This window comes from Doryrhamphus excisus, linkage group LG13 (assembly GCF_037039965.1).
Source record: "Doryrhamphus excisus strain RoL-2023G ecotype Guam linkage group LG13, RoL_Dexc_Guam_v1.1, whole genome shotgun sequence".
Classification (NCBI taxonomy): Eukaryota; Metazoa; Chordata; class Actinopteri; order Syngnathiformes; family Syngnathidae; genus Doryrhamphus; species Doryrhamphus excisus.
Window position 1 is genome coordinate 4,751,225 of NC_136369.1, and position 107,843 is coordinate 4,859,067.

General features: G+C 42.7%; 2 protein-coding genes across 4 annotated transcripts; both read right to left on the reverse strand.

The window, feature by feature from the left end:
• Nucleotides 1-12,396: 12,396 nt before the first annotated feature.
• LOC131139639 (leucine-rich repeat and immunoglobulin-like domain-containing nogo receptor-interacting protein 1-B) lies at nt 12,397-38,053 on the reverse strand. Its single transcript, XM_058089425.2, has 2 exons — nt 37,783-38,053; nt 12,397-15,338 (listed from the first exon to the last, which is right to left on the reverse strand). The coding sequence occupies exons 1-2, from the start codon at nt 37,792-37,794 to the stop codon at nt 13,479-13,481; spliced, it is 1,872 nt and encodes a 623-aa protein (XP_057945408.2). The 5' UTR covers nt 37,795-38,053; the 3' UTR covers nt 12,397-13,478.
• A 23,237-nt stretch (nt 38,054-61,290) lies between these two features.
• On the reverse strand, nt 61,291-105,662 carry LOC131139609 (neuronal acetylcholine receptor subunit alpha-7). Of its 3 annotated transcripts, XM_058089356.2 has the most exons (11): nt 105,540-105,662; nt 103,639-103,778; nt 102,612-102,656; nt 92,029-92,138; nt 74,633-74,712; nt 73,833-74,000; nt 71,061-71,255; nt 65,594-65,680; nt 63,343-63,452; nt 63,148-63,238; nt 61,291-61,836 (listed from the first exon to the last, which is right to left on the reverse strand). In XM_058089356.2, the coding sequence occupies exons 1-11, from the start codon at nt 105,592-105,594 to the stop codon at nt 61,559-61,561; spliced, it is 1,359 nt and encodes a 452-aa protein (XP_057945339.2). In that variant the 5' UTR covers nt 105,595-105,662; the 3' UTR covers nt 61,291-61,558. The 3 variants fall into 3 exon arrangements, with proteins under 3 accessions (XP_057945339.2, XP_057945340.2, XP_057945341.2); XM_058089357.2 differs by lacking the exon at nt 102,612-102,656; XM_058089358.2 differs by lacking the exon at nt 71,061-71,255.
• Between the last annotated feature and the right edge of the window lie 2,181 nt (nt 105,663-107,843).

The following is a 107,843-nucleotide window of genomic DNA, read 5'->3' on the forward strand; positions in this document are numbered from 1 at the left end:
CGGTAGAATAGGACTGGAGATTGTCAAAGGTGGTGGATAGATCTCAAAGACTAAGGAGAGAGAAGGAGAAACCAGCAGATTGTTACTGACTCAGACCAATGCTGTATTGGTGCCGTGTGCAGATCGGCAAGTATCATATAGGCTGCATGTATGGAGGTGGTTGTGAAGCTGGGCCGTAGCAACCTTTTCCAAAACTTGGAAGAGGAATTATAGGTCTAAAGCGTCACGCCACGGGGTAGGTTTGGCCCCAAAGGATGCGCGCAGGCAGGAAGTACTGCAGGAACAAGAGATGAGTCTTGATTGCTCTCCAAATAATAAAACAGAGTGCGGCAGCAGAAAGGATGACAGGCAAAATGCCACACCTGTGGATGGCTGGGTAGCTCCTCCCATCAGGGCGGATCAAGGTCTGAGGGGAGAGAGAGACCATGAGCAAGGAGCAGACCAGAAAACAAATAACAACCAGAGAGAAACCAATTGACCAATTACCATCCATCCATTTCCTATACCGCTAATCCCCATTAGACTTAACCAGTTTGTAGTGAGTTATTTACTGTATGATTGCAGTGATGAGTGGTCTAATGACCGAGATTTTATTAAAGATGCAGGGAGAGGATCCAGGGACCATGTGGAAGCTCATCTCATTTTCTGTATGATTGCATCCACCTCTCTTTTGCTCTCTCTGTGGTGATATTAAAGTCTGAGAGGATAGTCACTGAATCTGGAGTCTGTGTCACTGATGGAAGAGAGACTGGAACAGTAAAGTAGAGCAGATGGTTTCCACCTTGTTGGAGAAGAAGGTCATAAACCTGTTGCATGTTTCCACTGTGTGGACACTGCATGTGTGGGTTTGAGTAGGTGATAACTCTTTTGAGTTTCCAATTATTGCTATTATTGTGAGAATATAATTGCAACCTAACTGTGGCCAGATCGTAACAATGGGTCTTGTGATGGCCACGGTGGGGTTGCTTGTGGACTGCCAGTTCTGTAGAGATGGCATTTCCAGCTGTCTTCATTGTCTGCGTCTCATCTGTGAAGCATGGGGCAGATTTTAAAAATGAGATTGATCTTTATTTAAGTGGGGCACGGATACTGTGAAGCCCGGTATTGTAGTAATCAACAGAGTGACTAACTGATGGGAAGTGTCTAATGGGAGAGAGTTCTTGAATGACCAGGTTCAGAGAGGCAGAGCTGATGTTTTTCAAGTTTCTGAACTGCATTTGGTATTTGAGTTTGGAATTTGGGCATCTTGCAGGCATGTCAATAGAGATGCCCTCATGGTCAAAGACAACTAAATCATATACTTGGAGATTAGTAATACTGTAGGTACACAGTCAGTGACGACTGGGTCCAGGAACTCTGCAGCAGACGGACATGTGAGCAAGTTCACATGAATATTACAATCTCCAAGTATGACTTTATTGGAGTGATGTCAGTGGGTATTTTTCTGATAAAGCTCGAGTTGGCTGCTCGGCAGCCGAGTGGCTAGCACACAGGCCTCACAGCTAGGAGACTTGAGTTCAATTCCACCCACAGCCATCTATGTGTGGAGTTTGCATGTTCTCTGGTTTCCTCCCACATTCCAAAAACATGCTAGGTTAATTGGCGACTCCAAATTGTCCATAGGTATGAATGTGAGTGTGGATGGTTGTTTGTCTATACTATGTGCCCTGTGATTGGCTGGTGACCAGTCCAGGGTGTACCCAAAGACTGCTGGGATGCAGTCTCTTGCCCAAAGACTGCTGGGATGAAAGCTTGAGTTTGGCATAGGGGAGCAGTAAAAAAGTATTATTGTGTGTAGTGTTGTAGTCCATGCTGGAGCCTTTGGGTCCGATTTTCCAACCCCACATTTAGTCACAGGATCTTTACAGTGTGTGTCCCAAGCCCAGATAAGTGGGAGATCTATGTGAGGAAAGACATCTGGTAAAAATCAAAAACAAATAAATCATGCAAGTGCTGAGCTGACCTCTGGTGGGAAAAAGGAATGACAACAGCAAACTTCCACTGACATGATGATTAATTATAATTTTTTATTCCATGTGTGGAAAACATAACTGAAGAAATCAAAGGTTGAACAGACCCCCCGGATATTGTGTGGTTGGCTTTTGAAAGTCCTGTGTGTACTGTTAACAGGCACACGCATTCAGGTAAAAAGATGGCTAATCCCCAGGGATGGAAAGAGAATCCATGATGAGTAGCTTGACGGTGCCCTTTTCCTCTCACATTGAGGCATAATGGGGTCAAGGCCAAAATATTTTAGGAAGTTACATCAACACATTTAGCCTGTTGGAGGGCTGCTGCTGCAGAAAATACAGACATCTTGATTGTAATAGAAGTGATATCTACTGTAGTAATGAAACGTCTTGAGTCTTTCTAATTATCCAAACTGTATCTTGGATTACGCACATTAAAATTACAATATTCTTGAGTTTCAATGACAAATGACCAAAGTTTGCCACTTCATTATATTTCATCCTCTGAGGTGACCGTTTAACACATCTACTTTCCATATCCAGTTCAAATGACACAGAAATACAGTATTAGGCTGCCAGTGATGCTTTTTTGTCTTTGACATCTTAAGGTGATTTGTCTGAAGCAGAGCATATTAGGGCCTGTCGCGATACATCAAGCATGAAAGGTGGAAATTGGATTTCTTATCTGGCTAATTCCCAATGTATGTCGTCAATCATAAGTCGATTTTATCTAGGATTGAGACGCAAGAGGTGACAAGTGTAAGTTGGCCTCTAAAGATTAAAAGTAAAAGATTAATTAAACTCAAAAGATTAGATTTTAAATACTTGGCTTTTTTATTCAATTGGCCACATATTAGCACAGCATTCTTTCAAACGGATTCGTTTTGTTGGTGTCTCAGTGCTAGCTCCCAAATAAACTGCATCATCTTCCCACTCAGCTGTCAAAAGTGACAATGTTTAGTCCTCAGGCATGTGTGCTTCCCTTGCCCTATTATTTTTACTTTAGGTTTTTACCCTGAGGTTATTTCTTGACAATGGTACTAATCTTTTCTCCAATAAACTTTTGGGTTCAAAATGTTTCTCGAAGGAGGTTTCACTACCCCAAAATTCTGCTTCAAATGGTTGCTGATGGTTGTGACTCATTTAGCAGCCAAAAAACAAGAAAAGCTTTGAAGCCAGGGTATTATCAACAGATTATGTATTTTAAAACATTGTGTTTATTCTATATCTTGCCATTTTCTTCCTCCAGAATTCTCCGTTTTTCCCCCCTTCATGAATCAATACTTTAACAGGGTAATGTGGCTCAGCATGGTTCAGTAGCTTTATGAGTGTGGCTGCCATCTGTAATTTGAAAGCGTGTCTGGCTCACTTCTTTTGTTGGAAGACAGGGTATAAATACGTTTTATATCCTTTCAAAACTCTGAACATCACTGCTATCAGACAGGCTTTTGACAGCTGCTGTTTGCTTGGTGAAGCTACAGTGGACTGTTTGAGCAGAAAAAGGGTCATTGTAAATGGCTTTCAGTGTCAGATTATAGACATTCTGACAATAAATAGCCTTCATCTTCGGTTCGACAGCGACAGCTTTTGTTCTGCAAGCACTGCAAAATGCATTGCTTTAAACTTTAATCTTTGTAGGTCTGTTTATGGTGGTCAACAGGGGGCAAATGTGCAGCAACCTGAAATGCTCCAGAAGTGATCCAAAACCAAAATAATGGGAACATTATGTCAATTAAAAATGCTACAATCACAAAAATGTCACAGAAATTCAGTTTTTCCAAATTTGCAAAAAACTTGTTGGACTTATCTTGGTGAGTGAAAGGCCAATGTTGCTTTGATTTCAACCATCGTGTTCGATGATACTGTATGTTGAGTGATATGGTGAAGAACATGTGAATATTCTTTCAGCAACAGGGAGGGATCTTATTTTTTGTTTTTTTTTTCTCCTGGAGAAGTCAGTGTCTCAAAGCCCCTGAAAGGTATTTTATTATACACAATATACACTGGTGTTGTAGTTGTTCATCCACTGTGTGTACCGCGGCATGTTTTTGTCGTACAGTGGATCTCTGCACATTCGCAATTTTGCATTCATGGCCCTGCAAAATTGTGGGTGTTTGCTAAAAAAAAATAAAATGGGCTTTATAAAAAATTGAAAATAGACTTTTTTGTTTTTTCCACAGAAAACAACTCATTCTCACTGCCTGTTTTATGTTTTCCACATCTGAGAGGTCCAAGCGGCTTCGTCCGACGAAATGATGTAATTTCACACCCACGCCCCCTAGAGCGGCCCCTTTCATGAGGAAAATTTCAGCTCTGCACACCTTGACATTTTATACTAGGCGGAAGGAGATGGCAAAAAAATGGCAGGCAAAGAGAAGATCACTGAAACGCAGACACTGAAACAAGTTGTGTTAAGTTGTTTGTGTTTTTGTTTCTTTTTTAAGCACATTCTCCTGCCAGGTTACAAGTCCCTGTGGTTTTGAGAGGAAGAAAGAATGAAAGTATGTCCAACCCACACGTCTCTACTTCCTTCATCCTGTCCTTTTCATTCTCATTAGAAGAACGCAAGTTGCGTTCAGCGACACCCCGAACATCACAAAATGGTAGAAAGACAAACATGAATTGGATATTCTTATCACTCACTTTGTAACTCTGAAGGATTGAAGTGCACAGCTGCTATTAGAGGCTGCTATTGGAGAATGAACATTCTCATATTTTTTTGTGAATAGAAGTGAAGAGGAGACTATATGCTTTATACATTTTTCATAAAGCATTGTTCATGTACAATAATGTCTTGTTTATTGCGGTGGGTTGGGTCCAAATCCGACCATAATAATTACCTTTCTGCAAAGTAGGATTCCTTATTGATAAATGAAATAATTTCACACTTAGAGCATATAGAACCTGTTTACAGCCTTTTAAATACAAGTTTTAACATTATTGCAACCGTCTAGACCTGAAATAACGCTTATAGTCAGCTTTACACTTCTATTACCTAATATAGTAAATAATAATTGAAAATAAGTCATAGTATAGACTCACATATGTTAGCATTGACTGTGATTGACTGGTGACCAGTCCAGGATGAACCAAGTCAGCTGGGATAGGCTCCTGCATACCCTAGTGAGGAAAAGCGGTGGAGAAAATGGATGTTAGCACTGAGAGTGTACCTTTTTATTTTATTTTATTTTATTTTATTACATTCGAGACTTCTTGCAGTGGCTAATGTAACGTTACTGTCACGAGCTGGCTTGCGATTAGCGATGCGACCCCAGGATGCAGAGAGCAGGACCAAAAATGTAGGTACAAGGGATTTAATGGCGTTGAAGCAATGTAGATAGCAACTACAGGCAAACCAAAGACAAAGACAATGATGCCACAAACGAAAGAGCACACACCTGAACTAAATAGGGAGAGTGGAAATTAGAGACAGGTGTGTGAACTGAGTCAGAGAAAGCAGAAGGGAACAAGAAAGGAAGTAGTATCAAAATAAGGGCATGCACAGAGGCAAGGAAGGAAACTAAAGGAGCTGTCACGAGAGGGTGACGCCCACATCGTGACAGTACCCCCCCCTCAAGGACGGGTCCCAGACGTCCAAAAAGTCCACAGACAAAGAGGGATGGGAGGCGGGGGGACCGGAGGTGGGTTGCTGGCCGGACCTCTCCGGAGGTCGGCCAGGGTGGCAAGGCCACGCAGGAGGGCGGCCCGCAGGGTGAGCAGCCCGAAGGGAACCGGGCTCCTCTGGAGGACGGCCATGACGGCAGGCCCAGCAGAAGCCATGGGTGGACCCCTCTGGGGGCCGGCCAGGGTGGTGGGCCTGGCAGGGGAGGCCCGCCCGCCGTGGAAGAGGTGGCGCCGGAGGAGGCGGCTGCGGCGACGGCGTGGCGTCCCGCCGTGGAGGAGGAGGCGGCTGCGGCGACGGCGTGGCGTCCCGCCGTGGAGGAGGAGGCGGCTGCGGCGACGGCGTGGCGTCCCGCCGTGGAGGAGGAGGCGGCTGCGGCGACGGCGTGGCGTCCCGCCGTGGAGGAGGAGGCGGCTGCGGCGACGGCGTGGCGTCCCGCCGTGGAGGAGGAGGCGGCTGCGGCGACGGCGTGGCGTCCCGCCGTGGAGGAGGAGGCGGCTGCGGCGACGGCGTGGCGTCCCGGCGTGGAGGAGGAGGCGGCTGCGGCGACAGCGTGGCGTCCCGCCGTGTGCACTGGAGGAATCTGTGGAGCCACGCAGCTTGGCACGGGAGCCGGGGTTTGGGAACCCTTGGGGCTGCATGGTTTGGGGACAGGAGGAATCTGGGCCGTGACGCAGCTTGGCACGGGAGCCGGGGTTTGGGAACCCTTGAGGCTGCGTGGTTCGGGCACAGGGGAAAGTGTGCCGTACTCCTCTTCGTGTTGCATGGGGGGCAACAGGGAATCTGAAAAGGTAGGCGGCTGGGGCTCAGCGGGCTGTCGTAACGGGGGCACCATCACTAGTGGTGTGATGGGCCGGCACTCAGCGACAGCGTGGGGGGTTAATTCCGCCTTGACGTGGCATGGCGTGGAGGAAGGGGGTGCCCTCACCTTACAGCCACGCAAACCCTTTGCAGAGGTCGGCCGAGACGTGCGTCGGCGTCGTGGTCGGATCGGCTTGTCCATTGCGGGTCCCGAATACACCCACGCCATGGGGATGAGCGTGCCATCCGGCCCCCAAACCATATCCTCCAGCTCCTCCGGGGTAAACATGGCTGATTCCTTCTCCAAGGCCTTGAAGATCTGCCAATGAAAATCGAAATCGCTCTCCGCGAGGTCGTCTTGTGGTGGCGTCATTCTGTCACGAGCTGGCTTGCGAGCTTAGCGATGCGACCCCAGGATGCAGAGAGCAGGACCAAAAATGTAGGTACAAGGGATTTAATGGCGTTGAAGCAATGTAGATAGCAACTACAGGCAAACCAAAGACACAAACGCCACAAACGAAAGAGCACACACCTGAACTCAATAGGGAGAGTGGAAATTAGAGACAGGTGTGTGAACTGAGTCAGAGAAAGCAGAAGGGAACAAGAAAGGAAGTAGTATCAAAATAAGGGCATGAACAGAGGCAAGGAAGGAAACTAAAGGAGCTGTCACGAGAGGGTGACGCCCACATCGTGACAGTTACTAGTGACTAGAGTGGAATACTTCATATCAACGTGTTTTACAATGCATTTTCAGAATGTATTATATTTGTATTATAATTAATTTTGTCATTTCTATGCTTAACAATGCTTCATTAGGCCAAATATACATACTTGAGGATGCATCCTAATAATAGGCCAAAAAGAATGAAAAAAAAAAATAGGCCATAGTAAACTACAAAAATAAAAGGGGGTTTATTAATGTATTTTGAAAAATGTGATAGAGTCAAGCAGTGTGACGAGGGCTATTGTTATACCATCTTATTGAGTCTTTGGTCTTATTGACTCTTTAATTATGTTGATCTGGAGCTGTTTCTTATATAGTTTCTTGTTTCTGAATTCTAGTTGAAGGATGTTTACTGCATGTGACTGTCTGCTGGCACTGTAATAAACCAGTGTGTTGAACAATGGCTATGAACAAGATTAATGACTTACAACATCTTCATTTAGTGTTCAATACATTTTTTCTGCTGACATGAGGTCCCTGATTGCCCAATAAACCCTTGTTGTTACAGCAGCGCTCAGACTTTATATGATCAACGAGGGAGAAGACCCAGCACTCTGCTGAGAATGAGGTAAAACACTGTCTTGAGAGTCATTTTATGCATTTTCTGATGTCTATTAATGAATAATTCACATGTTACTTGAAGTGACTCGATATGACCCCTTATCTGAAAGGGATGAGACAGCCTACCTCTAATGAGGAAGCTAATGAGCCAAAAAAGGACACAGCAGAATGTGGTGAGTTGATGCTTTTCATCAGCAGTGTACAAAATGCATGGGTGTGGACATATAATGTATTACAGTTACACATACGTATATACACCGTTCTATCATGGAGAAGTGTGTATGTTCAGCATACTGTTACTATGTTCTCTTCATATTTGGACAGCGTGACCATATTTTGATTACCAAACCCAGGTCACTCAGCCCGAGATAATTGATACCTTATAATTTCAATACATTTAAAGTAGGTCTATGCCTCGTCTGTATGGATAGAAAAATGCAACATTACAAGATACCATTCATAACCAAAGACACAAAGAACATTCAAAAACCACAAACAGAACGATACAGGAACCTAAGGTCAAATGCTTGTTACGTTTTGGAATGTAACCAATATTTCCAGGAAAACTGTGCCCTCTAAAGACACAAGAACTTGAGTTGAATTTCAAGAGTGTCCTAATGCTGCTTAATTTAATTTAATGGCCCAATGAAAACCAGGACATGTCATTGGGAAACAGGACGTTTGGCCACACTTTATTTTTGACTTTATTTTCATTGTAGGGTCAAGAAGCAGTCTGTGGACTTATTCAGACCTCTGCTATAATCAGCCAACGTCAAAGCATTCATTCAAATTGTTGTGTTTTTTGTTGTTTGTTGTTGACAGTTACTGTAAAAATCTGTTTAAAAAAACATCCAGAAGCATTGTCTTAAATTATGCTTCTCACTGTTATTACTTGTATTGCTGTAATTATTTTTTTTTCACATTCCCATGTGCTTTATAAGACACATAAACAATATTACGCAACTTTTTGTGAATGACCAACTTTTATTTGGATATTCCCTGACGTCTTTAAAGGGGACCTTATTATGCTTTCCCCACTTTTCTGACACATAAATGTAGGTGGAATGTTGAGTTCTTCTGTTAAACGATGGCAAATTTTCAGATAATGAGGTTTGCGCATTTGGAAGTGAGCTCTGAAAGAAATTTGGGATGGCTCAAAACGCTCACTTTCAGAGGGCGTTGTAAAACTGGAGGTGTGTGATGTCACACATGGGCAGGCTGCCTTATATGGACGTGAGCTGTAGGCCAGATACACACTCTGTCCTCACCCACGCTAAAATACTAAATAATCTTACCATTGAGAGAAGTCTTGAAGTAACCTCTTTTCTTGAGAATTCCCAGTCTCTACTTCCGGATCAGATTGGGGATCATACACATATGGCTGTATGTTAAAAGCCAACATTTTTGATAAATCGACATTTATTATCACCTCATCTACCGTTTATCAATTCTTATAAAGTTGGCTTTGCAGCTAGCAAAGTCCTCCTAAGCGCTTGGGAGTGTGACCAAACACAGTGGAGTGGACGTGCCTGGAGGTGGGGCGGGGGTAGAATAAATTACAAACAACCCATTTCCGCACGAAGCACGAAATCCAAACAAATACAGCTGGAATAGGTGTAGATTCTGGACGACCTAGAAAGCTGTCTTTGCTGTTTATCGTGTGTAGGGCCGAAGAATGAGCATAGTAGGTCCTCTTTAAAGCAAGGGATTCAAAATTGCAGCCTGCCAGCCCATATTTTGTGCCCCCCTACATCATGAAACTTTAGCATTAGTGTGGCTTTATATACCGAAAAAAAATAATCTGTTACTTGAAACTAAGAAAACAAACAAAACTGAAATAGGTTGTTTTTTTACCTGACATTGACATATTCATGCCCTCCTGATAGCTAAAGCTAAGAAGCTTTCTCTTCTTGAACGTGGTCGGATCGTTGAGCTGCATAAGTAAGGCCTCTGGCAGCATGCCATTGCTGCTGAGGTTGGACGCAGTAAGACGGTCATTCTAAACTTTTTGAAAGATCCTGAGTATTATGGAACAAAATTTTAAAGTTTTAAAAATTACACCAGGGCGGCACGGCGGTATAGTGGTTAGCGCGCAGACCTCACAGCTAGGAGACCAGGGTTCAATTCCCACCCTCGGCCATCTCTGTGTGGAGTTTGCATGTTCTCCCAAATGAAACCCTTACTAGTGTCAGTTTTTCAATACTGAATTATGCTGTGTTGTGGTTGACTATGGCTAGTAGTAATTTTTTTGACTAAATTAAGCATTTTCAAGCATGAAAATAATGTAACTAAAATTCAACTATAAGGCCTATATGGGTCAATAGGTGTCATTAGTAACACATGTACCAGGCTTGATCGCCAGAAGAACAGGCTTTTATTGCAGGTTTGAATGATCTCACACCAGGCACAGTAACAATAACATAATCATAATGATAATAATAATAATAACAATACAGGGGACTGTTGTGGTTGTAACCCAGGTAAAACTAAAATCTGACACCCCCCATGTATTATTTATGTCTGATTATGTCAGCTATATTGGGTAATACAACTGTAAAGGTGACAATAGGGGTGTTATTTCATGTATACAGGCTTCTAATAATGTTAAAAACCACATTTAGAAGGTCACAAACTTTCTTTTAATGCTCTAACTATGAAATGATTTGATTCATAAATAGGGTTGGGCATTGTTTGAACTTGATTCAGATTCCTCATTTTGATCCTGGTTCCTACCAATTCTCGATATCGATTCTTTTCAAGAACCTCTTGGATTCTTTCTCTCTCTCTTGCTTTTCTTGGAAGCTCTTGGATAAATTGTCTGAATGTCCCCATTTTTTTATGGCACAGTAAGACTTATATACTTATTGATTACTATGAAGTTCTCACAAGGATAGGAACAACTAGTCTATATAAGTATCAAACCATTGAACATGAACATAAATGTTTAGAAGTCCCTTAACATAGAAGTACACGTTCACAAATTATTGTTTTTTTTTTTTTTTAATTATGAAAAAACACTGACATATCCTGTTATTTATGTGCTGGAGTCTTACGATGCAGAACAAAGTGTAATTTAAAGGGATTTTTTAATTTATTTTGCCCATCACTCACAATCCGTATGTGAAACATGAACACTTATTTCTTTCGCTTTTCTGTGCATTAATATACAAGAAAACAAGTTAATTTGAGCTTACAATGCTGTCATTGGGATACACCTATTTCAACTGTGAATCCCTTCAAATAAAATTAATTAATAAGTACACTGATGATAACATGTAATAGTTGCAGTATGTTGCATTATTTTGATGATTTAAAACACTACCGAAACTTCTTTTCTCGGCGCATTCATACACATAGTTATGCTAGTTCTGTCAACAACAGCAGCAGCGACAACACTTACAGTGTCCGCTCCCATTGTGATGGCAGTGTGTTCCAGACAAGATGTGTGCTCCAGTCCTCAGGTAAAAAATGCTGATGGCTTGTTGAGTCTTTGTAGCAAAATTGAGAGGTACATATCCACTTTTCTGTCTGTGAATGGCGCTGAGGCGAGCGGTCAGCGAGTCGTCGTCTTAGTTAGTTTGAATCAATGTGTAATAAGGATTGTGAATGATGGGCAAACCTTGACAAAAAGTCCAGTTCTGCTTTAACCATGTTACTGAGTTCCTATTTTTGCGGGGGAAAAGTTAATTGTTTTGTGACAAACTCAATAGTAATTGAAACTACGTGAAACTAACTTCATCATGATAAACAAGTAAAGTGAATTGAGTAGTACTTAACGCGGGGTCTGGTCACTTCCTGGCTAATGCTAGCGTTAACATCAGGTGAAGTACACAGCATTATGTTAGCTGCATATTTGAGTTGGCCACCATATTCGCAGTGTACAGTAAAGTTGTTTTGCTGCTTCAATGTTTGCATAAGATTGACATAATTTATTGTTTTGCTTACCTGATTGGTTAGAAGAAGTCTGGCGTAGCGCATCAAAAATGGGGCGAATAGTCCGGCGTGGCGTGTCAAAAATGGGACACACTTTGTACTACACTTGGAGGTATTTAATCCTGTGAGTGTTGCCTCCTCCTGCGCATAATCCTCCTTCTTTTTGCACAATTTCAGCCAAACTAGCGAGCGCTGTCGCACACTGTCCATGGTTGAGGGTGGGGCAAGTTGAAACAGAAACAAACACATCTTCTTGGTTGGTGTTTGGCCATTTTTGTCCAATCAAGAATCGGAATTCAGAACCGGTAATTATGGATGATCGATGCCCAACCCTAATAATATAAATAAGGAATTCACGGTTGGGTGTGGAACCAATTTACCGCGATAAACAAGGGATTACTGCACATGGGTTGCCATGCGCAGCTTTTTTTATGAGTTCTTACCATTTACCATCCATCCATCCATTTACCATAACAGTTCCAGTCCCAGGATACAACTCTTCATGCATTTTGGATGACCTTTTGTAGGGGTGAAAAAGAAGTCCACCAAAAAAATGAAATGGTATTTATTGAATTGAACTTCCCCGTCAAAACTTGGGAGCAAATTATCTTTGTGTGAAGTTAGACTACCCTTATGAGAGTAATAGAATATATTTTTGGTGACAATATACAGTATAACCTCAAGACTTAGTTACAGAGTAAATTTTACATATTTGATGTAACACCAAATTGTAGTTGTTTTGGAATTTCAACAACTTGGAAACTCGATAAACAATATACCCGGTCTCTTGTTTGGTCAAAAATATATTTGTTGATGATGATCCATTCTTGAGGTTAATATTCTCAAATCCCACAGCCATGTAAAGCATTGCTTATGTGCAGTAGCATAATGTACAAGGAAAGACTAAAATATCTGTAAAAAAAAACATTTAGAAGAACATATCAAAACAGATACAGGAAATATGGCAGGAAATATCTCACACTGTAGTACTCCTATTTTTCTTGATCTGTGTGTTAACATGCACAATATTTATTTTAGTGTAACCAGATTAAGGGAATTCTCATTTGACATAAACTATTAGACCAGAATAAATATAACACAGCTTTCAATATTGGATGAGCACACAATATGAGAGACAGTTATGTTTTAGTGGTCTCTTTTGAATACAGTATCTTTTTCAAATCTTTCTGACAAAACAAACAAGTACACAAGATTGGAGGTAGTAAACAGGAATTATATGACAAGACTGCTTTCCAACCAATGCATACAGTACTACTGTGAAATTTTGGTTTATTTATTTATTGTCTAAATTATCTACATTATATAAATTTACATACTGCCAAATTAATAATCCAAAAACAAATGTCTCCTTGAGATTGGACGAGAGAGCAAGATAAGATAGTTCATGTCACATTCAACTATTGTTTTATTAAGCTATTGTGCTTTGAAAATTTACAAGTGTGCAAACGCTTAGCAATGTTTTGACTAGTTTTTGTTTAGTCTGTGTGCTAAAAATCAACCTACCTGCAATCCGACTCCTGTCACTTCTCACTCACACATCCTCATCAACAATTACCTTAATTTGGTTACATATAGTCATCAGAATTGTGCGCATGTTAACATACTTGAGTATTGCCAGTACAGAAATTCAACATTTTCTTTTTTTTTTTTACACTTTTTGTTAAAAAGAAAATCAAAATTAACCAAGAAACAGTAATTGGGGTATATTGGGCCAAGATGCATTTGCTGCTGTGCAACTGCTATCTCTCAAGTACACATTTGAAGCAAGATGGCCTGCATCCCAACTTGTAGTCTTGCATCCCAACTTGAGTTTTTAAGTCTACACGACTTGGCCACATTTTGTGGTTCACATGATTTTCATATTGAATTGTATGGAAGTCTCGGTCGGACTAGCCTCTTCTGTGTCTTCTTTGCGTGGAACATACTCAACCTCTATACTTGGCTTTGTGTTGTCTTTTCCTCGGCTCCACAGAAACAGAATTACAAGACAGAACAGTACAACGCCAAGGAAAGAAATGAACCCCATGGTGGTTGCAATGATCAATGTCTTAACATCAAATGGAAATGGAATCGTGGTCCGGGTAACATTCGCACCGTCATCACTCGGCTGGTTGGAAATGAAGGCAAATGTCTTGTTTGGTTGATGAGGCCAATTCGGGGAGTAGCTATGTACAAAAAGATGGCTAACTTTGGTGTCATTGCCTGCTGCATTGCTTGCAATGCACAAATAAGTGCCGTTGTCTTGAATTTGGGCATAACGAACCTCCAATGTACCGTCATCAGACACAGACAGTCTTGACCCCATAGTTTTGGTGGTAATGTAGTCTTTCTTCGGAGAAAGCCACATTATGACAGGGGCTGGATCACCCTCAGCTTGGCAAGCAAAGCTGACTGTAGTTCCTTCATCCACATGGCTCTCTTGAGCTTTGTTGTCCACAATTTTTGATTTCTGGCAAATGAAATAATCAGAAGGGAGGATATCTGGGAAGTCTTTGAACTCCTTTCCATGCACAATATCAGGTGAAGCACAGATGGGTTGCTGTCTATTAAAGTTTAACCTCCACCTCCGGCGGAAAACCCAGAGCAAGCGACAGTCACATGCCAAAGGATTGTCATGCAAAGCCAGCGTCTCCAGATTGCCCACTGAGTGGAAGACAGACTCCTCCAAGGTGTTCAACCCATTACTGGAAACATTGAGAACGTGCAGATGGTTTAGTCCTCGGAATGAGTAAGGTTCAACGGCAATTAATCTGCCACCAGCCAAATGAAAGGACTGCAGCTTTTGTAGATTGTGAAGTTGGTTTCCTTCAACAGTATGAATGGGATTGAAAGACAGGTTCAGAAATCGTAAATATCTTAGGTGACTGATAGCTTGATAGGGAATAACAGTAAGATTACAGTTTGTGATTGCCAACGAGGTCAGGTTGATTCCAAACAAGCATTTTGGGGTCATGGTGTCCAGGGAAGGCATATGTGATATTTCCAGTACTCTTAGCCTATACAGCCTCTTAAAGGAGTAGTCCCTTATGGCAGTGATGTTCAGATAGCGTAATCGAAGTGACAGCAGGTTGTGCAGATGGCTCAGGGCATCAGTGGGCACAGACGACAGCTTATAGCCCTCAATGTTGAGGGTTTCAAGATTGCTGAGGCCATGAAACGATCGTGGTGAGATGAAAACGAGGTCATTGTCACCCACTTCCAATACCCTTAAGTTATAGAGTTCCTGGAACATGTAGTCCAGCAGAATGACAATTTTGTTCTCACTAATATCCAGCTGTGTAAGGTTATTGAGGCCAGTGAACACACCCAGCTGAATGAGCTTGAGCTGGTTATTGCGCAACCCAAGGGTCCGTAGATTCACAAGGTTGCTAAAAGCTCCAGACTCAATGGATGAAATTATGTTTTCATTCAGTTGGAGCTCCTCCAGCTGTGGGTAGTTGATGAATTCCTCAGGCCCAAGAAGTTTTAGGCGGTTCTTACTCAGATCAAGAAGCCTTGTTTCAGTGGGGATGCCTTCAGGAAGAGTAGCCAATCGTCTTCGATGGCACACAACTGAGCGTTCCTGGGCATTGCAGTCACATCGGGAAGGGCATCCAGTGGTCGAGCCAGAAAGGACAGTGCCCAGCATCAGAATCAGGATGGGCTGCCAGCACGCCACCAAGTAGCTGTGCCCCCCTGCCTCAGCAGTGACCATCCTACTGCTACCCTATAGAGCGAGAGGAAAAAAATGTTAATCGGTTGTACACAAGTGCAGAAATCATCTCTGTATCATTGATGCATATACAGTCATCCCTCACCAATTTTGCAGCTTCACTCTATCACAGTTTTTCCAAAATATCTATCAATAAATCATACTGTTTTGTATTTAAACAGGGCCTGAATAGGGTCAATATGCATATTTAAGCAAATGATATGTACTTTTTGCCAAATTTTGAAGATTCATTCATTTTCTACCACTTAGCCTCACGAGGGTCGCGGGGGTGCTGGAGCCTATCCTATCCAGTCTTCGGGGCGAGAGGTGGGGTACACCCTGGACTGGTGGCCAGCCAATCACAGAAATTTTGAAGATAATTTCACTTTAAAGACCCATTCTCTTGTAGCCCCTTGATTTGTTACGTCATCCCAACAATACTTGTTTTCGGTGTAATCGCCGGTCAACATCACAAGAGTTTTAAGGACATTTTTTGGATGTTTTGGAGAGAATGGCAAGACTTTGTGTCCACGGCTCACAAAAATGGTACAAAGAACTGGACCAAAACTGGACCATCGAAGTGCTCATTGTTATGCTCGCCGGATATGAACATAACTTGCTTCACCCACAAAAGTGTCTGAGAGCACAGTGCATACACAGCTTTCACTGCTGATTGGCTGTCACTTGGACGTGGCTCTGCGTTAACCAATCAGATGGTGGGTGGGCCGATGCTGCAGACAGAGAGGCTCAGCGGCAACAGGACCAAAACAACCCAATTTTGAATTGATTTCTTTTCGGCCGTAATTTTTTTTTGAAAATGGCTGATGCCGGTATGTATCAAAATGCTGAATTACAGCCGATATTATCGGTGGGGTTGATTATCCGTCAATCACTCATCACTCATATAGTGTTTTCTCCACTGGTAATAAGTCATAAGGTGTCAGTAGTGTTAATGTAATGTTTGTCAGACAACTCGCCCATTTTCTATGCCGCTTATCCTCATTAGGGTGTTAATGAGCCAATCATAGGCACATATAGACAAACAACCATTCACACTCACATTCATACCTATGGACAATTTGGAGTTGCCAATTAACCAAGCATGTTTTTGGAATGTGGGAGGAAACCGGAGTAGCTGGAGAAAACCCACGCATGCACGGGGAGAACATGCAAACTCCACACAGAGATGCACAAGTGGACATTTGAACATTTGTCTTCCTGATCTCCTGACTGTGTGGCCAACATGCTCACCACTCATCACTGTGCGGCGCACTAAGGAAATATTGCATTTCTAAATAAGGGCTCCTACTCATTATCCTAATTAATGTTTCACAGTGGGATTTGGAACCATTTAACCACTATGAACATACGCTTTACTTTACATACTTTATATACGCTAACACTGTGACACACCGGCATTTAAACAATTTTGAGCATCTGCCAAAATAGCCAAAAACTGAAAAAGCAAAGTCTTTGCCAACACAACACACCCAGTCCTTGCTAAGATGTTGAACTAGCAATAAGATAACCGAGAGCTGCCAAAAGCTGACCAACTGAGGACAAGGGATTGCATGGGATTCTTTTATACTTTACGTTATACAGAAATGTGTCTGAAAATTGGAACAAATTAGGTAGCCATATTTTATAGGCTGTCAAAGTACATATATAGCACTTTTAAATCTTTTGGCTGCCTCCCATTCTCCTTTTAGATATCACGTTTAATAATAGTGAAGACAAGAAAGGTTATTTTTGCACCAAATTATTTTTCAAACATTCATGGAGTGCATTAAGGACATGACAACTTTACCTTAGAAGAATATTTGTAATAGTACATATTGATGAGTGAGTACACCACTATCTGTATCTATTCACTCATCTAAATGATCTTTATCCATATCTGTACTGTAGAGTGGGCGTGGAAATTGGTGGGGCTTACATCAGTACATTATTTTAATTCTGAAATTGGCATGGATTGATGTGAAGTTGCTGTATTTATTATTATTCGGCTATATGTGTACTGTGTATGTGTGTAAGTGATCTGTTAGACTTTATATTTTTTCATGATCTGTGATTCTTGCAAACATGCAATGCTGGCAAACAGGGAAATCATCTGTCAGCCTTGTTCACTGTATTTTTGTAAAAAAAAAAAAAAAAAGTTCAGTACTCCAGGCAAAGTTTTCCAAGTGACTTTGTCTCACTAGCCAAATTAGACGGGAGCAGACGGGAAAAAAAAAACAGCCAGTGACACAACGAGCCGTATACAGCTCTCTTGTGAAATGCACCGCGTACAAAACAAGTCTAAGATTGCAATGTGCATACTGCAATATATTGAGAGGGGTGTAACATTTGACCATAGCCATACAGGAAGAGTGTTTGATGCAGCAACTGTGTAGGTGCACCTCATGTTGTGGCGAATCAATGCATCAGTCAATCGGTTACTGTTACCACTGTTTGTGTACTGCCAACTAAGTAGCACACCTGTTTTATGATGACTTCATGGAAGGAGACAAAAATACATTTCAAGGAAAAAATTGGTCATACTTCCCTTGATGCATAAGTGACTGACGTAACACAAGCCTGCACGTTTCCGGTATGTTTATGAGACAAGTTTACCAAGTAACTTTAGATACAAACCAAAATAGAGGCAAGCTGAAGAAAACCCAATTAAGTGGAAGCAGTGTGACCAACGTTACACAAGCTGTTTTTAACTTGCAGATTGCACCGTGTACGTGAATGAGCCACTGCTCAACTCCTCTGTGGCTACTGCCAGCAAAGTCTGTCTAGGGAGAGGCAGTCACTCTGTGTGATTGGCCAATCACAGAGCATGAAGAGTGAATACATAGAGCATTTTCTTTAAACATTAATGTGGATATCTTTTATAACGAGTATCCGGCCCATCCCTAGTGGAAAAGCAGTTCCTTCTAGTGTTCAGGCAAAAGTAGGCAAAAGTGTTACTTTTTGCAAATTGTGAAAAAAAGGGGAAAATATCATTCAGGGACTTCTCCACAGTGAAATCCCATTGTTGAATAAGGCTTTAAGTGAAAAATAATATTGCTAAGAATTAATACATAAAATCAACGTGTTTATCTCTTTGCCACATAATCACATAATGTGATTTTACCGTGTCAAGGCAGAAATACGAATGATTATGTGGTCCCTATCTTTGCTAATCGAAAGAAAACGAATGCAAATGCTGCGGTGATTTTCTTACCAGAGCGCATGCATGATTTATGATGCAGACTGTTGTAAGGACAGAGGAGCTATCTGTGTAATCCGGCCTTACAGCACAGATCTTCTCACTATAACACTTCTTTGTTTTGACCTTGAGATAGTGCTCAGACAAAAACAAAAGATGCACATAAATCGTCATAAAAACAACCAATGACTTCATGAGGTGTTGTTTTGCATTTTGTATGATCATTTTAAAGTATACTTTGGAGTAGTGAGAGGAAATTAATATTAATCAATATATATAATAATATTAATATAATAATATCAATATATCTCCCTCAATACTGTGTATTGAATTTCCCTTCGTTTTTCTTTTGAATTGGTGTAGTTGAGAAGAATATGAGTGGACTATTTATGCTATGACAGCTTGCATCGCTCCCTCTGACATTGTTTTTTCATGCCTCTGTTCGCTATTGCCACAGGGTTTGTAAAAAGAGGGATAGAGGTCTCCACTCTGAATGGTTTACCAAATGTCTGCAAGCGGAATAGAGATGGATGAATCAATCCAGATGCATCAGTGCATTCAGGTTTTTCTGTTGTTTTAGTTGCTGTTCATGCGGTATGCCGCTCAAGATGACTTTTTACTTTCAAACAAAAATAAAATAACACAAACACCAGCATATGTTACCAATAGTAGTTTAAAAGAACAGACGAGTCTATATTTTTCTCAATTACAAACAAGATTGCATACAAATTGGCAAAAGTTGAAATACTGCCCGAATAAGATGACTATCTGGTATTTAAGTACATGTCTGTAGCGTTCACACACAAAAAACCAGTCCCAGAGAAGTGACCCACAATTTTCAGTGGCGCCGTTATGATTGGCTAAGCATTCAGTGATAGTAACATCAATTGCTAAACTTTGTCAAATTGCAACATATCGCAACTACATACTGTACTAATACCATAATGTGTGTAGTTTACATGCTCAAAACAGGATTTGCTGTAACCTTAGCAGAGCCCTCTACGCAGCCACATATTTTTTGGGGGGAACATGGGAGGATACCGGATAAACGACCTAACTGAAAAATGACATTTGCTAATTCTAAATAGGGGTACCCAATTTGATATTGATATTGGATATCGTTCTGATATCGGCTAAAAAAACAAGTATCGGCCTGCATTTAAAGTCTAATACTGGCAGTCAGATGCAAGTAGTCCACAGACTCAAGTGCAGCACTTCTATCTGGCAGCAGCCAGACACAGCCCAGTGTGTGCTAGCTATAGCAAGGAGTGGGAGTGATGTCGGCAGTGTGGCCGCCTGCAAAAGATGATGCAGCTGTGTCTAAAACGTGTCATGTTTCCATGACATTGCATTTGAATGTCGTTGTATTTTTGAAGCACCATCACAAACAACGTCATGATGGCAAAAAGTCACTCCTCGCTTCACTAAACACTTCGAGCCTCGGTGTATGATGTGTAGCCTCCACTATATTATCATAAAAACAACACTGCAGGTTGTAAAAAGAAAGAAATGGGTCAGTTTTCTAATACTTACTGTTGCTGACTATTGTTCTCTGTTTAAGTGGTATCACGTCATCAATCCTTTTCTTACATTCCACACTACATAATATGGTAAGTCATAAAAGTGTGATTCGTGCTGACATCGATACCAATATCTGCCGATACTCAAGATTTGGGAATCGTATTGCAAGTGAAAAGTATTACTGGGTCACTCTTAATTTTACATAATGAAAAGACATTACAGCAACGAAAAAAAAAAAAAAACGAAAGTCTTCTTGCAAATGTAGAAAGAACACCAATTGTAGTTGTTGTTCAACCTCTGAATAGGAATATGACATGTATTCAAATGATTCAAATGCTAATATATCAATGTGGTGGGGGTTGGTCAGGGAAGAATTCTCACAATAAATCATATATTTATAATTGTATGAAAAGATGTATGGAGAGATGACACACTTATTTTTTTTATTCATAAACAAATGAAAAAAAGGGCTCCAACAACAGAAAGGACACTTTTCTCATGCAGGACAAAAGGGCAGGTGCTTGTGCACCACTAGGGGTCTCGCCGTGCATGTGTCTGTCTGTCCTTTGGAAGAGTGAGTTTGCCCTTGGTCAAGAATGGTGGGCACTGCACCCAAATATTCTGTTTATGTTCTACTAAAAATATAAAGCATTGATTTAATCAGTAGTTTATTAAAAATGATACAGTGTTTAATAATGAATGATCATCATTTGTTCGTTGCTAATGAGACTGTGTGAATGCAGCAGGGAAATCACACCTCAAAACTTCAGAGGTCTATACTGAAGCTGTATTGATGCATAACATAAAGCACTGCTTGGCTCACAAAGAGTCAGCTCAAAGCACAGCGACATCAATATCAGGTGAGAGATTAGCTTGCATGGATTTCCCTGCTCGAAAAGATATTAGTTCCACAACAGCAACACATAACTCTTAATTATTGCAAAAGATGGACCGCTGTGTCATGCATCTGCAATGTGCTTCACCTTCACATTACAGCTGAGACGTGGGTGTATATGACCAGCTGTATGACTGTGTTAAAATGTGACTTCAGAAATCTGCTGCTTTATGACAGAAACCATTTACATTATTTGGTATGGGAAAAAAAACATATCAGAGGAAGATAAGGTACACTAGAAATATAAGTGTCATGCAGATATGATGTTTATAGAAGTTCTATCGTAAGCGAATGCCCTCACACACAAGTTGTGTGTCTGAATGATGACTGAAATGTGTATATTGTGTATAAGCTCCACAGGCATTCATCTTCAGCTGTGTTAACTGGACAGGCTGGGAAGCTGATTTTCTGATATGAAGTTTTTTCATATCAGCAGAACACATGTTTTTTTTGGATCATTATTCACTGCTTCCATGGTAACACAATGGAAACAGGATGCTCACTGTACGACAATCTGAGAAAGTCTGTGCTTTTTGTTCACTGCTGCTCTGCTGAAATAAGTAAACGATGTGAACACTAAAAACATCCTTACTATAGTTTACAGTTCATATGCAACAACTCACCACCTTCTTGTTCTCTCAATCTACAGAGATCTGAATAAAGACTTTTTCTATTCTATTTATTGTAAATACTCACAGGTGGATTGAACATTTCATGATTGAAATTGTAACATTCTTGAGATATATTCATTTATTTTCTACCGCTTATCTTCACAAGGGTATGCTGGAACCTTTCCCAACTGACTTTGGGCGAGAGGCAGGGTACACCCTGGACTGGTCGCCAGCCAATCACAGGGCACATATAGACAAACAATCATTCACACTCACATTCATACTTATGAACAATGTTGAGTCACCAATTAACCCAGCATATTTTTGGAATGTGGGAGAAAACCGGAGAAAACCCACACATGGATGGGGTAGGACATGCAAACTCCACAACGATTTGGCCGAGGGTGGAATCGAAGTTGGGTCTCCCAGCTGTGAGGCCTGCGTGCTAACCACTGGCTTGCCGTGCAGCCCCTTCTTGAGATATAGTGATGATTAAAAAAAAATAACCTTGCATAGTTTGGTGTTTCTTGACTGATGATTTAATCCTAGATAAATAATAAATTTAATGGGTGGCGACACAAAAATCTGACAGGAATATAATGGTTTTATTGAGTGGGTCAAATGTTACCTCTAATTGCATCTTGCAGAATGATTTGCCATGGGAGTCACTATTGATGGCAAAGGAACTTTGGAATGCAATAACATTTGTTGCCTATTGTTACCGGTTACCGGTTTCAAGGTATACCATGGTTAAAAAAGTCACAGTTCAATGAAGATATTTCAAAATAACACATCTTCGAGATCATGATACTGTGATATTGTTGCTCTTACTGTCAGAATCTCATACCGGCACATGCCTATTTCGAACACACACCTGTTCCAAAGCAAGAAGCTAGGCTATAGATAGGGAGCCAAATTCCATCCATCCATCCATTTTCTATTTGGTTTATCCTCACCAGGGTTGGGGGCATGGTGGAGCCTATCCCAGCTGTCTTCAGGCGAGAGGCGGGGTACACCCTGGACTGGTCGGCAGTCAATCACATGGTCATCTCTGTGTGGAGTTCTCCCTGTGCATACCTGGATTTTCTCCGGGTGTCTCCGGTTTCTCCCACATTAATTTGTGAGTATGAATAATTGTTTGTCTGCGATTGGCTGGTACTCCACCTATGTTGGAATCAGATTTTTTCATAGAATATTGCATTGCCATAGCAATGGACTGCGTTCAATACTGTCAGATCCAGGTCCATCAACTTCATTAATGCAAATATATTATTTTTGCTTGGTTTTTAGTTCTATCATGAAAACCCACACAAGGCTAAAATAAAATGGCATCGTCTAATGTGAGCCTCAGTCCCTGAATCAAATGCTGGAGAGAGAAATACTGTTCTGGTTGAGATACTGAGCAGCATGGGATCAGTCTACCCTTGATCTTTATTTTATTCAGGCAGGGTTTCAAGAGTGTCAGGCACATTTCAATACAATAAACAATAACAGCAACCGCTATTTAATGCAACTGCCTGAAACAGCATGTGCATTTTTGTATTAATTGTCAAATACATCATGCATAATTGGAACTCGACGGCAGTTGAAAGTATAATGCCTACTAATGAGTTCACACTTATCAGCCAACCACAAGGAGCCACGGCATCCATACGGAGTATATATTTGGCTCCTCTTGTCTCATGAATCTCCTTCAAAGAGAAGAAAAAAAGAAAGAGACGCTCGCTGAATAAATATAAATATGTCGGTGTCTTAGGGATTTACCTGTGATTGCTCACATTTCTCTGTTTGTCATTACTACTAACAGAATGAATGTTTTAGCATTTCTGTCAATTACAGCACATTAAAGATGTTTTAAAGACATTAGTAAAGTAGTAACATTGGAAATCAAAATCATTTGGATGGTACGCTGTGAATACAAGGAGATTGCCATGGCAGTCCCAGACCATTTAGTTATTAGCCTCCCCGGGTCTCAGCTTTTTGAAAATGTGGACCCCAGAACAATTTATTTGAATAACCAAGGCTAAATACCTCAGTGTTATTTTTAATTAATAGGTCTATATTGTATTTCCTATTTTAATGTTACATGAGGTTCAGTTTTTATTTTGCAAGTGTAGGGGTTCTCAGCGGTGAGAAAATGTAATTAACTGCCTTCATCCTCAATGCAGGTAAGGTTCTCGGGGTGATAGCAAGAAAAGGTCAGTTCTAAGCCAGGTAGCTGCTTTGAGCAGACAACATCGGGTAGACTACAGAACATCATGTGAATGCTTCTCCAAAATTCTAACACCTGGTAGGTGGAATTGGCCTTCATTCAATGCAATGCCTCACATATTTTTTTTCCATATGCAATAATGATAGCCAGACATTAGAACATTAACACATGCAACAATCATTATATAATCACTAAGAAATTATGAATTTGTGAAATTTTACCTTAGTTTGGCCTAGATTGCTGTTGTGCAAAATACACATTTATTTTTTCAAAACCAGTATATTTTCACCATGCATTTAAAAAGATTATTAAACTATTTTGACGGTATAAATGTGTCACATCATGTAAGCACTTTGTTGCACTGCATATATGTGTTCTTTTTTTCAGTGAGTTGTCTTCTTTTGAAATTTATGATCGGAAAGTTGGATTACTGCAGGCAAGACAGGCGGAAAACGCGCCGTATCAATGACTTTGGCCAATTGCTACACAAGGCGAGAGGCATGAAGTGCCATCATAAGTGTGGTCATAGGAAACGGTCGTTTGGAACAAGAGGCTTGTTAATGGCTTTTTAGTAGAGATGCTCGATAGTGGCTTTCTTACGAATATCCGATATACTAATATTGTCCAGCACTTGTTTTCCAAACTGTTATCAACTGATACCGATGGTGCAGCTTCCCTCACACTAATGTCAGGTACAAATTATGAAAAATACCCCAAGTGTTATATTTCTTTGAAACCTCTAGTCCAGGGGTCAGCAACCTGCGGCTCCAGAGCCGCATGTGGCTCTTCAGACTCTTTATTGTGGCTCCCTTTGCGATGCTTGAATATTTTTAACACCCGAGTGGGGAAAATGCACGTCTTTTGTAATGAGTTTTAAAAAATCCAACTTTGTCTGAGACCATGAATGCATCCTGAGTGAGTTCTGACTGCTATCCAGTTCAGTACATGAAGAAAAACAAGTAATACTTACCTACAAATCTAAAAAATAAATTCGAGATAATTTAAAAACAGCGGCATGGGAACTTGTTTTTACGTTTACAGTAGTTTACACATACATTTATGTAAGTTTATCTCCAAAACTAGCAAGAGTACTCCAACTCGTCTTTTCTTATCTGAACTACTTTGATACCCCCAAATTCCCTCCAATGTTGTTTTAAACATACTATATGTTTTGCGGCTCCAGGCTATTTTTCTTCAGTGGGCATTGGGTAAAATGGCTCTTTTCATAGTAAAGGTTGCCGACCCCTGATCTAGTCTAACCAAATATTTTAAAAATCATGACCAACAGTCCATTAAAATAACACATTCTTATCAATAAATATAAATAATAATTTCACATATAAGAATTGAATGAAATAATGCTGGTAAATTTGGTAAACTGCACATTTCTATGTAGCACAAACATTCATATAAGAACAAAGACAAGTGCAAAGTATGAAAAATTATGAAGATATTATAAGCTAGGCTCATTTAGTAAGTCATGCAAGAACAGAGTATGAACTAAACATATTGGAAGTAAAAGGAAGATGCCCTATTCCCCCCTTGCATAGCCAGCGCATTCATTGCAAACTGCAGTTTTACAGTTTGAAAGCAAAACTGTGCCATATCGTCTAACATACTGAGCTAGCAAGCTTGTTCATATGTGAAATCATCACTATGTCACGTCCGGTTGCCCTTGCTTTGTGCCTCTGTCTCCCTCCTGTCCATTTCTGTTGCTCCAGATCGCTTGCTCCTGGCTGGAGGCGGAGCTGCTGAACGCACCTGAAGCTGATGACCCTTGTCCAGTACTTAAACTCATCTCTAACAGCTGGCCATCGCTGGATTATTCTCTTTCGCCACCCGATGCTACGAAACCCTGTTTGTGTAGTTTATGCGTTCAGCGGCTCTCGCCTCCACCAGCCTTGCTCTGTGTGTTTTTATTCCATGGTGCACCCTTTTCGACACCATCGCCTTTTGTTACCCTTTGGACTCAATTAACTCTTGAGAGTACTCACCTGCCTCCTGCCTCCGCGTTTGGGATCCAGGCCTAACCGAGAACGTGACAGAATAATCCCGCCAACTGAATGGACCCCGTTGACGCGGACCCCGTCAAAGAATCCCTTCATCTCCAAGCCATGGGCCTGTCCAACCAGGAGGAACAGTTTGGCGTACTTGGAGCTAGCGTACAGAACCTAGCGGAGCAACAAGACGCTCACATGGCCGCACTCGGGGCTCAGTTCGGCGCTGTGCTGTCCGGCATTCAGGTCCACCCGGCTGTCGTCGCACCACAAGCGCCGGATCCTCCTCCTCCTTCGGTCGCAGTCTCCAGCTCAGCAGCCACGTGTCCCCAACTTTCGAGACCAGAGCAATTCCCTGGGGACTCAGGTGACGTGCGCACCTTTTTAACCCAGTGCAAGCTACATTTCAAGCTCCAAGCTGCCGCTTTCCCTACTGAGCGCGCCCGAGTGGCCTTCGCCACCTCCCACCTCACAGGCAAGGCGGGAGCCTGGGCCACGGGCGAATGGAGCCGACGCTCAGCCATCTGCTCCTCTTTCTCCACTTTTGCGAATGCATTGGAGCAAGTTTTCCAACGAGACCCTCCCGGCCGTGAGGCTGCCTGCACCCTCCTGAGACTTCGCCAGGTCAGCCGCGTCTCTGATTATGCCATTGAGTTCTACGTGCTTGCGGCGAAGAGTGACTGGAACCCTTCAGCCCTCCTGGACGTCTTTTCCGATGAGCTCGCTGAGCAGACAAGGGACCATATGATTCCCCTGGAGATGCCGGGTGACCTGATTGCCCTGGCGGTGCGCATCGAGAAGTGCCTGGACTTCCAGGAGCAGGACAGGCGCCGCGCTCCCTTCCTCGCGGCTATACAACGTGTCTAAGCCTGAGAGGGATGCTCTCGAAGACTACATTTCTTCCTCGCTCGCCGCTGGTCTCATTCGCTCCCTTCGTCCCCGTTAGCTGCCGGTTTCTTTTTTGTCGAGAAGAAGGATAAGTCACTCCGCCCTTGTGTTGATTACCTCGCTCTCAATAATATGGTTATGGTTATGGTTTTATTTCATTTGAACATGCAAGCACACTCAGCAGGTGTGGCTGGTATTACAGAGGCTCCTTGCCAACAAACTCTTTGTCAAGGCAGAGAAATGTACGTTCCACGCTCCCTCGGTTTCTTTTCTGGGGTTCATTGTGGAGAAGGGGACACTTGGAGCCAACCCTGCCAAGATCCAGGCTGTGGTCCAGTGGCCCCCTCTTACATCAAGGAAGGACCCTCAAAAGTTTCTGGGCTTTGCAAATTTTTACCACCGCTTTATTCAGAACTTCAGTCGGGTTGCAGAACCTTTGAACAGGCTCACATCCACTAAGAGTCTGTTTGTGTGGACCCCAGATGCTAATGCCGATTTTGAAGACCTTTATTCGCATTTCACCTCTGCTCCTGTCCTTGCTCGCCCTGACCCCCTGTCTCAATTTTGTCGAGGTTGATGCTTCTGTAGCGTCCCCTCGTAGTCATGTGACTGAGGAGAGGGCTTTTGGGTTCTTTTAAATCAATTAATCTAATTCTGATCAACTCAGTTTTAACTATTTTGAATTTCTTTTAACTGTTTAAGTATGCAGATCCTTAGTGCTAAACGAAATAGACAGGTAAGTAAATGAATTCACACAACACCACTTTTCGAAAAATAATTATCAATTATTTAGTAATTAATTCAAAAGTTGTGCAATATATCAAATGTCAAAAAAGAACATAGTCTTTACCAGAATATAACATAACATGTCATCCTTAGTTACAACCTGGAATAACACCGGTCTTACAGTTACTTGAGCTAATAGACACCTATACTAATTTGTGGGCCCACAACACACCACTCACACACTCACACTCAGACACTGTCCTCCAAAGCCGGCAAAGCTAAACACCTTGTTAACCCCACACTTTACGTTGCAGGCCTGGTCGTTGCTAGTGTTCGTTGTGGCCCAAAACCAATACGGCCCCTTCACTCCTTGGAAAGCAAATTAAAAGAAACGTGTCTCTGTATATTCCGATGTCAGTCACTCACGTGCAGGAACACAGCAGATCCACAGATGTTTATGTCCAGCCACAGTCTTGCATCCCTCGTTGTCAGAAAGCTACGGTAGCCGGGAAGCCTTGGTCGTTAGCTCTATCTGGGTTGTCCTCTTTGTGTCTTCTGGATGAAAACGAACAGACTACCCCACTCAAGGTCTAACTGGAGAAGTTAAACTAGTCTAGCACACTCGGCTCACTTGTTGCGAACAGCCTCTAGACTACGCCTGCAGAGCTGTTAGCATGCGCTAACTTGTTGCACAATAAACGATACCGAAACGCCTTGTGGAGGTTCCTTTCTTCCGTTAACGTGCCGATGGTCTTCTTCTACTGATTGTCGTGGAAACAATCATTAAAAAACCCCAAACACACAAGTTTTGAAAAGCTGCTTATCAAGAAAATACAGACTGCCTCTGTCCCTTTTCGTTCGCACACCTCACGTTAGCCACCCCCCACGTCGCTCACCTCCTCCTCCCTCCTTTTCCTCCGGGCTCGTGTTCCACTCAACTATGTCCCCACTGGGTTAACCCCTTAAATGCTGTCACAGAATACACAGAGAAAACACTGCTTTTTAACACAAAACAACACAAAATAAAACTCCTCAAACTAATGATGAAATACAGATTATGTTTTATACAAATACACCTTTTAAAGGCTTTTAACACTTTTAAACAAACCTCTTTCATTGTTGTTTTGTTTTGTTTGTTTTTTTTTATACTAATTAACATAAACAATAGCTTTGGCTGGGTTACACTTCCAACACCGGCGTGGGAGCTGTCCTCTCCCAGCGCTCCACCACAGACCACAAGCTGCACCCCTGCGCTTTCTCACGTCGCCTGAACCCGGCAGAAAGAAACTACGACATTGGCAATAGGGAATTATTGGCCATTGTCTTGGCACTGCAGGAGTGGAGGCACTGGCTGGAGGGTTCTGAGGTCCCCTTTGTTGTACTCACGGACCATAAAAACCTGGCCTATCTCCGTTCTGCTCACAGGCTCAATCCCCGGCAGGCACGCCGGGCGCTCTTCCTAACCCGGTTTGATTTCTCCCTGACCTTCCACCCTGGCTCCCGAAACGGCAAGCCCGACGCCCTCTGCAGGATGTACTCCCCTCCCTCGGACGAACCTCCCAAAGAGACCATCCTTCCTCAGTCCCGTATCCTGGGGGGGCTTCAGTGGGAGGTAGAGAAGCAGTTGATGGATGCCATGGAGAGTACTCACCTGCATCCTGCCTCCGCGTTTGGGATCCAGGCCCAACTGAGAACGTGACACTCTATTGGCAGAAAAAAACGATTCCACTGCATATCTAATATTATCGGACAGCCCTAGTTTGTAGTAAAACTCGGAACAAAGATGTAGTTTCTGTGACTGAAGTGATGGCCAACGATCATGGTTTAGTAAACGATTCATGGATATACAGTATAATTGGAAGGTTTTTACTTTCTAACTTTTTTTAGCTTATGTAAGTCTGGCTTTAACATGGAGGTTTCCATTCACCAATAGAAGACATTGCATATAACTTTGCGGAGAGGAAATACAGAAAATCAATGTGTGGAATGTGTCACGGTTGGCTTGCGAGCTTAGCGATGCGACCCCAGGATGCAAAGAGCAGGACCAAAAAATGTAGGTAAAAGGAACTTATTGGCATTTAAGGAACGTAGACAGCAACTACGGGCAAACCAAACACAAAGACAATTAAGCCACAAACGAAAAGAGCACACACCTGAACTAAATAGGGAGTGGAAATTAGAGACAGGTGTGTGAACTGAGTCAGAGCAGAAGGGAACAAGAAAGGAAGTTGAACCAAAATAAGGGCATGAAAACCGAACTGAGGCAAAGAAGGAAACTAAAGGAGCTGTCACGAGAGGGTGACGCCCACATCGTGACAGTACCCCCCCCACTTAAGGACGGATCCCAGACGTCCAAAAAGTCCACAGACAAAGAGGGATGGGAGGCGGGGGGACCGGAGGTGGGTTGCTGGCCGGACCTCTCCGGAGGTCGGCCAGGGTGGCAAGGCCACGCAGGAGAGCGGCCCGCAGGGTGAGCAGCCCGAAGGGAACCGGGCTCCTCTGGAGGATGGCCATGACGGCAGGCCCAGCAGAAGCCATGGGTGGACCCCTCTGGGGGCCGGCCAGGGTGGTGGGCCTGGCTGGGGAGGCCCGCCCGCCGTGGAAGAGGTGGCGCCGGAGGAGGCGGCTGAGGCGACGGCGTGGCGTCCCGCTGTGGAAGAGGTGGCGCCGGAGGAGGCGGCTGCGGCGACGCCGTGGCGTCCCGCCGTGGAAGAGGTGGCGCCGGAGGAGGCGGCTGCGGCGACGCCGTGGCATCCCGCCGTGGAAGAGGTGGCGCCGGAGGAGGCGGCTGCGGCGGCGGGGCGTCCCGCCGTGGAAGAGGTAGCGCCGGAGGAGGCGGCGGCGTGGCGTCCCACCGTGGAAGAGGTGGCGCCGGAACACAAGGAACGGACTCTCGGTCTTGGCTGGACTGTGGAGCAGAGGAACAGCACAGTGAGTCTTGGCCGAGAGGTAACCTACCGGACAGCACATCCCGGCCAGCTGGGAGAACCGGTTGTGCTGGAGGTCCGGTGGGCTGTTCCTCCTCGGGCGACCAGCAGAGGGCATCGTCCCCACACTCCACGGACGGGGTGTGATGTGCGTCCTCCGACGCACTGCTGGTCCTACTAGCCCCCCCTTCCGAAGGCGGATTCCAGACGCCGTATGCTGCTGGATGTGGAACCTGGGACGGGAGGAGGGGGACCTGGAGGAGGGTCTTGAGTTCAGCCCGCTCTGCTGCCCGGACCAGGTCTACAAGGGACCTCAGGCGGGGTTTGGGCTCGGGAGGGGTCTGGAGCATCAAGCCACTGGACAGGAGAGCCAGGGGATGCTGCGGCTTGGGGCTGCGCGACTTGAGCACAGGAGGAATCCGGGGAGTCACGCAGCTTGGCACGGGAGCCGGGGTTTTGGAACCCTTGAGACTGCACGGCTTGGGCACAGGAGGAATCCGGGGAGTCACGCAGCATGGCATGGGAGCCGGGGTTTGGGAACCCTTGAGACTGCGCGGCTTGGGCACAGGAGGAATCCGGGGCGTCACGCAGCTTGGCACGGGAGCCGGGGTTTGGGAACCCTTGGGGCTGCGTGGTTTGGGGACAGGAGGGATCTGGGCCGTCACGCAGCTTGGCACGGGAGCCGGGGTTTGGGAACCCTTGAGGCTGCGTGGTTCGGGCACAGGAGGGGAAAGTGTGCCGTACTCCTCTTCGTGTTGCATGGGGGGCAACAGGGAATCTGAAAAGGTAGGCGGCTGGGGCTCAGCGGGCTGTCGTAAAGGGGGCACCATCACTAGTGGTGTGATGGGCCGGCACTCAGCGACAGCGTGGGGGGTTAATTCCGCCTTGGCGTGGCATGGCGTGGAGGAAGGGGGTGCCCTCACCTCACAGCCACGCAAACCCTTTGCAGAGGTCGGCCGAGACGTGCGTCGGCGTCGTGGTCGGATCGGCTTGTCCATTGCGGGTCCCGAATACACCCACGCCATGGGGATGAGCGTGCCGTCCGGCCCCCAAACCATATCCTCCAGCTCCTCCAGGGTAAACATGGCTGCTTCCTTCTCCAAGGCCTTGAAGATCTGCCAATGAACATCGAAATCGCTCTCCGCGAGGTCGTCTTGTGGTGGCTTCATTCTGTCACGGTTGGCTTGCGAGCTTAGCGATGCGACCCCAGGATGCAGAGAGCAGGACCAAAAAATGTAGGTAAAAGGAATTTAATGGCATTTAAGGAATGTAGACAGCAACTACGGGCAAACCAAACACAAAGACAATGAAGCCACAAACGAAAAGAGCACACACCTGAACTAAATAGGGAGTGGAAATTAGAGACAGGTGTGTGAACTGAGTCAGAGAGCAGAAGGGAACAAGAAAGGAAGTTGAACCAAAATAAGGGCATGAAAACCGAACTGAGGCAAAGAAGGAAACTAAAGGAGCTGTCACAAGAGGGTGACGCCCACATCGTGACAGAATGCTTTTGTGAGCCCCCCCTGATTTATATGGCAGGGTCAGTGTGAGCCAAAGGGACTCAACCAAACTGAAATAATTGACTGAAAACCTGCAGACAGGCTTTAAAACGCTCTAAGTGCAAGCTTATACCATAAAAAGTATTATTTGATATCCTATCCTAATAGGTTCTTTAAGAGCTTTCTAGAGAAACTATTTGCATTGTATACGTATTGTTCAATTCAATTATTACATCCTAGTCCTATACAGTCTGGCCTATACAGTCTGTATTGTTTGATTAGGTAGATATCTCTCATATATATCTCATATCTTTACTGATTCCAATACCAACCATGATAGTAAATTTTGTAATATTCCTTATTTATAAATACAATATTATCGTACTTTGAGCATAGAACACGTTTACAATCTTCTAAATATGGATAATTGTGAGATAATTCTAATCTGCAATAAAATTATTTGTTCTGTTTTGGTGCGTGTGTGTGTGTCTCACAGAACTTACTGACACCTAGTAACCAGTGTAGAATACTATATACAGCATCTCAATGCATCTTCTGAAGTCCTTATATTTGTATTTTAGTTGGGTTTTCTATTTTTGTGCTTTGTATGCTGAATTTATGCAATAATATGTCAATATGCATATTGGTAATGTAATAATAGGCTCTATTAAACCACAAAACAGCATGGTTTATTAATTAATATATTTTGAAAAAATGTGAGAGTGAAGTCGCAAAATCATAGTCATAAATCAGACTCATACCTATTTGAGTTTTTTTCCCTTTTTAAAGCAATTTCTAAGACAACCTATTTATTGACCTTCATAGAAGGATAATGACATTGTTTCTTTGCCTCAAAGTGTGTGATAGCAAGAAAATGTGGAGCATACTGTATGTAAAAGAAGCAATACATCAGGTTTTGTGTTAACAGAGAATCATTGTGTTCAAAGTCCATTGGGTGGCTTTAATTAGTTGCTGCCCCAGTCCAGTTTGGGGAATATGAAAATATAACAGTAATTAATCATTCACATTTTTTCCACTGACGAAAACTAGAGCAGTAGTGCCAGACATACAGACGTATAGTTTATAAAATAAATTATAATTTTTCCATTTTATATATAAATATACGTGTATATGTGTGTGTGTACATATGCATATATCTATATGTATGTGTGTATGCAGACAAAGGAAAATCAGAGAATATTTTTTCTCCTTGGTCAGCTCAGATGTGTATTATTGTGATTTAGACTGTAAAAACATGCACATTAACATGAGGCAGCCACAGTCCTCCAGCTTAACGACCCTTGACTTTTATATTTGGTGCAAAGATTTTATTATTAAAATGTTTTTTATGACTTATTTAAATGAGCGAGTTGGCCGCAGAGCAGCAGTAATTTGACTTTCTAAATGCATTCGTTGAACACAAACTTGAGTACATAGTGACAGATCTGCCTTGATGGTCACCTCACCACATTCCAAGTCACTGTTGTAGTCACTTCCTCTTTTCAGGATGGCTGATGTTGCACATAAGATTAGGATGCGGTCCAGGTTTGCTTTCTGGGCCAGGGTGGTGGAAGGGGAGTAAGTGGGATCCTAAAAACACATCATACCAAAAAAGGGGATTGTATCCAATGCTATGTGTATTCCTGGTGGGCCTTGAACTATGCAGAAGTCCTCTATTAGCAGACAAAGATGCTCAAGACACAAAGTTTTCAAATATGTACAAAAATTGTCTCACTCCAAATCATTGTGATCTTTCGAAGCAGTGATATCAACATCAAAATTACTACTGCTATGGAAATGTGTCGTTTTTTTCATTATGTATTCATCCAATTCACTCCAAATATGGGATGCAGTAGTCTGTGTCTCATTAACATACGGTATGTGGCCAGGGGCCTCCAACAGTGCTGCAGTCAATATGTTAATATTTCTTTTCCCGGTGTGCTGAGTGTGCTGGCCTGAGCTCTTTAAACAGGCGGTTGCACATGTTCAAGATGGTTATCGCGTAATATATAATATAATTAGTTACGTTTCTTACACTTTCAAGCATCAAGTCCCTTCTCATGCCTTTCCTTTTTATTTTTCTTCCTTTTTTCATCGGCTTCTTCTTAAAGAAACTGTAAAATGTCATTTGTGTCAAGGAACTATGAAATTCTCACAATTATTATTACAGAAAGAATAATAAAGATAGACAGTAATGCCTTGTCTGCACATAGGTCGAGTGGTTAGCACGCAGACCTCACAGCTAGGAGACCAGAATTCAATTCCTCCCTTAGCCATCTCTGTGTGGAGTTTGCATGTTCTCCCCGTACATGCGTGGGTTTTCTCCGGTTTCCTCCCACATTCCAAAAACATGCTAGGTTAATTGGCGACTCCAAATTGTCCATAGGTATGAATGTGAGTGTGAATGGTTGTTTGTCTATATGTGCCCTGTGATTGACTGGCGACCAGTCCAGGGTGTACCCTGCCGCTCGCCCGAAGACAGCTGGGATAGGCTCTAGAACCCCCCGCGACCCTTGTGAGGAAAAGCGGTAGAAAATGAATGAATGAATGAGTAATGCCTTGTTTATTGCAGCTAATTGGTTCCAGATCTGACCATGACGACTGCATTTGTGTTAAGTCAGGGGTTAGCAACCCAGCCGCTTTGTTGTTGCTAGCATTTAACACCCGTGCTAAGGAAACATGTTTGTCAACAAATGTAAACTGAGTTTACATTTAATTTACATGGATATTTATGTCAATTTATCTTCTATATTAGCAAGATCGTATACTAGCAAGAGTACTCCATCAACCCCGCTTTTTCTCCTCTGAACTACTTTGATACCCCAAAATTCCCTCTTCAATCAAAACTATGGGAGACTCACAGTTCGTTCTGCATGTGACCATGTTGCTAGACATTTCTTCAGGCATCAGGTATAAACTTTTGAAAGTTTATAAGATATTGTTTTTGAATTTTGTTTTGTGGCTCGACTTTATTTTCCTTTAGTGAGCGAGGAGGTAAAATGGCTCTTTTGATATGAAAGGTTGCAGACCCCTGTGCTAAGTAATATTCCTAAATCATAGAAAACTTGTTCACCTCCTAAATATGAGTTTTAAAATTATTAGAGCCCTCTAGACATCCCTGTCCCTGTCGTCACCTTTTCACCCATTTTACCCAATAAAGTACACATCATCAGAGACAATAAAGAATGAAAATAGTCTACTGCTTGTGTGTGTTGCTATGAATGTGTCCAAGCTTCAACACAGACACATTTACAGAAATACATACAAGTCTAACAGCTGGAGAACTTACACATCAGAGCGGCGTGAAATGATGGATAGAACTGCAAGACCGTAGATGCCACTTTTCTTCAGTACCAACTGTGATGGGCCAGCCACACCATCAGAATGCCAGGTGACAGACTTCTACAACAACTGCTATATGGTCAACTACACCATGGCCAGAAAACTGCAGTGGGTTAAAAATGGAGAGGACCTGCTCAAGATAACGCTCAGGAGGTGTGGAATGCAGCACACACAGCTAGAAAGCTCTGCCTCGGATCGTACTCTCTGGAGGCAACTTTGTCATGCTGGACAGGAGCGAGGAGAGGAGCGAGGTGGGGGAAAGGAAATGCCAGAGGAGGAAGATGGTCACTAACTTCATACTGTATGCCCCTATTGCAATAGACCCTGCAACTGTTGTATTGGACTGTTCAGTCACCTCAAAACTCACTAATGGTAAAAGTAATAATAATAATAATGCGCAGTGACATGTGCTTTTACCCTGTGTTTCTGTTTGGGGGTACGTCCAGGTTTTGTTGTTATTTGGACTCTTACGGCTCTCTTTGTGCATCTGCAGATGTGGACCTCCCTTGAGTTGGGCGGAGCTACCTGACGGGTGCAGCTGTTGCCAATCGTCCTAATTTCCGGTCTCCTTCTTAAGGCACTGAGCTGCGGCAGGAGGGTGCTGGATTATTCCTTTGTGGACGTGACAGCCCAGCTCCTAGCTGTGGCCCTGCTCCTGTGCCCCTTCAGCGTTGCTCACGTCTCTGCCACGCACCCTCCTACCCGTCCGGTAGCCCGCGTGCCTCTAAGACTGCTTACCTTTTCTCGTGGTGATTTGTTTTGTGCCTGCTTGAACTCAGTTACGGAGCCCCCTCTTTTGTGCTCCGTCGCCCTTAGTTACTTGTACCTCACTCGACTGGACTATTAAAGTTGTTAAATCTTACCTGAGTCCTGCATCCTAGGATCCAACCTCCGCGCCACGCAGCCAAGCCTGACAAATAACATCATTGGATATGATGGACTACCATTAGGTAAGCTAATAAATGTGATACGAACATGTGCAGGAGGCAAAGTGACATTGGGGGTTCACTGTTGAGTTTTCGCTTGGGGTGGATGACAGTCACAACAGTAACCAGTGTTATTATTATCACAATGATCATTTTGTTATTGTTATTATTATTGTTCCTTTTGTGAGATAATGCAAAACTGCAATAAAAGCTTGTTGTTCCAGAGATCAAGTCTGATAGTGGTGTGCTTCACTGAACAGTGAAGTAACAGTAACATTGACATCGAGTGACCAGTGTAGAAAATCACATTTGTATTTTAGTTTGTTTCGTAAAATAAATAAAACACTTAAATCTTTACAAAATTATCTTACATGCCTATTTTTTAACTAATAATTGCACATATTCAACAGTATAATTCATTCATTAATATATTTTGAACAAAGCCGCAAAATTCGAACAGCAATGTGGAGAGGGACATTCTTAAGAAACTCTAAGAAAAACAAAGACTTGTGGCATAACTGCATTAGTTCGCAAATACGTGCAGAGTCAACCGCTGATGGTGGACATCGGAGGTGGGGAACAATGACTTCTGGTTTCATACTAACAAAAAGATGGACTGTGATAGAACTACGTAATAAACAGCTGGACTTGACAACCACATTGTACGACAACCCAAAAAGTGTAAACCAAAAAACACTCTAACCAGCGGTGTATGCTAACCAAGGTTCTTGTATATTACTAACATTACTAAGGATTGCCAAGAAAAAAAAACGAATGTGTTGCTCATTTCTTTCCAGAGAAATGGTGTTGAGCAGCAGACATGCATAAGCAATTCTCATAGCATTGATTCTAAACAGTCATCACAATAAAATCATGGCTATAGCTTGGCCTTGACAATAAAGAGTAGACCTTTGACTCCGAGGTCAGGTCTGCATGAGTTATTAATGCAATGTTAAAAACCGAGAGACTGAAACTGTCTCCCTGCAGGAGTGTTGCAGCCACAGTTACGCTTACGCAAATATTACATGCGGTAGGATTTTAAATCTGAGAGATCATCCATAGCCTGCATAAATCATCAAACAAAGTCTAGCCCTCTTCCCCTAAGCCAAAGCTCCGTACCTCCACCGCCACCCATTGATATGACTCGTGGCAAATCAGAGGTTTCCTCATCAGCACTGGAAACAGCCAACAGCAAAAGGTAGCACTGAATAAATTAAGTGTGATTCTGGCAGAGTTTACTGGCATTTGAAGGAACATGAATGTTAATGAGCCTAGCAAGCATCAAATCTTTCCTGGTACAACAGGGGAAAAAAATCTAAACAGCTACTTCTCAGCCTGGCACCTTCAGCTGTGACAAAAACAGAATGCACTGTAGTTTTCCCTGTTTGTACATTCTTAAATTATAGTGTGTGTGTACCAGCATTTCTGTATTGATGGTAGCTTTCAGACATACTTGCGGACCATGAATGTGTGTTGTATACACATTGCATATAGCTCAAAACAAAATGAAAACCATTTGAATGACAAAGCACAAATAAGATCTGAAGCTCTCCTCTGTGAACAATTCTCCCTCTTTCTATCCCTGCCGCTACCTACCACCCAATTTTATTCCTGAGATCAATTTGCTTACTGGCTATCATATGGCCCCACCACTGCACCATATTAAATCTGATCCGATGCCTCAGAGCTCAAAGCCCAGCATAGAGACAGAGTACTTACCAGGACTGTCATGCAGAGAATTCTAATTCAGGCAGCTCCATGTTGCTAAGGAAATACAGAATGCCTCCAAAAGCATGGAGACAGGGATGCAGCAAACAAGACAGGCTCAGATCTGAGGGCTAAAGATGAGAATCCCTTGTAAATTGGGGCATCCGAGACATGTCTTTGTCCTTTCCAGATGAGCTCAATCCAGCAGCACTGATGGGCTGACATGTAAACACACAGGCGACTCTGCTGCCTCGCACACACTCACATGCATGCTGCACCTAGCAGAGACAGAGAAGAAGAGGAGGGAGGGAGGGAGGGATGGCGGATGAGAGAGGGGGAAGGAGGAGCTGCAGTGCCCTGGAAGAATGAGAGGACACATGAAGAGAGTTGAAAAGAAACAGACAAAACCATTCTCTCATTGCCCTGACAGAAGCATCCTGTGATTTTGGACACTGATGTAGGTTTTCCATTCATGCTTGTTTGTATACGAGAGGAAGTCATACTGGTATGGGTGACAAAGGAATAGAGGTTAGAGAGAAGACATACAGTATGGGTGCACAAGTATAGCAGAGGCATAAAGATAAGAAGGTGACAGGAGATTATGAAGCCAAGAGGACGTTGTGTAATTACAGGGATAAACAGCTAATGAAGCTCTATTAGATGTTAATGGCAGGACACTGTAAGCCGTACGGAAGGATAGATTGATTTATTGACCCAGTTATGGGTCATGTAACCTACAGTTCAAAGGAAAGATCATCATGAGTGACACTTTTGACACTCACACTTTTTTGTGAGTGCGCCTTAAAGGGGTGCTATTATGTTTTTTTCTGACCTATAAATGTAGTTAGAATGTCGTATTCTCGTGTTAAACAATGCCAACGTTTCAGTTAATGGGATGGCTAAAAACGCTCTCACTTTCAAAAGGCTTGGTAAAACTGCCCCTTTGTGACGTCACAGAGGGGCGGACTTCCTAATATGGGCATGTCTGTAAGCAGCTCAGTGCTCTGCTCTCTCCCAAGCTCTGCTCCTCTGTTAGCTAGCAAAGCCACATTTGTTTACCTGATTCCTATTTCTAAAGACGGCACCATCAGGCACAAGTGGTTGCAGTTCCTGATTCCCTACCAGCAAAAGAAATGCATTTTAATCTGTCAACAGCATTTCACACTGGACTGTTTTGTGAACATGGGCCACTATGCAGCTGGACTAGCTGACCCCTTTCCAACTTTGATCTTGAGCTGATCTGTAGGAGTCCACAACTCGATACAAAGAGCTGAAAAACTTTTAAGAACACTGCAAAAAGGTAGTAGTTGAGTAGCTGTAAATATTTTTTCATGACTATTTTTTGGACTTTTTGTCCACAATTTGTACACCTTTTTCACTGCCTGGATCTGGATAGCACAATAAACACCCTGAGCGTTATCTTTTTGACTGTGCCATTGGTTTTCCCTCACTCTTCAGCTAGGTACAGTGTCTAAAAGCTGTTTTTCTCCCCTTGAGAGCTAATATTTTGTATGTTTGTATGTTCTGCTGTTGAATACTAAAGAACAAAAAAAAATTATATATAACCAAAAAACACAATATTCTTTATGCCTTGAAATAAATCAACATAATTAAAAAATGGCTGGTACTGAGAGGGAATGACTTTTGAAAAACGTTAATATTAATTATGTTAATATTTTTATCAGGTGTAATATTCCACTCCTCCATGAATCACCACCTTATCGTGGTTGAGGGGTTTGAGTGCCCGAGTGATCCGAGGAGCTATGTTGTCTGGAGCGATATGCCCCTGGTAGGGTCTCCCAAGGCAAACAGGTCCGAGGTGACAGGACAGACAAAGAGTGATTCAAAAGACCCTTATGAATGAAACCAAGAGGAGGAACCGTAGTTTGCCCGGAAGTGGGATACCGGGGGCCTCACCCTGGAGCGAGGCCCGGGGGAAGGGCTCGCAGGCGAGCACCTGGTGGTCGAACCCATGGGGCCCAGCCCAAAGAAGCCACACAGGATCTCCCCCTCATAGACCCACCACTTACGGGGGCAGGCATAAGGGTCCGGTGCATTGTGTGTTGGGTGGTGGTCAAGGGCGGGTGCCTGGGCGCCTGGTCTTTGGCGGCCAAATCTGGTTCTTGGGACATGGAATGTCACTTCTCTGGAGGGGAAATAACTTGAACTTGTGCGAGAGGTTGAGATATTCCGACTAGATGTAGTCGGACACACCCCGACCCACAGTTTGGGTTCTGGAACCAAACTCCTCGAGAGGGGCTGTACCTTGGAGAGGCGGCAAGCTGGTATGGGCTTGTTAATAGCCCCCCCGCTTGGTGCCTCTGTGTTGGAGTCAGCCCCGGTGAACGAGAGGGTCATTTCCCGACGCCTTTGGGCTGGGGAAAGGGTCCTGACTATCGTTTGGGCTTACGCGCCAAACGGCCGCTCGGAGTACCCGGCCTTCTTGGAGTCCATCAGGGGGGTGCTGGAGAGCACCCCAGCTGGTGACTCCATCGTTCTACTGAGAGACTTCAATGCCCATGTGGGCAATGACAGTGTGACCTGGTGGGGCGTGATTGGGAGGAACCTGATCTGAACCTGTGCGGTGTGATGTTACTGGACTTCTGTGTGAACCACAGTTTGGCCATAGCCAACACCATGTTCGAACATAGGGATGTCCACAAGTGCACTTGGCACCAGGACACCCTAGGCCGCAGGTCTATGATCGACTTTGTAGTCATATCAGCAGACCTGTGTCCGCATGTTCTGGACACACGGGTAAAGAGAGGGGCTGAGCTGTCAACTGATCACCACCGCGCCACTACGTGCTATCCGGTCGGGGCAGGAGTCTGGTTTGCACTGCCAGTAGTAAGTCGAGCTTGTTTCCGGTAAACGTTGGCCTCCGCCAAGGCTTTGTCACCGATTCTGTTCACAATTTTCATGGGCAGAATTTCTAGGCGCAGCCAAGGTGTTGAGGCAGTCCGGTTCGGGGGCCTCAGAATCTCATCTCTGCTATTTGCAGATGATGTGGTGCTTATGGCTTCTTCAGCGTTTACTGGGACACTTTGCATCTGAAGCGTCTGGGATGAGACTCAGTACCTCCAGTACCTCAGTACCTATCTGGTGAGGTGTTTCCCGGAAAGACACGTTCAAAGATGTTATACCTTACGTATATAGTGTGCTACACTAGTCACTGGGGCTCAGCAATGTATCTGTAGTATTCGATGAGACACAAGTACCAGATATGGTCACCATAACAACTGACACTATAAAAACATTGTGTTTAATTAGACTAAAGGGTGGCGCGACTGGCTGCCGCTACTCTCCCGTAACTTTCGAGTGGTTTTTTTGGATTTTATTGCATCAATATGGACTGAATGGACTATTGTGTTGGCACCGACCCAGCCACTGCGCCTGTGTTTTTTATGTGTCTGCTTGCCAACTTCTCGCCTACCTGCTGGAAGTTAGCACCTGGCCACAGACATGTTGTGGACCAGCAAGCTTCTCACCTGGTCTGCTCTTTTCTGGTCATCCTCTCGTTCTGCCACCACCCAATGGCAGAACCGATCCGGTACACAGCTGCAGAGCTTCGCTGGATACGCTGGCATCTGCCCGTGCCCTCACCGCCACCGCCGGTACTTTACCACCACCCGTACATCGCTATCCTCCCTCGTTGGAAATACATTCATCGTGGGTCTCGCAGGAATTTCAAACACGACAACTCCTCCACAGCAATAAAATCCATCTGGTCTACCACTCGTCGTCCTCTCAGAAACTCCGACAGGGTAGCGGATAGCAGTGTATTAGCTCGCCCGGTTAGGACGGCTAATGCTAACGCTACCGCTAAGCACGACAACGCCACTGTTCGCTTCGGTCTGCTCAACATCCGCTCTCTCACGAGCAAGGGTCAACTCCTCCAGGATCTCCTCACTGACCGCAAGCTTGATTTTTTATGTTTTTTTTATGTTTTTTTTATGATTTTTTATTAACGGAAACATGGCAACAGCCAAATGACTTTTCCACCCTCAACGAATCCACACCGGCTGGTTTTGTTTACATCTGCCATCCCCGTGGCAACGGTCGCGGCGGAGGTCTCGCGGTAATTCATCGCGAGAAGTGGAAAGTCCTGCATTCACTTCATTTGAATGCACTGTTTTTATGCTCCCTGGACACTCTCCCACTGTCGTCGCCACCATTTACCGTCCCCCTAAGCCGCACACTGACTTTTTAACTGACTGCCTCCCTCCTTACACAACTCTCCACTCTGTCACATAACTTAATACTGCTGGGAGATTTCAACATACATATAGACAATAAAACTCTCCCACTCACCAGAGACTATTATGCCTTGACAGTTTTGGACTCCACCAATACATTGACTTCCCGACACATACCAAAGGACACACACTGGATCTACTCTGCTGCTCTGGCCTCACCCCCTCCAACTGCACCGCCGACAAACTTCCAATAACGGACCACTTCCTCCTCTCATTCAGCACCACACTCTGCCTCTCTTCAATCAAACCTCCACGTCTCATCTCCTTCAGGAACCTAAAGGACATTAATGTTGACACTCTCTGCTCCGAAATTTCCTGTATCCCAATCCCGGATTTTCCTTCCAACCCTGATGTTCTCACAGCTCTTTACAACACTGGTCTAAACAATATCCTCAACTCTATTGCCCCACTGAAGACTCGGACTGTTTCTTTTTCATCATCTGCACCTTGGTTCACCCCTGAACTCCGGACAATGAAATCTAAAGGACGACAACTGGAACGGCTCTATAAAAAAACTGGACTCACAATACACAAAAACATCTACAATACCCACATTCTCCAGTACAAAGACGCCATTGCACACCGTAAATCTGCTTATTACTCTGGACTCATCACATCCAACAAAGGAAATACCAAATCACTTTTTTCGTTACTTAACAAGATCCTCCAGCCTCCCCACTCTTTACCCCCCCCCACTTTTACCTGACACCTGTAACTCACTGATGGTTTTCTTCAATGACAAAATTAACTCTATTCATCAGCACCTCTGCTCACAACCGCCTCCTCTCCCCACACCCGAACCCTTTCTTTATAGTCAGCCTTTTTCCTCCTTTCAACTCCCCACTGCCTCTGAAATATCTGACCTCATCCACAAATCCAAGCCCTCCACATGCCAGCTGGACCCCATCCCCACAATCCTGGTCAAATCCTGCCTCTCCTCTCTGCTTCCTCTTATTTCTGCCATTATCCACTCTTCACTGTCTACCGGTACTGTCCCCCCAGCCTTCAAAACTGCTGCTGTCACCCCAATCCTGAAAAAACCTGGTTCAGATCCCAACAACTTCAATAACCTCCGCCCTATCTCCAACTTACCCTTCATTTCCAAAATTCTTGAAAAAATAGTCTCCTCTCAACTTCACGCACATCTCACCCTGAACAATCTCTATGAACCCTTCCAGTCCGGCTTCCGTCCCCGTCACAGCACCGAAACTGCACTCATCAAAATCACTAACGATCTCCTCACTGCAGCTGACACCGGTTCACTTTCCATTCTCATCCTCCTTGACCTGAGTGCAGCCTTTGACACCATCTCACACCCCATCCTCCTCAGCAGACTCTCCGAAATTGGCATCACCCACACCCCCCTCCACTGGTTCCACTCCTATCTCACAGACCGCACTCAGTTCATTCAACTTAAGTCTTTCTCCTCCGACCCCTCCCCAGTCACCACAGGTGTGCCCCAGGGCTCTGTCCTGGGGCCCCTTCTTTTCATAACCTACCTTCTCCCCTTCACTTTCACTGCTTCGCGGATGACACCCAGCTCTACCTCTCTTCCAAACCTAACTCTACACCCCCACCCCCCTCCCTCACCTCCTGTCTCTCTGAAATAAAATCATGGTTCACCTCCAACTTTCTGAAACTTAACAGCAATAAAACTGAATTCTTACTCATTGGCACCAAATCCACCCTTTCTAAAGTCGACTCCTTCTCTCTCTCCATCGACAGCTCCTTAGTCTCCCCCTCCCCTCAGGTCAAGAGTCTGGGTGTCATCCTCGACAGCACTCTATCTTTCCAATCCCACACCAATAACGTCACCAGGTCAGCTTACTTCCATTTGCGCTCCATTAATCGTCTTTATTGTATGCTCTTATTTATTGTTTGTTGTCTTTTATCTTGTATTTTATATTGGTGTTTTTATCTCCTGTACAGCGACCTTGGGTGTCCTGAAAGGCGCTTTTAAATAAAATGTATTATTATTATTATATTAAAAACTATAGCTTTTCAACAAACAAAAAAATCACTGTTAAGAAGTTGTGTTATACAATGGCTTGCCAAGTTTAGTGGTAAAGCTATACAGTCTCACATTCAGTGATCTCCACAAGCTCTTTCATAAAACCGCAAAGACAAATGTGCTTAAGCGGGTTTTGCCATTAACCAAGTTCACTTGAAAACTAGCACAGTAAACATGAGAAAACAGTCTATTTTAAAACAAGTCTATTTTATTAATAATAAAGAAGGAAATTATTGTGCAATATAAGTGTTTAAGAGCCTGTCTTGCAGACTGTACAACAGGGGTGGGCAAACTTTTTGACTGGCGGGCCGCATTGATTTAACAAAATTGACGGGGGGGCCACACTCGATATTTTACATGAAACAGTCCAGATGGAATTATTGTATCTGTAAAAGTGTCATACAATCTGCTTTATGGGCACTTTGAGATCATTTATTTCATGTAAAGTGTGTTATAAATTTATAATAATAAATTGATTATTATTTGTAATTATTATTATTTGTTATTATTATTATATGCTTGTGTCCCTTTTCAGGAGCACTTTGTAAATAACAGACCACATCAAATAACAAAATTATTAAATCCGTAAAAGTGTCATGCAATCTGCTATATGTGCACTTTGAGATCATTTATTTGATGTATTATTATTATTATTATTATTATTATGTGCTTGTGTCCCTTTTTTCACTTTGTAAACAACAGACCGCATGAAATAACGAAATTGATAAAACCGCCAAACCATGAAAATGTCGGCTCAAACCATGATGCCAGCTTGTATGTTGACTTTAAATGAAATACTTTGGAAAGAACGGGCGGGCCGTATTCAAACACTTGGCGGGCCGGATGTGGCCCCCGGGCCGTAGTTTGCCCACCCCTGCTGTACAACAATCTAACATTAAAACATTCGAGCAATTTCATGTCACACAAAAAAATAGATGCTGATACCGAGATTAAACTTGATAACCTTTTATTTGGCAGCTGAGCATTGAAATAAATCTGTTACACATCGTAAATACGGCAGAAGTGAATAATTAAAAACCCCATTACGCAAAAGGGCTTTTATTTGGTAGATATCACTACAAAAAGGTCAATGTGACATCTCTTAAGCTACATTTAGGCATTTATTCTGAGATTTTGAATACCAAACCCTCATGTGACATCACCGCAGCCTCAAGTGACGGCTTTATTTTGGAGAATGTTTTGGTTTTTTTTTTCCACATCAAGGCTCATCACTCGGGATTTGACACAAAACTGCATTGGTTTTTAGACATACCATCTCTGATATGAAGTGCCCCTGTGGTATCTACCAAAACATACTGTAGCTACAGTATGGGCATACAGAGCAGATTCCCTTTTCTCTGTGTGATAAGAATTAAATGATTCACACACAGGAGGCTGCTGATGATTGCACTTACCACTGCGTGTGAAAGCCTGAAGGGCTTTAAGAGCCATTTTGACTTGTGTATGCCATGTTAAATCACATTGTTGTGGAAGGGATGCCCCTTCCACAATTGTAAGGTAATATACTGGACAGGATGTGAATATGTACACAGAATCTCAAATAGAGAAATGAAGACGATATTCCGAGAAGGTTGAAAAGGTTGACTGGGATTTGGTCCTGACAGAGGAAAACAATGAAAATAGGTTTCGAGATTACTGTTACTGACAGCAACAACCATGATGTCTGGATTGGTCCTTGGAACCATACCTACCCATCACAGACTAATCTAAGTTGCTATAACAAACGGGAAGAAAGTTGTAAGCAAATAATTACAAAATGGAGCCTACCTCATCTATCATGTGTAGCTTAACCCCTTAATGTTCCAAGGTGTTCTCCCGTGGGTTTAACACCGCCCTCTATTTGTTTAGCTCCAAACCACTCCAAAAATGTTAAAATGCACTCCAATAAAATACAAACCTTTGGAATGTCTGACTCAAGAACCTGTGTTAAATACTACCATTTTGTGTTATCATTGTCAAACATGAAGTGGGATTAAGGACTCAAGTTATGTCACCATTGTCTTTTCCAGTTTATATCACAAACTTCATCAAATAATCTCCTGTTAATCAGTCAGCTTCAGGTGCTGGTTTTGACTATTGGGGGATAACAAAAGTTTGTTAGCTTTTAGAACAGTCTGTTGATGGTATCAAATTTACTTTTAACATTATTATAGCTGTTTTTTCATCAATTTTACCAATATGATTCTTTCAATTAAAAGTTCAATAATCTGTTCATAAATGTGGTTTCCAGACAACATGCAGTACATGTTTGATATAATAAAATTTTTTCTTTCATTAAGCAACAAACATGGTGGATGAATAGAATAAACAATCCCTATTATTTCTTTCCAAAGACATTTACTGAAAGTTCCTTGCTTTTGACTAACCTACAGTTCGAAAGTCCTCCATAATTCCAGACGACTAGGTTTCTGACTTGCCTTGATACTGTTTGCTAAAGCATGTATGACTTTAATATCGGTTATTACTTGTAGGCAAGTTCAATCAATATAACTTTTTATTCTCTTCAGTCATTGACTCAGTTTGCTCAGTATAAACCTTATCCACACAGTTGAGTATCAGATATCCAAGATACTGCTGCAATGTTTTTTTTTTGTCTAACAATAGTTTTCTAAAACCCTTCTAACCTGTCCTGCCTCCTGTCTGTAGTTTTCTCTAAATGTTGGAGGGTGCTAAACGTTGGTGTCTTGTGGCTTTTAGCACATCCTTCAGTCCAAGTGGCCCTGTGATGAATAAAATGCTGGAGACTCATCTGACAACTGTCAGTGTTGTCAGATGAACACTGTTAGTGTTGATCGAAGGTGTCCAGTGATGCTGGAGTCAGAACCCTGTTGCATAGGTGAGTTGATCTCAGTTTCATACTATGGAATGGATGACAAATGTTTGCAGATGACTTTGTTTTGTATTAAAACTATGTTAAACATTGATCCAGTTTTTAACAGATGGTAATTCAGTCAACAGTGTTAATGATGCAGCTGGGTATGATGTTATCAGATGATTGCTAGCCACAAATGCATGAAATAACAGCACTTTTATGTTATATTTATTATCTTCAAATAAGCGCAAAGCATATGAATGTAAAGTACATACGTATATTGTAGGTGTTTAAAAACAAAGCCTTGTGATTCAACTGTGTTGTTGAAAAACAGTGAAAGAGAACCACCTTGTGGAATAGCACAGAAGCACCAACTTTAAGGAGTTTATATATACAACCTAAAATGCCCCTTAAGTGGCACGTTCAGGAATAAAGGTCGCCCCCCCCAAAAATGTGATTTATGTCAACAGTTATTTTTATTATGATATGGCGAGTGCTCACACTGCACATTTCGAGTAAACAGTGACAGTCAGTAGTACTATTATTTGACATATCCAGCTGCTCTTCGTCTGAAAAACATTTTTACACCATGCTGATATTGCCAGATTCGTTTGAAAAGTGTTTGCGGGAGCACACCCATTGATTTATTCAGTGAATAACCCCCATAAGAGCCAAAATAGACAGCCTCCTCTGGCATGATGCTGACGACACGAGGCCCATGTCAAAGACAACCCTACAGTATGTGTGACCTACTTCAGCTTGACATGTTAATCTTCTGAAGGTCTTTTTTTCCTGTTGAGTAAAACCTGTCCTAAACTTACATATTGTGTTTTATATGTGTATGTGTGTATGGTTAGCGGGTAGACCTCACAGCTAGGAGACCAGGGTTGAATTCCACCCTCTGCCATCTCTGTGTGGAGTTTGCATGCGCGGGTTTTCTCCGGGTACTCTGGTTTCCTCCCACATTCCAAAAATTGGTTAATTGTTAATTGATGACTCCAAATTGTCCATAGGTATGAAAGTCAGTGTGAATGGTTGTTTGTCTATATGTGCCCTGTGATTGGCTGGCGACCTTTCAGGGGTGTACCCCGCCTCTCGCCCGAAGACAGCTGGGATAGGCTCCAGTAACCCCCTTCTGTGCCCTTGTGAGGAAAAGCGGTAGAAAATGAATGAATGAATGAAGTTAAGTGTGTATACTAGAACGTTATTAGTGAACCATGCATGTCCATCAGTCGTTGGTGTTTTCTTCTTTCTTGGTGTTAATCATTTTGCGGTGACTAATATTATTTACAAAAATTGATAACTGCGTTTGTGCGATATGTTTTTTTTAAGTCTCTGAAGTCTTTAATGACTCATTGTTTCATCTTTTGGTACACAAAGTAAACACAGGGTACTTTTCTTATACATTTGTATACTGTTGCAAATATCCACAGTAGAAGCAACAATTACTCTTTTGAACCACATAAGTATTTTTTACAAACTCTTAAGATTTAATGGGCTTCTCCTTGCCTAATTGAAAATTTCACCTCCATGTTAGGGGGAAATCGGCCTAATAGGTTTTGCATAATTCAGCAACCAAAAAAAGACTGCCTGGTGGAGACAGAGGGCTGAGACACCAAAGGATTTGAGAGCTATAACATACAATGTATTGTGAATTTATAGCTTATCCTGCATAGTAATATAATAGCCTTTGGTGCAGCATGACTTGTCACCTCACTGGATCCTATTTTAGTAGACTCCTTTCTCCTGAGCTTTCTGTGGTGAGTGGTGTGGGATTACTTTTTTTAAAAAAAATCAATTGCCTGACATATGAAGGGAAGAATTTCTATTTTGCCCGAAAATATTTTTTAGATTCCAAAACAAGCATTTGACCTCAGTTTCCTGTGACGTTCTGTTTTTGGAATCCCTTTTATGTCGGCCTTTGAACGTTCTTCTTTTGGAGTTTCTGTCTTTGATTATACACTTGTCCCTCACCACTTTGCACTTCAAATTTTGCAGCTTCACTCTGTCACAGCTTTTCATAGATGAATCATCCTGTTTGGAGGAAGAATACGGCCTATTGTTAGTCGAAAATATTGAAAGCAAAAGACAGAATGATATGAACACAAATGTTAGGCATTGCGAAGATGCATTCAAAGACTCTGTGAATGATATGTAGTATTCTACTCAGGTTACTAGGTGTCAGTAATGTTACTGTAATGTCTGGTGAGGCACACACAGACCAGACTTGATCGCCAGAACAGCAGGTTGTTGCAAGTTTGCATAATCTCACAACAAGCATATTAATCCCTCATAAAAACACAGACTACTGTTGCAGCTTTAATCCACACCAAGATGAAATTCAACCCTGAACCTCCAATATTACTTCTAGTCCGCCCCAGCACTCACCCACCTTAGGGAACACATTTATAGGAACACACACTAGTCTTATTTATGTCTTTGATTGCTTATTTCATTTTTGTTCTCTAATACTGACTGTATTATTGTAATGTACAGTGAAGAAAATAAGTATTTGAACACCCTGCTATTTTGCTATTTCTCCCACTTAGAAATCATGGAGGGGTCTGAAATTTTCATCGTAGGTGCATGTCCACTGTGAGAGAGATAAACTAAAAAGAAAAATCCAGAAATCACAATGCATGATTTTTTAACAATTTATTTGTGTGATACAGCTGCAAATAAGTATTTGAACACCTGAGAAAATGAATGTTAATATTTGGTACAGTAGCCTTTGTTTGCTATTACAGAGGTCAAACGTTTCCTGTAGTTTTTCACCAGGTTTGCACACACTGCAGGAGGGATCTTGGCCCACTCCTCCACACAGATCTTCTCTAGATCAGTCAGGTTTCTGGGCTGTCGCTGAGAAACACGGAGTTTGAGCTCCCTCCAAAGATTTTCGATTGGGTTCAGGTCTGGAGACTGGCTGGGCCATGCTAGAACCTTGATATGCTTCTTACGGAGCCACTCCTTGGTTTTCCTGGCTGTGTGCTTCGGGTCGTTGTCGTGTTGGAAGACCCAGCCACGACCCATCTTCAATGCTCTGACAGAGAAAAGGAGGTTGTTCCCCAAAATCTCACAATACACGGCCCCAGTCATCCTCTCTTTAATGCAGTGCACTCGTCCTGTCCCATGTGCAGAAAAACACCCCCAAAGCATGATGCTACCACCCCCATGCTTCACAGTAGGGATGGTGTTCTTCGGATTGTACTCTTCATTCTTCTTCCTCCAAACACGCTTATTGGAATTATGACCAAAAAGTTCTATTTTGGTCTCATCTGACCATAAAACTTTCTCCCATGACTCCTCTGTATCATCCAAATGGTCATATGCAAACTTAAGACGGGCCTTGACATGTGCTGGTTTAAGCAGGGGAACCTTTCGTGCCATGCATGATTTCACATCATGACGTCTTAGTGTATTACCTACAGTAACCTTGGAAACGGTGGTCCCAGCTCTTTTCAGGTCATTGACCAAGTCCTGTCGTGTAGTTCTGGGCTGATTCCTCACCTTTCTTAGAATCATTGAGACCCCACGAGGTGATATCTTGCATGGGGCTCCACTCCGATTGAGATTGACCGTCATGTTTAGCTTCTTCCATTTTCTAATGATAGCTCCAACAGTGGACCTTTTTTCACCAAGCTGCTTGGTAATTGCTCCGTAGCCCTTTCCAGCCTTGTGGAGGTGTACAATTTTGTCTCTGGTGTCTTTGGACAGCTCTTTGGTCTTCGCCATGTTACAAGTTAAAGTCTTACTGATTGTATGGGGTGGACAGGTGTCTTTATGCAGCTAACGACCTCAAACAGGTGCATCTGATTCAGGATGATACATGGAGTGCAGGTGGACTTCTAATGGGCAGACTAACAGGTCTTTCAGGGTCAGAATTCTAGATGATACACAGGTGTTCAAATACTTATTTGCAGCTGTATCACACAAATAAATTGTTAAAAAATCATGCATTGTGATTTCTGGATTTTTCTTTTTAGTTTATCTCTCTCACAGTGGACATGCACCTACGATGAAAATTTCAGACCCCTCCATGATTTCTAAGTGGGAGAAATAGCAAAATAGCAGGGTGTTCAAATACTTATTTTCTTCACTGTAATTCAGTAATTAATTATTGTTCCACCCTCGGCCATCTCTGTGTGGAGTTTGCATGTTCTCCCCATGCATTTGTGGGTTTTCTCCGGGTACTCCGGTTTCCTCCCACATTCCAAAAGCATGCTAGGTTAATTGGCCACTCCAAATTGTCCATAGGTATGAATGTGAGTGTGAATGGTTGTTTGTCTATATGTGCCCTGTGATTGGCTGGCGACCAGTCCGAAGTGTGCCCCGCCTCTCGCCCAAAGGCAGCTGGGATAGGCTCCAGCACCCCCGCGACCCTCATGAGGATAAGCGGTAGAAAATGAATGAATTAATTAAATAATTATTGGCCATCTCTGTGTGCCATTTGCATGTTCTCCCTGTGCGTGCATGACTACATACTCCACCTTTGTTCAGCTTGAATCTATATCTGATCTTAACTTGATACACAGCTGGTGTTCCTTTGTTATCATTTTAATGCTGTGTATGGGTTCACTGGAAGCACAAATATGAAATTCAAGTGGTTCTGAGGAAAGTCATGGGGTTCTTTTTTGAGACTGCATATGTATCTCAACTTCCTATTTTCAGTTGAACTTTCATGTCAACTGTCATACCAAGACTACTAGCTAACTCAGGGGTGTCCATAGTGTGGACTGGGAGCCACTTTCGGGCATAAGCGTGTATATTTTTGTCCCTCTACATATTCTCAAGATAAAATGAATTCATTATTCATGTGAGGTATTGTTACATTTTTCACAAATTTTCTATGTGTCCTATTCACCCATGCGTGTAAGGGAAAAGACACGAAGCTGAGCAGATTCTGGCTGTGTGGGGATTCTCTCGCTCTCTATAAGTGTGTCACTACGGACCTTTCTGTGTCTTCAAGTGAGCGTACTGTTTCAACCCCAGTTTCCCTGGCGATGCAAGACCACACTTCTTCGCACCTCCCACCTGACTACTCCGTTTAGGACTAAGTCACCCCACTTAAAGTTGAGACCTTTAAGTCTGGAGCGAAGAGGACTCTCACAGTTTTTAACAGCCTGGTGATGTGTGAAGTCGGACCTACCACATCCAGACCTTGAACAATAGAGTAACCGTTTTGTAATGTTCACAGAACTGGACACTACATTTTATGGCTGCTTCCGTTCTTAGGATTGGTTGCACTTGGACCTGACCTGGAGTAATTTACTCTATATACAATATGTACTCTAAATACAATAAGAAGGACCTGTCAGTTTGAAATGACAAGCTACAACCTATAAGAAATTCACCTCAATAACACTGCATACTCCTTTGTGTCCAAAAAAGCTGTGAATGGTTGTTTGTCTATATGTGCCCTGTGATTGGCTGGCAACCAGTCCAAGGTATAACCCGCCTTTCACTCGAAGACAGCTGGGATAGGCTCCAGCACCCCCGCGACCCTTGTGAGGATAAGCGGTAGAAAATTAATGAATGAATGAACCCAAATATCCATTTAAGCCAAATTTTTCGTACACCCCCGCCCAGTACCCACTCACTCCATAGGTTATTGTCTCCCTAGGAAAAGTAGTTGTAATGGACATTTCGAATGTTTAATTTGAAGCTTAATATATAGCTTATGACAGCCATTCCACGCAGAGCAGACATCGTAAGTATTGTTGCTGTATCCATGCTGCTGTTATTGACGGACGTAACGTAAGCTAACTGCTGTGAAAGAAGTTTTGGTAATGTTTTAAATCATCAAAATATGGCAATTAATGTAAGTACTACATGTTATCCTAAATGTACTTGTTCTTGCATGATCACAGTATGTCTATCAAACGATTAAAACGCTGTGAGAGGGTTTTTTTTTTTTAAGAGGGCTCCATATTCCAAAATAGGTGTTAACTATACATTTTCTGGTGTTATGCACAGAAAAGGGAAATAAATACTGTATGTGTTCATGTTTCACATGAATGATGGGCAAAATTCCCCAAAATGTGCAGCTCCCCTTTAAAAGAGCCGAAATTCCCATCACTAATACATTAGTAGGGATCCAGTTAGAGTTGCACAATTTATTTCCTTCTTTAATTTAGCTAGCAGTCACAGGGGTGAGTAGGGGATCAAATCAAAAGAGACAAGTGTCCATGAGTCCCTTCAGAAAAAAATAAGTTTGTGATTGCACCATCAATGCACAAAATGTGTCAAAGTGCCCGCCCCCCATCCTTTTGTATGAGACCATGTAACTACTTCATGAATTACTCCTGGCTTTAGGAAAAAGCAGCAATTTGGTAGCATGCAGTTGAGCAGAAAAAAAGACCCCCATAAACCTCACAAATTGCTGACTGCTGTGTCACGATTCGGCATGTCTGTGTTGCGGTGCAACCCCAGGATGCAGAGAGCAGGACCAAAAGCAGGTAAAAATATTTATTTTTTGCTATAAACGCGGCAGCAGGAAAAAGGCCACTCAGGTAGCAGAAGGACAAACTAACAATAATGCCACACAGGGAGACGCACACACCTGAACTAAATGGACACTCAAATTAGGGACAGGTGTGGGTGACTATGACAACGGAGGCAGACGAGGCAAAACAGGAAGTCAAAGACAAAATAAGAGCGTGCAAAAAGGGTGTGACATGCTGGTCTGGAAACTCTGTGATGCTTAGTGGATGGAATAGATGGAATAGACAGCAATGCTGACTTCTTTTATTTTTTATTTTTTGTGTCCCGTCCAGCCATTGGGGCAGATAGTATTGTTGATCTAAATGCCCTTACATGCTAAACAGATTTGCTCTGTGTCGGGAAAGGTGTAAGCTACAACTTCCGTGTACCATGAAATTTTATTTGCCGTTACTTGTTTTTGTTATGTGCATTTGGAGCGACCGGACCGGAGCAAGAAGAAACACAGAAAGGAAGAAGAGAAACTGGGGTGGGGGGACAGGGGGGACAGTAGAGAGAGACAAAAACAGCAGCAACAACAATTCCCATAACAACAACAGTGACAAACAGGACTGCATCAGTTAAATGTCAATGATGGCTAAGGGTCACAATGGAGATGATATCACTGAAATGAAACAGTCCAAATTACCAGTGGCAATAGTAACAATGAAGACATGAACCATGATAGTAAACAGAATTACAGCCATACAGTTACAGTAATTAAAATCTCACTGCTTGACATCATTATCACTGTAATAATAGCATACCAATAGCATATAGACATCAGGGATAAGATGGTAGATTGTGTAGAGAAGCACCCATGTGCTGTGAGTGCCCATATGGAGGCGTGTACTTCTGTACTTCTGTGTATATATTCATATATGTGTGCTCGTGTGCGTGAATGTGTTGTCACTGAGAATGAAGAGAGACTGCCTTCTACCACCTAGTAAACCCCACCCCCCGTATACGTATAACTATATACCTATACACACACACACGCACACATATAATTATAATAAAACTAATAATTATTTATTTAAGTATTTCAAACAAAAAATACATAAAATCAGCTCAGACACACGCGCACACCCCATCCACTCAATATGCACACACGCAAGCACACACCGTGGACATCCCTGGGTGGGGCGTCCGGGGCGCCACAGGGCGGGGGACCCAGGGGTCCCAGACCCACAACCAGGCCCCGAGCCCAGGGAGATACGGAGCACCAAGGGATAGCACCCCCAGGTTCCCCTCGACCACGGCGTCTGGGCTACAGCAGTGAGGCAGACAAAGGAGCGGGCGAGGGGGGAGAGGCCCGCACATGAGCAAGCGGAGGGGGCGTGCAGGCGAGCAGTAAGGCGCCCCACCACGGCGGCCGACCTCCGCCGGGCAGCTCACATCCGGAGAGGAAGAGCCACAGCTCCAAGCCACGGGGAGGTCAAGCACCAGAGCCGAGGAGTCAAGACCAGCGCTAGGCCACCAACGGACCGCACCATCCACCGGGAGGCCCGACCTCCACCCCAGAACCAGCAGCGCACCACCCACGTACCGTAGAACCATCTCCGACGAGCCCTAAGGCAAGACTGGGGACAGGCAAAGACAAGGAAAGAGATACAGCAGAGCATAGAGACCAGTGGCAGCAGACACTCAAACACCTGGGAGGGCACTGTACCCCCAGCTGGTCCGACTCCGAGGTGCATGCCCCCCGTCCCCACGAGTGAGATCAGGCCCCAGCAATGCTGACTTCTAATTTTGTGCCCACTTAGTTGAAACAAAGAGCTGGGGTAATGTCTCGTCACTCTGGCTAAAAGGTCGGGTTGTACTACAATGATGGTGTACAGCAGCTGAATTCATGACAGCTGCTTTGTGCTATTTACTCACTTTTCTCCCCACATCAACAAATGGGCCTCGGACCGCTCGAGAGAGTCATTCTCCCTGTCGTCCCCAAAGAGCCCACGTCTTATGACTTCTCACATCCACACAGTGGCAGGCTGTCAAGACAGTCCATGCATACTGCATTGTCCTCCATGTCTTCTTAATAAGGAATTTGACTGGATCCCCCTGGGAATGACAGCTGGCTGAACAACCTCAGAAGCCTTTCCTTCCTGCTCCTGAGAAAATGATCTGTAGGTTACTATAGACCTGTATACGTAGTATTGTAGACCACTCCCAGCTTGGTGGTTTAATGACAAGAGATGTATTTCACAGTATGATGGTGACCTAAAATAGTAAGTGGTAGAGTGGATACAGGGTTCATCGTAAATTAATTAGACCTGGGGTCTTAGCAGCCTTTACTATCCAAACAGCTATTTATACTAGCCGGAACATGAGTTTTGGTCTTTTATCATTTCTAAAAACAGATTACAACAAACAAAAGTGCAGTGCGGGTTTTTGGAGTCTTGGAGTCACGTTAAGCTGTGTCAAATTTAAATAAAATATAGCCCATTTTGATATAGTTTCGGTACTATACACAAATATTGATAAATTATGTATTTTTTGTTCTTGCATGATCACAGTATGTCCATCAAACGATTAAAACGCTGTGAGAGGTTTTTTTTTCTGTTGTCATGACCTAAAGGAGCCACAACAACGAGGGTGAAGAGCCACATGCGGCTCCGGAACCACAGGTTGCCCATCCTTTAAATTAGACGTACATTCTGTTTCATGAACTTTTTTGATATCACCAACAAAATGTATTTGTAATATTTACTGACCTGCTAAGAATCCATCACTTGGATTTCCATCAAATATATTTATTTTTATATTGGAATTAATCTATGGTGCTTTTTATGGTCTTACATGTTGCTAAGTGGATATAATAAGCTGTGATAACAACTGCAACAACATGTGAAGTTCATTAAATGCATTTGTAAGACTGCTCTGTATTTTTCAAAACAGAGAAAAAGGTGCAAATGCTTTGTTGTATTTCCTAGTCTCTTTTTTTTCTGGTTATCATCCTTGTTGCTGACATTCCCTTTGTTTTTCTTTTAACTTCTGTCAGAATCTTCCTTATCGCCCGTCACAGATGTTCCTGTGTACTTCCACTGGTTTACAGCCAGCCTTTGTTTAGATTGAGTGCTGCTGCCATCTAGCGGGAGTCTTGGGGATTGTCTGAAGATGAATACAATGTATACATGTAGTGCATGAAGATATACTGAAATATAGTACATAATGAAATACCCCACCCTCGCCTCTCGTGCCACTCGTGACACCGAGGCTAATGATTCTCAGCTAGTGGGTCGAGATCCAAAAGTAGGAAATAATTACTATCATGTCTTTGATATACAACTGCCCTGTGATTGGCTGTCGACCAGTGTCCAGGGTGTGCCCCACCTCTCGCCCGAAGACACCTGGGATAGGCTCCAGCACCCCCCATGACCCTTGTGAGGATAAGTGGTAGAAAATGAATGAATAAATGAATGATATATAACCATGCAATATCACTGTATTATTTTAATGCAAGCAGTTCATCATCAAATTCCTTCTCATTTCCTTAATAGAGTGCACTGGAATGCACTTTGCACATCCAGTTAAGACTAAAAGGATTGACTGCAATAAAAGTAAAAACTGAATGACCATGTTGAGACCAGTTGAGAACTACAGGGTGTGGTATTTTTTTGTATTTTTCAGATTTTTTTTGTTTTGTTTGTTTTTTGCCCTTCAATGTATTTTTACCTGGTTGGGCAGTTATTTATTATTGTATTTATTATTTATTAAGGTACACATATGTTATCTTTCATAGAAGGCTACCCGGTGTCTGCTGTGCCATGCCGCCAAGCTGTGCCGTGTGTACATTACATAAGGAATTTAGCAAAGAAAAGCAAACATGCTAATTGGTAGCACGCTAGCATCTAGCAATCCTACATTCCCTGCATCATGCCATGTCTTTATCGGCCTTTAGGCCTGACAAAATAGAGCTAAAATGTTAACATGTTAACAGTTAGCAATCGAGCACAAAAGTGCAGAGAAATAATTCCTACATCATGCCATTTATATATAGGCCTTGAAACAGGAGGAAAAGAGCCAAAAGTCTTAAATGCTTATAGTTAGCATGGTGGCTCCTAGCAAGATAGTATTAAGTGGCAAAGTGTGAAGGCAGTTCCATAGAGTCCATACACCATGGAATGTGTGTACTATTTTCATTTAGATATGCGTAAAAAGGTGAAAATGCTAACATGCTGACGGTTAGCATGGTAGCATCTACTAAGAAAGCACTAAGTCCCCAAAGAGTTATGGCACTCCCATAGTTTCCGTACATCATGCCACGTGTGTATTTGCCTTTAGATACAAGTAAATTCACAAAAATGCTAACACGTTAATGGTCATCAAGCTAACACCGAGCAAGGGAGCCTCAAATACAGAAAGTGCCAAGGCCGTACCATAAGGTCCCTGCATAATGCCATGTATGTATTTGCTTTTAGACATGAGTAAATTAGCTAAAATGCTAACATGCTAAGAGTTAGCATGTTGGCCCCTAGCAATACAGCCTCAAGTCCCAAAGTTTTAAGGCAGTCCCATAGTGTCTGTGACGATCGCCTGTTGTGTCTGGTGGTTCTCGCTTTCTCTGTCTCTCTCTCTTCCTTGCAGTGTACCGCCCTCCTGGAGCCGAGACAGCTGGACGCACTGGGTCCTCATTAGACCTTGCCCCTACTTAAGCTGAGTGGAGGCAGCTGGGAGGCGCTGGATCTTTGCGCTTCGTCTTGATGTCCCTGCACGCCACGCTCTCGCTGCCTGAAATTCTCCTTTTGTCCAGCTGTCCCTGTCTCCCTAGTTTGAGTACTCTTGTTTAGTTTTTCCACCCTGGTGTACTTAGCCACCAGTGCCTTTTGTTCTGTCTGTCATTCCAACTAGTCATTGTTTTCCTGGTGTGCAGCCGGTTGCTGCCACCAGCGCCCTTAGTTGTTTCTCTGTGCTACCTTGACCATTAAAGACTTTATTTTCCACCTCCTGCCTCGGCATTCGGTGGTCCTCCTCCGAGGAATCATAACAGTGTCCCCACATTATACCATGTGTGTGTTGCCTTTAGACATGAGTAAATTAGCTAAACTGTTAACATGCTAATGCTTATCATGCTAGCACCTAGCAAAACAGCCTCAAGTACAGAAAGTGCCAAGGCTGTCCTATATGTAGCGCGGGGTTATTTTAAACATTCCAAACAATTACATTTGCTGCACCTGCTGGCCCTTTAGTGCTTAGCGGACTTCATGTCAGCTGACCAAGTCATATGACTGCTCCTCATTAGTGTCGTGACATGACATGGGTTACATATAACGTCCCTCTATAATGCCATGTGTATATTTTGCTTTATACTTGCCTTTATATTTGCCTTTAGACATGAGTAATATATGTATCTAAAATGCTATTAACCCAATATGTTAACAGTCATCATGATAACAGCTGGCAAGACAGTATCAAGTCCCAAAACTGTTCCCATGGTGTCCCCACATCATACCATGTGTGTATTTGCCTTTAGACACGTGTAAACTAGCTAAAATGTTACAATGTTAACATGCTAATGGTTATCATGCTAGCACTTAGCAAGATAGCCTAGAGCCAAAAAAAGTGCTAGGGCAGTCCCGTAGTGTCCCTACAGCATGCCATGTGTGTTTTTGCCTGTAGACATGAGTAAATTAGCAAAATGTTAACATGCTAATGGTTAATCATGCTAGCACCTAGCAAGACAACCTAGAGCCACAAACGTGTTCAGGCAGTCCCGTGGTGTCCCTACATCATGCCATGTGTGTATTTGCCTTTAGACATTAGTAAATTTGCTAAAACCCTAACATGCTAACAGTCATCATGCTAGCACCTTGCAAGAGAGCTTCAACTGCAGAAAGTGCCAAGGCTGTCCAAAAACGTCCCTGCATAATGGCATATGTGTATTTGCTTTTAGACGTGAGTAGGAAGGTGCCAGGAGGTCCATTCCAAGTGGGCATGACGCAGCTTTGCACGCCCTCATATGTGAAGGTGTTTCAAGTGGCTGAGATGCAGTGCTGTGGAGTTAGAGGGAAAATGACAGCAAGTGTTTCACTAGCTGTGATAAGGCGTTTAAAGCACGCCATGGGCTGTGTGGTGCAATGTGGCTCCATATATGGCACATGTGTGCCACAGCACAAAAGCAGTCCACTTGCTCTGAGAAGGCATTGAAAGCATGCTTTAGGACTTTCGGAGCACTTTTGTTGTCGCGTGCTTCATTGCATGGCATACATAAGCATTGTTCCCAAAAGCACTGTATTAGCTCTGAAAAGCATTTGGAAGCAAACAACGGTACGGCGGGCAACTGCAAGCCAACGGAAGATGCCAGGAAGTCCATTCGAAATGAGCATGACGCAGCTTCGCATTCCCTCATATCCTTCAAGTATAACACCCTGTCACGTTCGGCGGGTACGTCATTGCGTTGAGACCCCAAGATGCAGAGAACAGGACCCAATGCAGGTAAAAATATTTATTCCTTAATACTAGCAGCGGCAGGATAAAGCAACTCTGGTAGGCAAAAGATAATGATCCCACACAGGGAGAAGCACACACCTGAACTAAATACACACAGGAGAAATTAGGGACAGGTGTGGATGATGAGGACAAAGGAAGACGAGGCAAAGCAGGAAGTTACATACAAAATAGGAGTGTCCAAACAAAAACTAAAGGCCAAGAAGGTAACATAAACAATCTGGCATGCGGGAGCCTACATATGGCGTGACACACCCACTCCCACAACTGTTGTATTTACATCCCTATTAATACAATATAAACTGTGACTCAAGAAAATACATTACAAATATATGGTTAGTGCACAGGTGTCACGGCAAGGAGACAGGAGTTCAATTCCACTCTGTGTGTGTATGTATGTGAGAGTAATTACTTTTATTGTTTTATGTGTTCTTATCTTGACACATTCTTGCAGGGATAATTTGGCCCCGACTGTTTGTTAGAGATGGCGCTCATACCCTTTTGAGATATATAGATTACTGTCTGAGTCCCACCTGATACCACGCACTAGAACAAGTCAGGGCACAGGTGGTTAGGGAGCCTGTTAGCATGGGTGTGGAGTCTGTAAGGTTATGGTTAACTGGTGTTAAGCTTGACTTAAACAATACACTGTCCTTTTTGTAGAATAAAACGACATATTATGCATACCAATCCACAACCCATGAATGAAACGCAGTCTGGCTTGCCTTCTCCTGAGGTAGCGCTTGACGATAAACCTGCACCTCCCTCTTTGATCTCTTATCTCTTATATCGGACCCCTATGGTATTCTTATCGTAAATACAGCATGGGTTCTAGATGGAGCGATCTTTTAATTTTGCTACTTTGGAATCTCTGGGGGTGAACATGCCTCACCCGGCCCACTGAAACGAAAATTGGCCTAAGGAATACCAAATCTCTCTCCTCAAAGGCTCTGCTCAATTATCTCATAAGAAATCACAATCTTAACATAACTGGTCTTTGCAAGACCTGGTTGAAACTAAAAATTTGATATCACTTAATGAGGCATCTCCTCTTAATTTTTTGAGTTCTCAGGTTTCACGTCTTAATAGGTAAGGCGGGGGCGTTGACCTCATGCATCTGCTCTTAAGGCACAGACGGCAGACCTAAGGATGGGGGAAATCATCTGCATTGAAGGTGGTCTTTTGTTTCATTAAAATGTGATCAATTGTATCTATACTGTAAACTACCAATGTCATTAATGGATGCCATTGTGTGCTATGAGCTGTGTCTTTTTATCTTATCTTTTAACATAAAGACGTGTGTGTTAATGTACCTCATAAGGATGATGGGCAAATTTCCAAAAAGTGTATCTTTCATTTCAGCAGTTGACCAACATGGGCATGGTGAAGGCGATTGGGATGGTGGGGGACAGAGAGGGATAAAGGCGTACTGTGATGGCTGCAACATTGCATTAGCCGCCCAACTCAGAAGAAGAAGAGGACACACAAATGTACAGTAGATGGATGCAAGTTTATTAGAAAATTGTTTACATAAAAGAGTACAAAAAATATAAAAAATAAAAGTAAGGCAGATTATTTTTTTTTCAAATCAAAAGCAAAGGTTAGTTATCAAAGCCGAACGTATGATGTTGGAATGCATGCATTGTCACTTCAAGATGTATTATTTGGTGATACGTTAGTATGTTAGTCTACTGTGTACTGTTTCAAAGATAAATCATGTAAATATTTGCCTCCACCGAAGTTTCTATTTAATGTCTTGAGTTCTCAATAGAAACCATCTTTGGATATGGCCTCAGAAAAGTTTGGTGCTGACATAAGAAACCCAAAAGTGTACAAGATAATGAACAGTGAGAAAAACATGAAACAAAGACGGTCGATGACAGCCGAAGCAAATTTCCAATCATTGCATGTTGACTTTCCCACATCTTTGTCATGGAAGCGCTTGGCAATATAGCGCACTTCCTCCAGGATCTTGACAAGCTCCACTTCGCTGCTGTCAACTGTGGAGCTCAGACCTTTGGCAAGGAACACCTCATCCTCACCTGCATGTCCAACCCCCCCAGAATCAGGTGAGTGTGTGCCAGTTACCAGTGAATGCTCTACAGACTTTATTCCAACAAAGTTTTACCATTAGCCACAGATACATGTACCTTAATAGTCTGCATGCATGTGGTTTATTTGCTCAAACTGAAATAATTTAACCTTTGTATACACCTCATTCCCAAAGAAAAGTGCCAATATTCACAGGGGTGGAATATTCCTTTCCCCAAACCGATTGAGGTATATGTAGTACCTACAGAAAATGGAAAGTTGTCAGGGTGCGTTCTTCTTCTTCTTCTGTTGTTTATTGGCGCTTCTGAAGAGGAGTGTGGAACACAATCTAAACCCTTCTATTCATAAGTCCAGTTTTTCTTAAAAAGGAAAATATGTATCTGTATAAAACATGTCCCAAGTTTGATTGTAAATTAAATTAGCAAGATTGATTTTTTTTCTTTTCTTGTTTAATTTTATCTGGGGTGCGTTCTTTTTGCACAGCTATGATGTAGCACGCAGGTAGAGACATTCCTTGGTTTTAAAAATGGAGGCGAGCAATTGCACTGGACTGCTGAGGAAAGTTTGTTTTTGATCCAAACTAAATTTCAAGACTGGACGGACGAAAAACTCGCAATACGGAGTTATTCCAACAAGTGAAAGAAAAATTCTGGTATCTTGTGATGTTGATGTTGTCAGGATGTGTTCTTCTTCTTCTTCTTCTTCTGATGTTTATTGGCGGTGGGCAAGCAGCTTTCAGTGTGCATTACCACCACCTTCTGAACAGGAGTGTGGAACAGAATCTAAACCCTTCTATAATCTATTCATAAGTCCATTTTTTCTTCGTAAAGAAAATATATATCAGCATAAAACATGTGCCGAGTCTAACTGTAAAATATTAGTAAGATTGGATTTGCTCTTTTCCTGTTTAAATTTGCATTCTTTCAGCACATGCTCAGATATGACGTAACACACAGCTAGAGACGTTCCTCAGTTTTAAAAATGGAGGCAAGCAATCAGCACTGGACTGCTGCAGAAAGTTTGTGATTCAAACTTTGAAAGAACTGAACATAATTTCAAGACTGGACGGACGAAAAACTCACAATACAGAGTTATTCCAACAAGTGAAAGAAAAACGTGGGGAAGTCGTTATCATGTGATATGGATGTTTACGTTTTACTGCGCATGCCCCATTGACTCTTCTGTTTGATTATAGCGGAGAGATTTGAATATTCCATTCCATATATACCTTTATTTACCTTTAAAATTCATCATGTAAACGTGGCTATTGGTGATGAATTGGGCTTTATTAGGGTCCATACCAGTCGGACTGCGCTGTGGAATCCTTTTGTTCTCACCTGGAGGCTTCATGAGTAGAAACCGGGCACACCAATTCAGGAGGAGGACACGTACCTTTTGGAATTGGACAATAAAGAGAGACACAGTTCATCACGCTGCACAAAACAGTCTGTTCAAGCTTGTGTCAACATGGTATATAGAACAAAATGGACACCCACCCACTTGGGCATCTTTGCTCCATCGGGGTCATTGTGGTGAAATTGTAAGACCACAACTGTAGCGGTTATGGAGACTGCAATAACGACCATAGTGGTGACAAAGTACTGGCCTGGAAAATTGAAGACACAGAAATTTGTTGTCTTTCCATTCATCCATCCATCATCAGGATCATGGGGGCTTATCCCTCCCAATTTAGGGCACAAATACTTCACAGTAATTCCTTGTTTATGGTTATTTATAATTGGTTCCAGACAAGATCGGGATAGGTGAATTTTCGCAAGGTTGGGTTCCTTATTTATAAAGCAAGTATTTCATAGTATTAGTATTACCCTAAATAGTAGACATAGTAATGGTAAATGAACAATTTAAGAGAAAATAAGACTCATATTCATGTGTTTTTCCCTTTGTTACTGTAAATGGTTTTTAGATGGGAGGACAGAAGGTGACCGCAGGGGTTCAGAGTTGACCAGAAAACAGATGTGGAGTTCCACAGTTTACAGTGCAGATGCAAAAGAGCAACACAATGTCTTGTTTGAATCAATAAATGTATAAATAAATCTGCTTCAGAAAAAATATACTTCACAACCATAGGTACAGTGCATCCGGAAAGTATTCACAGCGCTTCACTTTTTCTACATTTTGTCATGTTACAGCCTCATTCCAAACTGTATTAAATTAATCTCTTACCTCAAAATTCTACACAAAATACTCCATTATGACAATGTGAAAAAAGGTTTTTTGACATGTTTTGAATTTATTAAAAATAGAAAACAAAAAAATCACATTTACATAAGTATTCACAGCCTTTGCTTAATACTTCGGTGATCCACATTTGGCAGCAATTACAGCCTCAAGTCTTTTTGAATATGATCCCACAAGTTTAGCACACCTATCTTTAGGCAGTTTTGCCCATTCTTCTTTGCAATAAGTCTCAAGCTCCATCAGGTTGGATGGGAGACGTCTGTGCACAGCCATTTTCAGATCTCTCCAGAGATGTTCGATCGGATTCAAGTCTGGACCCTGGCTGGGCCACGCCAGGACATTCACGGAGTAGTTCTGAAGCCAAACTTTTGATATCTTGGCTGTGTGCTATATGGTCAAGGTACATGACCAGTCTACTGAGGTCAAGAGCGCTCTGGAGCAGGTTTTCATCCAGGATATCTCTATATATTGCTGCATTCATTTTTCCTTCTATCCTGACTAGTCTGCCAGTTCCTGCTGCTGAAAAACATCCCCACAGCATGATGCTGCCACTACCATGCTTCACTGTAGGGATGGTATTGGCCTGGTGATGAGCAGTGCCTGGTTTCCTCCAAACATGGCACCTGGCATTCACACCAAAGAGTTCAATCTTTGTCTCATCAGACCAGAGAATTTTTTTTCTCATGGTCTGAGAGTCATTCAGGTGCTTTTTGGCAAATTCCAGACGGGCTGCCATGTTCCTTTTACTAAGGAGTGGCTTTCATCTGGCCACTCTACCATACAGGCCTGATTGGTGGATTGCTGCAGAGATGGTTGTCCTTCTGGAAGGCTCTCCTCTCTCCACAGAGGAACGCTGGAGCTCTGACAGAGTGACCATCGGGGCCCTGGTCACCTCCCTGACTAAGGCCCTTCTTCCCCGATCGCTCAGTTTAGAAGGCCGGCCAGCTCTAGGAAGAGTCCTGGTGGTTCCAAACATCTTCCATTTACGAATAATGGAGGCCACTGTGCTCATTGGGACCTTCAAAGCAGCAGAAATTTTTCTGTATCCTTCCCCAGATTTGTGCCTCAAGACAATCCTGTCTCGCAGGTCTACAGACAGTTCTTTTGACTTCATGCTTGGTGTTTGTGCTCTGACATGCACAGTCAACTGTGGGACCTTATATAGACAGTTATTATATTTCCAAATCATGTCCAATGAACTGAATTTACTGCAGGTGGACTCCAATTAAGCTGTAGAAAGATCTCAAGGATGATCAGTGGAAAAAAGATGCACCTGAGCTCAATTTTGAGCTTCATGGCAAAGGCTGTGAATACTTATGTAAATGTGATTTTTTTGTTTTCTATTTTTAATAAATTTAAAAAAAAGTCAAAAAAAACCTTTTTCACATTGTCATAATGGAGTATTTTTGTGTAGAATTTTGAGGTAAGAGATTAAATTAATACAATTTGGAATGAGGCTGTAACATGACAAAATGTGGAAAAAGTGAAGCGCTGTGAATACTTTCCGGATGCACTGTAAGTGCAACCAAAGAGACACCCCATGCTTACCTATAACAGGAACTGAGTCTGATGTGGCAGGTATAATCTCTGCAACTAGCAGCATGAGGACAATTAGAGAGAGCAGTGCTGTCATCCCTGGAGGGTTTAAATCTTAATTAGTGCAAGACACAGTAAGTGTAAACAGGATTTTGGTTTAGGTGTCTGACAAACAGTAAATCTGTTTTAAACTCCTTCAAAAACACAACAGCTGTGTTTCAAGCAGATAAATGCTAGTACAATGTAAGTAGAAGAATAACAAAAGTAGTGTAGTAGGGATGTATTCACCAAAAAAGAGACAGAGCATGACAGGTATAGTTGGGCAGCATGACCATTCATTCATTCATTCATTTTCTGCCACTTTTCCGCACGAGGGTTGCGGGGGGGTGCTGGAGCCCATCTCAGCTGTCTTCCAATCCAGAGGCGGGTTACACCCTGGACTGGTCGGCAGCCAATCACAGGGCACATATAGACAAACAACCATTCACACTCACATTCATACCTATGGACAATTTGGACTCGCCAATTAGCATGCATGTTTTTGGAGTGTGGGAGGAAGCCTTAGTCCTTGGAGAAAACCCATGCAAGCACGGGGAGAACATGCAAACTCCACACAGAGATGGCCGAGAGTGGAATTGAACTCGGGTCTACGCGCTAACCACTTGGTCGGCAGCACGACCATGTGAAAGGTTTTCTTACTTGGCACAGACCCATGAGTGTAGTAACTAAGGATGAGATGATACTTGTTACGGGTAATGCATTTTTGCCAGATACGAGTATGAAATGAGTACATTTCGTCATTATAGAAAAAGAAGGAAGTGAACAAATGTAACAGTTACTGATTGTAAAAGTACCAGATGGAGGGGTAGGATTTAATAAGCTTTGCTTCTTCCTACTCCTTTTGGACATGTGGAACTGTGAACTGATTATGGGATGCACTCAATTGTAATCTGATGCATGTTCAAATGAAATAAAACCATTACAATTACAATTACCATTATCCGCATTCCTGTTTAAAGAAAATGCTCATTATGCATTTACTCTTCATGCTCTGTGATTGGCCAGTGGCACACAGTGACCGCCTCTCCCGAGACTGCGGCAGTTGACAGTGGCTCAGTTGCTTCACACGGTGCAATTGGGAAGTAGAAAACGGCTCAACATTTGTCACAATGCCTCCACTTTATTGGGTTTTCTTCAGCTCGCCTCTATTTTGGTTTTATCTAAAGTTACAAGGTAAACTTGTTCCGTAACATGCGTGATTGCGCGGTGCAGAGCGCTGCAGTTGGAAAACTCCTTGTAATACTGAACGCAGTGCTTTTGAGAAAAATACAGTCTGCAAGGCTGACACATTATTATGTTTATTGCCATGTTTGCATGAATCACACTTAACACAGCTCATACATATGAAATAATTATAATATATATAAGAATACAGAAAATCCCAAGGACCACTCACACACATACATATTATACTATACTTATGTAGCTGAATAATAAATGCATACAGCAACTTCTGATCAAGCCAAATCAATTTCAAACTTAACTCTTTAGGTGAAAGTGGTCACTATAGTGGACAGCTATTCAAAACCTGTTTTCTCTTGTATGAATTAGTCTTAATGTCACAGCTGCACATCAGTCACTACACTAGTGTGTCCACTAGTGTCTGCAGTAGTGGAATATCTGCATGTTGCTGCAATTTTGTTGTTTTTGAAAATACTGCAGTAATAAATATGCAGTAACCTTTTGGCTGCAAATCAATTGAATTGTCATTATAACAATATTTAGTCCTCATATGAGAGTGATGAGCATTGTACATATGGCTTGTAGAGGTCAGGTGCTAACATGCTAACAAAGCCTAGAGAATTCATTCATTCATTCATTCATTTTCTACCGCTTTTTCTCACGAGGGTCGCGGGGGGTGCTGGAGCCTATCCCAGCTGTCTTCGGGTGAGAGGCGGGCTACACCCTGGACTGGTCGCCAGCCAATCACAGGGCACATATAGACAAACAACCATTCACATTCACATTCATACCTATGGACAATTTGGAGTTGCCAATCAACCTAGCATGTTTTTGGAATGTGGAAGGAAACCGGAGTACCCGGAGAAAACCCATGCATGCACGAGGAGAACATGCAAACTCCACACAGAGATGGCTGAGGGCGAAATTGAACCCTGGTTTCCTAGCTGTGAGGTCTGCGCGCCAACCACTTGTCCGCCATGCAGCCCCAGCCTACAGAATAGTCCAGCAAATACCATTTGACTCAAGTGAGGGCGATGTCAGTGGCAGTGACGATGAAGGGTTACCAGAAAAATGAAAATTAGCTAGCAAACGGCAGCAATAGTGATAGTGAAGCTGAAGATGCTGAGAAAAATGGGGATGCTGAGATGTTGAGGATGCTGAGGAAACGTCCCACCTGACAAACCTCAAGAAACTGAAAAAAACAAAAAAACAAACATGTCATGACATGTCTGGCAAAGCAAGAGAATGAGTTGGAGGGAGCCTGATTCCTTTTTTGGGAGCTAGTGATTTCTTAGGGAAGACAGACCCAATTCACTTACAACCACATTTAATCAGTCGTTCAAATGCACGTTGCTGCCCAAATGAACATGTCATCAACTCCTTGAAAAGTGTCTGATTTTTAAAAATGAAGGTGAAAGTGTGAAAATGTGTGTGAAAAAAAGTGTGAAAAAATCCTGAAGTAGGTTATCATAATGCAGCCATGAAAGGGAAAAATATTGTATAGCTTTAAGCTCCGCCCATTTCTGACTAAACTACACACACGCCACATGCCCACGAGTACAGGGATAGGGATACAGATAATTTAGGGTAGATGGGTGAACAGATACAGATACAGATAGTGATGTACTCGCTCATCTCTACGAGTAACGAACAAGGTGGTTGTTCATGCCGCCCATTTGTTGTACTTCCGTCAGACATTCTTGCTTTGTTTACGCCGACATGGGGCAGACGGCACTTTTAATTTGAAGGACGGTCACAGAAGTTCCATGTGTGGAGAAAGTCAATTTACATCTACGACAACTGTGTTCAAAATAAACATGCTTCTCATATGTTTTTTTCACTCAGAATCTCCACATCTTCATCGGACATTGGAAAACCTTCCTTATACATTAAAGACTTTAAAAACACAATGTGGTGAAAATATACTAATCGAGCCAGAGTCTCGCCCAACCCTACCCCATAGTAGTGGTTGCCCTGTGTGTATTTACTAGGGAGTGTGTACACCACTATCTGTATCTGTAGCTGTTCACCCATCTTAAATTAACTGTATACCTAGTCGTACACGGAGTTGGGCGTGGCATAAACCGGAAGTGGGTGTGGTTTTACCAGAAATGTGCACGGCTGACATCTGTACATTATTTTAAGTCTGAAACTGACATGCAGAAGTTGCTATATTCATTATTATCCCACTATATGTGTACTGTGTATGTATGTATGTATTAGGGGTGTGAATCTCAGCACTGAGGAAGATTCGATACACATCTCGATGCACTGCCAGCGATACGATACTTTAACGATACATGGAATTTTCTGGCCATTGTAGGAACGGACAACAAATAGCTCCTGGACAATATGGAAAGCAGCGAAAGATCCACTTGTTCTGACCTGATTTACTTGGTTTTCCCCCGGTGTCCGACGAGGAACTAGGCGGGGAGGCGGCGGTAGACTTGTCCATGTTGTGGTGTCCCCTTTTTAAGGGGGGGGTCTGCATGTTTGCAGTGCTGCCGTTGTACGGCTTCTTAACGCGGCATTCTATGCAAATGACTTTCCGCCGTTCTTTGAGAATCCGTAGTGTTTCCAAACATACCATTTAAATGTTGCGTGGGGGGTTAAATATAGAAACTTCCTCGCTGCTGCTTGCGTGCGAACATCCATGCTGTTTTACTAGTAGTTGTATGTGCCTCATGGCTTCCGTCCGTATTAATGATGGTGCATTCATTGCACCTGAGGAACAGCATATGGAGTGAAGTTGAACATTCATAAAACAGCGGTTGCATCTGATTTTACCGATACCCACAAACGCATCACGATGAATCTTGATTTCACTTGTCAATTGCGTCCATACCCAATGAATGAGCCGATGCATCGCATCACGCGCATGTATCAATTAATATTGATTATTTTCCACACCCTTAGTATGTATGTATGTGATCTGTAAGACTGCTGTAAGAGATTATTTTATTATTTTTTCAATGATCTGTGTGAACATGCATATCGGGAAATACTCTGTCAGCCTTGTTCATGGTATTTCCTTAAAAAGACACAGTTTTCAGTACTTGAAGCAACGTTTTCCAAGTGACATTATCTCACCAGCCAAATTAGACGACAGCAGACAAAAAAAAAACACCGGCAGTGACACAATTCGCAAACTGTATCCAGCTTTCTTGTGAAACACTTATTGTACGAAACAAGTTCACGATTATACCCTTCTCAATATGCTGCAGTATGCAGTATGCATATAGAGTGTTCGATGCAGCCACTGGGCAGGTGTGCCTAATGTTGTGGCCAGTTACTTTTCCTGAAAAACTGAAACTTTTACTGCCAACTGAAAATTTACCAAATTTGAATATTGTAACTAGCACAGCTGTTTTATGATGACTTCATTGACAAAAGCACAAGGAAAATAGCACTCATGCTACCCCTGACCATAAGTGACAAACGTCCCACAAGCCTCATACAAGCCCGCATAAGTCACGAGACAAGTCTACCAAGTAACTTTTGATACAAACCGAAATAGAGGCAAGCTGAAGAAAACCTAATAAAGTGGAGGTAGAGTGACCACCGCAACACAATCTGTTTTTAACTTGTCAATTGCACCATCTACATGAATAATGCACGGATGAAGCGTGGCCAATCACAGAATACAGTGAATACAAAATAAGTATTTTCTTTGAACATCATCATCATCAGTTGGCTGTGCAGCAGGCAATCACAAATTTTCTCCTTTCACCTCTAGTTCATGCCAAAGTCCTAATAGCGTTTGGTTGCAACATGCTATCTGTGTCTCCCAATAGCTTTTGAATGTAGGACAGATATGAAGTTCGCTGTCGTCCTGGTCTCCATTTCCCATGGGAAGGAGTATAGAGGGCATATGTATATTAAGCAAGGTTCTTCCTCTGGCATTCTTAATACATGACCAAGGAAGGGCAGCTGTCGCAGCCTCACTCGGTTAATTGGGGGTTCTGTGTTAGTGTCGGCATATGGTATCTGTGCATTTGGGGCATGGTAAGCGGCAAAGGAGTTGATCTTGCTTTCCATGTCATTTGATATCACCCATGATTCACAGATTTCTTTAAACACGAATACAGATAATGACGAAATGTACCCGTTTCATACTCGTATCCAGCAAAAACGCATTATCCGTATCAGATAAAAATAAATGTAAAGGCTGTTACTGTGAATTGTGAATTCCATGAAATGTGAATTTTAATTCCATGAAAACTCAAAGCGCTACTACCAAGTGAGATCTTCTCTCCAGAGTCAGCAGGCAACAGGAACACAAGCATGGCCAAAATGGAGATCAGGACACAGGGGAGGAGCAGATTGAGTCCATAATAGAGGGTCCGTCTACGTATCACTATGGTATATGTGACATCGGGATAGGGCTCTGGACAGCATTCATAGATGCGATCATTCTTCTTTCCTGAAACCTCTGTGACATCACACAAACACAAAATTGTCTCATCTTATAAAATGTTATGTGAGTTCATTTTAAAAGGCTTCATTTGAGTATAGAGCACAATAAAGCGTTGAACTGTTTTTCTGATAAATGTACAGTAGATCCCTGCTATTCACAGAAAAGAAAAACTGCAAGTAATTGAGAAGCCCATAACATGTCTATTTTGACAACTCAAATGACAACTCTGCTCTCACACACTCACCTCTAGTCCATTCATTTTCAAACAAACCTGGGTGACAAGGTGGCTATTGGGAGTAACCGTAATACATTTATCCGTGTTTGATGTTGTGTTAGTGCATGTCATTGTGCACACCCTAGCTTGCGACGCAATCCCAGGAAGTTGAAAAAAGTTCAACATTTCATCTGTGTTGTCCAGACGGGGACCAATCAGAGGGTGTTTCATTGTTTGACCAATGAGCACACACCTCTCACAGGTAAGCATGAAGGAAATGAAAAAAATATATACTTGCTGTGTCAGATTTTCCAGAGCAATTTGACATTTCTAAAAAAAGGAATATCGTGATATAAATAAATGTGGCAACTTTGCAGCGGGGTAAACATATCAGGTAAGTTTACATTAATTTACAAAAACATTTATTTACCTTTATCTTCCAATACTAGTAAGATCCAGTATTAGAAAGAGTACACAATCCATGCCAGGCCGCTTTAACCCCTGACAGCCAATCAAAACCATGGGAAACTCATAATGATGGGTATTAAAAAAAATAAAAAAAGGTAATGATCAAATATCTGTGAATGCTGAATGCAGGGATCCATTGTATCGTTTCTTTTTGGTTTCTACAATGTTTAACAAGAAAAGCTTAAATGGGTACTGCACTTTTTTAAAAGAATTTTGGCCACCATTCACTATCCTTATGTTAACTATGAACACATATTTCTTTCCCTTTTCTGTGCATTCTAGCGCGAGAAAACAAGTTAATATGAGCTAACTAAACGGACGTTATAGGGTATACCTATTTTGATGCAAAAAAAAGAAAAACAAAAACAACAACAGTTAAGGCTGTTAAGGTGATAGTTAAGGTGATATATCAATATTCAAAAAAATATATAAATATTTCTGTTAAGCAAGTTCCAAGATGGTGCCGCCCAAGTGCAAGTTAGTTCAGGCAGCTCTGTGTCTTCTGTAGCATTTTTAGTGTTTAATAGTGCTTTATTTATTACTTTCTTGTGTTTTTTTGTGTGCAGCTATAGATGTTCATCTTGTTACGTTTGTAGTTTGCCGTTTGCGCAAATGTTTACACTCGGGAGAAGCTGTTTGCTTTGAGCACCCTTTTGATATGAAAGAGGAGAGGCTGCATAGTGGGGGTGTACAGCAAAAAGACAGTTGCTGGATAAAGACGGTATCAACCATGTTTACCGTCTGTCGTCATGGGGAACGTGAGATAGATGCGCTCACGGTGCTAACCTGGCTGCTTGTATATTAACCAAGCTACAGTGATATTATTATTGTAGCAGCTAAGATGAAAAACATTTTTAGCTGGAGGACAAGCACGACGCCTCGCTGACCACTCCTTTCTGCATCATTCACAGACAGAGACGGAATGGATATAGCTCTCAATTTTGCTATTGATGCTCTTTTTGCCGTCAGCATTTTTTACCCGAGAACTAGCGCACACTTGTGTTGGAATACAGCCATCCCTATGAGAGCCGACATCGTAAGTGTTGTCTCTGTATTTATGCATCTATGCTGCCGTTGTTGATGGAACTTGCAGAACTATGTGTGTCAATGTGATTATAAAAGAAGTTTTGGTACTGTTTTAAATGATGAAAATATGACAAGATACTGCAACTACTACATGTTATGATCAGTGTACGTGTTAATGCATGATCACAGCATCTATATCAAATGATGCAACATTGTTTGAGGTTGTTTTTTAGAGGGTTTCGTAGTCGGAATATGTGTGTTCCAATGACGCGCATTGTGAGCTGGTTCATATTAACTAGTTTTCTTGTGTTATAATGTACAGGAGGGAAAGAAATATATGTTCAGGTTTCACATAAGGATTGTGAATGATGGGCAAAATTTAATTTACACAGGGGTCGTCAACCCAATGTTTGCGACTGGGACTTGCCCAGTCAATTGCAGTTGTTCTCTAAGTAATCTATATACAGTGCAGGTACTTTTTAGGGTAGGTCATGTTTTTTTTTACACCAGGCACCTTGCAAGGCAGCTCAGGGTCCTTCTTAGGACCAATGGCACCTTTGAGCCATCCGGGCAGCTGCTGTTGAAATACCAGTATATGTTTATGTACATCTGTGTTTGTGATAAAACCTACCAGACAATAAATACATCAGACATTACATCAATGTGAACTCAGCCAGCTGAATGAAAATCTGAACTGTGTACTGAAGCCCTTTTGCTTCAGTAAAGACAAAGCTTTACATGTTATACTTTGCTGAAGCTTTCCAATTTTTCCTGTTGTGTGTGTGTGGGCGGGGGGGATTTTATTTGTACAACAAATGTATGTATGTATATTTGTAAAGCACTGTAATTACTGACTATATTTGTAAATACTGAATCATTCTTACCAACAAGGTCCCACTCTACATTAGCGACGTAATTACTGATGTCTGCCTCCAACATCGTCAAGTCCACAGACCAGCCCCCATAAGTCCAGGAGCCAAATTTGAGGTCACATTTCTGGATGTCAAAAGGGAACCAGCGGACGTCTATATAGCAGGTGCTCTTAAAGATCGCTGATATGGGGAGAAAATAAGGAAGAGTTATGGGAAGCAGAAAGTAGGCTCATATGACAGAGCACAGTCATTCTCTCCTGGATAGAGGAAGCTTCGAGACACCTGAAAAGCAGTGATTGTGCTAATGAAATAAGTAGCAAGGGATGTCTATTGTGAATAGTAATAAGAGTAAAAAATAAAAACAAAAAGTGAACACTGTCAGTAATTCAGAAGAAGAAAATGTGACAATTGGGTGGTCAAGTCTAAAGGGATAGTTGGGATTTTTTGACATTAAGTTGTATGACACCCCCATAAACAGTGAAGTCTGTCAACAGCGATTCGGTGCAGAGGAAAGTAGTTCCAGCTAGTTGCAGGGAACAGTTAAGTAAAGAGTTTGGCTTCTCAAAACAATATGCATTCAAAAGTATAATACATTTGCATCACAAAAATGCCTCAAATGCAAATACAAAATTGTCAATAATGAGGTCATTTTTCTGACCTCACAAATCGCTCTGCGTTATTTTCTCTGCCGCCGTATCACTTCGCCCTCATTGGTTAATACTTTGCATTATTACAAATCTAAAAAAAATCTGTCAAGGAAGACGGCATAGTGATTACTTGAAACACTTAAAATGAGCACTGTGTGCTCTTACCTGGAGGTAAGAATAAACAGCCTCCAGACTGGTTCACCAAAATTTTTGTGTGGAAGGTTGCGTCAAATCTTTCATCTGCACTGTGGGTGACATGGAATCCTAATCAGAAATGAGTAAGCAGCATACATTTGAATAAACATTCAAATACAAGGGGCTGCACGGCAGTCTAGTGGTTAGCGCGCAGACCTCACAGCTAGGAGACGGAGTTCAATCCCACCCTCGGCCATCTGCGTGTGCAGTTTGTATGTTCTCCTCGTGCATGCGTAGGTTTTCTCCGGGGACTCCGGCTTCCTCCCACATTTCAAAAACATGTTAGGTTAATTGGCAACTCCAAATTGTCCATAGGTATGAATGTGAGTGTGAATGGTGTTTGTTTATGTGCCCTGTGATTGGATGGCGACCAGTCCAGGGTGTACCCTGCCTCTCGCCTCTAGTCCTCAAATGTAAAAACCTCAAGACCAACCTAGGATCACGTTTAACGGATGAAAGCCTCAAAGTCTGCATGAAGCGTACCTCACCATTAGGGGTGGAGCCGAACCTGAGTACGGTATTCGGAACGGCACAAATAATGACTTTTTCACAAATAATTAATTTGAACAAATACTTTTTTTAAATATTTGTACTCGGAAAAAAATAAAACATCATATGAGACCGCATGCCCACATCACCCAATGTGAGTGACTGGTGTTCAGCAGTTGGGGGTGGGGACAAAGCGACACAGAGCAGTCACAACAACAACTTAGTTGCGTCCGTATTTTGCTTTGTAAAACAGCTGGGAGAGGCTCCAGCACCCCCCGTGACCCTTGTGAGGATAAGCAGTAGAAAGTGAATGAATGAATACACATCAAACGCAACAAAAATATTTGCATTTAGTTCTTTATTTTCATCCAATTGAAGAATTCAGTTTGAGATACTTCTGAAACTGGGATCTAAGAAAAAAAACTCCTATTAGTGTCAAAGACTGGCAACACATGTAACATATCTATGCAGCGATTATTCGCTCCCTTTTTAAATAAAATATAATCTAACTCAGTATTATCTAAACTCAGTTGTTGAGTGACTTTCAAAGAGCTGATGGAAGCAATTAATAGCTTAGCTCTGAATCAAGAACAGGAGGTTGAGAGCAAGTTTTATCACATACTACAGTATTAATTGGCCCTGTACCCTAGAAACCGCCCATGAATGATACAGGAAAAGGCCGAAATGATACTGTGTCAAAGCCCAGGGCAGTGATACTGATAAAATATAGAGTTTAACCATGTCCAGTATCAGCCCCCGTAGCTGCCCACTCAGAGCGCGCTGCTCTGGTATCGTACCTGTGAAACAACCAATCAGAGAACGGCGCACAAGCGTGAACACACAGTTTACACTGTTTAGATATAATACATGTAATAAACTGAAAATTTTCTGGAAACAAAATGGTCTTTTGATTAAATAGTACGTGATAATAAGCTCATGATTAAATAGTATGTGATAACTAGAAAATTCCCGCGGAAATTTTGATGGACTGGCCACCTGCGCTGTGAACCTCGGGACCGGTGTGCCAACGGCTACCGCGCTAGCACCTAGCAAGAAAGCCTCAAGTACGGAAAAGGCTGATGCAGTCCCATAGTGTCCCCGCATCATGCCAAGTGTGTATTTGCCTTTAAACTTGAGCAAATTAGCTAAAATGCTAAAATGCTAACATGCTAACGACTACCATGCTAGCACCTAGCAAGAGAGCCTCAAGTTGAGAAAGTGCCAAGGTTGTCCTATAACCTCCCTACATCATGCCGTGTGTGTATTTGCCTTTAGAATTGAGTAAATTAGCTTAAATGCTAACATGCTAACAGTCATCATGCTAGCACCTAGCAAGAGGGCCTCAAGTTTAGAAAGTGCCAAGGTTGTCCGATAAACTCCCTACATCATGCCGTGTGTGTATTTGCCTTTAGACATGAGTAAATTAGCTTAAATGCTAACATGCTAACGGCTGACATGCTAGCACCTAGCAAGACAGCCTCAAGTTTAGAAACTGCCAAGGATGTCCTATGACGTCCCTGCATCATGCATGTGTGTATTTGCCTTTAAACATGAGCAAATTAGCTTAAATGCTAACATGCTAACAGTCATCATGCTAGCACCTAGCAAGAGAGTCCCAAGTTTAGAAAGTGCCAAGATTGTCCTATAACCTCCCTACATCATGCCATGTGTGTATTTGCCTTTAGACATGAGTAAATTAGCTTAAATGCTAACATGCTAACGGCTAACATGCTAGCACCTAGCAAGACAGCCTCAAGTTTAGAAACTGCCAAGGTTGTCCTATAACGTCCCTGCATCATGCATGTGTGTATTTCCCTTTAAACATAAGCAAATTAGCTTAAATGCTAACATGCTAACAGTCATCATGCTAGCACCTAGCAAGAGAGTCCCAAGTTTAGAAAGTGCCAAGGTTGTCCTATAACCTACCTACATCATGCCATGTGTGTATTTGCCTTTAGACATGAGTAAATTAGCTTAAATGCTAACATGCTAACGGCTACCATGCTAGCACCTAGCAAGAGGGTTTCAAGTTAAGAAAGTGCCAAGGTTGACCTATAACCTCCCTATATCATGCCATGTGTGTATTTGCCTTTAAACATGAATAAATTAGCTTAAATGCTAACATGCTAACAGTTATCATGCTAGCACCTAGCAAGAGAGCCTCAAGTTTAGAAAGTGCCAAGGTTGTCCTATAACCTCCCGACATCATTCCATGTGTGTATTTGCCTTTCGACATGAGTAAAATAGCTTAAATGCTAACATGCTAACGGCTACACTGCTAGCACCTAGCAAGATGGCCTCAAGTTTAGAAACTACAAAGGTTGTCCTATAACCTCCCTATATCATGCCATGTGTGTATTTGCCTTTAAACGTGAGTAAATTAGCTTAAATGCTAACATGCTAACAGTTATCATGCTAGCACCTAGCAAGAGAGCCTCAAGTTTAGAAAGTGCCAAGGTTGTCCTATAACCTCCTGACATCATGCCATGTGTGTATTTGCCTTTAGACATGAGTAAATTAGCTTAAATGCTAACATGCTAACAGGTACCATGCTAGCACCTAGCAAGAGAGCCTCAACTTTAGAAAGTGCCAAGGTTGTCCTATAACCTCCCTGCATCATGCCATGGGTGTATTTGCCTTTAGACATGAGTAAATAAGCTTAAATGTTAACATGCTAACAGTCATCATGCTAGCACCTAGCAAGAGGGCCTCAAGTTTAGAAACTGCCAAGGTTGTCCTATAACCTCCCTACATCATGCCATGTGTGTATTTGCCTTTAAATGTGAGTAAATTAGCTTAAATGCTAACATGCTAACAGTCGTCATGCTAGCACCTAGCAAGAGAGCCTCAAGTTTGGAAAGTGCCAAGGTTGTCCTATAACCTCCCTACATCATGCCATGTGTGTATTTGCCTTTTATACATGAGTAAATTAGCTTAAATGTTAACATGCTAACGGCTACCATGCTAGAACCTAGCAAGAGAGCCTCAAGTTTAGAAAGTGCCAAGGTTGTCCTATAACCTCCCTACATCATGCCATGTGTGTATTTGCCTTTAAACGTGAGTAAATTAGCTTAAATGCTAACATGGGAACAGTCATCATGCTAGCACCTAGCAAGAGAGCCTCAACTTTAGAAAGTGCCAAGGTTGTCCTATAACCTCCCTACATCATGCCATGTGTGTATATGCCTTTAGACATGAGTAAATTAGCTTAAATGCTAACATGCTAACGGCTACCATGCTAGCACCTAGCAAGAGAGCCTCAACTTTAGAAAGTGCCAAGGTTGTCCTATAACCTCCCTGCATCATGCCATGGGTGTATTTGCCTTTAAACATGAGTAAATTAGCTTAAATGCTAACATGCTAACAGTCGTCATGCTAGCACCTAGCAAGAGGGCCTCAAGTTTGGAAAGTGCCAAGGTTGTCCTATAACCTCCCTACATCATGCCATGTGTGTATTTGCCTTTAGACATGAGTAAATTAGCTAAAATGCTGACATGCTAACGGCTAACATGCTAGCACCTAGCAAGAAATTCCCAAGTTTAGAAAGTGCCATGGTTGTCCTATAACCTCCCTGCATCATGCCATGGGTGTATTTGCCTTTAAACATGAGTAATTTAGCTTAAATGCTAACATGCTAACAGTCATCATGCTAGCACCTAGCAAGAGGGCCTCAAGTTTAGAACGTACCATGGTTGTCCTATAACCTCCCTACATCATACAATGTGTGCATTTGGCTTTAGACATGAGTAAATTAGCTTAAATGCTAACATGCTAACAGTCATGCTAGCTCCTAGCAAGAGAGCCTCGAGGTTAGAAAGTGCCAAGGTTGTCCTATAACCTCCCTACACCATGCCATGTGTGTATTATCCTTTAGACATGAGTAAATTAGCTTAAATGCTAACATGCTAACGGCTACCATGCTAGCACCTAGCAAGAAATTCCCAAGTTTAGAAAGTGCCATGGTTGTCCTATAACCTCCCTGCATCATGCCATGGGTGTATTTGCCTTTAGACATGAGTAAATTAGCTTAAACGCTAACATGCTAACAGTCATTATACTAGCACCTAGCAAGAAAGCCTCTAGTTTAGAAAGTGCCAAGGTTGTCCTATAACCTCCCAACATCATGCCATGTGTGTATTTGCCTTTAGACATGAGTAAATTAGCTTAAATGCTAACATGCTAACAGTCATCATGCTAGCACCTAGCAAGAGAGCCTCAAGTTTAGAAAGTGCCAAGGTTGTCCTATAACCTCCCCACATCATGTCATGTGTGTATTTGCCTTTAGACATGAGTAAATTAGCTTAATTGTTACAGTAGCAGTAGCAGTCTATGGGCTGGCTACTGGGCCAGTCCATAACTAGAAAATTCCCGCGGAAATTTTGATGGACTGGCCACCTGTGCTGTGAACCTCAGGCCCGCCGTAGCACCTAGCAAGAAAGCCTCAAGTACGGAAAAGGTTGATGCAGTCCCATAGTGTCCCCACATCATGCCAAGTGTGTATTTGCCTTTAAACTTGAGTAAATTAGCTAAAATGCTAACATGATAACGGCTACCGTGCTAACACGTAGCAAAACAGCCTCAGGTCCTGAAAAGTTTGGGGCAGTCCTACAGTGTCCCCACATCATGCCATGTGTGTATTTTCCTTTAGACATGAGTAAATTAGGTAAAATGCTAACAGTCATCATGCTAGCACCTAGCAAGAGGGCCTTAAGTTTAGAAAGTACCAAGGTTGTCCTATAACCTCCCCACAACATGCCATGTGTGTATTATCCTTTAGACATGAGTAAATTAGCTTAAATGCTAACATGCTAACGGGTACCATGCTAGCACCTAGCAAGAGTGCCTCAACTTTAGAAAGTGCCAAGGTTGTCCTATAACCTCCCCGCAACATGCCATGTGTGTATTATCCTTTAGACATGAGTAAATTAGCTTAAATGCTAACATGCTAACGGGTTCCATGCTAGCACCTAGCAAGAGAGCCTCAACTTTAGAAAGTGCCAAGGTTGTCCTATAACCTCCCTGCATCATGCCATGGGTGTATTTGCCTTTAAACGTGAGTAAATTAGCTTAAATGCTAATATGCTAACAGTCGTCATGCTAGCACCTAGCAAGAGAGCCTCAAGTTTGGAAAGTGCCAAGGATGTCCTATAACCTCCCTACATCATGCCATGTGTGTATTTGCCTTTAGACATAAGTAAATTAGCTTAAATGCTAACATGCTAACAGTCGTCATGCTAGCACCTAGCAAGAGGGCCGAGCAACATAGCATCAAGTCTTGAAAGTTGCCAGGCACTGCTGTGGTGTCTGTACATGTCATGTGATGTTTTCCAATTGAAAGCAGCACTTGCATTGCCATGGAGGACTAAAGAGCAGAGAGTGCCTGACATGCGGGTCGATACTGAACTATCGATTCCTGACATGATGATAACACAGCTCATTGCTGTATCATGGATTCTATAAAAATGTTGATATTTTGATACTTTGGTCTTTGAGGTGCCTGGAGTCACTGTGCTTAATTAGAAAAATCTAACTTTTAAAATCTACATAATAAATGAGCTGTATGGTATCAGCTGGGAAGGGAATCATTGTAATCCACATGTCAAGAGAAGGGGGTTTTTGAAGGGAGGGGCTGTGAGGAGGAGGAGGAGGTGGTGGCCATGGCAGTGAATGAGCACAGAGGGCTGAATCGCTCATGTCGAACAGAAGCTTCTTACGGCCAAACGATTCGAGATATGGACACCACGAGACGACCGTGAGCGGCCCGAGGGTCGGGGCTTTGCATAGATCTGCTCGTTTTGCATATCGGTTGAGAAATGACCGCAGGATGACGAGTTGAAAACACAGAAAATTAAAGATTTGGAGAAAGAAAAGACGGCGTCTTTAACATGGGAGTGAATGGGAGACATGCCGGCGCTCTTCTCGCTTCTGAGGGCCCAGAAGGCAATCCGTACATCTCTCAGACATAAGAGTGACATTTTTGGAAAGGGGACAAGATTTCCTACGTTTTCACCAAATTAAATCGAGCTGGCTAAAACGGTGTGGCCAGGAAGAGGAGTTGTTTGCAAAGCCAAAAAGTTTTCTTTTCGTCTCCCCTGCCACAGTGGAGTCAGAGTGGGAGACGCTGGCGAAGCGCACACCTCCTTCTGACGAAGATAGAGCGAAAACTAAACATCCTACGATAAAACTAATTAGCCACAGAGAGAGTAGAGAAGTTTATCTCAAAAATGAGCCGTTAATCACGTTTCTACGTGGCAGTATGGCTGAGCTACAAGGCTGTGAAAAATGTGTAGATTCTCGTTTTTTTCTCTGCCTTGTGCTGTTCTAAAAATAGAAAGGGTATACCTAATCTAGTGGCCCATTTTTTAACGTTTCGGTTAATAGCGTCGCCATGGTTACACAAAATGTTCCAAAAACTAAATACCGCTGTAGTCCCGAGCGCCACGATTCCGGCGGTGTAACATGTGTGGGGGTCCTTCTTGCGGTTTTGGCCGCATTACGCGCGCAAAAAAGGGAAGATTAAGATATACGGAATAATAATAACTAAACAGCAATAACAATATGGGCTGGCTCAGTAGCCAGCCCATAGACTGCTACTGCAAGTAGCAGTCTATGGGCTGGCTACTGGGCCAGTCCATAACTAGAAAATCCCGCGGAAATTTTGATGGACTGGCCACCTGTGCTGTGAACCTCGGGCCCGCCGTAGCACCTAGCAAGAAAGCCTCAAGTACGGAAAAGGTTGATGCAGTCCCATAGTGTCCCCACATCATGCCAAGAGTGTATTTGCCTTTAAACTTGAGTAAATTAGCTAAAATGCTAAAATGCTAACATGGTAACGGCTACCGTGCTAACACGTAGCAAAACAGCCTCAGGTCCTGAAAAGTTTGGGGCAGTCCTACAGTGTCCCCACATCATGCCATGTGTGTATTTTCCTTTAGACATGAGTAAATTAGGTAAAATGCTAACAGTCACCATGCTAGCACCTAACAAGAGTGCCTCAACTTTAGAAAGTGCCAAGGTTGTCCTATAACCTCCCCGCAACATGCCATGTGTGTATTATCCTTTAGACATGAGTAAATTAGCTTAAATGCTAACATGCTAACGGGTTCCATGCTAGCACCTAGCAAGAGAGCCTCAACTTTAGAAAGTGCCAAGGTTGTCCTATAACCTCCCTGCATCATGCCATGGGTGTATTTGCCTTTAAACGTGAGGTTTAAAGGTTGGGTTGAGTTGCAGACAAACATCATCACACCAGGTGACAAAGTCCTGAAGAACAGAGCTATGGTGTAGATTAGGTGCAGAAAGCAGAGAAAGTAGAACTGTGTCGTCAGCAAACTTCACGAGGTGGCAATGCGGCTGGCTAGACCTGCAGTCGTCCGTATAGAGGATGAAGAGGAGTGGTGATAAAACACAGCCCTGGGGGGAGCCGGTGGAGGTATGGAGGGTGTCAGAGTATAAACCGTTAACAAGCACCCTTTGTGAACGGTCAGTTAAAAAATCCATAATCCACAAAGTGAGCTGATGATCCAGTTTAAAGCGGGTAACTAACTTTTGAGCAAGGAGGTGTGGCTGCATGGTATTGAATGCTGATGAGAAGTCCGCGAACAGGAGCCGAGCAATGGAATTAGGGGTCTCCAGATGAGCATGGATGGCCTCCATTATGAACAGTTTGGCATCGTCCACTCCCCTGCTGGCCCTGTATGCAAACTGCAGTGGGTCCATAAGACTGGCAACAGACTTGGTGATGGAGTTTTTAATGATTCTCTCCATAGCTTTCATCACCAGGGATGTCAAGGCTACAGGCCTCAAGTCGTTCAGCACCTTAACGGAACCCTTCTTGGGAATGGGGATGATTGTTGAGTGTTTCCACCTCTGGGGCACAGTGCAGCAGTTCATGGAAGTTTGGAACAGTTGCTGGAATACCTCTCCCAACTGTGCAGCACAGTGCTTGAGGGTCCGTGCGCAGATGTTGTCAGGTCCACTAGCTGTGTTGAGCTTTGTCATCTTCAGTGCTCTCACAACCTCCTCCTTGCTGAAGGTAACAGTAGGAATCCCAGGGTGGAGTGAGGAAATGAAGGACTTCCGCTCTGAACTTCTGTCCCTTTCAAACCTTGTAAAAAATGAGTTAAGGTCATTAGATAGGGACGTTGTGCTACAGCCGTCAACCTGGATGGGTTTACGACTGGATGTCATACAGTTCACAGCTGCCATCTTCTTCAGGCCCTGCCAAGCAGAGCGGAGGTTCCCCTGGGAAAACGAGGCCTCCACTTTGTTCTTATAATTCAGCTTGGCTCTTTTAATTGCACGTTTGATCTCTCGGTTGACCTCCTTCTTTTCCTCCGCTGTACCCGTATAAAAAATCCTTTTTTTCTTATTGAGTAGCTGCTTCAGTTCTTTCGTTACCCAGGGTTTATTGTTAGGGAATACTGTAATGGTTTTGGTTGGGATAATGTTGTTGACACAGAAGGATATATAATCTGTGACTGTGTCGACCTGTTCGTCGATGTTGTTGGAGGCCAGTAAACATTTCCAGTCAGTGGATTCAAAACAGCCCTGGAGTCTGTCCATACTACTGGGCGTCCACTGTTTAACAGTCTTAATGATTTTTTCTGACCTCTTGACAATGGGCACGTAAGCTGGAGCAAGCAAAATACTGTTGTGATCTGCAGAACCAAGGGGAGGAAGGGGGACTGCCTTATAAGCCTTTGGAACAGAGCCATAACATCTGTCCAATGTTTTACCAAGTCGTGTGGGGCAGTCAATGTATTGTTGAAATCCCTTAAGAGATTTATCCATTAAACAGTGATTGAAATCACCCATCAAGAATTTTGGTGCGTCTGGGGAGATTGATTCTAACCTGTTTATGGTATTCTTGACATGTTCAGAGGCAGCAGCAGCGTTTGCTTTGGGGTGAATATAAACCAAGATTATAAAAAGTTGTGGAAACTCCCGTGGGAGGTGGAATGGGCGAAGAGGCCAGCAGTTCTATGTCAGAGTTGCACAACTCTTCCCTGATCACAACAGATTTGCAATAGGATGGGTTGACATAGATGCAGACCCCGCCCCCACAATGTTTCTTAGTGAGAGAGGAGTCTCGATCCAGCCTTACAGGAGAGCCAAACCCGTCTATGTGCAGGGCGTCATTGCTGTCTCCTTTATTTAGCCATGTCTCTGTAAAGGCTAAAATCGATGCTGTCCGATATTCGTACATATGGTTGACATTAGCTTGTAGTTCGTCAGTCTTGTTGCGGAGTGAGCGAACATTAGCCAGAATGACTGAAGGAAGAGTTCGATGTTTCACATTCCTCTGCTTTAGTCTGGCTCTGACGCCTCCCTTTTTCTTCCCCCTCCTGGTTGCCTTCTTTTTTTGGTGAGTGTCATACTGGCCAGTCATGTGATTACGGAGTATCTCTTCCGGTATCTCCTCTGTGAGGACGACTCGATCGGCTAGAAACCGCAGCTGCAGAAGCGAATCCCTGGAATATGTAGTCCGTGGAGTGTCTGAATGACTATGTCCATTTGTTTTGCAGAAAAAATGGTCCATAAAGTGCAGCAGAAACGCCGCAATCCACAGGATCCTAGTGTAATCCATTGACCGGTGTATTCGGGGCTAGTGCTAGCTAGCACTAGCCTCGCTAGTTTCCACAGTATGGTGATCACGCAAGCAAATGACAGCTGCAGGCGTTCGTTGAAAAATAAAAAGGACAGCACATAAAATCAACTGAACGTATGTTGCCCTGACACTGCTAAAAAAGGAAGCTAAAAAACACACATTAAGGGACATGTACAATAAGAGCTGCTCGTCTGTGCCAGCGGTCACCACACGAGCAGTGATCAGCTTGCCAAGTTGTCCTATAACCTCCCTACATCATACAATGTGTGCATTTGGCTTTAGACATGAGTAAATTAGCTTAAATGCTAACATGCTAACAGTCATGCTAGCTCCTAGCAAGAGAGCCTCGAGGTTAGAAAGTGCCAAGGTTGTCCTATAACCTCCCTACACCATGCCATGTGTGTATTATCCTTTAGACATGAGTAAATTAGCTTAAATGCTAACATGCTAACGGCTACCATGCTAGCACCTAGCAAGAGGGCTTCAAGTTCAGAAACTGCCGAGGTTGTCCTATAACCTTCCTGCATCATGCCATGTGTGTATTTGCCTTTAGACATGAGTAAATTAGCTTAAACGCTAACATGCTAACAGTCATTATACTAGCACCTAGCAAGAAAGCCTCTAGTTTAGAAAGTGCCAAGGTTGTCCTATAACCTCCCAACATCATGCCATGTGTGTATTTGCCTTTAGACATAAGTAAATTAGCTTAAATGCTAACATGCTAACAGTCATCATGCTAGCACCTAGCAAGAGAGCCTCAAGTTTAGAAAGTGCCAAGGTTGTCCTATAACCTCCCCACATCATGTCATGTGTGTATTTGCCTTTAGACATGAGTAAATTAGCTTAATTGTTAACATGCTAACATGCTAGCAATTAGCATTTAGCCACACAGAGAGTTCAGAAGTTTATCTAAAAAATTAGCCATCAATCACGTTTCTGCGCGGCCGTATGGCTGAGCTACAAGGCTGTGAAATGTCTGTAAATTCTCAGTTTTTCTCTGCCATGTGCTGTTCTAAAAATAGAAAGGGTATACCTAATCTAGTGGCCCATTTTTTAACGTTTCGGTTAATAGCGTCGCCATGGTTACACAAAATGTTCCAAAAACTAAATACCGCTGTAGTCCCGAGCGCCACGATTCCGGCGGTGTAACATGTGTGGGGGTCCTTCTTGCGGTTTTGGCCGCATTACGCGCGCAAAAAAGGGAAGATTAAGATATACGGAATAATAATAACTAAACAGCAATAACAATATGGGCTGGCTCAGTAGCCAGCCCATAGACTGCTACTGCAAGTAGCAGTCTATGGGCTGGCTACTGGGCCAGTCCATAACTAGAAAATTCCCGCGGAAATTTTGATGGACTGGCCACCTGTGCTGTGAACCTCGGGCCCGCCGTAGCACCTAGCAAGAAAGCCTCAAGTACGGAAAAGGTTGATGCAGTCCCATAGTGTCCCCACATCATGCCAAGTGTGTATTTGCCTTTAAACTTGAGTAAATTAGCTAAAATGCTAAAATGCTAACATGATAACGGCTACCGTGCTAACACGTAGCAAAACAGCCTCAGGTCCTGAAAAGTTTGGGGCAGTCCTACAGTGTCCCCACATCATGCCATGTGTGTATTTTCGTTTAGACATGAGTAAATTAGGTAAAATGCTAACAGTCATCATGCTAGCACCTAGCAAGAGGGCCTTAAGTTTAGAAAGTACCAAGGTTGTCCTATAACCTCCCCACAACATGCCATGTGTGTATTATCCTTTAGACATGAGTAAATTAGCTTAAATGCTAACATGCTAACGGGTACCATGCTAGCACCTAGCAAGAGTGCCTCAACTTTAGAAAGTGCCAAGGCTGTCCTATAACCTCCCCGCAACATGCCATGTGTGTATTATCCTTTAGACATGAGTAAATTAGCTTAAATGCTAACATGCTAACGGGTTCCATGCTAGCACCTAACAAGAGAGCCTCAACTTTAGAAAGTGCCAAGGTTGTCCTATAACCTCCCTGCATCATGCCATGGGTGTATTTGCCTTTAAACGTGAGTAAATTAGCTTAAATGCTAACATGCTAACAGTGGTTATGCTAGCACCTAGCAAGAGAGCCTCAAGTTTGGAAAGTGCCAAGGATGTCCTATAACCTCCCTACATCATGCCATGTGTGTATTTGCCTTTAGACATGAGTAAATTAGCTTAAATGCTAACATGCTAACGGCTACCATGCTAGCACCTAGCAAGAGGGCCTCAAGTTTAGAAAGTGCCAAGGATGTCCTATAACCTCCCTACATCATGCCATGTGTGTATTTGCCTTTAAATGTGAGTAAATTAGCTTAAATGCTAACATGCTAATAGTCGTCATGCTAGCACCTAGCAAGGGAGCCTCAAGTTTGGAAAGTGCCAAGGTTGTCCTATAACCTCCCTACATCATGCCATGTGTGTATTTGCCTTTAGACATGAGTAAATTAGCTTAAATGCTAACATGCTAACGGCTACCATGCTAGCACCTAGCAAGAGAGCCTCAAGTTTAGAAAGTCCCATGGTTGTCCTATAACCTCCCTGCATCATGCCATGTTTGTATTTGCCTTTAGACATGAGTAAATTAGCTTAAATGCTAACATGCTAACGGCTAGCACCTAGCAAGAGAGCCTCAAGTTTGGAAAGTGCCAAGGATGTCCTATAACCTCCCTACATCATGCCATGTGTGTATTTGCCTTTAGACATGAGTAAATTAGCTTAAATGCTAACATGCTAACGGCTACCATGCTAGCACCTAGCAAGAGGGCCTCAAGTTTAGAAAGTGCCAAGGATGTCCTATAACCTCCCTACATCATGCCATGTGTGTATTTGCCTTGAAATCTGAGTAAATTAGCTTAAATGCTAACATGCTAACAGTCGTCATGCTAGCACCTAGCAAGAGAGCCTCAAGTTTAGAAAGTGCCAAGGTTGTCCTATAACCTCCCTACATCATGCCATGTGTGTATTTGCCTTTAGACATGAGTAAATTAGCTTAAATGCTAACATGCTAACGGCTACCATGCTAGCACCTAGCAAGAGGGCCGAGCAACATAGCATCAAGTCTTGAAAGTTGCCAGGCACTGCTGTGGTGTCTGTACATGTCATGTGATGTTTTCCAATTGAAAGCAGCACTTGCATTGCCATGGAGGACTAAAGAGCAGAGAGTGCCTGACATGCGGGTCGATACTGAACTATCGATTCCTGACATGATGATAACACAGCTCATTGCTGTATCATGGATTCTATAAAAATGTTGATATTTTGATACTTTGGTCTTTGAGGTGCCTGGAGTCACTGTGCTTAATTAGAAAAATCTAACTTTTAAAATCTACATAATAAATGAGCTGTATGGTATCAGCTGGGAAGGGAATCATTGTAATCCACATGTCAAGAGAAGGGGGTTTTTGAAGGGAGGGGCTGTGAGGAGGAGGAGGAGGTGGTCCCAGAAGGCAATCCGTACATCTCTCAGACATAAGAGTGACATTTTTGGAAAGGGGACAAGATTTCCTACGTTTTCACCAAATTAAATCGAGCTGGCTAAAACGGTGTGGCCAGGAAGAGGAGTTGTTTGCAAAGCCAAAAAGTTTTCTTTTCGTCTCCCCTGCCACAGTGGAGTCAGAGTGGGAGACGCTGGCGAAGCACACACCTCCTTCTGACGAAGATAGAGCGAAAACTAAACATCCTACGATAAAACTAATTAGCCACAGAGAGAGTAGAGATGTTTATCTCAAAAATGAGCCGTTAATCACGTTTCTACGTGGCAGTATGGCTGAGCTACAAGGCTGTGAAAAATGTGTAGATTCTCGTTTTTTTCTCTGCCTTGTGCTGTTCTAAAAATAGAAAGGGTATACCTAATCTAGTGGCCCATTTTTTAACGTTTCGGTTAATAGCGTCGCCATGGTTACACAAAATGTTCCAAAAACTAAATACCGCTGTAGTCCCGAGCGCCACGATTCCGGCGGTGTAACATGTGTGGGGGTCCTTCTTGCGGTTTTGGCCGCATTACGCGCGCAAAAAAGGGAAGATTAAGATATACGGAATAATAATAACTAAACAGCAATAACAATATGGGCTGGCTCAGTAGCCAGCCCATAGACTGCTACTGCAAGTAGCAGTCTATGGGCTGGCTACTGGGCCAGTCCATAATAAGATCATCACATGGTTTGTCTGGTATCAGGCCCAGTATCGTGTCAGTATCCGATACTGGAAAGCCTGGCCTGATACCAAACAAACCATGTGATAACCTATAAGTATCAACTTGAATCAAGACTTGTTGCCTTGACCTCTGCGACCCAAGTAGGGACCTTTAGTTCCCTGCCGAAACACTACACTAGGTCCAGCTGTGGTTTGCTCCTTGGAGGAGAATGCTCAGCACGCAATGCAGTCTTTTTTGTCCAGTCCAGCCATTGGGGCAGATAGTATTATTGATCTAAATACCCTTACATGCTAAACAAATTTGCTCTGTCAGGGAAAAGTTAAAGCTACACCTTCCCAGTTATTTGGAGTATTATTTGATGTTTTATTGTTATGCAAATTTGGAGTGGGAAAGTGAGAAGGAGGGGATAAAAAAGAAGAAAAAAGAAAATAGAGTGCGGGGACAGAAGAGGGAAAAAAAGAGACAATCACAACATCAACAACAACAGACCATTTTCGTGGGAAGGGAAGCACGAAATCCAAGAAATACAGCTGGAATAGGTGCAGATTCTGGTTCTGCTGGTTATTGTGTGTAGCCAACAATTTTAGAATGTAATAAGTCTACATGTGGGCGGCACAGCGGTCTAGTGGTTAGCGCGCAGACCTCACAGCTAGGAGACCAGGGTTCAATTACACCCTCGGGCATCTCTGTGTGGAGTTTGCATGTTCTCCCCGTGCATGCGTGGGTTTTCTCCGGGTACTCCGGTTTCCTCCCACATTCCAAAAACATGCTAGGTTAATTGGCCACTCCAAATTGTCCATAGGTATGAATGTGAGTGTGAATGGTTGTTTGTCTATATGTGCCCTGTGATTGGCTGGCGACCAGTCCAGGGTGTACCCCGCCTCTCGCCCGAAGACAGCTGGGATAGGCTCCAGCACCCCCGCGACCCTCGTGAGGAAAAAGCGGTAGAAAATGAATGCATGAATGTCTACATGTATTCTTCTTAATGTTGTTATACTGAAGTTAATCAATAAATATACATACATATTAATCATAAAAATACTTCTTAGCATTAATATGACTAATATGACATGGTTTTGCTGACAGCTTTGTAGTTTGGTAGATACATGGTGAATAGGGGTGTGCAACGCAGCCCGTATTTGTATTTGTTGAGGTCGGAAAAGTATTTGTATTTGTATTCAAGTAAATTTTAAAATAGCCCCCTGAAAAAAGAATTAATTAAATAAAATACAAATAATAATAATTACAATGATACAATAATAATAATTAGGCATACATAGCATTTTTTCATAAATGCACCAATGAACCTGGAAGGAAAAAATAATAATAACAGCCATAACTTCATCGATGGCTGAACCAATAATAACTAATACAATATTGTAGGGTTGGATATATTGTGTTGTTCCAAGCTGCTGTTTCATGTGTAAGCTATAGGGGGTAGTCAGGTTCAGGAAAAAGGGTAGAATAAGAGATTGAGGAAGTGTTGGGAGTGTTCTTGCCGTGACGAGAGTGTTGTATGCTGTATCCTGGGTAGTTATTAAGCCCTCATTACAATATCATTGTGAACATGAACCCCACTACACTTAACCCCACACTAACTTAAACGTACCAAATACCACCCAGAAGTGCATACAATTCTTCAAGTTCCCAAGCCTTACTTAACCGTTTAAAGCGAATGTGAACGTTACACTGTCAACAACCTTAATTTAGGCCTTCCTTAGTTACCAAGCTATTGCTAAATGCTGAAGTAAATAGCAACTAAATGCAGTGCAACGGAATAATCTTGTGGTCAAACGCCGCTGTTGAAAACAACATCTGAAAACCAGTTGAGGTGAAAGGTAGTTGTGTTTACTAAGCAAAATACGGAAGCAATTAAGTTGAGCCTCCTCCGTTGTTGTGACTGCTCTGTGTCGCTCTGTCCCCACCTGCGACTGCTGAACACCAGTCACTCACATTGGGTGATCCGGGCATGCGGTCTCACAAAGAAACGCAGCTTTCTGATATGATGTTTTAATTTTTTCAGAGTACAAATATTTGGTCTTGAGGTTTTTACATTTGGGGACTGCTCACATGTAGAGCCACACATGGTCAAGATAAGATAAGATAAGTTAATTCATCAAGCATGACTATTTTGGAAAATTCCCCATCTGTGGTTGGTCACCCTGCCTGGTTTGTGCCGCTAACTTTATAGGAGTTGATAAACAGTATAGGAGTTGATAATAAACTGCAATTTATCCTTTTTTAAATGTTGGCTTTTAACATACAGCCGTATGTGTTGGATCCCAAATCCAATCCGGAAGTAGAGACTGGACAGTCCAATGTTTTTCAAGAAAAGAGGTTAATTCAAAAAGTCTCTCAATGGTAAGAAGCTTTAGCATTTTAGCATTTGGTAACTGAATGTGGCCACTAATTGTGGTTGGAAATGGCTATTACAACCACACTCCCTGTATGCGAGCGCTTTTGTTCCATGGCTTCCATAAAATAAGCACAGGCAAAGGAAAGGCGTCTGCTAGTCCAGCTGTATACTGGCCCATGTTCACAAAACAGTCCAGCGTGAAATGCCGTTGACAGATTAAAATCCATTTCTTTTGCTGGTAGGGAATCAGTAACTCCAACCATTTGTGCCTGACGGTGGCGTCTTTAGGAATTGTAAACACATGGGGATTACACAGCAGAAGACCTTGGGGGTGTGCTGAGGAAACAGAGCTTGGGGTAGGGCAGAGCGCTTATCTCCCATATAAGGAGATCCGCCCTCTGTGACATCACAAAGGGGCGGTTTTACAACGCCTTTTGAAACTGAGCGTTTTGAGCCATCCCAAACTTGTTTCAGGGCTCACTGCCAAATGCGCAAACCTCATTATCTGAAACTTTGGCATCGTTAAAACATGGGAATATAACATTCTAACTACATTTATAGGTCAGAAAAGTGGGAAAAGCATAATAGGTCCCCTTTTAAAAGTGTTTAGAAGTGCATTATGAGCTCATATTGTATGCCATATGTAATCAGAATATTAGCTTTCGTACAGAAATTAATAACAAGTAATGAATAATAACAACATTGCCAGAACTGGTGTGTATTTAACACCCTGCTGTACATAGTACTTACCTGTTATAAAGGAGAATGTCCGGTTTCCAAAGAAGATGATCAGGAAATCTCATAGTGGACACCCCATTATAGTCAGATGTGTTCCACAGCAGCTGGCAGTCATTCCAGGACTATGGTATACAGAAATATGACAAATCATACATACCATAGTAATTGCAGAATAGAGGTCAACCCTGAATGCCTCCATATCACATATTTCATCAATGGAGTTGTAATAATCATGCTCTTTAACCAGATTATTGATAAATTAAAGTTGCCACATGAAGGACATATTTGCTCTCGTGTCTCTGAGGAATCAGTCTTTTCTTTGGAATCTCATCTTTCCTTTTTCAGCAGTAATGCTGAATCTGAGACGTGATAAGATATCATTGATTTAGCCAAAAGCTAGTGAACAGATGTTGCTAGACACATACTTTTGTGTTACATTGAGAACGGAAGGTAAACTGCATCACACTATAATTTCTTTGCACATCCTTTTATTCCTGGTTCTTCAAGGTTTCCTCTATCATTTTTTGAGGCTGTGGTAGGTGGTAGTGGGGAAGGGGGGACTGCTGTCAATGTGCCGTTCTGCTTGTGTCTGCATTTTTTGCATTTAAATAGCAATTATTTATTTATTTATTTAACATATGTATTATTTTTTAACAATCAGGAGAACATGAACCAAGAACATTGCAAAGCCTTCCATCTTCTCCTGCTTATTCGAGGTTGGGTTGTGGGGGCAGCAGCCCAAGCAGAGAAGGCCTAGATTACCCTCTCCCCGACCACAGCAACCATCTCCTCCCGGCAGATCCCGAGGTGTTCCCAGGCCAGCTGAGAAACCTAACGTGTCCTGGGTCTTCCTCGAGGTCTAAGGAGCCATCCAGGAGGCATCCCGACCAAATGGCCAAACCACCTAATCTGGCTCCTCTCAATGCAAAGGAGAAGTAGTTTTACTCTGAGTTTTTCCCAGTTACAGTGCTTCTCACTAAGTGCTTCTCTCGCTAAGTGAGAGCCCAGCCACCCAACGGAGAAAACTAATTTCAGCCGCTTGCTCCCGCCGTCTTGTCTTTTTGGTCACTATCCACAGCTCATGACCATAGATGAGGGTAAGAATTGGTTGACCAGTAAATTCACCACAATGGACCAGTGCAGAATCTGCAGCACAATAGACACTGCACCACTGCATTTGCTTGCCTCACTTTCCATCCTTCTGTCACTCGTGAAGTGAGGTACTTTGACTCCACTTGGAGAAGGATCTCACCCCTGACCTGAAGATGCCAGTCCACCCTTGGAGAACCATGGAGTCAGAATTGGCGGTACTGATTGTAATCCTGGCTTTTTCACACCAAGTTGGGAACTGGTCCAGTGAGAGTTCACTACAGCAAAACCACATGATCTGCAAAAAGCAGAGACCCAATCCTACAGTAACCAAACCGGAACCCCTAAACGGGTTGTGCCTATAAATTCTGTCCATAAAAGCAATGAACAAAATCGGTGACAAAGGGCAACCTTGGTGGAGTCCGACCCACACTGGAAATGTGTCCGACTTAATGTGAACCAAAATCTGACACCCATCATGGAGGGAACAAACAGCTTGATTTGGCTGTTCTTATATCCCACACCGGAGTAGTTCCCACAGAATTTCTCAAGGTACACGGTTGAATTCCTTCTTCAAGTCCACAAAACACAGTTCAAGACTTGTTGTGAAAACTCACATGCACCCTCAAAGTGTAAAGCTGGTCCACATTTCCACGACCAGGATGAAAACCACACTGCTCCTCCTGACTCTGAAATTCAATTATCGGGTGGATCCTCCTGTACAGAACCCCTGAATAGACCTGGTGGTCCAGAATCTCTTCAAAGCCGTTAGAAGGTCATTCTCCATGGCGTCTCTGAACTCCTCCCATGGTTGAGATTTTGCCTCAGTGACTGTCAGACCCTTTGGCCTACCGGTACCTGTCCTTCCTCCGAAGTCCCTCGCGGCGCCCTTTGGGGGGTGTTCCGGTAGCGCAGTGCCATCTATGTGCCATCCAGTCCTTGTACAAATGGGACAGGAGCTTGGTTCGCATAGGCAGCAGTTTTCATGGACAGAATTTCTCGGCGCAGCCAAGGACTCGATGGAGAGTCTGGTTTGGGGGTCTTAGGATCTCATCTCTGCTATTTGCAGGTGATGTGGTGCTTATGGCCTCTTCAGTGTTGACTGGGACGGTTTGCATCTGAGTGTGAAGCTTCTGCGATGAGACTCCGCACCTCAAAATCAGAGGACATGGTTCACAGTTGGAAAAGGATGGAGTGCTCCCTCCGTGTTGGGAATGAGGTCCTTCCCCAGGTGGAGGAGTATAAGTATCTCGGGGTCTTGTTCACAAGATACTCACGGTGGGAGCTAAGGTCAACAGACAGCTCGGCACAACATCTGCAGTAATGCGGTTGCTGTACCGCACCGTCGTGGTGAAAAGAGAGCTGAGCCGGAAGGCCAAGCTCTCGATTTACTGGTCGATCTATGTTCCCACCCTCACCTATGGTCATGAGCTTTGGGTCGTGACCGAAAGAATGAGATTTCAGATACAACCGGCTGAAATTAGTTTCCTCTGTAGGGTAGCTTGACTCACCCAAATCTAGGTAGTCAAGATAAGCCCATCAAATATTAGTGTGATATTAGTGTATTAGTGCATCGGCTCATTCACTGGTTTTGATGCAATTGACGGGTGAAATCAAGATTCATCGCGATGCGTTTGTGGGTATCGGTAAAATCAAATGCAAGCGCCGTTTTCATGTTCAACTTCATTTCGCATTTTGTATTGAATACGGACAGTAGCCATGAGGCACATACAACTACTACTAAAACAGCATGGACGTTCGCAGCAGCAAGGAAGTTTCTATATTTAACCCCCACGCAACGTTTAAATGGTATGTTTGGAAACACTATGGATTCTCAAAGAACGGCGGAAAGCTCGACAAAACGTCCGTCATTTGCAAAGAATGCTGCATTAAGAAGCCGTACAACGGCAGCACTGCAAACATGCAGACCCCCCCCCTTAAAAACCTACCGCCGCCTCCCCGCCTAGTTCCTCGTTGGACACCGGGGAAAAAACAAGTAAATCAGGTCAGAACAAATGGATCTTCCGCTGCTTTCCATATTGTCCAGGAGCTATTTGTTGTCCGTTCCTACAAGTGTACACCCCCCCCCCCCCCCCGCACCGAGTGTTCGGCACAGCAGGTGACATTAGAACAGCAGAGCAGTTGGCTTCTTCCTGAATTGTAAAACAATTTTAAAAGGGTATAAGTTGTTTTACACTTTCTGCTCCTCCCTACTGTATTAGCCTACCTCCTAGTGCATTCATGTTAGCAGTATGTTTTACTGACAGGAATATAAACAAACACAATTGTACTGTTGAAAGTGTCACTTTTACTTTGTTGCTGCTGCGTAATGTATTTTTCACAGCAGTAATTATTGTTTAATTGTTTTACTCCACCACTTAACCACTGCTATTGTAATTGCATAGCCAATGTGAAAGTGTGAGGAAAGTTGTTTTTGAAAAGTTGTTCCTGTTTTAAGATGGCAAAAAGAATGATCAAGAAGTGGTGTATGTAAAAAAGACAAACAGCACTTTAGTTGAATTTACTGCCATGCGGCAATAAGGAATAAAGCCAAATCCTTATTTTAGGACCCTACTGAATTCCATTTTTTCCCTTTGCTTATTTGCATCATGTTGAACTGCATCATATCGCAAGAAATTGCACAAATTGCATCATATTGGATTGCATTGATTTGAACTAAATGATTATCGAATTGTATCGCATCGTATTTCATCGTATTGCATCGTATCGCATCATATCGTGAAGAGGGTGAATCGTATCACATCGTATGGCCAGAAAATTCCATGTATCGTTAAAGTTGTATCGCTGGCAGTGCATTGAGATGTGTATCGAATTCACACCCCTAATACATATGTATATACACATATGTAGATATATATGTATGTGTGTATATGTATATGTGTGTGTGTATATAGTATGTATATATGTGTGTGTCTGTGTATGTTTGTGTCTATCTATCTATCTATCTACATATACATATCTACATATCTACATATATATATATATATATATATATATTTGTGTGTGTGTGTATGTTTGTGTATATCTATCTATCTATCTATCTATCTATCTATCTATCTATCTATCTATCTATCTATCTATCTATATATATATATATATATATACAGTATATATATATATATATATATATATATGTGTGTGTGTGTGTGTATGTTTCTATATATGTGTATATACAGTGAGGGTCATAAATATTTCCACCCCCTGTGATTTTCTCCCACTTAGAAAATAGGAAGAGATCATCATAAGTCGATTTCCACTCTTAGAGACATAATCTAAAAAAAAAAAATCCAAAAATCACATTGTATGATTTTTTTAAATGATTTATTTGTAAACTCCTACGGTTCATAAGTATTTGCACCCTTGAGAATCAGCAATAATTTTGACTCTTAAAGAGCTCTCAGCCCACCCTAAAAAAAAGTCTACCTTTACCCCACGAATAAGTCCCCACCTACCCCCCCTTTGAGCTCATTAATGTGACCTGTGCACCCCCACATAATCCAACTGCTACCATGGGCAAGACAAGAGAGATTTCCAAAGACACCAGAGACAAAATATGTCGGAGAGCTCCACAAAGCTGGAAAAGGCACAAATGGAACAAATGGAAAGCAGTTTGGTGGGAATAAATCAACAGTTACTGCAATTGTTAGAAAATGGAAAAGGCTAAAAATGACTGCTAATCTACCTCAGACTGGGGCTCCATGTAAGATCTCTGCTCGTGGGGCATCACTCATGATTAAAAAAGTGATGAATCAGCCCAGAATTACATGACAGGAGCTGGTCAATGACCTGTAGAGAGCTGGAACCACAGTTTCAAAGTGTACTGTCAGTAGAACACTAGTACAGTGTAATGGTTTAAAACCATGCATTGGTTCAAACTCCACTTGTTGGGTGTGGAGGAAAAAGAAGGCTGAGTTGCATCCTAAGAACACCATCCCTTCTGTTAAGTATGGGGGTGGAAACATCATGCTTTGGGAATGCTTTTCAGCAAAGGGGACAGGACAACTGTACTGTATTAAAAAGAGGATGACTGGGGCCATGGATCGTCAGATTTTGGACAACAACCTCCTTCCCTCAGCCAGAGCATTGAAGATGAGTTATGGCTGGATCTTCCAACATGACAATGATCCGAAGTACACAGCCAAGATGACCAAGGCGTGGCTGCATAAGAAGCATATCAAGGGTCTGGAGTGGCCTAGCCAGTCTCCAGACCGAAATCCAATAGAAAATCTTTGGATGGAGGTGAAAGTTTGTGTTGCTCAGCGACAGCCCCAAAATCTGACAGATCTAGAGTGGATTTGTGTAGAGGAGTGGGCCAACATCCCTGTTGCTGCATGTGCAAACCTGGTGAGGAACTGCAGGAAACGTTTGACCTCTGTAATCGCAAATAATGGCTTCTGCACTAAATATTAGCACTGATTATCTCAAGGGTGCAAATATGTACTTATGAACCATAGGAATTTACAAATAAATCATTAAAAAATCATACAATATGATTTTTTAATTTTTTTTTAGATTATGTGTCTAAGAGTGGAAATGCATCTATGATGAAAATTTCAGATCTCTTCCTATTTTCTAAGTGGGATATAAATATATATATATATATACTATATATATATATATATAATTTAAAAAAAAAAAATTTTAGATTATGTGTCTAAGAGTGGAAATGCATCTATGATGAAAATTTCAGATCTCTTCCTATTTTCTAAGTGGGATATATATATATATATATATATATATATATATATATATATATATATATATATAGTGTATATATATATATATATTAAATTACCAAAGTGCAGTTCAATAATCTTTTTCAGTTCCTTTGCAAAATTGGCAAGACTATCTCCATTAGTGGCCCTCTCTCACCTCACAACCGCGGGTATGGTATATTCAGTCGTATTCTCTCCCTCCACACCTGGCTCCAGTCTGCTACAAACTCCCTCTCTCTTAACTAGATTGACAACTTTGATCTTTTTCGGGGCCGGAAATCCTTTTTTAATCCTGACGGCTTCCATCCTAGCAAGCTTGGCAGTTGAATTTTAACAGTACACTTACAACACGCTGTTCACAGTGAGTGATTATTTACATTTAATCAGACACTCCCCCCTTTCTCTTCTTCCATATCCGGCTACAATTTTACCCACAGATCCTCCTGCAGGCCACGGCGTTCACTGCACCCTGCTACTGCTTGTTTTACTTTTCAGCCTGTTCTTTCACCTACAAACAAGATCCCATCCCACTGGTCATACCGCCCGACTGGACTCCGCTATTACAACAATAAACACGCAAATTTGACAAATCTCCGCCCACTCTCCCGCAGCCAAGATCAAATGACGAACTCTTATAATCTCAAATTATCCCTCCTAAATGTCCGCTCTCTCAATAACAAGGCTCTCATCCTAAATGAATACATCACTGAAAATAAACTGGACTTCCTCTGTCTGACTGAAACCTGACACAAACCTTTGGACTATTTCTCCCTAAACCAAGCAACACCTCCTGGATTTACATACCTTTAAAATGCCCGTCCTGACGGACGTGGCGGTGGCACAGCAGTCATATATAAAAAGGACATCAAAGTCACGCCAATCTCTCTCCAAAATGTTCACTTCTTCGAATTCACTGCCTTCAAACTGTCCGGTCCATCCCCCCTTGTCACTGCTGTCATCGATCGCCCCCCAAAACCAAATTCTTCTTTTCTATCAGATTTTACGGACCTTATCACCCAATTAAATGCCATCTCATCATCCATCCTTCTGTTTGGTGATTTCAACCTTCACATTGACAATTCCAACTCCAAACCCGCGACAGAATTCCTCGATCTTCTCAGCTGTTTCTCCATCAAGTTAACTTCCCCACCCACACCAGAGGACACATCATGGATCTTGTCTGCTCTACTGGTATCAATTTCACAACCTCACTAGCCATAACCTCCACATATCAGACCATCTGGCCATCACATTTGATTTACACACATGTCTTAGTGTCCCAAAAATCAAACGTGAAATAACCTTCAGGAATCTTAAATCCATCAACCCTCATGCCCTTACCTCACTTCTAACCACAAAATTTGCTGTCTCACCTCCCCTGCTGTCCGAGGACCCCTCTGAACTTGTCTCCTACTACAACAATACCCTTTCCTCCTGTCTTGATGAACTGGCCCTTAAAAAAAACAAATTGGTCTCCTTCTCCCACACTGCCCCCTGGTACACCCCTCTGCTCCATAATATGAAGTCCCGTAAACGCCAGCTTGAGAGACTGTACAAGAAATCTGGCCTAACTGTTCATCTTCAAGCTTACACAGACTTTCTACAGCAATATAAAGATGCCTTAAACACTGCCCGCTCACAATACTACTCCAATCTGATTACATCTGGTTCCAACAATCCTAAATCCCTTTTTTCAACCATCAACACACTGCTAAAGCCAAATGACAACTCCTCCTCATCCTTCACCACCACCAAATGCAACAACTTCTTAACCTACTTCCAGTCCAAAATTACCAAAATATACAGCTCCCTAAACTCACTCGCTGCCCCCCGACCCTCCGCTATCTGGCTCCACCCAACGACTCTCCAAATTCACATCTATCTCACCCGTGCAACTCACTGAAATACTAACCGGTATAAAGACTCCAACATGCTCCCTGGATCCTATCCCTTCTTCATTCATTAAACCCTGCCTCCACATCATCTCCCCGCTGATCACAAGTATCATTAACTCCTCCCTTATCACTGGATCTATCCCACAGTCTCTCAAGCTGGCGGCAATCACCCCCACACTCAAAAAGTCTGGTCTTGATCCCAATAACCTCTCCAATTTCCGTCCCATATCCAACCTCCCCTTTCTGTCCAAAATCCTTAAACGTGTCATAGCTGCTCAACTTCAAACTCACCTCAACTCCAACAGCCTGTTTTAATCCTTCCAGTCTGGTTTCCGTCCCAAACACGGCACTGAAACAGCTCTTCTTAAAATCACCAATGATCTTCTTCTTTCCTCCGATTCCGGCCATCTTACCATCCTCATCCTCCTAGACCTCACCGCAGCCTTTGACACCATTAGCCACTCTATCCTCCTGTCCCGCCTCAAAACCAGCCTCAATATCACTGATTCTGCTCTTTCCTGACTCCAATCATACCTCACCAATCGTCAACAGTTTGTGCACATAAATAGCTGCTCCTCCTCCATAGCCCCTTTACCTGAAGGCGTACCCCAAGGTTTGGTGCTTGGTCCTCTTCTCTTCATCCTTCCACTTGGCAATATCATCCGTCGACATGGCCTCAATTTCCACAGCTATGCCGATGATATTCAATTATACATTTCTACCACCTCCATCACCTCCAACATTTACTCCACCCTCACCAACTGCTTAGCTGATATCAAAACTTGGATGGAACAAAATTTTATTAAACTTAATAGTGACAAAACAGATATTATCATCATCGGTCCCAAAAACATCACAACACCCACCCATAACTTCAGTTTGACTATCTTTAATTTGACAGCGCCACCCTCACTCCATCCCCGCTCATCCGCAACCTTGGTATCCTCCTGGACCCCACCCTTTCACTTGAACCCCACATCAAACAGTTAACCCGGACTGCATTCTTGAATTTTAAGAACATAGCCCGACTCCGTCCATCACTTACATTCTCTGCCGCTGAATCCCTGATCCATACATTCATCACAACCAGAATCGACTACTGCAACAGTATTTTCTACAGCACACCCTCAAAACCCTCAACAAACTACAATATATTCAGAACTCCGCTGCCCGCCTCCTCACCTCCACCCGCTCCTGTGAAAACATTACTCCTGTCCTCCAAAACCTCCACTGTCTTCCCGTCCCCCAACGCATTCACTTCAAAGTTCTTCTCATCAACTACAAAGCCCTCCACAATCTGACCCCCCCATATCCCATCCACACAATCCCCCGCATCCCCTTCGCTCCTCAGACTCCAACCTCCTGGCACTCCCCAAGCTCCAAGAGACCAAGCTCCGAACCTGGGGAGACAGACCCTTCTCCATCGCTGCCCCCACTCTCTGGAACTCTTTGCCCCATTCACTCCGTGCTTGCCCTGACCTTCCCACCTTCAAAAAACAACAAAAAACCCACCTCTTTAAATCTGTTTTTAATGTCTAACTTTTTATACCTGACTGCTGTGCCCCGCCTCGCTTTTACTCATGTTTTAACTGTGTATTAACCAAAGAATGTTGGATTTTGGTGTGTCTTCTACTCTGTTTACTTGCTTTATTCAACTCCATTCTTCTGTAAAGTGTCTTTGAGTATTTTGAAAAGCGCTATACAAATAAAATAATTAATTAATTATTATTATGATTATCATTATATATATATTTTGTGGACAAATAATTAATAATTTGTGGACAAATAATTAATAATTTGTGGACAAATCTGTTAGAGAAGAAAAATCAATCAATCAATAAAAGTCTATACAGTAAAGTCTCGTTATATCGATATTCTCGGGAGTCGGAAAAAATACCGATATAACCAGACTATCCATATATCCGATCCTGCGCCGAACTGCATTAAAAGTGGGCAATAATGCACTCGACATTGTTCTATACTATAGAACAATGTCAAGCAGCTTAAATCAATCTTTGCTTAAGGATTTCAATACCAAAAAAGAACACGGCGAACGGCTGCTTCCAATCAACTTTATTTTTCACACTTCCACCACCAGAGCGCAGCACACACACCGATTCCCGCACTTCCTGGTTCACAGGTCATGCTCAACCCGCCCCACATAGCTGGCCAAACACATGCCTGCAACAGAAGAACCAACGAACACCAGCATGTACATATGAAAAACAGTGATTATTGCAAGCGATAAAAAGATATCTGAATACAACACAATTAAATACGCAAATTAAATGAGCAAAGATTGATTTAAGCTGCGATATAAGCAGACCAAATTGGCTGGCGGGAGATGAAAAGGGCATCGTAGTAACCGGATTATCATAATAACCAGGTATCGTACTAACGAAACTAATTATATCATAAAAGACTAGAAATTTGCCGGGAAATGAAAATAGTATCGTAATTAGTAGTAATTCGTTATAACCGATATCGATATAACAAGACTTTACTGTATTGTGTTATAACAACTGTCCTCTTGGTGATCCCTTCCCCAGTGGGAAGAAAATGAAGAACCAAACACTCAGTATGTTGAATTATTTTGACGGGTCGACAGCCAATTACATGGCAACTATAGACAAACAACCATTTACACACCAACAATTTAGAATTTCCAATTGGCCTAACATGCATGGTTTTGGAATGTGGGAGCAAGCCAGAGTACCCGGAGAAAACCCACTAATGGGGATAACATGTCAAGGTGACACAGAAGATTTCAACCCTCAATCTCTTGACTGTGCGGCCATCATGCCAACCACCACTCCACCCTGAAATGTAATCAAAAATATTTATTAACAATGTACTGTAATTATAAAAGCCTTACCATTTTAAACCAGACATTAGTGGTCAACACTTGGTTCTTCTCATCCTGTCCAGGAAAAATATCATTACATACTGCAAAAAGATCTGTTAGAATAATCCATAATGTCATCTGTAGAGAACATACAAAGCCTGTATTTCTAAAATCAAAATTATTAAAATTCACTGATTTAGTATATTTTTAAACACCTAAAACTATTCATAAAGCAAACAATAACCTACTACCCCAAAATTTCATACAATTCTTTTCAACAAGAAAGGCGAAATATGACGTCAGGGAAAAACTAAACTTAAAACATGTGAGAACAACACTAAAAATCTACAGTTTTCAGTATGTGGAATCAAATTATGAAACGGATTGAACTCAAACAATTACAAGAAACAATATAAGCAGTTGATGCTTACAAATACCAGGAGAAAGAATCTTCAACCATTGTGGAGAAAATGTTATGTCTAACCGCTACAACACTCATTACCCTTCATTCTTGTGTTTTCATTTTCAGTACTCACCCATCATTCCAACTTTGTTCTGTTATTTATACTGACTGTTATTTAATTATTAATTAATTTAATTTAATTTAATTTAATTATAACACAGACTTCAGTATGAATTATTTATGGTGACAAATACGTTTTTATCACCACATTGTTACGTTATCTTTTGGATTTTTGGAATACAGGAAGTAAATAAATGCATTGCAATTAGAGATGTTCCGATCAGGGTTTTATGCTGCCGAGTGAATTCTGCTGATACCAATACTGATCACATTACATGTACTACTTACTATATTGGGGTGGCCAAGGTTCTTTTCTGTTCTTTTGTGACAGCTAATTTTACAAAATGAAAATGGCCAAGAGCTACTCATTTAAACATTTATTTTCATTGCTTATTTTAAGCCAAACAAAGCCAATATGCTTGTTTTATCCGAACATGAACAAAATGCTGGTATCCACAGCTCACGTTTTGTATCAATTCATCAATTCTCATAAGATTGCATTGCCTCATTATATGGCAGCAGAAGTTTACATACCACATCCATGATCTGCATGAGGTTCAAGCCGAGTTCGACCATGAGAGATTCAGACTCATTGAGGACTGGTCTCACTAGTGGGTTGTAGTTAACCATCAGGTCACGATATAGTCTCTTTTCATTTGCACCTTGAAGAGAAACTATGAAAAAAATAAACAAGTAAACAAATAAACATTATATCACCAGCCAAACCACCCGAAACAAGTAGACAAAAAACAAAAAACAGTCAGTGACTGGTGCACCATTGTGTCCGCTGTCTTCAAAAAAATGCACCGTGTAGTTGTAAAACAAGTTTAAGATTGCCAGGTGCATACTGCATCATATTGAGGGGGTAGTAATATTTTATGTATGGCTCATATCAGGCCATACACGCTCTTGTGGTCTGTGCAAGTGTACCTAATGTTGTGGCCAGCCAGTCAATGCAGGTCATACTGTATAAATTCAGTGTGTCTGAATTTGTGTCTGTGCAGCGCTCTGTGCACAGCGCATGTTACGGAACAGGTTTACCAAGTTACTTTAGATACAAACCAAAATAGTGGCGAGCTGAAGAAAACATAAGAAAGTGGAGGCATTGTGACAAACACAGAGCCGGTTTACACTTCCAAATTGCAGCATGTGATGTACCGCTGTGGCTGCAGATCATTTCAGGAGAAGCGGCCACTGTATGTGAATCACACAGTGTGAAGTGCGAACCATTTTCTTTAAACACGAATACAGATGATGAAATGTACTTGTTTCATACTCGTATCTGGCAAAAATAAAAATGCATTATCTGTAACGAGTATCCGGTTCATCCTTAGTAATATAAGTAACTTATGTAAATGGTACATTGTTGGTGGGTTTTTTAAGGATTTTTTGTTTGCCAGGGCTGTAGCGTCAGAATAGATATTTCCCATGATGTTAGCTACCTCATACAAACTTGTTTTCTCGCGCTACAATATACAGAAACCTGCTAATGTCCATCATCAACAGTTCATAATTTCTACTTAACACAAGTTCTAGCTTTGGCAGGACTTTAATTCCTAAATATTCAAATAGTTCTACCACACTGAATTGCCTAATTTCAGGGATTGGCCACTTTCTTTCCATTGCTTTTAACTTTGGTAATTTGCCACTGTCCAGAAATTATATGATCTGTTGGGTTTGCTCTCATTCCACTTCGAAATGGGTATTGCTTGGACCAGGGGCTCGATTGCTAACATAACAACAGAAGGAAGAGTGCCAGCATCTTTTACATCCTATCTTAAGTCCCTGTCGACCAGTCCATGGGTACCGTGCCTCTCGCCCTCTCGAATTTTTTTTATTTTCTGTTCTGACTGGACTTTTCTCCCCAAGATTTTACACATTTAACATTATACACGTATAACTAATATGTCCCCCGATAAATGCTTTGAATCTCCTCTTTTTCTGCATGCAGTTGTTTATTAAGTATTATTAAGTACAGTATTAAGAACAAAGAACATATATTGGTTTTTCCAGATACATTGATGTTGGAAATGCCACATGGGCGGGTTCATAGTTACTGTATCATCTTTATAAACCAGACAGAAGGGGGTATGGTCAGAAATTATAATATTATCAAAAATTGTGAAACCGAGATCTTAGCTCCATTGAGATTAGAAAATAGTCAATTCGTGAAAAGGTTTTTATGGATACATGAATAACAAGAATAAGCTATCACCTGTGGATTGATTCTGTATGTCAAGTAACTGTACTTCTTTCATGAAATGGCTGATGGTTGCTCTAAAACCAAAGTGTGTCCAAACAAATACATGTTAATCAATAAATTACCATTACCAGACACCCAGGCGCTAACAGAGAAAGCAACAACATGTTTGATACCATCTCCAAACTGACTTAATTCATTATGACGATTTGCAGGTATCATAGTGACAGCCTACCTTGGACTCTGGTGGCAAACACCAGCAAAACAAGCAGAACATTGCGTGGGTCCATCGTGGTCCAGGATAGAAGAGGGAAGGTATGGTCTGGACCTTGGGGTGTGTGCTGGTTTAACAAATGTGTGGCTGAATGACTCCTCCTCCCAATGCTCCTTTTTTGGTAAGACAGCGACATCCTCCAAAAATTAAATTTCAGTGATACAAATATCCCCACCATATTATGTTTTTTTCCCCATACATATTATGAAACAAACACACATACCATGCCAGCATCTGTTATACAAGCATCCATGTTATACAACAGATGATGAAAATAGTTCCCTTGGGAAATTGAGTGAAATGCAGCTGCAAACTGTGTGAGAGGTCAACACACTTAATGAAGAACAGATGTGGATGTAATGTCACAGTGAAATGTGGTTATCACTCTGGCTTTATTTAAATCTAACAAGCAGATTCATTATGCGGTGGCATTTCCCTTTATTTTATTTATTTTTTGTCCCGTCCAGCCATTGGGGCAGATAGTATTGTTCATCTAAATGCCCTTACAGATTTGCTCTGTGTCAGGAAAGGTGTTGGCTACAACTTCCCTGTACCATGAAATTTTATTTGCCGTTACTTGATGTTTTTGTTATGCCGGACCGGAGCAAGAAGAAACACAGAAGAGAAAGAAGAGAAACTGGGGTGGGGGGCAGTAGAGAGAGAGAGACAAAAACAGCAGCAACAACAATTCCTATACCAACAACAGTGACAAACAGGACTGTATCAGTTAAATGTCAATGATGGCTAAGGGTCACAATGGAGATGATATCACTGAAATGAAACAGTCCAACTTACCAGTGGCAATAGTAACAATGAAGACAAAACACAATAGTAAACACAATTACAGCCATACAGTTACAGTAATTAAAATCTCACTGCTTGACATGATTATTACTGTAATAATAGCATACCAATAGCATATAGATACGACGGTAGATTGTGTAGAGAAGCACCCATGTGCTGTGAGTGTCCATATGGAGGTGTGTACTTCTGTGTATATATTCATATATGTGTGCGCAAGTGTGCTAGTGTATGTGAATGCGTGTGTGTGAATGTGTAATTGTCACTGAGAATGACAAAAGGAGAGAGACTGCCTTCTACCACCCAGCAAACCCCGCCCCACGCAGCCAGGTCAAGCCCCCACCGCCAGAGATCCTCCGGCCCCGTGGGTGCGGGCAAACCCAGGGCCGACTCCCCAAGACCCACCCCCGAAGCATCTCCCCGAAGAAACCAGCAAGAGGCCATGGAGGAGCAATCTCAACCGGCAACAGGGCGCCAGCAGGCCGGAGGAGAGCCGCACCCCCAAGACCAGCGGGAGACCATCCCCACTAGGGCAGAAGGGCATCGAGGGCCACACACCTGCGGGCACAAGGGCGCCCCCGCCAACCGGAAGGGAGCCCATCCACGGCCGGAGGCGCCACCCCCCGCCCCCCACACATCCCCAGGAAGCGAAACCCGGCCCACCCCAGGTAACCCCAGGCCTGACCACCGACATAGGACCGCCCCGGCCAGGAAAGAAGAGGCCAGGGCCCACTTCCCCATGGAGGACCGGAAGGCAGAGATGGAACGCCCTGCGCCAGACCCCCGCAGAGCCCACCCCCTGTATATCTATATAGCCATACACACATATATACATATATATATATATAATTATACTAAAACTAATAATTATTTATTTAAGTATTTAAAACAATAAATATATAAAATCGGCTCAGACGTGCACACCCCATCCACTCAATATGCACACACACAAGTACACACCATGGATGTCCCCGGGTGGGGCGTCCGGGGCGTCATAGGGCGGGGGACCCAGGGGTCCCAGATTCACAACCAGGCTCCGAGCCCAGGGAGATACGGAGCACCAAGGGATAGCACCCCCAGACCCCCCTTGACCACGGCGTCGGGGCTATGGCAGTGTGGCAGACAAAGGAGCGGGCGATGGGAGGAGGCCCACACATGAGCAAGCGGAGGGGTTGTGACACCAATGGACCTCACCATCCACTGGAACCAGCGGCGCACCACCCCCCTACCAGAGAACCATCCCAGACGAGCTCTAAGGCAAGACTGGGGATGGGCAAAGACAGGGACAGCGATGCAGCAGAGCATAGGACCAGTGGCAGCAGACACCCAAACACCCGGGAGAGCACCCTACCCCCAGCAGGCCCCACTCCGAGGAGCATGCCCCCCATCACCACACGCCACCCAGGCCCCCGTCCCCATGAGCAAGATCAGGCCCCCTCCCAACACACAGCCCGGTCCCCGCAG

What these genes read in the sequence shown, in the direction of transcription:
- LOC131139609 (XM_058089356.2), bottom strand. Translation starts at nt 105,594, where the DNA reads ATGGACCCACGCAATGTTCTGCTTGTTTTGCTGGTGTTTGCCACCAGA. An exon ending in GTTTGCCACCAGAGTCCAAG is followed by an intron (nt 103,779 to 105,539) that starts GTAGGCTGTCAC and finishes TTTTTTTCATAG; the next exon opens with TTTCTCTTCAAGGTGCAAAT. An exon ending in GACATTCTCCTTTATAACAG is followed by an intron (nt 74,713 to 92,028) that starts GTAAGTACTATG and finishes TGTCACCCACAG; the next exon opens with TGCAGATGAAAGATTTGACG.